The following is a 144179-nucleotide window of genomic DNA, read 5'->3' on the forward strand; positions in this document are numbered from 1 at the left end:
ATGCGCATGTCACTACTAGACAGTTCCAGTAAGACATTTTCAGTGATAAATAGATTGTCCTTAAACATATTTTAACAGCTCCCCAAACAGATACACAACAGCTTTATTATATTACATTCATCAGAACGAAACTTTCGGAAAGCAGAGAGTGACAACACTAGTGACAGAATGTATATATACAGGGGTTAGACAATGAAACTGAAACACCTGGTTTTAGACCACAATAATTTATTAGTATGGTGTAGGGCCTCCTTTTGCGGCCAATACAGCGTCAATTCTTCTTGGGAATGACATATACAAGTCCTGCACAGTGGTCAGAGGGATTTTAAGCCATTCTTCTTGCAGGATAGTGGCCAGGTCACTACGTGATACTGGTGGAGGAAAACGTTTCCTGACTCGCTCCTCCAAAACACCCAAAAGTGGTTCAATAATATTTAGATCTGGTGACTGTGCAGGCCATGGGAGATGTTCAACTTCACTTTCATGTTCATCAAACCAATCTTTCACCAGTCTTGCTGTGTGTATTGGTGCATTGTCATCCTGATACACGGCACCGCCTTCAGGATACAATGTTTGAACCATTGGATGCACATGGTCCTCAAGAATGGTTCGGTAGTCCTTGGCAGTGACGGCCCATCTAGCACAAGTATTGGGCCAAGGGAATGCCATGATATGGCAGCCCAAACCATCACTGATCCACCCCTATGCTTCACTCTGGGTATGCAACAGTCTGGGTGGTACGCTTCTTTGGGGCTTGTCCACACCGTAACTCTCCAGGATGTGGGGAAAACAGTAAAGGTGGACTCATCAGAGAATAATACATGTTTCACATTGTCCACAGCCCAAGATTTGTGCTCCTTGCACCATTGAAACCGACATTTGGCATTGCCATGATTGACCAAAGATTTGGCTATAGCAGCCCAGCCGTGTATATTGACCCTGTGGAGCTCCCGACGGACAGTTCTGGTGGAAACAGGAGAGTTGAGGTGCACATTTAATTCTGCCGTGATTTGGGCAGCCGTGGTTTTATGTTTTTTGGATACAATCCGGGTTAGCACCTGAACATCCCTTTCAGACAGCTTCCTCTTGCGTCCACAGTTAATCCTGTTGGATGTGGTTCGTCCTTCTTGGTGGTATGCTGACATTACCCTGGATACCGTGGCTCTTGATACATCACAAAGACTTGCTGTCTTGGTCACAGATGCGCCAGCAAGACGTGCAGCAACAATTTGTCCTCTTTTGAACTCTGGTATGTCACCCATAATGTGCGCATTTCAATATTTTGAGAAAAACTGTGCTCTTACCCTGCTAACTGAACCTTCACACTCTGCTCTTACTGGTGCAATGTGCAATCAATGAAGACTGGTTACCAGGCTGGTCCAATTTAGCCATGAAACCTCCCACACTAAAATGACAGGTGTTTCCGTTTCATTGTCCAACCCCTGTATATATATGACATCCCTTGTTTTTCCCTAAACTTTTGCAGGAGCAAGGTTTGAACTAGAGTTGAAACGAGAGGAGAAACTGTAGGATCAATATCAGAAGGAGGAAGGTAGGTGTTTTAATTTAAGACAGTGATTTAATGCATATCCTGATACCCTTTCAGCCAATACAAAAAAAAATTTTTTTTACAAGTGAAAGACTGTTGAATTTATTTTATTTTAACTGTAATTGAAAAATAACTGTCATAGAATTCTACATATATTTTTATTTAACCTTTAATTGGATCCTTTAAAAACATCAATTTTGGGGAAGGTAGTGTAGGAAATGCCAATACACATTTGCAGCTTGCCTTAACATGGGTCTCTCCCTCGTTTTTTCACTTGCATCATCTTATCTGACCCCTCTGTCAAATACAATTTTTATTCTCTTAAACCTGCATGACTTATTACTGTAAGTGTAATCAGTCATGAAGGACCTAACATCCCCCAACTCCTCCATGTCACTTCAATTCAGTTATCATCATAAAAATAAAAAAAAACATTCAAAATGTTTCCAACAGTTTTACTTTTTTGCTATATTAATACAGCAACACATTTTTACAATGACAAAATTATTACAGACTATCTAAAGTATTCACATTTTTACACACATTTTCATTTAATAAACCATAGACCTATTATCTTATTATACATTGTATGTCTCAAAACTCACTTTGTATTTTTATCACTGTTTCGTTTTTTACATTTTACTAACTGTTACCATTCCAAAAAAAAGTATGTTTTACATAAAAAAAAAAAAACAGCATCTTTAAAAAAAAACAATTGTGACATTGAATCAACAGGGGCTTCAACAGATAATTAATTTATGGGTGTGCACCGGCCTGCAGACAGGGGTGAACAAATGGGCCTGTTGTCCCAGGGAGAAACACAATGAAGCTCACATCCAACTCCGTTGCCGCCCGCACAAGAAGGTCCTGGGTTCAATTCCTGGCTTTCTGCATGGAGTTTGTATGTTCTCCCCGTGCATGCATGGGTTCTCACCGGGTACTCCAGCTCCCTCCCACAGTCCAAAGACATGCCTGTTAGGTTAATTGGTCTCTCTAAATTGCCCTTAGGTGTATGAATGAGTGTGTGTATGGTTGTATGTGTGTTGCCCTGCGATGGACTGGCGACCTGTCCAGGGTGTACCCCGCCTCTCGCCCATAGACTGCTGGAGATAGGCACCAGCTCCCCTGTGACCCACTATGGAATAAGCGGTAGAAAATGACTGACTGACATATTTTAATTGATTTGCTTGTTTTTCAGTTGGATTGTACTGGATAAATGGATATATGGTAGTCTGTTGAAATGATTTATCATAATCCTGTTTTTTACTAACAGAACCCTAGAATTTTAATAGGGTATGTATACTTTTATGAGGCACATCTAACATCATCAGATATGATCATGATTGCGAACCGGTTTGTTTTGGTTGAAGATAATTATAATTGTCTGTATTGTCTAAATCACCAATTCCTGACAGGCAGTTGTGTTTTCACCATACATCAGACTGTTATTTCCACATCTACGCTTTACACAACTGAGCCTGACCAGTATGCAAGGGCATGTGGGTTAGCATATAGTACACAGTGACTAAGAGGAAATGCTGTGAATGTGGCAAACTGGTTGATCACATGCAAAAAATTTATGATCATTGTTTATGTTTGAATGTGATTCATCAATGATTACTCCTCATTCTGGTTTAAACTCAGAGCAGTGGGTTAGTCAGAGAAAGGAGAGTGTTTGATGAAAGGATTTTCCACTCATAATTATGAAAATTCAGATATTTTATTATAGGTTATCCTTTGGGTGTGACTAACTGTTGCTCATAATTTAATACTTGTGTCATTTTATCCACTAAATGTTTCATTCAATAAGTCATTACACAGTCTTTTGTTTGATTTGCCCCCGAATTGTGAAAGTCTTTTGAGTGGTGTTTAAGAACATGACCTTTTGCATGTATGTTTCATCACTTCATCTCCAAAATTTCAAAATATTTCCAGTTGGTGACAACAAAGCACAAACATGTTGTGGTAAAACATTTTATAAATCCATTATGATGCAAGTGACAAACATTCAAGGAATTTACATAAAAAGATCATATACAGAATGAATAAACACGAACAAACAAATGTTAATACAAATGTTAATATAATAATCATATAGTAACACAAAGAATGCATTCTGTTTAGCATGTACGTGTCCCGAACAAATAATATTCATTACATGTACAGTTTTAAACCTGAGCAAATGCAGAATGTTTATATGTATAAAAAAGGTGTGGAATGCTACGTTCTGCAGCTCATCTTTAAAAAGTGGCACCAAAACAAAGCAACAAGGTCTGTCAACTGCGGTTAAGTCTTCTGTTTGGCAATATTAAGGTTTCTCATTCAGCTACAGTGAGATGAAGAAATTTCAACCGAACCAAAGCTTCATGTCAGCCTTTTCCAACAGTAATAAGGTACATAGGTCTTAGCTACCTAATCAACTAAAACAAAGTCAATATGACTAAAGTTTAAGTCCAGCTGCATGTAGCCTTCAATCAGCCCAAAATGCCACACAGCAAATGATGTGTGACAAGGAATTGTCCATCAGTTGCACTTGTATGGTGCATTTGTTGTGGTGCAACCTTTTGGACTTTGTTGTGGTTTGTGTTTTGACTTTAGTTTGGTTTTGTTGTCATGGTTGTTTTGTTTATTTCCTTCTACTGCCTCCTAATGTTTGTTGTTTTCTCTTCCCTCGCTTCTTGTTCCTTTTGTGGTTGCTTTCCTATTTCTTGTTAGGGTATTATTATTATTATTATTATTAGAGTTCTTTGTCTCCCTGGATTCTTTAGTTTAGTTTCCCTTTTAGTATATCTGTGCTTATTTATGTTTTAATAGTTGTTCACCTGCATCCTTTGTTTACTGGTTTATTTTTCTGTGTTCCTTCTCATCCTGGTTCCCTTTCTGTGGTCAAGGTTTTGTTTATTTTCGGTCAGAGTTTCTTTATGGGTTCTTTGTTAATTATTAGGTTCTGGTGTTTCTTCTGTTCCCTCTAGTTTCTCTGTTTACTTTAGCTAATCATTATTGTTTCTTTGGTTATTTATCTTTGTCCTGGTTTCCTGATTCTTGTTTGTTTTTCAGTCCTTATCGTTTTGTTATGTTTCCCCTCTGGATTTATGTTATGGTTTAGTTTTCGTGTTTTGTTTCTAGCCTTGTCACCTTAGCAACTATTCGCATTCCCTCAGTTCTCCACAGCCTGGTCCACACCTGAATTCCATTCTCCTCTGATTACCTGCCTCTGTGTCTCATTGGTCCATACCTCACTCCCCTCTGTTTATAAGCTCTCTGGTTTTGATTGTTATTTGCTGGTTCCTTCCATTACTACCCCGTTCCCTACCATGTCTAGGCTTTGTTTATGCTTCGCTCCTGCAGAGTAGCTTCTTGTAAGTTTTTGGGCTTAATACCTTTGTACACCTGCAGTGATTTTGCTATGTTTTGCTTTGTTTTTGTAAACGTTAAGGATTTGGATTATGCTACGTTTTGTAAAGGACTTTGGAATAAAGAAGAAGTTTTCCTTTAACATGCTGCTGTCCAGCTCTTACCTGCACGTTGGTCCTTCCCTAAACCCCACCGTGACAGCATTCAAGTTCAACTTGTATACTGGTTTGTCTATACATCAACTGTAAAGGGTTGGAAGCAGGAAAAATAGTCAAGGGTAAGAATTTGAGTGAGTTTGACAAGAGCTAAATTGTGATAATTAAGTGACTGGATCTGATCATCTCCAAAGCTGCAGCTGCTGTGGGGTGTGTTGGGTTTGCAGGGATCAGTGTATCAAAAGGGTTGCAAGAAAAAAACTGTGGTGAGGATGGCAACATGGTCATGGTTGTCAAGAGTCACTAATACACACAGGGACTGAATACCAATCTGTGTGGTGTGATCCCACAGATGAGCTACATTATATCCAAATGCTGAACAATTTAATGCTGGATCTGTTAGAAAGGTGTCAGAATACACAGGGCCTATGTTGAATGGGGCTACAGAGGCACAGACCAGTCAGGTTCCCCTTAATGACCCCTGCCCACCTTCAAAGAACCAACAACGGACATAAGAGTATCAAAACTGGACCATAGAGCAACAAGGGAATGTGGCCTGGCCTAATCAATCACATGTTTTTTTACATTAGAGGGAGGTTGGATGTATAAGTGTTTGCTTACCTGGGAGAACATCGCACCAGAATTCAATATATAAAAAAAAGCCTGTGTGATGCCGTGAGCCAAATCTATGGTTTTGCTATCCATGTGAATGTTGCTTTAAAATGTAAGCCATTGTTGAAGGCCACATGAATTAATTCATAGAACAAGTACACCTGAATTAAATTGTTCATGCATTGATTTGAAGAGCACAACAATGAGTTTGAAATCTTGACTTGGCCTTGAAATTCCAGCAGATTTCAAAATAATCAAGCCTCTATTGCATGTGCAAAAATGTCAGGTCCACCGAGGCCCCACCTCCAGCAGAATCTGCAGCAAAATCCTGCCAAAATTTTTGTGCCAGATATCACAGGACACCTTCAGGCTTCAGCAGAGTCTTCGCCTTGACAGGCAAGGGCTTCAATTGCAAGGAAGATACACAGCTTAAAAAAAGCTCCTGCACCGCCTTCCTGTGCATTTAACACTTTGGTGACCAAAATGTAATCACCAGCTAAACAAGGCTGCCACCGATTTCTTTTTGACATGTTGAAAAATTCTACTGCCTGAAAATCACAGCTCTTAGCCTTGACAAACACTCCACATCTACCACTGCTACAGAATTTACAGAAGTGCAACTGAAATGCCAAAGCAAAAGCCCAATAAGGACATAACTTCCATGCTACGTTATGCCGAAGCTTTGTCTGTGCTGATTAACATTCAGCTCACTTCAGGATTCTAATGCCATTTTTCCACTGGCTCCATTAAGCCCGGCTCCACTCTACTCAGCCCGCTTTGGGGAGCGTATCCATTACTGTTTATTTTCATTACCTACTTTTCTAGTCCCTGCTCCTGAGCAAAGATCGGGCTGAGTAGGGACTACAGGTCCTTCTCAAAATATTAGTTACTACAGGCCCTTTTCAAAATATTAGCATATTGTGATAAAGTTCATTATTTTCCATAATGTCATGATGAAAATTTAACATTCATATATTTTAGATTCATTGCACACTAACTGAAATATTTCAGGTCTTTTATTGTCTTAATACGGATGATTTTGGCATACAGCTCATGAAAACCCAAAATTCCTATCTCACAAAATTAGCATATCATTAAAAGGGTCTTATGGAGATGAAGATTTCATTTTTCAGCATGACCTGGCACCTGCTCACAGTGCCAAAACCACTGGTAAATGGTTTACTGACCATGGTATCACTGTGCTCTATTGGCCTGCCAACTCTCCTGACCTGAACCCCATAGAGAATCTGTGGGATATTGTGAAGAGAACGTTGAGAGACTCAAGACCCAACACTCTGGATGAGCTAAAGGCCGCTATCGAAGCATCCTGGGCCTCCATAAGACCTCAGCAGTGCCACAGGCTGATTGCCTCCATGTCACGCCGCATTGAAGCAGTCATTTCTGCAAAAGGATTCCCGACCAAGTATTGAGTGCATAACTGTACATGATTATTTGAAGGTTGACGTTTTTTGTATTAAAAACACTTTTCTTTTATTGGTCAGATGAAATATGCTAATTTTGTGAGATAGGAATTTTGGGTTTTCATGAGCTGTATGCCAAAATCATCCGTATTAAGACAATAAAAGACCTGAAATATTTCAGTTAGTGTGCAATGAATCTAAAATATATGAATGTTAAATTTTCATCATGACATTATGGAAAATAATGAACTTTATCACAATATGCTAATATTTTGAGAAGGACCTGTACATCTGGTGGGAACAGACTTGTGTTCACTAACTAAGAGTTGCTATTCGTAAACAGACTGTCGGCGTTGGGTCAAACGAGAGAAAGACCCTGTTGAATCTTTGGAGCATGAATATAGAATATCCAACCTAAAACTAACTTCACTCAGGTTAAAAGTTTGCAGTTTTGTGCTTTAAAGTTCTTGTCCTATATTGCAATAGATGTGACAAAAATTTCCCCATAAAGCCCAATATTTTTACTTTTTCAGGCAAACTACGAAGCATTACGAGCCCTGACAGCGGCATCTCTCCTCTCTGCTGCTCCTGCCACAAACCCCTTTCACATCAAACCACTGTGCCTTTTTTATAAGTTCTGGCTTGGCTGTGTTCCAGATAAGTATCCCAGTGGATTATTCTATTCATGAAGAAAACGTAAATAATGTCTTATTCACACGGCAAGATTTTAAATTGTCAGTTGATTTTCAAAACCTGAGAGACCCCACACATGACGATAAAAAAATCAAAGATATAGCAGGTTTGGACCTATAGTGTGTTGTGTACAGCCACACAGCAAGCACAGTACAACAGATGTAACTCACGAACATTCAGATGTCAGATGGAAAATCTCGCAAACCCTCTCGAGATCAAATGTTAGTTCAGAGTAATTCCCCTCCGTGTTTCCGTACCTCGCTTTCTGATTGGCTACACATCACATTCAACAGGCTGCGTGCTTGTTTGTCCTTTGTGAAAACCCCAAACAATAGGGTATCGTGTTGAATAGCCCCAATTTGAGGTTGGAGTGGTCCTGACGTCCTTCCAAGCAGACTACATTACTCTTAACACGCCATACACGGCAGAAATATCTTATAAGTTTATCTTAAGAGCCATCATAATGATTAGGACACATCATATGGGGAAGAGTGGGTCACAAATATGCATAAAAATCCTACGAACCAGACATAAGACAAGTCTTGCATATACAGTAATACAAACATTATATATGTTTTTATTTTCTATTTATTTATTTATTATTTCACAAAGATTACTATAATATGACAATATCACTGGATGTGGGGCTTCAAGCCATAGTTCAAGCCCTCAGTGGATCAATGGAAACACCACAGGCTTCTTCCAGAGTAGAGCGAGACTGAGTGGAGTGGAGACACGACTCCTAAAAAGAGCCAATGAATTATGAGCAATGGTGACAGAACCTCCATCTGATTTATCCTGATGTATTTCTGATTAATTCAGCTAAGAAACTTTTGACCACTTGACCATGTAAGACCATCGAAGTTTCGTGAAACGAGCCATTGACATCACAGCAAAGGCACTTTACCTTGCCATGAAGCCATAGAACACTATGAATTTTAGCTAATTCATCCCAAAACACTTACACTTTACTAAACGGGCTTATCTAAAGTGACTTACTTACATCACAAAGATTTAGACCAGTGTAACAAGTGTTTTTAGATACACCAACATGTGTGGCAAGATAAAAAACAGACTGCAGCTTTATTTAGATGGACATAATGGTTTGCTTAAAGCCAAAAAGGGGGGGAAATGTCTAGATTCTAATGGTAATTTGGAAATTTCTAGCAAAAACATTCAAGAAACTGAATTTATTTTCTTTTAGCTCATCAAACAATTTTTTTGACCTCAACAAAGCTGATTAAATAGCAAATCATTTGAACAACATGACTACAAATCTAGGATGGGTGTTATTGTACTTTGTAGAGGAAATTGCTACATAATCCCTTACAACGTTTGCAGATGTTCATGAGGTAAAGCGAAAGTTCCTGTGAGCATATATTTTAATTGCCCAACCACAGATCTATTGTAACACCCTGAAGACCCGCAGGAAACTTTGTGAAACCTTTCAGCCGACTCACAGTGACTAATATGCTTTGACCCCAAGTTTTATTCAGGTCAAACCAGTTGATCCTTGTGTGTGATGTGGTTGCAATATTTGTTGGTTGATGATCTATCAAGCAGATCTTTTTCCACTACTAGGCTGTCCCTCAAGTAGTTCGTGAGGCTGATTCACTGTCCTATATTGTCACTTTTGATACGTGTATGGACATACAGATGAATGGAAAAATCTTTTGGAAATCCCCCCCCCCCCCAAAATAGTCAAGTCATGCACATCGTGTGCAAGTACCCGGGATTAGGTTAGGATGTGGGTCTCTACCACAGCACCCACCAGTTCCCCACAATGAAACCCTCTTTTTATGCCTTATTGGGCTCTTCCTTTACAGACTATTTCTGGCTAAGAAAGTCTGTAATTGAAGGCATAAGGGCCAGTTCATCAGGCCAGCTTCAAGCATCTTTGTTGCATTTCAAGAGGGGGCTGCTTATATTGAACTTCTTGGATAAATACACTTTATTTCATCAAAATGAAAACCAAATGTTGATATAACAATGCAGATGTTGAATGGTAAGGAAAGGTGTGTCTAAAATGAGACCTGCAATGCTGTAAGACGTTTGGAATGGTCAAGTTGTGAGGTCATTTTAAATATGCTTAGAAGCCAGTTGATGCAATTGACCCAATCTTTTAGCAGCTTAGTGAAAAGGAAGACGAATGTTTGGAGAAGGGGTGGGTGGACTATTGCCCATAAGGCAGCATCTGGTGCCCCTCTGCTGCCTCTGGTAAACCTCCAGAGTGAGACGGTAGCAAATTCCCAACAAGTCTCATTTGGGATGTGTCACTTCCTTTCGTGTTTCTCGATCTCTGTCTCACGCCCTGACATCTGTGTAAGTGTCCCTGATACGCCTTTTGTTTCTGGTAACTTGCACTCTGTCTACGAGTCACACAAACTAGTTTGGAATTTTCCCTAATGTAAGTGGCACCACTTTTACTGGGAAGAGAAATGGATGCTCACAACAGGAATGATACACTGATTGAGTCATTTTCCCTCTAGCTAGTTTTCAGTCAGGCATCCAGTGAGAGACCTGTGGAAAGGAATCAGGGAGAAACAGCTAAACTGTGGAAAAGAGTGGAAATATTTGCCAGAGTGGCGAGACCACTGACAGTCTGCTGCCAAATATGATGTCAGTTAGCAAAGCAGCCACAGTCCTTGTACCATCTTTTTACTTGATTTATTTTTATTGTCCGTCATCAACACTATTAAACACAGCAAATCCTCATCTTCCAGAGACTGTGTCACAGAGCTGAAATTTCCGAAAAACAAGCAATCTATTTCTGTCCACATGTCTAGGAATAAAATAATTCAAGAATTTGAGAATATGTTTGTCTCACTGAGTTATGGAGGCGTTTATGTTGCTTACACTTAGGAAATTACCAGACTGAATGTAATAATCGTAAGGGGATGATATCACTTCTCGCCACGGTGCCAAGTCTCCTACATACCTCTTTGGCTTTTCAGTAGTTCCTGAAAGTGAGTCTACATGTGTAAACACTCTCCCTGACACAAATTACTGATAACTGCAGTGTGGGATGAGGGTTACTCCACATGCTGTGATGTCAGGATTACAGTAATTGTGTATAGCAGACAGAATCAAAACTTCTCAAAAAAAGATATATTTTAAAAGAACAAATTCAGATGTTGCTTATGCTGTTATGTGAAAAAATGTGAAATGTGAAAAAAACATTTATTGACAAATATCAGTGTCATATCTTTTTTTTTTTTCTCATTGGTAAATAATACAAAATAAACCTTGTTTTACTCATTATGCAATAGATGGCAACAAAAATGTATATTATACCTGAGGACTGTTAGGGCACCCTACACGCTAATTGCTAGTCTTACCCATTTTGGCTGAAATAATTTCAGTTAACCACTTCTATAGATGTCAAATGGCCATCTAAAAGCAGCATCATGTAAACAAATTATGGACTCACCGTAACAGCCTATGACACAAAAAAGCTGAATTTTGGAATTTAAGTTGAATTATAGAACTGAAAGTGAAAGTAGTCAAACTGAATTTTTACTACAGCAAAATACAAGCAAATTAATTCAGTTTCAACCCATTTTAATTCAATTTCAGTTTAGTGAAATTGATTTTTAAACCAATGCATTTCCTTTAAAATTACGCAAATACAAACTCAGTCTAAGCAATTTAAATTGACTTTCTGATGGCACAAGTTTCAGCCCATATTACAGCTAGATGCCCAGATTCTGAAGCAGCAACATAGTCCCACAGCATTACACTGTCCCTACCATGTTTGAATGTTGGTATGATGTTCTGTTTTTATATTGTTCTTTTTATGAAATGTTAGGTTAGTTTATTCAACATCTAACAGGACACACACAAGTTTTACTTTTGTTGTGAATATTTTCTCAAAGCTCTTGGGGATAATCAAGATATTCTTTGAGATATGCAACTTCTTTGCTCTTTGATGTCAGTGTTTTCTGTACGTGATCCTAAGATATATAAAGAAATAAAACGAAATGAAAAACAAAGATGGACCTTTATGTTCTTTTTTGTTAGCAGGGTATTTTTTGCTTTAGAACTGTTGAACAGGTCTTTAGATGTTGTTCTGGGTTCTTTGTGACCTCCTGGATGAGTTGTCAGTATGCTCTTGGACTAATTGTGATAGGTCAGTCAATCCTGGCAAGGTACCCTTTTGCTTCTTGTTTTGTTCATTTTAAATGATGGCTCTTACTGTGGATTGTTAGGAGTTCCAGAGCTTTAGAAATGGTATTCCAGACTATATATCTTAGTGACTTCACATTTGTTCTTCAATTCCTTTAGATATGGACTTCAAGTGTTGCTTTTTCAAACGTTTTAGCCTACTTCATGTTGTGAAAGAGGTTCAATTGAAGGGATTTGTTGTTTCCACAGTTATGGCAGTATTCAGACCAAGGTATAGCTTTTAAAACTGAACTTAGCTTTAAATTTTTAAAAACAAAATGTGTTTAATCACAGTTTACAAATTATTTAACAAGGAGGCAATTGTATTTTCACATACGGCCAGTTTAGTTTAGCTGGCTTTTTTCCCTTAAAAAATAAAATCATCATTTGAAATTAGTTATTTTCTAATTCTTGTGTATTTATCTGGTATTGAAATTTGTTTCATGATCTGAAAAGTGTGACAACTAAAGTAAAAAAAAACAAGTAAATTGGGAAATAAATTTTTTCAGCACTGTGGGTTGGCTGCTGAGGCACATTGCTGAAGGACACAGGAACTTAATTCAAGAACAAATTTATACAAGCAGCAGCAAAGAAAAAATGTACTGTTTTAAGTGGAGTTGCAATGCTTGATATGGTTGGATGTAGCTTTGTTATAGAGTAGTACATAAATAAAAATAAACAGAATCTACTTTTTTGTTTCTGTTCATGAACAAGCCAATGTTAGCACTGCAGCCCAGTTAGCTGTGGCAGGAAGTTAGAAAAGAAGCAATTTAAAACTGCTATAAGGTATTTTTCTGGCTACCAATTAATTTTAAAGTAAGTTTAACATTTCATTGAAGACATTGAAGGTTATTGAAGGTTCACTTTGAACATCATCTAGATGGTCAGTTAGACTAAAAACGAACAAATAATAAAAGTAATAAGCTTGATGCATGGATAATACAGCATCAAAGATTTCCAGCTGTTTTTCACACAGTAATCATGAAACATTCATCTTTAGTGCACAGAAGGGTCGGTGCATGTTTTGGTATTGTTATGGTCAAAAAATGAAAACAAAAATTGGTTATTTTGTTTTTCCTTTCAAAAAACAGATCTCTGAATTGGAAAAACATGCTTTTTTTAATTTATTGAGGTCAAAAACTGGTCAGTATAAAGTTTTATTTAGATTTTTTTTTTTTAGGTTTAAAATTATTTAAAAAAAACAACCAAAAGCAAGGTGAAAGAAAAGAGTTTTTTCTTTATATTGCTAGAGGCATCAAATGCTGTTACAGTAGGAGGCGCTGTTTCTTCTTTTCAACTCAAAGTTATTTTTTTCACCACAAAACAATACGGAGCAACAAGAACACATGACCTAAGCACATATCAAAAATTGTGAAGAGTAAAATAAAATAAAAAGTTTTTGTGCATGTGAGCATCCTCTCCAAAACACTCAACAGTATCATATATGGGCAATGATGTCATAGGAGGTGATGCGTAAATTCAAGTTAAGATTTGGAGGAGGTCAGAATATGAGAATTTTTCTTATTTTAAACAAACAAAACCTGCCCATCCAGTTTTGATCACACAAAATAGACAAAAAACTGCTTGTATTTTAGTTTAATGTTTTGTAATCTCTAAGAAATCCCTAATTTGTGTATTCAATATTGTTTCTGATGAGAAAATCCAATAGTCAAAATATCTATGGAACTAAAAACATATAAAATAAACAATGATGAGTTGTTTTTTTTTTTTTTTTAAAGTGGTTGCATTTTTATTGCATGTGAGCTGGATGTCAAAAACACATACCCCTATCAAAATATGAGCAGTGACATCACAGAATAGAAAGGAAATACTTTACAAGCACAAGTTTAGGCAGTCAGAATGAGAGAAAACAGGTCAACTTTTTGTTTTTCTTTGCTAGTGAATGTATTTTACTTAAATTGTTTTGTAGAAACAGAAAATCAAACCAAACCTATATTTTTGCTCATCTGCTTTTAAGAAAAAGAAAATTGGCTGCTATCTCAATTGAATATTTTGTATTTTACAATGAAAATAATTAACCACTCATTTGTCATTGTTGTTTTTTAGCATTTCTGTTTAATGATGATCAAAACATGAGTTGACATTATAAACACAAAGAATTTTCATGAGTATGGACAAGGATATGTTTCCTACGTGATAACCCGCACACTTACCATATTTGCTCAGTGAGGCCATGGGGTGAAGCATTTTCTTTGGTAGATCAAGGTCAGATGTGAAGAGACCCGGAATGTCACAGAAGGGGGCCAAATGTGTAGTTTTTTTTCCTGGTGATTTCATGTGTTTGGGTTAATATTCAAAATAACAAAATACAATTTTACATTTTACTCCCCAAAGAACAAACAAACAAAAAACATGTATTCTGTTTTGATGTATTATTTTGTGTTTCAAAAAATTATTTAAAAATTGTGTGCTTGATTTCCATTTCTGGTTTTTGATGAGAATATGTAATTGTCAAAACATGCACGGCCCAGAAAGATATTGTTATTATTATGATTATAAAGAATTTTGACAAAAGCGGGAAGACAATTTGGCAATCATCTAGGAGACATAGGTCAAGTTTAGTTCAAGAAAACATAGATTTAAGAAATGCAGCTTTTCATAAAAAATAGAGACGATCGGACGCCGGAGTGTGACTTAATTATCCGGTTCCTTGATGCAACACACGTGTGTCAGGTCGGGGCTGACGGAGTTTCTCCTCACATGTGAAAAGTTGGGAGTTCCTGACCTCTCAGCTCGTCGCCCTGAACAAGAGGCGGAGCCTGATGCCAGCACATAAAACTCGCCTTCTCTCTGTGGTGGAAAACAGACGGAGATCGAGGGTGATCGCCTTTGCAGTTGAAAAGATCCGCTACTCTCCTCCAGACCGTCTCGTATTTTGACAGCTGCACCGTCTGTTCCTCACTGAAAGCTGGGGATCACTCTACTTCTTTAGTCTGTAACCTTCACAGAGTACTCTTCCCAACCTCCTCCTTCTAGCCACCTTTGTAAGTTAGAAGTTTTTAAAGATGAGCTGCACGATGAACAGCTGTTTAGTCGCTCTGGCGATCCTGTTTCTGTGGCGTGTTGAAGAAATGGCAGAAGCCTGCAGCTGCTCCCCTGCGCATCCTCAACAGGCATTCTGCAACTCAGACGTTGGTAAGTTCATTTTTTGGCAAATAATTAATCAAGCTGTCTATGAAATGTTGCATTTGTTTATGTTGCACATAAAATGCGTATGGTATGTGGAAAACGTATTAGCAATCTATCTGCTGAAAAAAATGTAGGGTTTCCTTCTTTCCGTGTCCCTTCTCCTTTTTCCCCCTATAATCATCTGTTGATATTCCTGAATCTTGCAGTTGCAGTTATTGCACTCTATCTTCTTTTCATTAAAACCATATGCTTTAAGATCAAGCTAAAATAAATGCAGTCAATCTCCAGAAAACATGTTATCAGTATGTTGTAGTTTTTGCCATAGGTATTCTATTCCTATATAAAGATTTAAATAGATTCCTCCTTGGACATTTATTTCTTTTTCCAAAAGGGGGAGTAAACATTTTGCCTTCTGCAGAACACCACTTTAAGGAATACCTTGAGCTAACAGGGACCAGCTTGTGCTGCTATTTAAGTTAGGGTTTGCTGAGCCCCCCCCCCCCCTTTTTTTTTTTTTTTTAACTCTGCAGCAGCCTGGGTGTGTGGCATTTATACAGAAGGGAACTCATTTAGACATTTTCCTCAGCCATGGCATTCCTAGGCTCAGGAGATTGAAGAAATCACTTTTTTTTTTTTTTTCAAAACAGTTTACAACCAACGAAAGGCTGGAGTTTTCTTCTAGTTTTTTTTTTTTTTTTTTTCCGTTTAGATCAGACAGCTGGGAAAAGGGCATTATTTGTCAACTCTGTCGTTGGATTAAGGCCTAGTTTTTGCTACACCAAGTGCGTGAATAATTTGCAGAATGTTGGATGAAAATGATTTTGCTGCTTTGCATGGTTGCATCACTTTGTGAATGTTCCACAGTGTGTGAAATTGTTGTTTTGCCCATGCTGGATAACATTTACAGTGGGAAAAACCCAACATCTCTAATTACAGGCATCAGCCTAGCTACCTGAACACCCCCTCCCTCCCCCACCTTTTTTTTTTTTTTTTTTTCTTCTGATCAGGACAAATCTGGTTTGGAGAGTAGATGGATGCCTAAAGGACTACAGTTAGTTATTTTTAATCATTTAAAGGAACACACTCGAACTCTTATGTCGTTGCCCTTGACTTACAGTATAGACTCTTTTTTTTTTAAATGTATTTATTTTTTTTTTTTTATCTGCTCTGGTTGCAGTTTTACAGTTTCATACCCCTTAGGCTTCTCCTTGTTTTGTCACTCTTCAACAACAAACTCCAGTATGTTTTTATTAGGATTTTATCTGACAGACTCACATAAAATAGCACATAGTGGTAAAGTGGAAGATAAATGATGCATGTTTTAAAAACTATTTTACCAATATCTGCAGTTGTAGTGTGCAGGTGTATTAACCCCCCTTTACTCTGATATCCCTTAAATTAAGGCATTGAGGTAGCAAAGAGGCCAATGGTAACTCTGGGGGAGTTGCAGTGATCCACATCTCAAGTGTAAGAATCTGAATAGAGCGATCTTAACCCATGCACTTCACAAACCTGGTCTTTTAGAAGAGTCATTTCTTTAATCTATGTAGGGGACATGAGAAGGATCAGATGGAAGGTGCTCTGTGATCCAAATGTTGCCTGCTGCCATACACCTGACCTAAATGAATAGGCCAATAACATCCTTCTGGTAATGCAATCATCTAATTCAGGTGAATCAGGAGCAGAGACGCATTGAAAACAGGAAGGACTGAGTCCTGAAGACCAGGACTAAGAACCACTGCATTAAAGTACAAAGTTTGTGCAGGTCTTTGAATGAAGAAGGCGCTTTAATCAGATGAAACCAACACTAAATATTTTTGATAAATGTGTAAAAGGCTATGTATAGTGGAAAACACTGCACATCACACTGAAGACACCACTGTGAAACAAGGTGGTGGAAGCATCATGCTGTGGGCATACTTTTCTTCCGCAACCACTTGTAAGTTGGTAAAGGTTGGAAAGATGGATGGAGCTAAATGCAGGGAAACCCTGAAAGGGAACCTGTTACAGGCCAAAAAACGGGGGTGAGGTTAACTCTTCAGCAGGACAACAACCCTAATGGTTTAGTTCAAAGCATTTTCACATGTTTTAGGATGTCCAAGTACAGACCTGAATCCAATTAAGGTGTGGCAAGACCTGGAAATTAATGTTCAGATTGTCCATGTTTAATCTGACCGAGCCAAAGTTATTTAGCAAAGAGGAATTGGGGAAAAGTAATTACAGAGATCCAACACTTTGAGGAACCTGTGTCATTTTCCCTTCATATCACAGTTGTGCGTTATTGTGTTGGTCTATCGCATAAAATGGCAATTTTGAAAAAAAGTTTGTGGGGGTAACAGAATATTCCAGATACAAGTCGCATTGTTTTTTTTTGTTTTTTTTCCCCAACCCAGACCGTGTGGGGCCCTGACTAAACCAAGGTGCTGATAGTCACCTGAACGTCCTGAGTGATTCACTGAATCAGTCTCTGAAGTCAGGTCCTGACACGACTCTGAAACTGACACCTCCGCTGAGGCTTCAGCACCATGGATAGACCCTGAGAAATATATTCTAAACAAAGGTGTCTGGGAGCTCCAAGTCTCTGGCTAAAATAGTTATACATTCTTCCCCCTGTTCTGCCATGTATGATAATTCACTGTAATTGGGATTTGGCATTATATTAGACCAATTTTAAAGAGTCTGAGTGAACTCAAATGGTTTTAGCTGCATCCCAAATGAGACAAGACTTTGTTTTGCTGCAACACTGGAAGATCGTCAGTTTTTTTTATTTTATTTAAACTGGCAGAACTAACTGCAAACTTTGTTTTTGCCATGATCAGAATAAGGATCTGCTGTCTGAGCTTTAGAACATTTGTGAGAAGGTGAAATTATATATTTGTATAGAATTGGTATGCTTGGTGGGATGCAAATTTACAGAATCTCTTGTATTTCCTAATTTGCCCAGATGTAGGGAAACGCAGTGTCTGCCATGTAAAATGTTGCACAACACTAATTGCTCAGAGTCCTGCATATGTAGTTCACCAATAGAGGATCTTAAAAATGGAGAACTGGAAATGACAACATTTCTTCTTTTGGAGGAAGATTTCATCAGTGGTTCACTGTAAGCGGAGCTATTGCAGTGGCAAAAACCACTAATCCATTAGTCTCTATTTATAAGCTTTTATTGGAACATGTTTTATTTCTCTCACAATTACAGCGAACTAAATGTGGGGTTCAGAAAGCCTGATGTCTATCTTATATCAGAGCATGTACCAAAGCATTTCTACCACTAATGAAAATTCATCCCCTGGCTTTTTGCCTGAGGCAGAAGAATGTTTAGGGACCATATGGTGTCCTCATCATGGACTCCTGCACTTCATTTCAAATTTTTATACAGATCATCTGTGCTGCTTTTTATTCAAGAAAAGTGAGTAATTTGAGACCTTGAAAGGAGAACTGGCCTAAATTTGACTTCCTAGATAAACACCGCAGCCCTTCAAGCTGTGCAAACAGTGCTGACACTGAAACCAGGTCTTTCCTTTCTTTCTTACCCTCTCACTACAGCTGCTCGAATCTCCAGTATGTCCTGCAATAAAACACTGGATGCATTTATTCAGGAAACTTGTGGAGAATCTCAGCCTCAAAATTACAAGTGTGATTTACTTGTTAACAACTTTTTTTTTTTTTTTTTAAGTACAGTTCAGAGATTCATTATGCTTGGTGTGTTTTTCTTTTACTTTAATGGTGGTCTGTACATGCAAAAGACCATTCAAGTCACGCAGCCCTGAGTCCAAATTCAAGTTATTCTATCCTACAGAAAACACGTCTTGGAAAAAGCTTTCCATGCTTCCCTTCCAGCACGAAATCACTTTACCATGAAATGTATGTGGAATTTCATTTAGTTCTAAAGAATCAACATGTATGGATAAAATATTTTCCAGTTGGAATCAAGTTATTCATCATAAATTCTTGTTTAGGCAACCTAGTCCAAACATTATATTGTTGTCCATTAAGGTTAAAATGACACTTTAAGATTAAGGCCAACACTGAATTCTGAAACCTACTAACAATGTTGTTCAGCTAGCTTTTATTAGTTTGATAAATCCTGTAGTCTGATTCCTCCAGCAGGTGCAGTTCTAAGTGTGTAGTCTTCAGTCTCTGTCGTGATTTTTATTTTTTTTATTATTTTAAAATAAACACTCAAACTTAATTTTGCAGAGTGATTCAAGTGTTTAAAAAAAAAAAAAAAGTTATAGCCATGTGGGGTTTTCTTTTTTTTTTTTTTTTTTTTTGTTTCCACAATGATCTAAAAAGCTGCAGAAACTGAGTCTCTTTTAGTTTTTGTTCTGCCTTTGTGGCCTCTCTGAGGAAAGCAGATGCAATTAAATGACATGCATGTTGCTTTTTTCGCCTTTTAAATTTTTTTATTTTTAATCCTCTCCCATGACCAAAATAATGTTTTGCAAAAGGTTATGTTTATTGTTTGAGTAACTGGAAGATTCACCGCTTCCTTCAGTTCCCAGTTTTGTAAGCCTTGTGGCCATCTAAAGGGCTTTGTCAGCCTCTTTTAGTAATCATCACAGCTGAGGATAGCTGTGTATAAATTGTATACCAGTAAAGAAAACCAAATCAACTCTAACAAAAAAACACAAATCATGTGGAATGGAAGTCACGATATAAACGCTGTTGTAGATTTCGATGCTTATTCTGGGCGAAACAGTGGTGTGATGGTTTGCATTGTCACTCCAAAACAAAGGTTGACCTTTTTATGCATGCAGGTTCTTCCCGTGCCTGTGGGTTTTCTCCCCACCCACCCACTGGGTACCTAAAATAAAGTGGGATGGGAATATGAATGACTGGATGATGACATTGGTTAAACTGGTGGTATTTTTACATAGTTGATAGGAATGTGTCCTTGAAGGTTTTTTTGTTTTTTGTTTTATTCCTGTATATTTCAGTTTATGGTGTAGTGGCTATGAAACCCTCAGATATGACCTTTTACACACTTAATTTAAGGCTTTCAAAATGTCTTCACCAAGATCTTTAGATCTGGTCAGTTTAACCTCTTATCTCTGACAATGTCCCAAAATGTTCAAGATATAAATGTTTTTAAGAGCTTTCAATGCTGTTATTATCAAAAGCTGTGCATTTGGATGTTTACCCATACATGTGAAATAGTCCTTTTTTTTTTAAGTCCATCTATTTATTTTTCCTTGCTGATAAACTGGAATGATGTGCAATATTATGTCTGGAAAGATTATTGGAGACGAAACAATTATTTGGATTAATCGACTATAGAAATAATCAGCAAATTTAGTATTGGAATCATCTTTAACTGGAGTATATAGAATCTAAAACACAATATTTATTGCAAGAACAACCCACTTGGAGCAGTAATTAGGAAATTGTGCAAAAAATATCTACATTTTGCATTTTAGATGAGGGGGGGGGGGCCTTTTGTCTGTAAATATGTTCTATCAGAACTCCTCCAGTGGCATAGCTTTAGCTTCACCTGGTTCAAATTCTGTTTTTAAGGGGGGGGGGGAAGCAGCACCTTTTGAATATTAATCAAAAAAATTGTCGACGGATTAATCAATTGGCAAAATCGTTATTTGCACCCCTATGTTACATAATCCATAATTTATTCATGGTTACTCCTAGGAAATGTTAAATATAATATAAAAATAAGTCTGTCTCTCTGGAAGATGACATGTTGATAAGCTTAAATGAAAAGCATCTCAAATGAGAGTAACATTGCTACAGATATTTTATACTGTCTTGGCACAAAGAATAATTTTGGTGTGGGGGAAAAAAACCCACACAAATGGTGACACTGAGAGTGCAAGAAAGAAACAGAATATAGAACCACAAAGGAAGACTAGGCTGACCTAGCCATTTTTTTGGCTTGTTCTTTTGTCTACACTTTAATGTACAACCTGGGTGAAATACGTTAGCCCCCAGGTCTCAGCAACAGGGTGACCCTTGAGTTGGAAAAAAGCCGTGTGCTGGGATTGTAAGACGCGATGCAACAAGATCCGGACCAAAGTAAGATGTTTCCGTTCTTCTGATAAGGTGGCATGCCCAGGGCTCTTGGATACTCCCCCTCCTTAAAACTCCAAATATTATGAGGTTGATTCATATTTTTGCTGTGAAATCACTACTTAAACAGGAGAGGTCAAATACTTAAAAGCTAAAATGAATTTTTTGTTTTAATATAAATCTTTTTTTTTTTTTTTTAAACATGATAAATTATTGATTAGAAAAATGTCCCATTCAAATAAGAGGCTAGTGTGTGTTTTTATATAGTTTAACATGGCTTCCAACCCACTACAACAGAATTAAATTTATCATAGATTTATTAGTTTCAGCCCACAGATATTTAGAGTGGTATGTCTTTTATTCCCATTAGCCCCATGCTTTTTGGCATTTTACGGTCGCCCTACTTTACTTTACCAGCAGTGATCGTATAATTCTGCACATTTGATCAAAAGAGGATTAACCAGTAATCCCCTGCTTGGGCAGAAAACTTCAAGAGTTTCTCAGCACCTTTTTAGCATGGGTTCCAATGAGTGATGGGTTGCATGTTTTCTGACAGTGATGCTTCAAAATGCAGTTTTCTCCACATAAACATGAAATGTTTACATTTGCAATGTTTCTTTCACCACTCTGTTTGTGTCTACTGGAAACAAAAACTCAAAATTCCAAAAGATATTCACATTATTACAATAAAACCAGAAACGGTGATGCAATAGTAAACAAAAGTAAGTAATTTAGTAAAACATTCAACAATGAATTGAACATTTTTAAGCCAAAGATTAAGGGTGAGTCTTTTTAAATGGACCCTTTTATAAACTTCTAGCCATTGAAAATCTTATACCTTTCTTATTAAAATCCTCAAGACTGGTGAAAAAGTTGTATGTATTCATATTTTGAACTGCTTGATCATAACCAGGTTGTAGGTTGAGCTTCAAAATGCAACAGCAAAAGAACAGAGGCAGGAGACAAAACAAATGGTAGGTGAATAATTGAATATGACTTTTAAACTCAAACAGGCTCTTCATCCCCTGACCGAAAGTTTATAGCCTCTGAAAATTTTCTAAATGGTACCAAAAGTGATTAGCCACACCATTGTTGGTTATCACATCAATAATTTTAGATATTTCGGGTACGAGTGTTGTTAGGAGGCTGGTGGGAACATTGAGATTGAACGCCCTTCGTAAAACCAACTTCACCACAAGGAACAAACTGATTTCAATCTTTGTAGACTTTCCCTGCCTTCCAGTATTAAACCTTTTTTAATAGAATTTTAATCAGAGGAACTTGCAGGTTCCAAAAGAGGAACTTTTATGTCCTGGAAGAAGTCTTTTGTCAGGACGTTGTGAAATGCAGTGCGATCCTGTTGACTCACTCATCGGCATACAAACAAAGGCACTCAGCCACGAGGGATGCCTGCTGTAACATCCCCACATAGCCAGCTACTATCATGCCATTCTCTTGTAGATGCCTTCTTGTATTTATTGGACTGCAGTCAGGACCTGTAAATGGCTTTTTTTTTATTTATGTTGAACTTGCCTGTGTCTTCAGACAGCCCCTTGGATCCCCTGGTGCAGCAGGTGACATTTTCTTTGAGTCTACCTTTTGGTCATATAACTCTAGGGATCTTCCAAGAAATTCAAAATTGTCTTTGTTTATCCTTTTAGAGAAACGGTGCATTGTGGGACTCCTTGCTTGTGCAGCTCAACAATCTTGCAACATTCACACAAGAAACCTTTCTGCCATCAGGGAGTTATGGCAGAATTGATGCCTGATTAAAAAATTGGAAAATGACTAAAAAGACAGTTTTATGCAGTTTATTTTGGTTTTTTAAGGCTATGGTCCTAAATGTTTGATCAACTGAACACAATTTTTGAATCTAAATGAAGTTATTTTTTTTTTTTACTTGTTCGTGTTCATCGTTTTTGTATTTTGAAACTTCTTACAATTTAGTTATGATCCACCAGCACAAAACACAGATTGTTTTAACTTTTTCCTTGGTCTTAAGATTTTGGTGTGTTTGTTTTTTGGCAAATTATTCCATAATTTGGGAGCAGCAATGGAAATTAGGATCACCTCTAACATCTAAAAACCTATTATTTAACCTAAGTGCTCTTGCTTTCTGGGCCGCACGGTGGCGCAGTTGGTAGCACTGTTGCCTTGCAGCAAGAAGGTCCTGGGTTCAATTCCCAGCTGGGGGTCTTTCTGCATGGAGTTTCCATGTTCTCCCCGTGCATGCGTGGGTTCTCACCAGGTACTCTGGCTTCCTCCCACAGTCCAAAGACATGCCTGTTAGGTTAATTGGTCTCTCTAAATTGCCCTTAGGTGTATGAGTGTGTGCATGGTTGTTTGTGTGTTGCCTTGTGATGGACTGGCGACCTATCCAGGGTGTACCCCGCCTCTCGCCCATAGACTGCTGGAGATAGGCACCAGCTCCCCCGCGACCCACTATGGAATAAGCGGTAAAAAATGACTGACTGGCTCTTGCTTTCTTTGAATACCTATTTTAAAGAAAAGCAAAGCTTCACCTTGGCTAGAAGTTGCAACTAAAGGAACTGATTAATGTCCCAACATCTCAAAGTTACCAAAACTTTAAAGTTAAATTCATAAAGCAAGTCATTCACGTCTTGATATGATTAAGACAGTAGTATTAAAAACCTAAATTTCTTCAAATCTTTGACTAAGCAAAATGTTTAGATGTCACTGAACAACAGTGGAAAGGAACATTAAATTTTAAAAAGATAACAAAGGTATAATGAAAACAAGACTGTGCCAAGGATGGAACCTTGAAGAAATCCACATGTGAGAGCTGCTGCTGTATGTCTGTGAATTGAGAAGCTCCGGTTTTAATTAAAACAAACTGTATAGATCAACTCTCTCAAAACCAAACATCGTAATGCTCCAGCCATGATAACATGTATTGCCTTACAGTGTCAAAAGAGCAACCCAAGTCTAAAAGCACCAAGATGGCTGAGGTCATTGAAATGTTTTAAGAACTATTTCGGTGCTAGGAAAAGTTTGTTGAATACTGTTTACCTCCAAAATTTTGTGACTGATTTAAAAAAAAATATATATTTTCTTGACAAACCAGGAATGAAATGGGTACCTTGGAATAGGCTTTTGAGAGGGGGAGACAGACGGAGACGTTTAAATAATTGATCTTATTTGGTAAAGTAGTAGGCAAGTCTTTTATCCAACAAAATCTGCAGCTGCCACCTTGAGAAAGCAAAGACCAAACTGGAATTTGAGAGAGAACATCTGGTTAGCATTAACTCTGTCATTGGTTTCCTCCTCTTAAAAATGTAAACTGTAAGCCCTTTCTTTCTGCTGTGGTGTTAGGAATTTACAGTAATACATTATGCAGGTAATCCAGTGGTATTCGGTGCCATGTTGTGCCCTGAGAATTTGAGCTGCTTTTTTTTTTTTTTTTTTTTTTTGGGTTTTTTTTTCAGAGCTCATGAGGGAAACATTGAGGCAACATGCAAAAACAATAAAATAATATGTGCTAGATTTGCATGTCAGCACCTCTCCAGATGGCGAGGCTGGCTGGCAGAGAGGCCTGCAGGCTTTTCAAAGACTGCTGACTGGCTTCCTCCTACATAGGCCTTAGAAACTACAAACAGGGAGCACATATTCTTCCCTTGGACTGCAGCTGAAACACTCATGTGCTTCTGTCTTCTCAGCAGTTAGCACATGTGAGCCCTCAAATATACAGTGCTTTGCAAAAGTATCTATACTCCATACATGAACACAAACCTCAATGCATTTTAAGATTTTCATAGACTAACAAAAACTACCACATTATTTTTCAAAAATAAAAATCTAAAGTGTTATGTACCTATGCATTGAGCTTCTCCTAAGTTTATTCCCTTGTAAAATCAGCTTTGAATTGCAATCACAACCACAAGTCTTTTGGTGTATGTCTCTACCAGGTTTGCACATAAAGAGCATGAGCAGCTCAGTCAGATTAGATGTGGGAGTGTCTGTGAACATCAATTTTAAAGTTGCATTCATTCCATTGTAGCTCTAGTGAGCTCCTAACACTATTGCACTGTATTTAGCAGATCCATCTGCTAATGTGCTGATGTGTGGCTGTAAAGTGACAATGCTGTTCAGATTTAGCCTAACGTTGTTTTTTTTGGGGGGGGGGGGGGTTTCTCTCCTTTGAAATAAAATTTGTTTAATCTGGGTTGCTATGTTTTGTCCGTTTTAGTAATCAGGGCCAAAGTTGTTGGAAGGCAGGAGGTTGACGGTGGCAATGACGTATATGGAAATACCATCAAACGGATCCGATATGACGTCAAACAGATCAAGGTATGAGGGGAAAGCTGTTTTGGTTCTGTTTGTGACTAAAAGCACCATTATTGATGATGATAAATCTGTTTTTGGGTTTTTTTCTGTTTGAATCACCAGATGTTCAAGGGTCCCACTCAGGATATTGATGCCATCTATACTGCTCCATCCTCAGCAGTGTGTGGAGTGACTCTGGACACTAACGGAAAGAAAGAGTACCTCATCACAGGTAGTGTTTTTGCCTCATTCCCAATTCATTGTAAAAAATTAAAACATTGTTCAAAATGAATCCTAATATTGTGATTTTGACCAGATCTAGTTGCTTGACCTATATTATTTTACAAATCGTAGGTAAAATGGAGGCTGGGATGATGCACGTCACCTTGTGTGACTTCATTGAGCAGTGGGAGACTCTGAGCGCCACGCAGAAGAAGAACCTGATTCAGCGCTACGAGACTAGCTGTGATTGCAGGGTACAAACATTGTTTCTAAACTTTGATGAATCTAAAGTATATCTAGATGTAGCTTTGCAATATGAGAGAAAAATATATATTTCTTTCCTATAAATTGGTTTCCTCACCTCAGCATCTTCTGTAACCCTCAGATCACCCGCTGCACCTCCATCCCCTGCATGATCAGCAGCCCAGCAGAGTGTCTTTGGACAGACTGGGTGATGGAGAAAACGGTGAACGGGGAGCAAGCCAAACACTACGCTTGCATTAAGAGGAACGATGATTCGTGCGCCTGGTACAGAGGCAGTGTACCACCCAGAAAGGATTTCCTGGACATTGAAGACCCATAACTCCTCTTCTGTGGAACTATCTGAAGACGGTTGCAGTTTAAATAATCCAACACACACAAAAAAGAAAACAATAATCCTTGTAGACTTTTTTTTTTTTTTTTTTTTTTTTTAAGCTGTTGTGTGGAAGCTCTGGTAAGAGGCAAACTATTGTTAATTATGTCAGGTTGCATGTTATGAAAAACTCTGCACCTTTGCCCACTTCAACCCTTTTTGAAGCACTTCCTCATCAACCACTTACACTCCATCTGAAATGAAAAATCTCAGTTTAGTTTACTGTTTTATATATTTCTCCTTCTGTGCTTCTCATCTGTAATGAATTAGTTTTTGTTTTTTTTATTATTTAAACTGAGATTCAAATTTTGAATGCAGCATTCAGAAACTTGAAATTTTCTCACAGCACCCCCCATTTGTTACAATCTATGCTTTTGCTGTAAAATCAATCCAGAATAGACAAAAATGCACTTTGAATAAAATTTTTGCGAACATTTTCAATAGGAAGGGATCACATTTATTCAAGCATTACAATGAAAACAAGCACACATTCTAATCAGTCTTCTGACAAATAACACCACTGATTTAAAAAATGTAAAAGACCCAATTTTGCATTAGTTTAATAAACTGATTTTGTATTAAATAAAGTAGTTATATCAGTGTTCAATGTCTGACTCGACCTCTTGAGTTGTTGCATATGGAAGGTTTTGTAAGCAAACATTTTCCATGCAGAAATACTCAAAAGAATATAAATTTTGAGCGGTTGTCACTTCGCTTTAATATAAAATTGTATAATTTTTTTTTTTTCCGATGTGATATCTTGTGCGGGTTTCACGTGGGATTTTGGAGAACTGTTTTTTGCATGCATGTCAAGCTCAAACCGTTTTTGTACATTTGGCTATTAAAAGGTTAATACTATGTTGATGTGCTGCATACTGGTTATTTTTAGTATTTTGTGCATGAAACAAACCTACTTTTATAGGGACAAACTCTTTAGAGTTGGTTAAAGCAGAAATGAAGAATCACTTTGTTATAACTAATTGTTTATGGAAGCAGTTTGAGCTATAATAGAACAATTGACCCTATTATGGCAAACTGCTGCCCCCTGATGGTGAAAAACACAGAGAAGACGAAGACGCACGAGGCAAACCATGTGCCCAGATCAACACTTCATATGAGATGAAACTTGGTTTAATATGGATTGTTTATGACTCAGTACAGTAGTGCATTATATTTATTGGATTTGCCTGACCCGTTTTAAATAAACATACCAATAACTTGCAATAAATTATATTTGACCCTCATTGATGGAATGTTTGTAAATGTGCAAAGTCTTCAAAAAACAAAACAAAATCACACAAGGAAGTGATGAAATTCCTCTAATAATAAAGGAATAAATGGTTGGTACCATTCTATTCTCAGTTCAATGATAATGTCAAACCATATTCCTCATGGTGTTTCTCATTTATTTTTTAGCCAACAGCATTAGCAGGTGTCTGAAATGAAATATCTTTCTGCATTATGATTCCTACTAGTACAAAGAGTAATTCAAGGGCTACAAAAATGAGACTGTTAAGCAGAAAAAGTTCAGGGTTTCACAAAATGCCTCATAAGATGAATATGTAAAGCAGAGATCCATGATTAAATATAAAGTTCTTACAATTCATGTTCAGGATTTCATATGTTCACACATCACATCTTTTTTTTCCCGGGATATATGACATTTCTGGCTTTGCATCATCTAGCGTACAAGCACAGAAGGAGAGCAGCCTTTTGGGTAGTTGAAGCTTGCACTCAATTTAAGCATCAGCTGCCATCTGCACCCCTCAGACCCAGCAGAAACTGATGTGTGCCTTATTTGAACATATGGTTAAAGTAAATATAACAGGAACTTTTGTTGCCATATTGAAATGTTAAAGTCAGAAGTTGGCAACCTCTACAATTCAAAGAACCATTTTTGACCTTATTTCCTACTCAGTAAAATTTGTCAAGAGCCACAGAGTCTACATGACCCTTCCTAACAACCAACAGCAGATCCAGTTTCATCATCAATACTACAATATAATATTAATTAATTTTATGGTTAAATTAAGAATCACAGAATTTCCAGGTTTTAGAACCAGTTGAACACTATTAACCTTTTTCAATAAGAGAAGAAAAACATTTTGTAATGGAATGATGCATATTTATGGAAGATAAAAAGTGGAAACACATGATGAAAATTAGTAAATAAATAATAAATATATTGATTTATATATAATCATTTATATATATATATATATATATATATATATATATATATATATATATTATTGCTTGGACCATTATAGCATTAGTGTCTGTTGTGGAAATCTGTTAATCAGTAGCATTTAACGTTTACTAGAAAACTTCAAAACTCTCTTTTTTTATTTTGTTTAGCCATTCAGAGGATGACTTGCTGGTGGGGTTTACAGGTCCTTCTCAAAATATTAGCATATTGTGATAAAGTTCATTATTTTTCATAATGTCATGATGAAAATTTAACATTCATATATTTTAGATTCATTGCACACTAACTGAAATATTTCAGGTCTTTTATTGTCTTAATACGGATGATTTTGACATACAGCTCATGAAAACCCAAAATTCCTATCTCACAAAATTAGCATATCATTAAAAGGGTCTCTAAACGAGCTATGAACCTAATCATCTGAATCAACGAGTTAACTCTAAACACCTGCAAAAGATTCCTGAGGCCTTTAAAACTCCCAGCCTGGTTCATCACTCAAAACCCCAATCATGGGTAAGACTGCCGACCCGACTGCTGTCCAGAAGGCCACTATTGACACCCTCAAGCAAGAGGGTAAGACACAGAAAGACATTTCTGAACGAATAGGCTGTTCCCAGAGTGCTGTATCAAGGCACCTCAGTGGGAAGTCTGTGGGAAGGAAAAAGTGTGGCAGAAAACGCTGCACAACGAGAAGAGGTGACCAGACCCTGAGGAAGATTGTGGAGAAGGGCCGATTCCAGACCTTGGGGGACCTGCGGAAGCAGTGGACTGAGTCTGGAGTAGAAACATCCAGAGCCACCGTGCACAGGCGTGTGCAGGAAATGGGCTACAGGTGCCGCATTCCCCAGGTCAAGCCACTTTTGAACCAGAAACAGCGTCAGAAGTGCCTGACCTGGGCTACAGAGAAGCAGCACTGGACTGTTGCTCAGTGGTCCAAAGTACTTTTTTCGGATGAAAGCAAATTCTGCATGTCATTCGGAAATCAAGGTGCCAGAGTCTGGAGGAAGACTGGGGAGAAGGAAATGCCAAAATGCCAGAAGTCCAGTGTCAAGTACCCACAGTCAGTGATAGTCTGGGGTGCCCTGTCAGCTGCTGGTGTTGGTCCACTGTGTTTTATCAAGGGCAGGGTCAATGCAGCTAGCTATCAGGAGATTTTGGAGCACTTCATGCTTCCATCTGCTGAAAAGCTTTATGGAGATGAAGATTTCATTTTTCAGCACGACCTGGCACCTGCTCACAGTGCCAAAACCACTGGTAAATGGTTCACTGACCATGGTATCACTGTGCTCAATTGGCCTGCCAACTCTCCTGACCTGAACCCCATAGAGAATCTGTGGGATATTGTGAAGAGAACGTTGAGAGACTCAAGACCCAACACTCTGGATGAGCTAAAGGCCGCTATCGAAGCATCCTGGGCCTCCATAAGACCTCAGCAGTGCCACAGGCTGATTGCCTCCATGCCACGCCGCATTGAAGCAGTCATTTCTGCAAAAGGATTCCTGACCAAGTATTGAGTGCATAACTGTACATGACTATTTGAAGGTTGACGTTTTTTGTATTAAAAACACTTTTCTTTTATTGGTCGGATGAAATATGCTAATTTTGTGAGATAGGAATTTTGGGTTTTCATGAGCTGTATGCCAAAATCATCCGTATTAAGACAATAAAAGACCTGAAATATTTCAGTTAGTGTGCAATGAATCTAAAATATATGAATGTTAAATTTTCATCATTACATTATAGAAAATAATGAACTTCATCACAATATGCTAATATTTTGAGAAGGACCTGTAGATCATTGTTCTGCTGCATAACCCAAGTGTGCTTGAGCATAAGGTCACAGACTGATGGATGGACCTTATGCTTCAGGATTTTCTGCTAGAGAGCAGATTTCCTGGTTCTATCAATTACATTATTGTTATGTGGTTTTAATTTGTCTTAATTTTCTTTACATCTGTTTTCTAATTACATTTTTGCAAATTCCTGAAACGAATGTCAGAAATTGCTTTTGTCATGTTTAGTGAATGCTTCTCATGATGTTACTGTGTTTATTTTATTTTTTAAACCATGATTCAGATGTCTTTGCTAAAGTAAATAATGCATTCAACATACTTCCCATGTTTTCTGCAGGTAGAAAGAATGAAAGTATAATATATAAAGTTTTAGGCCCAAAACTTGAATGTATAAATGTAATTAATTCTCAAAAGGAATGACTTTCAGTTTTTCTGAAATGCTGTTTTTGGATAAGGCTTAAATATTCCTTTGAATGGTAATAAATAAATTCAGGATACCTGTACAGTTTGTCTAGCTATTATATGATTACATCGCTTGCCATTAATTCCACACGTTTTTTCTCTTTTGTCACAGTAGAACTTGTCAGGCATCCATCGCGCCGATTGCGTCAATGGTAAACAGCGAGAGCTGGAAGTCACGTGTGTCTCTCTGCCTACAGCCCAACCTCATCTAAAGCGCTGATTGGGCAAGCATTTTCTGTGACGGCACTGTCTGCGTTGTGGTAGGTTCCTGATCTCTGTCCGTCATTCCTGATCCCGCCCCCCCTCATAATGCAGCATGGGCAAAAAAAAAACACAAAAAAAACAGATTCGGTAGCTGAGGGAGCAAACTCCTGTTGAGAAATATTTGGCCGATTAAACAAAAGGTGAGTGAACACATGCGTGGAATCCTGTAATACATGGTGTCTATTTTTTTAATCGTAGTTCAGGTTGCCAAACTATAAATATGAATGTGGCTGTCAGAGACTGTTAGCCATCTGGAAGCCTATATGCTAACCCACATTGCAGCGCCCAGGAAGGCAGGAGGCTGTCGCCACGTTAAGTTAGCTCGCTGGCTAATTTTAATACTGCAGCTGTGTCATGTACTGCCGTATAAAACCGGACGGGCTTCAAAAGAGAGACAGTATAATCAGATGTAGATGAGTTAAGCTGCTAAGCTAGGATATGTCTTCGTGTTTTAAATTATCCAGACCGAAAACTGCTGTTGGCGACATTTAGCAAGCTAGCATGGAGGCTGAAATGACTGCCCCCGTAATGCTGAGTTCAAATTGTTAACACAAGCTGTTCACGTTTTACCTAAATGGGTTTTTATTAATTTAAACACTCATCTTAATAAATAAGGCCCATAAACCGTATATTACTGGAATTAGGGAGCAAGTAGGTTTGCTAATTAAGCCTACAATAGTGCCTTATCAGCAGTAGTCATGTCATTTTAGTGGCATAAAGTCAGACAGTTTTAATTTCCAACTCTATACTGTAATTTCAGAATAGTTGCCCGTCAAAACTAATTAGTTTATTTTCACAACCAAAGTTTAAAAAATATAAGAAAACTACAACATATTACAATAAACACTTGGTACTTTACATTTGTTAATTTAAATTTAACACGGGAAAAGTTTCTAATGCAATGCAACTTATGATGCCACGAAGTTATGTATTTAGCCAAAAGGTGTTTTTTTTTTTTTTTTTTTTACTGTAGAAAGCGATATTTTCACCAGGGATTGGCAAATATATCATTTAAAATTTGTAATTTATTATGATAATATTAAATGAAGTCAAAGTCTAGTGATTGACAGTGTATTCTGCTGCTTGAATTACAGCATTCATAAATGTTCCAATATTTTCAAGTATTGTTAAAGGCTATTGTTGAGTACTGTACGTTATGTAGCCTTTTTGAGAATGAGAAAGTTTTATTGTTTGGGCAGTCGGCACTCTGTACGCAGTGACACATTTATAGCTAAAAAGACTAATGCATTTTTAAACACTTTTTATTTTTAACACTTTAAAAATGGCATCAACAGACTGATAGAATAGTTACATTAATAGGATATTTGTATGTGCAAGTGGATTATATAAGACCTAAAAAAATTCATTTTCCCAGTGATTATTGGAATTTTTTATTTAATTTCCCCCCAATTTCTTCTGATGCTTGAAGTGGGTATGTTAGAAAAATGTTTTAACAGGGGTTTATGTCTAAACAAATGCTGCCAAGATCATACAGCTGCAGAGTTTTAAATAAGAGCTGAATTTCTGGGGTAGTTTGTCTCTTAATCTGAACTTAAATCTATGAAAAGTTAGGACCCAAAATTATTTAAAAAAAAAATATGCAAAATTTCAAATCTTTAATTATTGTCAAATAGTATTTGATACATTTTTTTTCCCATTTTAGTGGTGAAATGTTACTTGTTTACAGTTTTTGATGGAAGCTGGATCTTGCAAAACCCTCTGTTCCCTAGTTGTCATTTTTGACCAATAAAATGTTTTTTTTGTTTGTTTGTTGTTTTTTTTATTTTTCATTTTTTCATAAAAACAATAATTTGGGGATATTTCAATAATTTGAAAAAGTGAGCAGGACATTGACTGTTGCCTCTTAATTTCAGCACACAAGAGGGCAAAATAATTATTTTCTTTCTATAAATAAAAATTTTATGACCACAACGTTCCTACAATAAGGATAACATTTGCTAAAGCTAACACTTTGAGCTGATTAGTGAAGATGCACCAATCAGTTGGCCAGAGATCAGACATGAAGTTTTCTTTTGACCAGCTCAGATTTCTGATGGGCAGTTTTAATAAGGGTTATATGCTTTGATGCATAAACTGGAAAAAGTTTTGTAATTTCTTCATTTCTACTTGATTCAAAACAGCTACTTCCATCAAGGAATCTGCAGCACACTCTTTTTCCTGCGTGGGGTATAGTCCTTAAGGATTAAACAAAACTGGAGCTCATTCCTCATAGAAAACCAAAAATCGGTATTGGCCAGTAAAGGTGTAATCGGTGCATGTCTTAGAAAAATCCTAGTAGATTTATTCATTATATTTAATTAGGATTACGTTTAAAGGGATTTGTTTTTCTTTTCAAGCAACCATTCTAATTATATACTAATAAAACTTAGTGTCTTGTTGAATTTCTCTTGACTTACTGCTGGTTAATTGGATAATTGATTGTAGCTGCAAATCCACAAAATTAATACTTGTATAACAATATTTACCTAGTTTGTTTTCCATATTATTATTGTCATTTTATATTATTCATATATGATCAGGTTTTCATAGAAAAGCTTGCCAGGTGTGACTTTGGTACTGAAGGATGATATCCATAAATTGTAGGGTGATAGGTTAAATCTTTGCCACCACACATGTTGAAGCCTATAAACCGCATGCAAGGCAGCTGCCCTGTGTGTGGTTCAATGCGAAACAAAAATGAAACTGCATGAAATAAAAAGTAGTTTTCGCTTCGTTTTCTCCTACAGCTCTGCATTTAGAACAAATGTTTCTAAGATAAATTACCTTTTTATTTAACAGCAGGTTTTTAGATGCTAGTAAAATGACTTATTTAAAAAAAATGTTTGTAAAATGAGGTTTTCAGGTTAAACTAATAGTCATCTTTAGAAGATGGAATGGAGTGGGGGCTGTAAAACATGTGCACTGAATCCTTATACACTATGTATGTGCAGCAGACCCCATCTTTCGCACGTGAACGGAATGGTTTCTAAACTATGTGCTGGAATCACATACTTGTCGTAATTACTTTGTAAACACGAGCATGGCCTCATACATTTCCAATACATGATTGTTACATTTTATTGAGTGTTTTATCACAGCGTATACTTAAATATTGGAATAAAATATTGAGAAAACATAAAATCAAAGAATAATTCTCTAAAACTGTTTGTGATGACATTGAATGGTCTCTAATTTGCCTGTTTTTGGGTCATCAAAAGGGCTATGATTACAACATGGACAACTAGCAAGCACAGAACCTGACAAAAGCATCATTAAATATATTTATATATTTAAAGGGGGGTAGTAATAAAAATGGGTCTGGAGAACATTAGGAAACGTGTGATATGCTTTAAAATTGGATAAATACATGAATGGCAGGAGTTAGCCTTGTAGATATCAACTAGCAGATATCTCTTAGATGTTGACAGTGTATCAAACCACAGTTGTCATTACAGTATGAACATATGCTATATCATAGTTGAAAAGAACTGATTTGATGCTGTTATTGGCCGAGTGTTATGTTTCAGAGAACATGTATCAAGTTCTCCTTCCCAACATTATAATCAGCCAGTTGGATTGACTTTGAATCCCCTCGATTCCCACACCTGATAGACTTTAGTGCCTGAGATGCTGAAGCTCACAGAGGGCGATGGGAACATTGTGATTTCCTAATGTTATGCACGCTTAATGAGCAATTCTCTACTTTTTAAAGTTAGGTTAAGGCTTATCCCAGCTCTTACAGGCAGGGGTCAGCAAGGCACGTCACCGGCTCATCACTGGGTTGACTCTGAGGCTACGATGCCAACACACACATAGTCTTAAAGGTAGGTCAGTATAACCAGTTTACTTATTGTAAATGTTGGGACTATTGTACAAACTGGGACCTAATTTCTGTGAGGTGCCTAAGCGGACTACCATCCCTGCACCATCCAGTTTGTATCTCCAAAAGACTGCAGTTAGCTGGGTCCCGACAGGCTCCGTTCTTCTTACTTGTATCAGCTGCATGGGAAGGTCAGGCTGTCCTTGTGCATGCAATGTATGATCATTCCTCCTACTGCTTGATGACGCCACTGCCCGCTCTAATGAGCATAATTTCTGTCTGTGTTTACCATCTGCACAGGCCAGGTTTCACTTTGAGAAATCTTTACTACATTTACAGCATCTCAGTTACACAATGAAATAAATAAAATAAATAAGTAAACAGAACGTGCTTAGCTTTGCTATCACCAAGCGTTATTAGATCATTTTTCTATTGACATTTCTTGCACTGTAAGAACTTTTGCTTTAAAATATAGACTCAATATGTTTTTTTTAGTGCACCAACATACTTAGTCTTCCAAGAAACTGCAAATCAATGTTTTAAAACCAAGATGTCAGCAGTGGTGACTCCTTAACTTCTCATTTTACAGAGATGTAAATACTTCTAACAAAACAAAAAAGTGTTTAAATGTAACTTGACAGCAGCAGTTTACACCTCGTGATGAGCTGCAATTGCCGCATATTTGTAGCATCTGATGTCTTGTGTAACTATAGAGGACAGTTGCCAAGAGCCAGCCAGCTCTTCAGATCCATTCAGAGTTCATCTCCTGTAATAAACACTGCTTCTGCAGGTATTTACTGAACTAAATCCTAACAGAAGTGTTAAGAGACAAATTTGGCATTTATTTCTACAACAGATTTATTTTTAAACCTCCTAAGAACAAGCGCTCAAACGAGATGCCTTTTTAAAAGTGCTCGACTACTGAGACGATACCACCTACTCCTGTGATGTGATGCTGTCTTTGTTTGTCTGCAGTAATGTTCAAACAATGCCGATAGTGGATAAACTCAAGGAGGCGTTAAAACCCGGTCGGAAGGAGACGGGTGACGACGCGGACCTCAACAAGCTGCTGGCTTCTTCAGCCAAGAAGGTGCTATTGCAGAAAATCGAGTTTGAACCCGCCAGCAAGGGTTTTTCCTACCAGCTGGACAGCCTGAAGAACAAGTATGTGATCCTCAATCCCAGAACCGAAGGAGCCACGGGCCAGAAAGCTGCAGAGCCCGCTCAAATTAAGAGGCAAGGTGAGATTTCAAATGTAGCTGAGGTTACTTTAAAGCAATATCACAAATACAAAACTCTGTAGTCTCAAGATACTAGTTCTTGGAGTTCAGCTCTTGTGCTCTGTGTTGTCCTCCTCCACCAGCCTCTGAAAATGGAATCAGCAGCCAGGGTGACGGGATCCCAGCCCCGCAAAAAATGCTCTTTCCTGGGAACAAGCTCAATCTTAAATGGGAGCGTGTGTACAGGGTGGGAGCTGGTCTTCACAACCTTGGAAACACCTGCTTCCTCAACTCCACCGTTCAGTGTCTCACCTACACCCCGCCGCTTGCCAACTACTTGCTCTCAAAGGAGCACAGTCGGGCCTGTGAGTACTTCAGCGCTGTACTTTTCTCAGCGTTTTGCTTGCCACACATGGCACAGTTTGGAAATTCAATCCGATTGGTGAGTTGAGGGGCCAACAAAAAGAGAATCTTCTTTTTGGACTTTGAATAGCTTTGGAACCGGGTCTTTTTGTAAGTTTCCCAACTTTTGTGATTGCCGTCAATCCAGTCTCATTAAAGCTGAGTAATCAGTCCTGAAGAGACTGGTATTTTTAATGAATTAGCTAAGACGGCATCTTTTAAAGGTTAGATAATTTAATTATGTTGGAGGTATGTTTTAAATTGAGATTGTTTAGAAAGTGGTTCTGAGCAGAACCTTGAAAGAACAAAAAGGGTTCCTGGATGGACTAAATAGGATCCCTATTTTTCAAATTTATTTCATGTGAATATGTATTTCTCTTAGGTTAACAACAATCTTATTTGTTTAAGAAGTATATATATATATATCTTTTAGTGTTTTTGTCAGCTCTGTATTAGACCTTTGTAGCCTTTTCTTACCAGTTTTTATTGTTTCATATCATATACCTTTTTATTGAGGCTGTAAATTGTACACTGCTCAAAAAAATAAAGGGAACACTTAAACAACACAATATAACTCCAAGTAAATTAAACTTCTGTGAAATCAAACTGTCCACTTAGGAAGCAACACTGATTGACAATCAATTTCACATCCTGTTGTACAAATGGAAAAGACAACAGGGGGAAATCTTTGGTGATTAGCAAGACACACTCAATAAAGGAGTGGTTCTGCAGGTGGAGACCACAGACCACTTCTCAGTACCTATGCTTTCTGGCTGATGTTTTGGTCACTTTTGAATGTTGGTGGTGCTTTCACACTCGTGGTAGCATGAGACGGACTCTACAACCCACACAAGTGGCTCAGGTAGTGCAGCTCATCCAGGATGGCACATCAATGCGAGCTGTGGCAAGAAGATTTGCTGTGTCTGTCAGCGCAGTGTCCAGAGCCTGGAGGCTCTACCAGGAGACGGGCCAGTACACCAGGAGACGTGGAGGAGGCCGTAGGAGGGCAACAACCCAGCAGCAGGACCGCTACCTCCACCTTTGTGCAAGGAGGAACAGGAGGAGTACTGCCAGAGCCCTGCAAAATGACCTCCAGCAGGACACAGATGTGCATGTGTCTGCACAAACGGTTAGACACCGACTCCATGAGGATGGTATGAGAGCCCTACGTCCACAAATGGGGGTTGTGCTCACAGGTCAACACCGTGCAGGACGCTTGGCATTTGCCAGAGAACACCAGGATTGGCAAATTTGCCACTGGCGCCCTGTACTCTTCACAGACGAAAGCAGGTTCACACTGAGTACATGTGACAGACATGACAGAGTCTGGAGACACCGTGGAGAGAGATCTGCTGCCTGCAACATCCGTCAGCATGACCGGTTTGGCAGTGGGTCAGTAATGGTGTGGGGTGGCATTTCTTTGGAGGACTGCATGGCCAGAGGTAGCCTGACTGCCATTAGGTACCGAGATAAGATCCTCAGACCCCTTGTGAGACCATATGCTGGTGCGGTTGACCCTGGGTTCCTCCTAATGCAGGACAATGCTAGACTTCATGTGGCTGGAGTGTGTCTGAGCACATCTGTGAGATCATGTCTCGCTCCATCCACCAACGTCATGTTGCACCACAGACTGTCCAGGAGTTGGCGGATGCTTTAGTCCAGGTCTGGGAGGAGATCCCTCAGGAGACCATCCACCGTCTCATCAGGAGCATGCCCAGGCGTTGTAGGGAGGTCATACAGGCACGTGGAGGTCACACACAATACTGAGCTTCATTTTGACTTGTTTTAAGGACATTACATCAAAGTTGGATCAGCCTGTAGTGTGTTTTTCCACTTTAATTTTGTGTGTGACTCCAAATCCAGGCCTCCATTCGTTAATAAATTAGATTTCCATTGATGATTTTTGTGTGATTTTGTTGTCGGCACATTCAACTTTGTACAGAACAAAGTATTTAATGAGAATATTTCATTCATTCAGATCTAGGATGTGTTATTTGAGTGTTCCCTTTATTTTTTGAGCAGTGTATTTAATAGCAACCATGTATACAGTTTAGATATGTATATTTATTACACAGCACACAGGCAAAATATTTTAAGCACTTTCTTTGCAGCGGGTGAGGTTTCATCACAGCAAACCAAGAAAAAAAGTCTCAATGCAATCAAGTTTTTTTTTTATTATACAAAAGAATATTGCCTTGCTTAATTTATTTTCATTTTTCTTTATTTTTCTTTTTTTTATTTAACCGTCCCCATTGATAGAAAAACGGATTAATTTCCTATTTACAGGCGCAGGTCGCTCAATTAGAATATCATTGAGAAGTTGACTTATTTTAGTAATTCTGTTAGAAACATAAAGCTCATAGGCTTATTTCACACAGAGGAATTTATTTTATTGGTTCTTGTTAACGTTGTTGGTTATTTTAAAAGCTAATAGCAAAGATGAGTTTCTCAGGAAATTGATCTATTACATAAGACCAATGATTTTTCTATTGTTTTTTTAAAATTCAGAAATGTTTTTTTAGGGCCTTTGACTTAACCTTTGTCCAGCAGACAGCCACAGAAGGTCAATGCTAAAGAATTGGGCTGTTCTGATTCAAGCATATTAATGGAAAGTTGAGTGGAAGGAGCAAGTTTTAGAAAAGCAGACACATGCGACAGGGATAGCCATAGCTCTGTGTAATGAATCTATATAATTTAAATTTCACTTTTTAAATTGAATAACTGAAATAAATAAACCTTTGATGATATTGTAATATATTGAGATGCGCTAGCAGTTATATGTCAAATTAAAATCAACATTTAGATTAAAGTGTTTTTTTTTTGTAAATTCTTTGTCTAAATCTACCTCGGTCAAATAAAAAGGAAAACAAATTCTCCATAATTTATTGCTTTTATTAAAAAAAATTTAAAAACGGATGTGATTGATATGTATCTTGGTGGTGTTTTGTTTATCTTTCAGGCCACCAGTCAGGCTTCTGTATGATCTGTGTAATGCAGAACCATATCATCCAAGCCTTCGCTAACACAGGCAACGCCATTAAGCCCGTCTCCTTCATCAGAGACCTAAAAAGTAAGACATCCTCAGTATACTCGGCATGATTCTGTCTGAGCAGTTCTGCCCTGCAGTTTTAGAGTAGGTAGAGTCGAGAGTCTGACATGTGGCGGTAACCATTAGGAAATGCATCACATAACTGGAGCCAGTGGGAGCTTTACATGGACATACTGTAGCTTCACTGCAGCCTAGTACCCTACATCCTCTGCTTTCTCCTTATGTGCTGCTGCAACCTTGTCTCCACCTTCTGCACCTCCCCTCCCTCTCCTCTCCTCCTAACTCCCTCCTTCCCCAATGCCCTTTGTGTCTCCTTGTGACTGCAGGCTTAGAGGAGCTGCTTTAGCACAAAAATGTGCGAGCAACTGCTTCTCCTCCCCTCCACCTGGACTCTGATGTAGTTCACCTTACATTTGTTTGTTATGCTAGTACATTTAGAAATCTCAGCATACAGTAAAAAAAGGTTTTTTCATGTGTAAAAACTACCCCCAAAAATGTAAATATACCCCTGCTTCATCACCCAAAAACTGAAAAAGCTGTAACTGGGCTCTCCAGTGGCTAATCTCCCAGTTGCTTTATTAAAAGAAAAAAAAAACATATACCTGCTGACATAACATCCTGCTGATGTCATCCCTTCTCTACTATGAGTACCCCAGATTGGTCATAAGTGCTTCGTGTCTTTTTCCTTTTTCCCCACTATGGTATGACTCAGTTATCCATCATTAAAGTGAGGCTTTAGTTCTGGGAATGTGATGATGACCACATTAGAATCCTGCCATTTTCCCATCAGGAGACCACAGAAGGACAAAGATCCTACGGTTGCATTAGCTCTAATGTAGGACTTTCCGCATAGATGAGCTGCGAGTCTGCAGAAGCTACCCACTGAGGATTGTTTTTGTAAATGCCCTGTCAAGGCTGCTGATACTGATTTAAAATTTATCTTTAACTGCCAAAAATCTACAATATTTTCTTAATTTTAGGACATAAAAAGTCTTTTAATTGTCTTGAAAATATTTAGTGTCCAAATGGGACTTTTATTTAATCGGGAATTATTTGTAAAATGTTTTTTGAGGTTTGCAGAAATATCTATTTGCTAGAAAATAAGCACTGTATCAGAACAAATAGCCTGTTTATTCATTAGTGACAACTGCAACCAGGGAATCTCCCTTTCTTAAAAACATTACACAGTAATAAAAAATAACCTTTTGTATAAAACTGACATTTTCTTTTTTTTTAAATCTCACCAACTTTTCTCAGCGTGCCTGAAGTGTTTTGAATATATTTTCCTACAGAAATCGCTCGACATTTTCGCTTTGGAAGCCAAGAAGACGCCCATGAGTTTCTGCGGTACACCATTGATGCCATGCAGAAAGCCTGTCTCAATGGATACCCTAAGTATGTTTATTTATTTTGGTTATTAAAGCTTTCTGGCTCTGGAAGCTTTTGTGGTTTACAGCTTTTTTCCTTCCTGTTGTTTAGACTCGATAGACAGACTCAGGCCACAACACTGGTTCACCAGATCTTTGGAGGCTACCTCAGGTCAAGAGGTAGTATTTTTTTTTTTTTATTATTTATTTTGTTTTATTTCACACATACAGCGCCTTGAAAAAATATGAAGTCTCAATTAACTTTCATGTTTTGTCAAATTACAACCACAAACCTTAACATATTTTCTTGGGGTTTTCTGTAATAGACTGGCACAAAGTAGCACAAAATTGTGAAGTGCGTTTATAGTCAGTCCCCGTACGTAAATACCAAGTGGAACCACATTTTGCTGCAATTAGAGCAGCAAGTCTTGTGGGGTGGGTCTCTACCAGCTTGGCACATCTAGAGACGAACATTTTGAATCATTTTTCCTTGGCTAAAATACTCTAGCTCAGGCAGATTGAATTGAGATCACCTGGAAAAAAATCCATTTGCAAGTCTTCCCACATACTCCCAATTGATTTGGGTCTGGACTTTGACTGGGCCGTTCAACCAAATGAATATACATTCCATTGTAGTTCTGGTTGTATTTTTAGTAGGGATGCACATTATATCTGCAACAACATCGGTATCGGCCGATTTTAGCCATTTTTCAACATATTTGTATCGACCTGGTAGGTAAAACTGGCCAATATTAACAACCGATGTTTGTTGCCGTTTATATTTTTGGAGGGGCGGGGGGGTTGGCCATATGGTACCTGTTTGGTCATGTGATGGTGATGCAACGCAGGATTGTGGTATGTTTAAATGAATCAGAAAAGCAATGTCAGCGGTCTGATCCTTTTTTCACATGTCAAAAGGGTAACATATATAATCTATATAATAAAGGTAAATAGCGGTTATCAGACGTAACGGCAATATTAGTATTGGATATCAATATCGGCCCAAATTTTCATATCGGTGCATCCCTAATTTTTAGGATTGTTGTCCTTCTGGCTGGTGAACTTCTGCCCTAGTTGCAGTTTATTTTTCTTCCAGGATTGTTGTGCATTTAGCTCCATCCGTCTTTCCATCAACTTCGACTAGCTACATGCTGACTGCATTATGCTGTCACTTCCATGTTTAACTGTGGTAATGGTGTCTTTACGATACTGGATATATACCAGAAAGTTCAATTTTGGTCTCATCCTATTAGAGCACCTTATTCCACATGTTTGCCTGGTACTTTACATGGTTGAAGGCAAACTTGAAACAAGGCTGCTTATTGCTTTCTTTCAACAATTGCTTTCTTCTTGCCACTCCTCCATGAAGGCCAGACTTATGGAGTGCATGATTACAGTTTGTCCTGTTAACAGATTCTCCCACCTGTGCTGTTCTCTGTAGCTCCTCGAGAGTTACCATGAGCTTCTGGGTTGCTTCTGACTGATTGCTCTAAAACTTCTCAACAGCTTAATTGCTGACCTGCCTTTCTTGGTCTTCACTAATGTTCTCGAAGAAATGCCACAGAACGGCTGCCTTTATAAGATAAAAATTACATATTGTGGACCTATTTACCAATTAGGTGACTCCCGAAGGTAATGGTTTGCACTACATTTTACTGGGCTTTCAAAGTAATGGTCAATAAATATAAATGTACACCACAGTCTAAACCCTGCCTTATTTTTCTTCCACTTCATGATTATGCACTACCTTATGTTGGCCTATCACATAAAATCCCAGTAACATACATTGAAGTTTGTGGTTGTAATGTGACACGTTTTATTAAGGTTCAGAGTTGGAAGACTTTTGCAAGGCGCAGTGAATATCTGCATCCAGAACCGTGGACATTTCCACATCTAGCGCTTTTCTTATTGCCTTATTAAATATTCTCCTGCATGTCAGTGTCTATTATTGCAATTGACCATCAGGTCTTGTATTTGTAACGATACATGCTACAATGTTCCCTCTTAAAGATTCTTTTTCTGCACAGGCCTCATTTATCCGAGAATCATTCTCAGTCTAAGATAGTATTTTGCTTTTTGTCTTTCAGTGAAATGCTCCATCTGCAAAAGTGTGTCGGACACGTATGACCCTTACTTGGACATTGCTGTGGAGATCCGGGTGTGTTGCATGATTTATTAACCCCTTTAGTTTCCTGTAAATGGAAATGTGCAGCAGCATCACGGTTAAAATGTGTTAATCTTTCAGCAAGCAGCAAACATAGTGCGAGCCCTGGAGCTGTTTGTCAAACCAGACGTTTTGAGTGGAGAGAATGCCTACATGTGTGCCAAGTGAGTGGCGTTTATTTGTTTTCACGGCATGCATAAATATGTCTGGAGGGTGTAAAGAACATTTATTCTGGAAAGGGATGATGTTAAATTAGTTTTCTTCAGGTGCAAAAAGAAAGTTCCTGCCACCAAGCGCTTCACTGTCCACCGAACATCTAACGTCCTCACCCTTTCTCTGAAGAGGTTTGCCAACTTTAGCGGAGGAAAAATAACCAAGGTTAGCATAAACTTTTTGTTTTATTAATATTATCGTTATTCCTTTTTAAATGTCCTGGCAGGGCGTCAGGAAGGTGGGTAGAGCAGGGGGAGGTGGATGGATGGATTTGGGCCTCATCTACAGTAATGTGGGTGCTGCTCTAAACTGACATGGTAAAAAAGAAGTATGGTAGCAAATAGAGATGCAGCGAGAAATCGGCTGGTTAGTCGTTTTGGACGGTTTTTAACTTGATCAGCAGGTCAGAAACTGAAAAATCGTTTTTTCCCTATTAGTTACGACAGGATACCAAGTACTGCCAGGTTGCGCTGACAACTAGGAGTGAGACTCTTAATGCACTTCACTGTTTGATTTAATAACTATTTAGATGCGAGTGTGAATTCATTTATGACAAACAGATTTCATCTCCCGACCCAACTGATAACACCGCTCTCCGGTGTGGTGATGCTGATACTGAGGCGAGAAGACTCGGTGTCATCTTTATTTTTATTTGGGGGGCTGTTCATATATACGTAGCAATATGTCCTTTATTTGTGTCTCTTGGTGTTAGAAAAACACTCCTTTTTCCATGTTGTCGGCTGAAAGTTCATTTTTTTTAAATATCGTTTATGCTAAGAGGCTAATGATTATATCTAACATACACACACACATTAATAACAGTTCCCTGTCAGTGCTTTCACACAAAACCTTTGGAGAGTCTGCTTTGTTGAGTGTTTGACGCTGGCGTGAACTCATCCAAGACCCTGAACCGGACCCTGGCATGGTTACAACTGCTGTTCTCAACACAGTTTATCCAGAACCTGTTTCCACATGGAGCTTTCACAAAATCTCTGTGTGTTAAACCATGGCAGCTAAAGGTAAATGGCCTGACTCCAAAGCACTTTTCAGTCATCCATCCATTCATACACACATTCACACACTGACAGTGGTGAGCTTCATTGTAGCCACACCTGTCCTTGGGCATACACAGGAACCATCGAGCCCTCCGACCACCATCAGTAGGCAAGGTGGGTGAAGTATCTTGCCCAAGGACACAACGACTGAGACAGACATAGCGGGGGCTTGAACCGGCAACCCACCGGTTACAAGACACAACTCTACCAAAGAGAGAAGCTCACGATACACCGATCCATCTGTACTCCATCCTTTACCGAAAGCTATGAGATATCTATCATGACTTAAAGAGGAATGTCTGGGATTCTTACTGGACCTGTTTAAATCCTTGACCCAGTCTTTTATAAGCAGAAGATGATGGATGGATGGATGGTGTTATTTCTTTAATTTTCTTTCTTTTAGGACGTTGGTTATCCAGAATTTCTAAACATCCGCCCCTACATGTCTCAGAGCTCAGGCGACCCTGTTTTGTACGGTTTATATGCTGTCTTGGTGCATTCTGGCTACAGCTGTCATGCTGGTCACTACTACTGCTATGTCAAGGTATGCTTAAAGTATCTGTGCATATGTCTTTGGTCTGTTTTACATTCAAGGAAATAATATCTAGTTTAAATGTAATTTTTCCTAACCCAAATCTAGGCGAGCAATGGACAGTGGTACCAAATGAATGATTCAATGGTTCACTCCAGTAACATCAAAGTTGTTTTGAACCAGCAGGCTTATGTGCTTTTCTACCTGAGGTAAGACAGAGCTGATACCGATCAGAACAGATGTCTCTACCCGTCAGGGATGGTATTAAGTTATCTTGCATCTGATTGCATAATGAAGGATCCCTGAATCGAAGAAGAATGCAGACGGGCAGACCACCAAGCAGGGAATGTTGCATTCTGGGAAGAACAGTGCATCATCAGAGCAGATAAAGAGGGCGAACTTAAATGGGCCTCTCTCTTCCCCGCAAGTCACCAAGGTATTAAAACATTTAGTGAAATTATCTAGTTCCGCTTCTTTTCGATGTCAGTCGGAATCATTTAGTCTCAATCAACTCTTCTTTACAGAAACTGGAGCCTGCACAGCTGCGTAAGATCCAGTCTATGGACGGCGGCTTGGGTTTGCCCATTTCCAGGAACGGCGTTAACTCCCAACTGCAGCCCAGACTGTCCAACTGGACGTCATCTTCCTATGTCCCGTCGAAGGTGCCGGGCGGACCCACAGTTATAGAGGAGCCTTTCAAGAAGGTTAAGAAGCCCTCTCCTCAGAGCCAGGCACAGTCCATCAGCACCACGTCAACACCTTCCAGCAACGGGGTCGGGAGGACGGAGGGGGACAAAAAACAAAGCGGGGAGGGCAGGGGGATGGCAGCATCTACCTCATTCAAGTCTCTGTCTGACTCTTCCTCTGCTGACACCACTGACTCGAAGGTACCATAGCCACAAGTATCCAAAAGTATTGAACTTTTTCACATGTTTCACATTACAACCACAAACCTCTATATACTTATATTTAATTATCTTAATTTAGGACCATGTCCAGATTTTCAGTAATAGGTTTTAAAATACATTTAGACATATTTTTTAATCTGCATGCTTTTATTTCCTCGGCCGTTCCATAGACTCTCGCCTCTATCAAAGAACCCTTCAATACATTTTTCCTCCTATGTATTATATTCCTTGGTATGAAAATAAATGTAATCAGTCTGAAGTTAATCCGACTTCAAAGAAAACCAGAAAACGGGAGCAGTCAGGAAAGGCCTGATTGGTGGATCTCTTCTTCCAATGCAAGGAAGCAAGAAGCCCCAGAGAAAGGGACTTATCTCCAGGCATTGAGCCTTTCCCTCAAACCTGTAAATAATCCTGCTCCTGAAACTGGTTTACTGGCTTTAAGTCATGTTTAGGCAGTTAAAATCAAATCATTCATGCTATGTTTAACCACTACAAGTTCATCTTATAATGGAAACAGGTATACTTATGGAAGTGTGGCTTGAAAACAGTATGCTGTGGGAGTGTGATAAAAGTTGGGTTACCTTTAGCTATAAAAGCCAAATATAGAAACTCACTAATCAGGTGACTCAACAGTCACCTGATTAGTGAAAAAAAAGAGTCCACCTTTGTTAGTATTTATGCAGCTGTTCTGTTTCTGGCCTCAGAGGTTTATTGGAAAATATTAGTGAACAAACGGCATCATGAAGACCAAAGGTCACAGCAGACGGGTCGGGGATAAAGTTGTGGAGAAATGAAAAGCAAAGTTAGGTTTAATACAACATCCCAAGCTTTGATCATCTCATGGTGCACCGTTCAGTTCGTTATCTGAAGATTATGACACATCTGCAAACATCTCAAGACAGGGCTGTCCACATAAACTGACCAGCTGGGTAAAGAGAGCATTAAGCGGAGAAGCAGACAACAAGCTTTATAGAAACTCTGGAGGAGCTCCAGAGACCCACAGCTCAGGTGGCTGAATCTTTCAGGACAACTATTGTGGCCTTTATGGAAGAAAGACGTACAGGGTAGGAAGTTCAGATGAGATCAAATTTAAACATTTCAGCCAACATGCAAAATGCTAAGTGTGGTGGCGAACTTGACAGTCCTCGTCGGGCTGAACAGGCTAGAACAATGGTGACATGATGGCGGTGGTGTTGGCTGCATCATGCTACGGGGTTGCTTTTTTTTCAGCAGGGACAAGGAGCTGATCTTAGTTGATGGGAGGAATGGAGCTAAATATGGAGCAGTCCTAGAAGAAAACCTGTTAGAGGCTGCAAGACACCCGGGGAGGTCCACCTTCTAGCAAGACAGTGACCTTAAAGTTATGGCCGGAGATACAAGGGAATGATTTAGATCAAAGGATATTGATGTGATAGAATAGCCCTGTCAAAGTCCAGACCTAAATACAGATGAGAAGCTGTGGAAAGTCCTAAAAATAGCTCAAGCATAATAAAATTGAAAAACGTTGCAATAATACATTTGCAAGGTACTGTACATGTGTTTACAGAAACCGTAACAGAACCTACAGTCTCATTTCTTTTGGCCAGGAGTCCATTGGTCCGAAAAGTGAGCCAGTAAGAGAGACTCCGTCTACTCCTCGGAAGGGCTCTGGTAGCTTGGTTTCTCCAGTCCGGAGTGTGGAGCGCTCCCAAAGCACAGAGGAACAAAAGACGGCTAAATTAAAACCCCCGGCGCTCAACAACATCACATCTGAAGCCACCAGCACCATGTCTCCACCGCCTGCCAAGAAACTGGCCCTCTCGGCCAAGAAGGTAGGTTTCATATAATTCCTTACCACGATTAAAGGCAAATATTGAACCTTTTTGTGGTTTATGAAATAAATTATTTCACCAGCTGTATCTGTCTAACCAACCATGTTAGATTTTCTCTTCTTTTTCTTTAGCTCCCCTTTTTTTCTAACCATTTCTAATTCTTCTCTGCCACACCCTTTCTTCCTTGCATTCCACCCTCCATCTTTTCCTGCTCTCCCTTCAACAACCATCTTCCTGATATGATTTTCTTCCTTATTTTTGTCACATTCATGGCTATTTTTCTTTAGACCACCAAGTTTTTATTTATGTCGATAACTGCAGGCTTACAGTCAGAGTCCGAGGAACATTGATGCTCTGCGCCATTCGCCAAAGCAGCTGCCCACTGTCCCCACGCATCAAAATCAACTTAAATCCCCTGCCGTCGCCTCAGCTAATCACATTGACAGGTATTTTAATATCCAGATTTTTGTTTCTGTTTCTAAATTTCTTGTTCTGGACTTATATTTTTTTTATTTTCTTCCCAGAGTCGGTCCATTCAATCCTCCAAAAGCCCAGTCCTCACCTTTTTCTCACTCATGTGGACCTTTAGTGCAGAAGAGCCCTCACAGACAGCCACCTTTCTTCATATTGCAAAAACCAAAAGCCAGCCTTTCTCACAAAACCAACGGCCTTCATAGTCCAAACCCAATGAGCCCCAAGTCTTCCAACAACCTTAGCTCCGCAGCTCAAGAGCCAGACCTTGACCCTCTGGCTCAACACGTCAGCCCAAAAAAGAAGAAAAAGAAGAAGAAAAGACGACACTCCGAGGTGGAGGGCGACACAGAGATTTCTACATCCTCAGCTTCTGCTGCACAGTCCAGCCCCATGGAGCCAGCGCATGAGAAGAAGAGTAAGAAGAAGGAAAAGCGGAAACACGAGGGGTATGATGGCGAAGATATGAAAGAGAGCGAGTGCGTCCAGTCTCATTTGGACGCATCAAATCAAGAGGAGGATTGGTGTCAGAGCGGTCTATGGAGTCTAACGTCTCATCCAGATGCAGAGCCGTCAGAGCACAAGGTCCGGCTTTCTGCCACTAGGTCAATGCAGTGCGAGTCAAATCCGAAAGAACAGGAGACTGCCCCTGTGAGGAAAAAGAAGAAGAAAAAGAAAATAATTGAACAGGAGGAGGCTCTGCTGGAAATAAACTCCTTATCACAAAGGTAGATGCAGTTTTGTAAAATTATGATTCTTTTTTTAGTATTTCTATATGAAACTATTAGCTTAATCAACCATTTTGGCTTCCAGCGAGCTGTAGGCACTTGCCTTAAAGCTTTCAGACGTTACCAAATGCTTGCAGCAAGGTTTAGCCACATACTAACTAAGTTTTCTGAAGCAAATCCCATGTGATTAGTTTCATTACTCAGGTCTTCATAAAGTGCTCTGCATCAATTGCTCTTCTTTATCAATGTATAATTTTCCCTGCCTTATAAACGTAAAGAGCAGATGCAAGCAGATCAGTTGCCTTTGCTACGTGGATTTCTTAAATGTCTATTTTGTTCCCCAACAGGGACCCAAAGATGAAAACGGCCGATATTTCTAATCGCACCGAATATTTAATAACAATGAACGATGAATTGACCATAAAGAAAAAGAAGAAGAACAAGCTAAAAGAAAAGGTGCGAGAGGAGAGAAAACTTTCTGATAATGAGTCAGCAGAAGAACTTGCCTCCAAAAAGATCTCCACAGAAGACAGAAAAGTTGGCGAAGAAAGTACAGGTGAGCTTCGAATTATTCACATATTATTTATGCCAGAAAACCTCAGTTAAGTCTGTCTGTTGCACATTGTAATCATCCTTGTGATCCGTCTTTTGACATGTTTTCAACTGACCTAAATGATCAGTTTTCCCCCAAAGTGCTATTTTTTTATACAGGTCCTTCTCAGAATATTAGCATATTGTGATAAAGTTCATTATTTTCCATAATGTCATGATGAAAATTTAACATTCATATATTTTAGATTCAATGCACACTAACTGAAATATTTCAGGTCTTTTATTGTCTTAATACGGATGATTTTGGCATACAGCTCATGAAAACCCAAAATTCCTATCTCACAAAATTAGCATATCATTAAAAGGGTCTCTAAACGAGCTATGAACCTAATCATCTGAATCAACGAGTTAACTCTAAACACCTGCAAAAGATTCCTGAGGCCTTTAAAACTCCCAGCCTGGTTCATCACTCAAAACCCCAATCATGGGTAAGACTGCCGACCTGACTGCTGTCCAGAAGGCCACTATTGACACCCTCAAGCAAGAGGGTAAGACACAGAAAGACATTTCTGAACGAATAGGCTGTTCCCAGAGTGCTGTATCAAGGCACCTCAGTGGGAAGTCTGTGGGAAGGAAAAAGTGTGGCAGAAAACGCTGCACAACGAGAAGAGGTGACCGGACCCTGAGGAAGATTGTGGAGAAGGGCCGATTCCAGACCTTGGGGGACCTACGGAAGCAGTGGACTGAGTTTGGAGTAGAAACATCCAGAGCCACCGTGGGCAGGGTCAATGCAGCTAGCTATCAGGAGATTTTGGAGCACTTCATGCTTCCATCTGCTGAAAAGCTTTATGGAGATGAAGATTTCATTTTTCAGCACGACCTGGCACCTGCTCACAGTGCCAAAACCACTGGTAAATGGTTTACTGACCATGGTATCACTGTGCTCAATTGGCCTGCCAACTCTCCTGACCTGAACCCCATAGAGAATCTGTGGGATATTGTGAAGAGAACGTTGAGAGACTCAAGACCCAACACTCTGGATGAGCTAAAGGCCGCTATCGAAGCATCCTGGGCCTCCATAAGACCTCAGCAGTGCCACAGGCTGATTGCCTCCATGCCACGCCGCATTGAAGCAGTCATTTCTGCCAAAGGATTCCCGACCAAGTATTGAGTGCATAACTGTACATGATTATTTGAAGGTTGACGTTTTTTGTATTAAAAACACTTTTCTTTTATTGGTCGGATGAAATATGCTAATTTTGTGAGATAGGAATTTTGGGTTTTCATGAGCTGTATGCCAAAATCATCCGTATTAAGACAATAAAAGACCTGAAATATTTCAGTTAGTGTGCAATAAATCTAAAATATATGAATGTTAAATTTTCATCATGATATTATAGAAAATAATGAACTTTATCACAATATGCTAATTTTTGGAGAAGGACCTGTATATATGGAAGACTTGTGCAGTTATTTCCTACCACTGGAAGTAAAAAAGGACTTAATATTTATGTATTCACAACTAAAAAAGCCTGAATATTCACAATGTCAACTAAAATTAGACTAAAGAATAAAAGTAATTTAATTAAAATCACATATCGTCATTGATTATGTCAACCGGTCACTGTAGCCGTAACAACAAACTTTTAGTAATTTATGTAAATATAGATTTATCCAGTTTTGGTTTGATCAGTTTCAAGTTGTTTTTTGGGGGTTTTTTTTGTTACATTTGATTGTAATTTGATTATGTCGTGCTTCACCTTTTGGCTAAAACGATAAAAATAATGAACACTACTGGTTTGGTGACTCTGTATCCCCAAGGCCCCCCCCCCCCCCCCCCCCCCAAAAAAAAAAAAAAACTATAACTGCTCATTATGTTTTACCAGACAGCTCCTCATCTGAGTTCCTTTTTCTTTCCGATGATCTTAAGCCTCAGTGGTAGTGTGGGACAGCCAGGTGAGGGACGGGTACAGACGCAGCAAGGCGCCAACGGCTGATGGAGGCGCTTCAGTGAACCCCTCGAACCACGTTGCTTCTGCAGCCTGGGACGGGAAAAGGAGCAGTGATGTTGTGGAAGAGCTTCTCATGAACTCCACGGATAAAGCCTATGGAGCCAACGGTAAGACGTCGCTGCATGAACGCGAAGTCACATGTTGGGACATACGATTTTAGGCGCTCTAACAGGTTTCTGTGTTCTTCACGCAGTCCTCAGCTGGGAGGGGGAAGTCTCTGCTGTCAGTAAGGATGCGATTGAAGATGTCCGCAGTGCCATGTGTGACACAGTGATTGATGAGTGGGATGAGGACTTTGACAGAGGAAAGGTGTGGAAAGAATGAATGGAAATCAGTGTTGTACAGTGGTTCTAAAAATACGACACACCCCTCCATGTTTTTGATTCTTAAAATAAGAAAAATCATAATAAATCTTTTCCAAACGTTTTCCATCTCTAATGTGACACACAAGTCTCCTGAGGTCCTAGGGGGGAAATGTAAGATTACAAAGCTTTTGCATTAATCAGTATTTAGTTGAAGCACCTTCTGATTTTAGTTCAGTGTTCATCTCTGAGTTCACACCCTCCTTATGTGACCGAAACATCTGAAGAAATCAGTCTTAACCCCAAGTTGTCAGAATTATGAATTGTTAATTCATACAACAATGTGCGGATCGGTGGATGAAGGTTTGCACATTTGTGAATGTGATTGGGTGAGCGTGGCTGTATTGTAAAGTGTTTTGAGTGGTCGGCTGTTTAAATTAAATTTACTATAACATCTATTGGTACAAAATATACCCTACCCTAGGTTCTACCCTAGAAGAAAAAAGCTAAATCCATGTGAAGATGCTGGCTGAAGCTGGTAAGTGTGTCTTTATCGAGGGTGAAATGAATCCTGTTTCTGTCATGGGCTCCAAAGCCACTCAAGTAGGAAGAAGCCATTCCTCCAAAAGCAACATAAAACAAGTGAGGAAATATTGTCAAGTGAAGATGTGGCATATAGACTCCTACTAAAAAAGACCGGATGCTGGAACTGAATCAAAATGTGGTTCAATAAATGATTAGCTAACGATTGTGCACACTTATGTTACTAGGCTCATTCTTTCTTTTTATTATTACAGATTTGTTCATCTTTTCAGTTGAATTTTACAAGACAAATGTCATATAAAAGATGGAAAGCTTGGAAATGTTTTATTATGGTCTCGGTTTTTAAAGTCTCAAAAACCTGGAATTTCAAGAGCGGTGTTCCTGAACTCTAATGTCATGCTGCTAGCTGTTTCTAGATCTGCATTTATATTTATGGTCTGTTTGACCTCCTGTGTTTTCAAATATTCAGGTGAAGAAAGTTAAGAACTACAAAAGAGAGAAGTGGAGGAACAACAGCAGCATCTTCCAGAAGATCCAGGACAGGCGCAACAAGTGGTCGGTAACACCCGGAGCGAAGCGAGTTTTCGGAGTGCGACGCTGAGGTCTTGCTGACGGGGAAAGTTGGACTGCTACACTGTATACCATACCGTCTGTTCCTCCTCTTTCTCCTGTTTTCATCTCCGTCTGTGTTCATGAATGTTTCCCAAATTTAGAAGAACAATATGTGCCATAAGCAGCCCACTGATAGTCTGACCAGTCCTAAAGTATGAAAGTTGGCTCATTTAACAGAAAAAAAAACATCCTCATGTATTCATGTCACATGAGTTGCTGAGTGTCTACATCCTTTGAGCCTTAGTTACTATGTTATAAACTGCTATAAAATGAAATACACTGTAATTGTGAAGAGTTCGCTGTAACACTTTGGCTGGTTTTACGCAGTCTCTGCATAAGGGCTCAGAAGTTAAGACAGTAATGAAGTGACCTTTGTTTTAACCCTTCTCCTTGATGTTTTCTTCTATACCAAATTAGTCATTTAAGTGTTTTATTTTTTGTTCTCAAGTTGTTTTCTTTCATTTATGATTTAAGTTGGTGCTGTCTGTGCCCTTTGTTTTGTTTTGGACCAAATTTTGCCTGCGTATTGTTTGGTAAAATTGTGGCTTAAATTGTCAGATTTTTTTCTATTCATGCATGTCTGAACAAATGTAATTTTTTCTTTTTTATTTGTCTGTTTGCTTTGAATGAGTTTCATTGCTCTATTGCTATAATGAATTCTAAACTACAGAAAAACCGATTCTGTTTGACACCTTAGTATGCAATTTTCCTTTCGCAGATAAGTGGCTTGGGTTTCTGAGGGAACCAGATATTTACAGGTCATTTTTTATTTTATTTTGTTTTTCTAAAAATGAGCATCTCAGTTGTTCATTCAGAGGACGCCAGTCTGGAAATGGGACCTTCTCATTTTCTACGACAGCTCACCCACAATAAGGATCATTTTAGGCTTTTTATTTTAGACTCTGCATCAGAATGGGACGTGATCTGTTTTTTGTTTCCCCATGTAACTTTTTATCTCTATGCAATTTTTGGACCATCACCCTGGTCACGTAAAAACTGGGCCGAGACTCAGGAACCCGGACCTCCTGCATCCCATGATCACCACTATGTCTAGATTAACCTTCCTCCTGTTTCATTTCAGCGCAGCCATTCTACCTGGACCACCACGTTTGCATCCTGTACATCTTGTAGAAACTGTTTTATACAAACAATTTCAAGTAAGGGGACTATCGGGGGCACAAATGCATACAAAACCTTGTTCTATCAAAATGCTTCGCCAGCGTAGAAGGCTGTACAGTCTGTCTTGTGCTACCTGTATTACCCTTAAATGCTGTAAAGACGTGCCCATGCATTTCTATTCCTACTAGAGGTGTTGTCTTGAATTGGCTACAACACCTATAGGATTTAATGTTATAAATATCTAATTTAAAGAACAAAAGACAGATCTTTAATGTGCTAATACTCAGTTGGTGGATGTTGACTTGAGAATTTAACTGCAAATGTGTTTTGTGTATAAGAGTTACCTGTTTTCATGCAAGTTCTCCTCTGGCCCTGCAGTATTCATACAGAGCCAGAGAAGTTGAAGCAATCTTTGCTTCTATAGGACATTTGCGTTAACTGTGAAATCATAACGTAGGTTATGACTCTCAAAGAGGGACAGAGGAACATTAAGTGTGAATGTTTGCAATGATTCTGTGTTTTTCACCGTATGTTTTTCTGACCAGGAATGAGAACTTTCATAGTGAAAGAAGCTCTTACCACAATACAGTTAAGTTAAGAAGTGCAATAAAGTTGTGACTTTTGTGAAATAGTTGGGGGTTTTTTTCCATTTACGTACATCCAAACGTTGCATATTTGTGCACATAGTTTGCAAAAAGGCTGCTTAACTATTTTTTCCATTTAATGTAGGCTAATTTAGAGGATGTTTGACTTATGTGGCTAAGCCATATTCCAATTAGAAACCCTTTAAAGCCCTACATAGAACCAAACACGCACACACTTACCCAATGAAGCCCTTTCTGCAAAAAAAAATAACTGTTCGCAATGTAATGTAGAACTATTAAAAAAATAAATAAATTAGTGCTCTGACAGTTTTGTTCATAGACTTATCAATAGAAAGTTTGGTCGGTGTCAGTGTAAATGATTAAGGCTGAGTTTGACCCATATACATGGGTTGGACAATGAAACTGAAACACCTGTCATTTTAGTGTGGGAGGTTTCATGACTAAATTGGACCAGCCTGGTAGCCAGTCTTCATTGATTGCACATTGCACCAGTAAGAGCAGAGTGTGAAGGTTCAATTAGCAGGGTAAGAGCACAGTTTTGCTCAAAATATTGAAATGCACACAACTTTATGGGTGACATACCAGAGTTCAAAAGAGGACAAATTGTTGGTGCATGTCTTGCTGGTGCATCTGTGATCAAGACAGCAAGTCTTTGTGATGTATCAAGAGCCACGGTATCCAGGGTAATGTCAGCATACCACCAAGAAGGACGAACCACATCCAACAGGATTAACTGTGGACGCAAGAGGAAGCTGTCTGAAAGGGATGTTCGGGTACTAACCTGGATTGTATCCAAAAAACATAAAACCACGGCTGCCCAAATCACGGCAGAATTAAATGTGCACCTCAACTCTCCTGTTTCCACCAGAACTGTCCGTCGGGAGCTCCACAGGGTCAATATACACGGCCGGGCTGCTATAGCCAAACCTTTGGTCACTCATACCAATGCCAAACGTCGGTTTCAATGGTGCAAGGAGCACAAATCTTGGGCTGTGGACAACGTGAAACATGTATTGTTCTCTGATGAGTCCACCTTTACTGTTTTCCCCACATCTGGGAGAGTTATGGTGTGGAGAAGCCCCAAAGAAGCGTACCACCCAGACTGTTGCATGCCCAGAGTGAAGCATGGGGGTGGATCAGTGATGGTTTGGGCTGCCAAAAAAGCCTTGAAATGCTATTGTGTGTTTTCTCAAAAAGAAGAAAGGTTGTTGGAAACTCATCAGCAACCGAGAAGGCTACTAATATTTATATGTCAAAAAATTGTTTGACAAATATTTTCCTAATTAGTTTGAAAAGTCAAAAATGTTTCAATCAGTCAGGGAGATTTGCTTACTTAAAAGAACATGAGATGAACATAATCTAAAAAATACATTTGCTCTTAGGATCAATGTATTGACATTTTAGGTAAATTTGACAAATTATTTTGGATCTAGACAGTATTAGAATCCATTCTGTAAAAAGCGTGATGTAAATTTCAAGTAATTTACTTTGTGCAAGTGTATCTCAGTAAGTTACTGTAAAAAGGTTTTCAGTATCAAAATCGCTACTGTAATTCATTTATAGTACTGCTACTCTACTTCATTTACAGGATTATTGCTGTTCTTTGATTTTGGGTAATAAAATCATGACTAATGTATTTACAGAACTGTTATTTTGATTTAGATTACAGTATCACCATATTTTCATTTACAGTATGAAATTTACCACTGTAATTGGTCTGACTCTTCTTCCTTATGAAACGGCACACAGAAATCATCCCACCATGATGCTATCAGGCACTGACTAACAGAGGAGTTTAGCTAAATGTTTGTTTGTGGCAGATTATCGTAGGCCAAAAATAATCTTAACTGCACTTTCATAGACCAAAGCTCTTGATAGCTCTAGCTGCCATGAAACCCAACATGAAAAAAGACACAAGTGTTCACTTTAAAGAACATTACTTGAAATGTACTGACATGTATTTCAATAAACTGTTTATTATACCAGCTTCATAGTCATAAAAATGCCTTTTATCTGGAGGATAACAGATCATTTTAACTTAATGTAATGTCATATTGAAGGCCATTTGACAAAGTCTTGGTCAGAGTGTGATAGGTCTGCATTTTGTGTTCTACCTGTCTCTCTTGAGCACACAATAAGGGAGACAGGTGAATGCCATCAATAACTTCATGAAAATGACTTCATGTTCATAAAATGTTGGACTTTTTAACCCATTCACTGCTAGTTTAGCTATAACATCCCCAATATTAAGCAATATATGTGATAAATTTTTATCTATTTGAGTAAAGTCATTTGTCATTAAATTAAATCTTAATTAAATATTTAAGCAGGTATAAAACTTACCTGTCAAAAAGCCCACATTTCAATATCAAACTAGTTTTTTTTTTATTGTTCTGATGTAATATTCTGATTTTAAATGTGCTTTCATTAGCTGTAAGCAGAAAATCCTCATTTTAACAGAAATAAACGCTTGAGAACAGTTTGTGTGCAGTTAATGAATATAATGCGCTTCATTTCATGATCTAAGTTACTGAAATAAATGAACTTTTCAACAATATTCTAATCTATTGAATGGGTCTATATATATATATATACATACATATACAGGGGTTGGACAATGAAAGTGAAACACCTGGTTTTAGACCACAATAATTTATTAGTATGGTGTAGGGCCTCCTTTTGCAGCCAATACAGCATCAATTCGTCTTGGGAATGACATATACAAGTCCTGCACAGTGGTCAGAGGGATTTTAAGCCATTCTTCTTGCAGGATAGTGGCCAGGTCACTACGTGATACTGGTGGAGGAAAACGTTTCCTGACTCGCTCCTCCAAAACACCCCAAAGTGGCTCAATAATATTTAGATCTGGTGGGTGTGCAGGCCATGGGAGATGTTCAACTTCACTTTCATGTTCATCAAACCAATCTTTCACCAGTCTTGCTGTGTGTATTGGTGCATTGTCATCCTGATACACGGCACCGCCTTCAGGATACAATGTTTGAACCATTGGATGCACATGGTCCTCAAGAATGGTTCGGTAGTCCTTGGCAGTGACGCGCCCATCTAGCACAAGTATTGGGCCAAGGGAATGCCATGATATAGCAGCCCAAACCATCACTGATCCACCCCCATGCTTCACTCTGCAACAGTCTGGGTGGTACGCTTCTTTGGGGCTTCTCCACACCGTAACTCTCCTGGATGTGGGGAAAACATTAAAGATGGACTCATCAGAGAACAATACATGTTTCACATTGTCCACAGCCCAAGATTTGCGCTCCTTGCACCATTGAAACCGACGTTTGGCATTGGCATGAGTGACCAAAGGTTTGGCTATAGCAGCCCGGCCGTGTATATTGACCCTGTGGAGCTCCCGACGGACAGTTCTGGTGGAAACAGGAGAGTTGAGGTGCACATTTAATTCTGCCGTGATTTGGGCAGCCGTGGTTTTATGTTTTTTGGATACAATCCGGGTTAGCACCTGAACATCCCTTTCAGACAGCTTCCTCTTGCGTCCACAGTTAATCCTGTTGGATGTGGTTCGTCCTTCTTGGTGGTATGCTGACATTACCCTGGATACCGTGGCTCTTAATACATCACAAAGACTTGCTGTCTTGGTCACAGATGCGCCAGCAAGACGTACACCAACAATTTGTCCTCTTTTGAACTCTGGTATGTCACCCATAATGTTGTGTGCATTTCAATATTTTGAGAAAAACTGTGCTCTTACCCTGCTAACTGAACCTTCACACTCTGCTCTTACTGGTGCAATGTGCAATCAATGAAGACTGGCTACCAGGCTGGTCCAATTTAGCCTTGAAACCTCCCACACTAAAATGACACGTGTTTCAGTTTCATTGTCCAACCTCTGTATATATATATAATTCTCCAATTAGCCAAATCCTATGCAATTTCATAAACACATCCAAAAGTATCCAAAAATAGAAATAAAACACTACAATTAAATAAGAACGTTTATTTTAAGGCTAAAGTTATATAATTTCTATGATGTATGCAGAGATTATCTATATGCACTTAAGGGTTGAGCAAATGTAAAGCTGAGTTAGAGCGTGACATCAAATCTAGGGCGGGAGGGGCCCAGCATGTGGCCCCGGTTCCTCCCGAATGAGGAGGTGGATCAGCGAACATCCAGCACCGGCCAACACACGCACATCTCAGTCTAGAAACTGAGTGGCAGCTAAGCACATATAACAACAAACTCAGAAGTGAAGAAATAAAACAAAATCGGATTTCTGAGCGCCGAGGGAGGACAGCAGCAAGACGAGCAGAGCTGGAAGGAAGGAGGAAGTAACGGATCAAGGGAGGCAGGTGTCTGGATCCGCTCTGGGCGCGACGGAGAGAGGCATCCCTGGTCAGTGACGCACGCAGCAGCATCAGGAGCACCAGGGATGGAGGGGGAGAATCACGGTTTGTCTTTGACTCTTTGACGTTCAGCCTTGATACATGTTTCTGACAGCTATGCGCGGGGTATGCGGTGCCAATCAGAAATGCCAGTCTCTAAAGCTGTGTGTGTTCGTAACGCGTATTTAGAACTGTCAAAACCAGAAGTCCCGCTATCCGCAGTGGATTTTAATGCGTGTGTTTATGTAAGGTAAACAGAAGGGGAAAAGTAGCCTTTTAAACGCTTCCTAAAAACAGGTGGCCTCTGTGGAATGCATAGCCAGTGAGACATAAAAAGATCTGCTTGCTGAATTATCACACTGCAGCTCTGACAGCATGGTGGAAATACAGCTTAAAAGTTGCGTCTCTGCTCATCTGAACCCATGGTGATATCATTCCCAGGCACAACAGGATGACATAGCCTTCGGTGATGCTGTCACAGAATTTTGTTTTACTAGAAAATTAAGACGTGACTTCATTTTATGAGGTGACCTGTCTGATGATGTCAGGCCATGATCAGGTGAGGTCACAGGATGGCTCGGCGAAGGCTGTGATTGAGCATCATCTCAATTATTTAGCTATTTAGAGTTTCTCTGAGCTTCGTGCTTCTCAAAATAGAACCTCTGGCAGTGGCCTCATTGCAGGATTTCTTTATGCAGTGTTGACAGGGGGGATGGTGGGGTCAACAACTAGTAGTTGCATGAGAAACTTATAGTTAAATTGGGACGAAATGTGTATTATGCATCCACGTTTAGCTAATTTTTAAGGGATGTGTTGTGACTTATTCCAAGTCTTGACAGTACATGCAGTATGTTTTTTCCTGGTTCTAAGAAAGATTGCGTTGAGGCTGCATTTGCAGGCATCCTTTATTTTCTGATCTTTTATATTGGCAAAGCTCGTACTTGTACTTGTACTCGTACTCGTACTCGTCGTCTTCCGCTTTATCCGGGACCGGGTCGCAGGGGCAGCAGACTCAGCAGAGACGCCCAGACGTCCCTCTCCCCAGACACCTCCTCCAGCTCCTCCGGGGGGAGCCCGAGGCGTTCCCAGGCCAGCCGAGAGACATAGTCCCTCCAGCGTGTCCTGGGCCGTCCCCTGGGCCTCCTCCTGGTGGGACTTGCCTGGAACACCTCCCGAGGAAGGCGTCCAGGAGGCATCCGGTATAGATGCCCGAGCCACCTCAACTGGCTCCTCTCGATGTGGAGGAGCAGCGGCTCTATTCCGAGCCCCTCCTGGATGGCCGAGCTCCTCATCCTATCTCTAAGGGAGTGCCCGGCCACCCTACGGAGGAAGCTCATTTCAGCCGCTTGTATCCAGGATCTCGTTCTTTCGGTGATGACCCAAAGTTCATGGCCATAGGTGAGGGTAGGAACATAGACTGACCGGTAAATCGAGAGCTTCGCTTTTCGGCTCAGCTCTCTCTTCACCACAACGGACCGGCACAGCGCCCCCGTTACTGCAGCAGCCGCACCGATCCGTATTGGCAAAGCATCTAATGAATTAGTTAATGATTTTATAACAACCAGCAAAAGTGTGAGGTGAAGGTGAAAGGACATTGTAACCACTCTCACTGTACCTGTCAAACTGACAGCTTGGGAACATGAAGGCACAGAGTGCAAGTCATGTCATCACTTCTGTCTCTATGTAAGTAGAGTACACTGCTGTAGTAACCTAGGTCTCCTATTTTCTGATAATGTATATGAGACCTACACTAAAAGGTTTCTCTGGATAATCCGTAGATATTGTTTGATTTTCTGTCCTCTTCTCAAACTCTGCCCTGCTGATGTGGCTCGGTGCTTTTGCTCTAACCTCTTCTCCCTCTGAATTCATTGGGGTGCGGCTCTGTTCGTGAGACTCACTTCAAAGGCTTTCAGCTACTGGGTGTCAAAGTTGCTTTATCTTCTCTTTGCATTTTAGTATCTTACCTTTGCTGCCAGCCCTGTTTCTCTTTGCATAATAAAATGTGCACATACTAAGGAAATGGTGCAACTGTTCCTAATTGTGGTGCTCTACATTTGCAGGTAGGTGTGGTAAATGTGGTTACAGCTGTCATCTATCTGCATGTTTGTTTGATCCTCATCTGCAAAGTGATGTAGTGAGCTACATATTAGCTGCTCCTTATGCTATCCCATAGTCACTGTCAGTTCTTGCAAATCCATTCCTGAATCTTTTCATAATTTGTCACTGAACAACCACAAACCTCTGTATATGTTTGTGCTTTTTGAGATAGATCAACACAAAGTAATGCACAATGCTGTTGTGGAAGGAACATAATACACATAAAATGTATGTGCCATGGTCAAATAAGGCTTAAAACAAACACCCTAAACGGGTTTGCTCACAATGAAACATGGTGGAGGCAGTGTCCTTCTTTGGGAATATTTGTTTCAGCAGTGACAGGGAAGCTGTTTAAAGTTGGTGGGAAGATTGATGAAGCTAAATACAGAAAAATCCTGGAAGAAAACCTGCTAGAGGCTGCAAAGAACTAGAGACTGGGACAGAGGTTCACCTTCCAGCAGGTTAGTAACCCTAAATATACCGCCAGAGCTATAATAGAAAGGCCTAGATCAAAGCAAATTCATAATTTAGAATGGCCCAGTCAACATCCAGACCTAAATATAACTGAGAATCTGTGGCAAGACTAGGAAATTGCTGTTCACAGACACTCTACATCGAATCTGACAGAGCTTAAGAATTTCGCATAAAGGAATGGGTAAAAATTCAGTCTCTAAATGTGCAAAACTGATAGAAACATACCCTAAAAGACTTGTCGTTTTAATTGCATCAAAATGTGGTTCTATACAACTATTAGATCAAGGGTCTGAATACAAATGCTCACCATTGTTTTCAGATTTATATATGTAAACAATTTTAAAAACCATTTCTGATGATGCCACCACTACCCTTTACTGTAGGAATGGTGTGTTGATGGTGTTAGTTTCCTGTGAACACAACATTTTGCACATAGACAAAAAATGTAAATGTTTATCTCATCTGCTCGGAGCACCTTCTTTCACATAGAAGATTTTTGAAACCATGTATCATTTTCCTTTTTATGTCACAATTATACAGTGTACTTTGTGTTGGTCTGCCACATACAATCCAAGTAAATTACACTGAGTTTAATGCTTGTTATGTGATAAAATCTGAAAAGGTTCAAGGGGTGTGAATACTTTTGCAAGACACTCTATTTCTATTGAGTTCCTCTGATGTTTGAAGAATTTCTAAAAAAAAAGTCACATCTGTAATTTCTTTCAGACGCATCTTATAAAAACATTGAAAGAATGCAACTTCAAAGCTTAGGCAAGTCTCCACAAATCATCCACTATCAGGTCAGATAAAACAGATAAGAATAAACCTGAGTACTTTTATGAACTGAACTGATTGACTAAACCAGATTGAAATGGAGTTCATCTGTTTCCTAAAAATAAATATCACAGTAAGAATTACACACAAACATCTGAAGTTAAAACTGGGGACTAGGACTTTCTTTGATCACATTCTGTAGCTTTTTAGTGTACATGTAGAAGGTTTATCATTGGTGTTGTGCATATTGAGTTAAATCCATGAGCAGCAGGGCTGATTCAGCCTCCTCTCGGCCAGTTGTTAGTCACCTCAGGTGGTGTTAGCATTTGGCTGACGTGTGGGAGTTCTTCCAACACAGATCAGTGAAGCTCTCTGTGAATTTTATAGTCAGTGAAGAAAAGTTCTCCTCCTGCATGCATAATCTCTGGGAGACAGACTACAGAGGGAGCAGGGAGTATTCTTCCATATCCATCCCATATCATGATTAGACCTGAGGAAACACTGTCTGCTATACTGCAGAAACATCTTAGTGTTGCTTGTTGTACTGAAAATAAAGGTGTTGCAGTTGCACGTTTTGTCCACTTGGTGGCATGTGCTGCCCAGGGAAGCTGCTGTTTGGCAGTGTGGCTTTCACACTTCGTATGCATGCAGGAAGTCACACTTCTTTCGCCGCTCTCCCAGCTAAATGATGATGTTTGTCTGACGGTGCAGTTGCACATGAGTCACTCAGGAATGACTGCATCAAATTACGTTTGTAAAATTCAAGTAGTATTAATTTGTGAATGCAATGAACTGTACTCATCCGCTCCTTTCGATAGTAAACAAACCCTGAAGAAACATCCACAGTTAACCACGAGTGTTTAAAATTCAGTTTTGTCTCTGTTACTGTAGATATGATGCATTAGTGGGTACAATGGCTCAGGTATTGCATGATTTGGGCTGAACAAGTGTCCATTGTACTAAAAACGCTATTAGTCAGCAAGTGTTTATTTAGGAACCACATGATTTGGCAGCTTTGGCACACATGAGCTGTGACATTATATTTTAATTAGAAATAGATATACAGTGCCTTGCAAAGCTTTTCATAGAACTTTTTTATGTTTTGTCACATTACAACCACACCTTCAGTGCACTTCATTGGGATTTTACAGGGGTTGGACAATGAAACTGAAACACCTGTCATTTTAGTGTGGGAGGTTTCATGGCTAAATTGGACCAGCCTGGTAGCCAGTCTTCATTGATTGCACATTGCACCAGTAAGAGCAGAGTGTGAAGGTTCAATTAGCAGGGTAAGAGCACAGTTTTACTCAAAATATTGAAATGCACACAACATTATGGGTGACATACCAGAGTTCAAAAGAGGACAAATTATTGGTGCACGTCTTGCTGGCGCATCTGTGACCAAGACTGCAAGACTTTGTGATGTATCAAGAGCCACGGTATCCAGGGTAATGTCAGCATACCACCAAGAAGGACGAATCACATCCAACAGGATTAACTGTGGATGCAAGAGGAAGCTGTCTGAAAGGGATGTTCGGGTGCTAACCCAGATTGTATCCAAAAAACATAAAACCACGGCTGCCCAAATCACGGCAGAATTAAATGTGCACCTCAACTCTCCTGTTTCCACCAGAACTGTCCGTCGGAAGCTCCACAGGGTCAATATACACGGCCGGGCTGCTATAGCCAAACCTTTGGTCACTCATGCCAATGCCAAACGTCGGTTTCAATGGTGCAAGGAGCGCAAATCTTGGGCTGTGGACAATATGAAACATGTATTGTTCTCTGATGAGTCCACCTTTACTGTTTTCCCCACATCCGAGAGAGTTACGGTGTGGAGAAGCCCCAAAGAAGCGTACCACCCAGACTGTTGCATGCCCAGAGTGAAGCATGGGGGTGGATCAGTGATGGTTTGGGCTGCCATATCATGGCATTCCATTGGCCCAATACTTGTGCTAGATGGGCGCGTCACTGCCAAGGACTACCGAACCATTCTTGAGGACCATGTGCATCCAATGGTTCAAACATTGTATCCTGAAGGCGGTGCCGTGTATCAGGATGACAATGCACCAATACACACAGCAAGACTGGTGAAAGATTGGTTTGATGAACATGAAAGTGAAGTTAAACATCTCCCATGGCCTGCACAGTCACCAGATCTAAACATTATTGAGCCACTTTGGGGTGTTTTGGAGGAGCGAGTCAGGAAACGTTTTCCTCCATCAGTATCACGTAGTGACCTGGCCACTATCCTGCAAGAAGAATGGCTTAAAATCCCTCTGACCACTGTGCAGGACTTGTATATGTCATTCCCAACACGAATTTACGCTGTATTGGCCGCAAAAGGAGGCCCTACACCATACTAATAAATTATTGTGGTCTAAAACCAGGTGTTTCAGTTTCATTGTCCAAGCCCTGTATGTGACTGACCAACATAAGGTATAGCATAATGTATTTTTTAACTTAAGGTGGGCTTTACCTGGAGCATGCTAACATGTTTAATACGCTTTGATCTATGTTTAAGGTCGTTGTCCTATTTGAAGGTGGACCCCCACCACAGTATCAAGTCTTTTAAACTCTCTAACTGCTTTCCTTTAATTTTCTTGCCCTGTATTTAGCTACATCCTTCTTTGACCAGCACCTCTCTCTTCTGAAGAAAAGCATCGTCACAGCATGACGCTGCCAACCCCAGGTTTTTCCATGGAGATAGTGTGTCCATTGTGATGTGCGGCATTTGTTTTAGCCAGTAAAAGGGGCTGAATCAAAATATACACCGCATTCTCCAGATGCTGTTTTTTGTTATAGTGTAAGAAATTGTGAGAACTATCGAGGGGTTCTAAATACTGCTGCAAGACACTGTGGCTTCCCTTTTAGACTCTCACTAGGGTTTTTAAAATATGGATGTGTGGATCCCCAAATAGTCACATCATCTATTTATATCTGTATGCAGTATGGTTGCTGAGAGTATCTTTTGAAGCTTAAGTAGGAAATATGCCTAAAAAACTAGAAAGTGCCTTAGTGCTGACTCTGCCGTGTGCTGTTCCTCTGGGTGATGTGCAGCTGTAAGCATTTAAAGTAGCCATACAGACATTGCAGTTCCTGCAAAGGTCAGGCTGCAGCATTTGGGCCTCTGGCAATGAAAAAGGTCATCAGCAGTTGTCATACTCCTGCACATCCTCCAAAAAAATAAAATAAAAGCTGCATACAGTAATGACATCCTAAGCTGAGTTCGGGCCGTGTCGCCATTGGAAGTGTGATTGACAAACAGTTGATGAATTGATCAATGGCTAACTAAGTTGGCTAATCCGGAGTGGCAAGAGATAAAATGCCAGCTCAAGAGTGAAAGGTAAACACATGACATCGTTAACTGATTATAAACAGTATTTGTATTGCTGTAAGAACGTGTGTTTGTCTGTGTGATTCATAGCTCCAAGCTTTCATTATTTTTAGTGGTGTATACAGCTTTTTGAGAGAAAATGAGAAGAACCTACAAGGCCAGTGATTGAAATCAAAATCTGCTTGGGCTAGCTGCTGACAGTTCATAACTAAGGTCATGCATGTTTTTCCATTTGCGTGTTCAGTCTGGGCAGTTTGACACTGGCTGCTAGAATATAGTCCTGTAATACCAAGCAGCAACACAGCACAGAAAAGGCGAGAGGGAGGCTGTGACGAAAGCATGTATAATAAGGGGGGAAGAGGGATAAAGCAGAAGTGATTATGGCATCCTGGCAAGTTTCGCTTTCAGATCAAAGGGGAAGAGAAAGTCGGTGAGTGTGAGACATTTTTATTCTTTGCCAGAAAAAGCAGAGAAGTCATGAGACTCGGTCATTTAATGAAGCAAAGTGACTCAGAAACAGCTGGGAGTCTCTCTTCAACAAGGAGTTACTACTGTCAACAGTCGCAGCAGAGTTTCAAGGTTTTCTGAGCTTCCCCTTTCCTTCAAACTGAGCGGCGTGTCGAAGGAGCAGCTTGGCCACTAACGGAGACTTCACACCCAGATACAGAATCCCCCTCTGAGGCTATGGGAACAGTGAGCGAGCTATGCGTGTCCAGCCTTCAGACCTTCTTGTGCCCAGCTGTGAAGACACCTCCAGGTAAAGAAACATCAGAACAGGAATCAATAAAGTGCATACCGCTGCAGTCATTTTTTCCAAAACACTCAACAATTAGACAAACTACTAATTGACAATTCAGGCATGTCCCTTTGACCCCTGGCATGTACACACCCCTTCCCTGGAGATGGAAGTAGTCGGACAGAAATAGAAGGCGATCCTGGTGACTTAATCCGGCTGTCACTATTTAACCCTGTGTACACTCACTTAAAGAGTGTGAGGTAATGTTTTTACTACTAATCTTCACAGTCATGTTGACACATACAGCTAATATGTAAACACTGAAACCCCAACGAAAGAGCTGCTATTCTGTTTTAAACTTATTGAATAAAAATTCTTCACCTGGACTTGGACCCACTTCCCCCTCCCGCAGTAAAACCCAGACCTAGGTAGTGATAAGGCGGATGTGTTTGCCTCCCTGTCGACTGCGTTAAGAGTTCCAGTTCACTGCAGGTTTTCCACTGGGAGTATTTAAACAGTTTGTTGTCATGACTGCAGCAGCTTTGTTGTTGGGTTGTGGCGACTCAGCTGACAGAGTGTGTACTGGGCGGGAAGTGGTGCTGTCTCTGTGATTTCAAAACGCCTGATTCAGCAGGGTGTTGTGTGAGGAGAGGCTTTTTTTTTTAGCTTTGAATATTTGATGGGGAAGTCATGCGGATTGGTCTGCTTGTAGAATTGAGATGAACACTATTTCAACGACTTTTGTAAAGCTAATAAAATTAAAAAAACATGGGTTCTTTCTAAGGAAATTTATTGCAGATTTAATTCAGATGTTTCCTCAGTGTTTGCTAAACTTGGGTCAAACGTTTTGGGGATCCTTGTACAAGATCTCTTCTGACAGAACTGGTGTAACTTAGTCTGGTTTGTTGGGCACCTTTTTGGCACACCTTTCGTAGGTCTGCCCTCGGATTCCTGTGGGACTTGGGCTGGGTTGAAATGTTTCTTCAGTATTTCCACTTAACATTTCTTCGTCATAATTGCACCTATATGGCGAAGTGCACCACTCCCTGCTACAGCATAACACCCACACAACATGATGCTGCCACTACCGTATTTTAAATTTGGGATGGCATTCTCAGACTTGCAAGTTTCACCCTTTTTCTTCCAACTGCAACAATGCTCATAATGTGCGAAACCACAGGATGTGTATCCAAAAATAAAGCCTTTGTCCTTGAGTGCATTTGCAAACTACAATCTACTTTTTGATGTTTTTAAGCAATGGCTTCTTCCTGTCTGAGTGGCCTTTCGGCCCAGGACTCGTTTTACTGTGGACTCTCTCTTACCAGCTACAGCCACCATCTTCACAAGGTTCTTTTGCTTTTTTTCTAGGGTTGATGCACACCAAAGCACATATCTTTTGCAACTATAACCTGTCTCGTTTTTGAATGGCATGATGGCTAACCATTCTCATGGTTTTTGTTTTTGCATCTAAGTATTTGAACAGATGAACTTGGCACCATCAGGCATTTGGAAATTGTGCCAACAGATGAACCAGACTTAAAGACGTCTCTGATGTCTTGGCTAATTTCTTTTCATTTTTCCATGATATCACTCAAGTAAGCAGTGTGTTTGAGGTGATCCTCCATTTAACTTAAATATTATAAATTAACCAAAAACTTACAAAGCCAGAAAAACATCAATTGTTTTTTTTTGTTAGTTTTTTAAAGACATGGCAACCCTACTGTCTTTGAATAAAGTCATAGAAAATATCTTCCTCATTATTCTCATTAGGTTTGATGTAATGCCAAACAGTGACAAAAGGCTTTTGTGTCTTTATATGAGGTGTATTTAAATGGGTGGTTTTCATTGTAGTAACCGTGTGAAAATGAATAGGGAAAAGCTAAAAAAGTGCTCTTACTGGATGACCTCATGTAATGACGTCAATACTAAATGATTTGTCAATCTTCTTTTTCACTTCCCCTATCAATTTAACCAACTATAACCCTAAATCAGACAAACCTTGGAAAATAAAATAAAATAATTATCCACTATTCATACGAGACATCAGATAAATTTTATTAATTATTTAGCACATTCATCATCTATTGGCACCCAAATATCAAAGATATGTAAAAAGCCTTAAAATTACTGTTGCGTAATCTGAAACTGGGAATGTTGGAAAAATTCAAACTTCGGTTTTCTTTTTTTATAAAAAAAAAAAAGCCCAACATTAAGAAATAAAAGTTCATAAAAAAATAAGAACTGAAGATTTTTCAAAATCTTTCCCTTTTTTTTTTAAGTTTACTTGTTTTGTTGGGCAAGAGCATGAGTAGGGTGTGACACTGAGGCCCATTTTTATTCATCTCTTTTCAAAATGAGAAAGACAAGAGAACATGCATTCAAGTAAGGTAGATGTGTTTTGATTTTCCGAAATGCAAGAAAGTCAATCAGTCAGGGCAAAAATTTAAATGTTTAAAACTGATGAAAACTGTGACAGTGAAGGACAGTGAAGAGGATGTGGACAGATGTTGTTCAGAGGGCGAGTATGCAACGTACTGGAAATGTAGAAAATGATGTCAATTAACACATAAAAAGGGTTGGTGGAAACCAAAAATCAGGAATTTATAATGTTTTGCCTTTAAAATGTCTGCGATAAACCCTTTGGCAAAGTTAATCAGAGCTCTCACTCTGTGTTGTTTTTAAATATGCATTTTTCATACAATCCTATCTTTCTCTCATTAATAAGCTCAGTTTTGTACTAGTGTTCTTCCAAACTGCATATGTCAGTCTAACCATTATGTGACTCAGCATGCTTATATTGGGTTTCGCGTTTTGTACAACAAATAAATTAGTAATTTAGCTGACTAAAATCAGCACAGTTACCATCTGCAGTGTGAGACAGGTGCACTGTGAAACATTTGCTGAGACCCTCCGGCAGGGAGCCTATAGCGCGCAGACTCCGGGGTCAGTTGAGGACACCGATCCGTATGGAGGCTCACACAAGGCAGACAGCAGCACCGAGCCTTTGGGGATTTCTGCCAGATCAGCTTGTTGCAGAGGAGCGTATGGTACCCCGGTGATGTCAGTCGCTGCTGGCTATTTCACGCTTGTGATCTCCACTTGATGTTTTTCATCTTTTTATGACCTTTATAATCAATGAATTTATCTATTTGCTTTGCTTCTCAATAGGATTATGAGAGTAAGTCAAATACAAGGACATTTGTTTATTTTTGTACAAGGGTTATTGTTTGTGCTGTGTAGCTGGCCCTAAACTAACAAAAAAACAAAAACAACTAAAGCATATTTAATAGAGTTTTTCTATTTGTTTTAGAAAAAACAACAAGGCCATACGTGTTTAAACAGAAATAGCAGCAAGCTGCAGATAATTTAGGTGCATGATTACCTTATCATCAGCAAGTGTGACCCCCTCTATAAAAGCAGGAATTTACTCTGGATTAAACTGGCATTTGCTAACATGATGCCAAGTGCTAGAGACTGGAGATGTCTTCTGTAAACCAAACACAGGATATCCGCACAAACACCCCATACCAACTGTCAAGTATGGTGGTGGAAGGATGATGATTTGGGTTTGACCGAAAATAGGTCATGCAAAAAAATCTAAAGCAAGAATCAAGTTGTTACAAAGGCTCTGTCAAAGTCCAGACCTCTACCTTATTAAAATGCTGTGGTGGGACCTTAACGGTGACGTTTTTTATAACAATACAATATTTATAACACGGCTTTTTCATTGAGGTTCATTCAGAACTTGGAAATGACGCACTCTTTTATAACACCCTAGAATTGAAATAGTGTTCTTTGTTTTGCTTCAGGACTAAGAAAATCAGTCAAAATAAGGTCGTTCATATGTAATTTATTGTTTTTTAGTTGTTGTTTGAAAAAGAAATTCTTTTTAAAGTAAAGTTTTATTTTATTCCTTTAAAGTGTCCAAACCATCAGTTATGCAGATGAAATTTCCGCATTTTCTGTTATTAAAATATGTAGTATAGATAATTAATTAGTAAGTGTGTGCATACCGAGTAAGGCAGAAACTGGCAGTGAGCCGCCTCAAGCAGGAATGTTTTGGAATCTATAAACAGATGAAGTCAGTCCAAAGATGTTTTCTCACCTCATTATTGTGCTTATTGATTTGACATTTATACCAAATACAATGCTGCTCTCATGGACATGTATTTTAACAAGAACTCTCTGTATTTCACTTTCCTCTCATAAACATTCTCTATGTACCTTTCATCACATGTATTTCTGTATGTTTGCACAGAGTGGGTAATATCCGCTGATTGGCTGCCCGCAAAGTACACTTGTGCAATCATTAGAAACATGATACCAGGATTAGAACGTATTCTCTTATTTCAGTTTCTGCCCTCCCTCTCACACACAAAATTATAGGATGGATTTATCCAAAGGTCTTATTACTGCACCTGTGAACAGAGAGAAGTGGTTTCAAAATCAGCTTATGAGGTGAGTCATGTGGAGGGCAGCAAAGCTAACGCCTGCCCTGCAGGCTGTTTGTAAGTCATTGTAATACAAACAAAGAGAAAATGGGATAGTCACTATTGTCATCCCTTTTTAATTTAATTTACATGTCCCTTTTGTCTTTATTTTTGTAAGGTTAATAAATCAAAAATAAAATAGTTTCCCTTTTCGGTAGTATACATACTCTGGTTTCCTAACAAAACGAAGGTCATTATTACAAAACTTTACTGGGGTCTTCCTATGTACATTTGTACTATTACACCAAAGCTTTTTTTTTCTTAAAATAAAAAAGGTTGAAACCAGTGATAATAAAAAATAAATGGATAATTCAATTTAATTCAAAAATAATTTATTAATCCCAAAGGGAAATTAAATGCTGTTGTACTTCATATTATGAAGGTTTCTTGTAGAGCTGTTGTAGATGCTGATGGCTGTGAGCAGGAAGGATCTCCTGTAGCGCTCCGTCTTACAGCAGATCTGAAGAAGCCTCTGACTGAAGACACTCTGTTGTTGTAGGACAGTCTGATGAAGAGGATGCTCAGGGTTCTCCATAATGTTCTTCATTTTATGAAGAATCCGTCTTTCCACAATGATCTCCAGAGGTTCCAGAGGAGTCCCCAGAACAGAGCCAGCTTTCTTTATCAGCTTGTTGAGCTTTTTTAAGTCCCTGGTTCTGATGCTGCTTCCCCAGCAGATGATGGCAGAAGAGATCACACTTTCCACAACAGACTTATAGAAGACATGCAGCATCTTGCTGCAAACACCAAAGGTCCTAAACTTCCTCAAGAAGTACCGTCTGCTCTGTCCCTTCTTGTAGACGACTTCACAGTTGCATCTCCACTCCAGTCTGTTGTCCAGATGAATACTAAGTTATTTATATTCCTCCACTTCTCCTTGATGGAGAAAAAATACATGCTGATGTTTTTCCTAATTTTATGTATTCATTTGCGCAGTCAAAATATTATAAAAAATGTTTGGGCAGTTAAGTAAAAATGCTTTTGTAGCAATTTTTAGAATTATTTTTGATAAAGTTTTCGATTTTCTTTGTCTCTTAGAATTTCCCTTGCAGTTAATACAACTGATCAGCAGGGGGCACTGTTGGCGTCTTTTCTATTCGATGTTGAGCGAATATTGTAAAGCATAACGCATCAAAAGCTAATTTATTTCAGTAATTCAATTTAAAAAAGTCGGACAGACAGAATTTTGTCAGTTTCTTCAGTTTTCACTTTTCTAGTTGAATTACAAAAAAAAAACAATTTACCTTTCAGTGATATTTGAAGTGGCTGCACAGTAGTGCAGTTGGTTGCACTGTTGCTTTGCTTCAAGAAGGTTCTGGGTTTGACTCCTGGCTGGGGGTCTTTATGTAAATTGGTCTCTAAATTGCCCTTAGGTGTGAATGAGTGTATGCATGGTTAATTGTCCTGTGTGTGTCTGTGTTGCCCTACAATAGACTGGCAACCTGTCCAGGGTGTACCCTGCCTCCCATCCATAGACTGCTGAAGATAGGCACCAGCTTCCCCATGACCCACTATGGAAGAAGCGGTAGAAAATGACTGACTGGTATTGTAAGTTATTAAGACAAATCCACAAATATTTAGACAGATTCTTATCAAAACTCCCCCACCAAAATTCCATCTTTGTCATGATGTAGGGTTGTTTGGTTTTTGGTTTCGGGGTTTTTCCTTATGTTTTTCACTGTTCAAGTTTTGAATCATGTTTCTGTTTATTTTCCTGGTCATGCTTTTGTTTTGTCGTCTTGTTCATGTTTTGTCAAGTTTAGTTTTTGGATCTGGTTATGCTTTTGCTTCATGTTTTTCTAGTCTCTGTTTTGCTCCAGTCACGTTTTGTTCTGTTAATTAAGTTTATTCAGTTCACCTGCTTCAAGTTAATCTGTCTCCTTACTCCACCTGGTTTTCACGCCATATATTCACACCTGTTCTATTAGTCTTTGCGGAAACATCTTTCACTCTCATGCTCATGTCTAGCTCTCATGTCTAGTTCTCTAACCAAGTTTTGTTTTTTTGATCCTGCCATGCCTGTCTTGCCTGCCCGTTTGTTTTGTTCCTGCCTCCTGCTGAGTGTGAGTTTTTGTTATTAAACCTTTTTTTTTTTCACTTACCATCACGCTGCCTGCTCGTCTGCATTCTGGGGTCCAATTCCAAGTAAACCGTGACAGAACCGTGACAATCTTACTAATTTTACATGTTTTCTTGTTCAAACATTTACAGTAACTGTTGTTTTTAATCTTTTTTTTTTTTACTAATGTTTGTGTCTGAGTGTGCAAAGGGTATTTTGTGTATTTAGCATATTTAAGCTGCAGCTGAATTGTTCCAAACAAAGTTTCTGTATTACACAATGACTGTTCAAATCTATCTATAGAAAATTAATAGTCACTGTCTTTTTAGTCTGCTAGATTTTAACACACGTTAACCTTAATTTGCTAACTTGCCATGTTTAAATAATTAATGATGGAAAACATATTAGGTCTGTAGAGAGGATCATCAGGGCTGACCCTCCTTCCATCCAGGACTTGTACAGGTCTAGGATCAGGAAATGGGGAGTTAACAGCCGTGGCTGTCACTCTGATGAACACTATGAACCTTTTACAGCCAGAGTAGTCAGCTACTCTGCTGTGAAACAAAATAAGCATATTGCACCAACCTGCCTTTCTTTTTTCTTAATATATACACAACAAAAACAATTTTGGTTGCACATACACATACTTTTACATACTGCTCCTTTATCCTTATTTTTATTTCCTCTAATGTTTACATATTTATAGTTATTGTGTTGTACGATGTACGATGGAAATGTACCCAATCACAGGCCACGATTTGAGATGAGCTGCAAGATTTAGTTACGGATTTCATTAAATACCAATTCTTCATTTATTATTAAGATAATAATGCAGTGTCTCTGTTTAACTATTAACACCTAAAATCTTCTTTCTATAAGTTATTTCAATGCTGATGCCGACGTTTTTTTGAATGAACAAATATGAGGGAAAGCTTGCTGTTTTCAAATAAAAAATAAAGCACACTAACAATACACTTTCAAATATCCAGGAAACAGATTAGTACAGATAAAACATAAAGACTGTTTTGAACCTGCTCCATTATTTGATGTGCTTGGACAAAAAAGAAACCTTATCGTCCGACAATGCAAAACAACGATAATCATATTTTGCATAAACACTGTGTTAACGTCACATTTACTCTGGCTTCAGGAAGCTGCGGAAGACAGTAAACTTTGTATGTTAACTATTAACTCCTGATCTTCTCCTGTAAAGGTCAAACAGCTCTCTGGTTTCATTTGTTCTGGGGTTTAGGCACATCTGTGCAGCAGTGCTCCGGGGCATGGATGAACTAGCAACAATGAATTGAAACTTTGTGTAAAAGACTTCATTTTCACACAGGCTGCATTGTCGGTTGTTGAGTTTGCGCCACACAACTCATGTATTCATCGGTCACATTCTGCAGATAAGGACTCTGAAGCGAAGATAGCATGCAGAAGTTTTAGAACTATCTTCAGAAAGAGGCGAATCTTCAAAAGAAGTTCAAAAAGGTCAATAATGCAGCAGGATGAATATTTAACTTTCTTCCTTTTGTGCAGTAGTTCTGACCTTACAATGCAAGGTGACCAGACCCATCATGATGTCTGCCTCAGCTGTCTTTACAGGACACAAAAAATAAATAAAACCCAGAAAGGGAAGGCAATAAACATGGCAGAGAGTCTGTTTACCTCTACCTGGCCTCACTCTGGGTGTGTGAGCTACATTCCTCTTCGTTCCACTTGTTTTCATCGACAGGTATGGACAGGCTTTTTTATCTGAGGGCACCATTTTGGTGCAGGTGTTCTATAAACGACATACTGGTTTATTTCCTTTTATAAAGAGGAAGAAAAGGCCTTACAGTTTTTCTCTCATGCACACACGATTTCCCTTCCTAATAGAAGAAAGACTCCCCACCATTGATCACTGGTATCATAAAAAACTAGTTCACAGTGTTTGGCTTCAAACCTACAAAAACAGGTATTAAAATGACAACAAAAAACAGCCTTTGCATAATGTTTTGTCAGCATTTATGACTTTTTAACATTTGAATTACAGTTTAGGCCAAAAAATAGTTATTTGTGATCCTGTTTAGATCCTGTTTGGTTTCCAGTGATCTTCTCTACACCATTTAGTAACTCCTGGCCCATAATGATTTTCCATTCCCGAGTTTGAAACCGACATCTTTTAGGAGTGCTCTGTAATTTGCTGCATCCATTTTCCTGACCAGCTTCTTTGACCCTGCTAAATCAAAAAATAAAAAATAAAATAAATTATTTCAGCATTATGCTGCCACCACTATATAATAGGGATGATGTGTTCAGGGGGATGTGCCATGACAGTTTTCAGCCCCTCAACATTTTCCTGACATTTTTGCTTTGGTCTCATCTGACCAGATCACCTTCTTCCCCATGTTTGCTGTGTCCTCTACATGGGCTGTGGCAATCTGCAAACAATATTTCTTATAGTTTTCTTGCCATCATATAGTTTTCTTCCCTAATATCCACAGTTGTGGAGTGACTGACTAAAACCTGTCCTGTTGACAGAATTTCCCACCTGAGCTGCGGATCTCTGCAACTCCTCCAGAGTTATCATGGCTGTCTTGGTGCCCCTCTGATTAATGTGTAGGATTAATTTATTGTGGATATTCATTATGAGCAGAGGTTGCCCAGAGTCATCAGAGTAAAGGGTGCTGAACACAAATGCTTACCCACTCAGATTTTAACTTTTTACTATGAAAACCATACATTATTTCTCTTCCACTTTGCAACTATCCACTGGTTTGTGTCAAACCAGTCAAAAATGTAAAACAGTTTAACAGAGTTATCAGTGCAGTCTCTTTGCTGAGCAGAAACTATAAGATGTTAAAATTTGCTGTTTTTTTTCAGTAAGATATCTGGTATGCCAAAAAATATGGTGAATAACTGATGTCTATGCAAATTTCCACTGAGATTATGTGGACGGTAAAACATGTCTATAATTTGTGAGTAATGCCATAACATTCAACGGGTGTTCGGAAATGGTTGCATGTTTTATATGTCGTGTGGATAGATTTTGACGCTATTTCTTACTTTTGTTTCCGAGTTGAAAGTCTGAGGGCGCAGAATTTGTGCGCTCTGCGGATGCGGTTTTATGGAGAGCCCTCATATTTCATATTCAGCAGCAGTCGCTGCGTCAGATATTCTCTCCCTGCCCCCACAGAGACTTCTCCCTGAAACCGGAAATGTAGCTGATCACTTTAAATTAAGAATTTGAATTTCATAACTCCCGTCACCACATGGCTGTAAGAAGGCATATTTACTGTAATTAAATTAACCAACTATTTATTTTTGCTCCAACAATTTTCAAACATTTTAATCAGTATCTTACTGCTTCTTTTCCTGAAGAAAAGGTGGAAACTCACTCAAATCTTCTAAAACGTACCTGTAAATAAAATACCCAATAATTCTTGAATTACATAAATGAAGAAGTACTAAGCTGGTATTCACCCTGAGTGGTACTTGTGATCTAAGCAATATTAATGGATTTTTAAAAATTATAATTTAATTCCAGCTGGAATATTTTGTTAAAGGCAGTAGTAGAAGGTGGTAGAAGTGGAGCAATACTATTAAGAAAATCATTTTGTTAATTGTCATTTTTAAATCTAATTCTGCATGAATTTACTTAGATGTTGGCAGCATTTTTTTTCCGTAAAAGCCTACAAAAACAGGCCCCCATTTGACCACCCATTTGAAAACATTTTGGAGCTGCTCATTAATGCACAGTATTATTATCAGGTTAAAATTGGCTTGGATCATACTGGATACTGAGCTGCGAAACATCAAGCACGCAGAGTTTTAACCAAGCTTTTTCCCTCTGAATCTGTTTATTTCTTTTGTGAGCCCTTCTATGTCTTAATAATTGTAGATTTAAAACTAATACATTTATATATCTATGTTCTGGATAATTGTTATTCATTTTGTTTATTATTATGTATATTTTACTGTACATTGTGTTATGTTTTATGTCTGCTACTGTAACAAAAGCATTTCCCGAGATGTGATTATTAACGCACATTTCTTTTCTCTGTTCTTTTATTGTGAAAAGCACAACAGGAAGTGTCGTGATTTGCTTCAGTTTGACGTCCTCCTGGCCCAGGAGGGAAGGCTGGTTAAAGTCCATCTTGTACCTTCAAGCCACTCCCTTTGGACTGACGGCTGTATCGTTCTCACTACGAACAGGCTTTCGTTACGCTTTATCAAACGTTTATTTATTCGTTAATTAAAACTTTAAGGCCTCGTAAATCTATCGGTAGGTGTTAGTAGTCAAAGTTTTTGCTCCAGAAACTTTTTCGGTGCGGACGCGGACTTTGTGACTGAACAGCATGGTGCTGAAGTCGGAAGAAGGAGTCGGTGAGTTATGGAAAAAACAAAAGTCAAGGAGCGACATTTTCTGTCGCCAGATTGTCTTTCAGACGTCTCTAAATAACTGATTTGTTCCTCAGGACCATGACTGTGTGAGTTACTCGTAGAGATTTATGTAACTAGAAAAAACAAACGTGTCTGTTGGCTTTCTTCTGTCCTACTGCTCCTGTTTACACCGTTTTTCACTTTAACTTCACACCCTCTTTGTTAATATTCACTGTGTTATTCCCCCTCATCGCAAACATTCTATCTGCCATTAGCCATTTAAAAGCACATAAAATGAAAAACACACATTTTGTTGTTTGAGGAATCAGCCAAGTTTCTGGGTGAGGCGTTATGATTGCACAGCAACAGGTCGGTCAGACAGGTTCTAAATGCAACAGTCATTGCTGATTAATATAATAAACCCATTAAATTACATGTAACATGGATGTTACAGCGGTTGGCTGTAATGCTTTTTTAGCCAACAATTCTTTCAGACTGTGTTATTGTGTTACTATAATGAGTGAGTGGGTATCTCCTTGGTATGAGACAGAGGGCCTTTGTTGGGGATTCTTTCATCCCCTTTGGTTTGGTTTAGCCTGGCAGCATTATACATTAGCTCCCATGACTTGCGTCACTGTTAATCTTGTTGGATAATAGTTGAACGTCTGACTGACTGAAGCTGGTGGCCTTTTGTTCTCCTGGGCTTACACTGCTTTGCCTCCCCTGAACACACATACAGCTGTTTTGTTTTTTAAACTCACACCACACCAATGAGAGGAGAAGTCGATTCCTTTTGAGTTCATTTGTCTCTGCCACTTAAAAGTGGGTTGTCCAGGGGGGTTAAAGTAGTTGTCTGTAATGGTTTTCTAATGAACGGAGCTGAAAGCTCTAATGGGTCCTGTGGTACGGTGCGCCCTGGCTGGCACTAATGCCCCGGTAGTTTGATAATCTTAATCATCTCCCCATAATCACATTTTTCTGCCTTCTTTTTGCATCAGTAGCAGACCTGCTCTGCACTCAGGTCAGCATTCATGCTGTGCAGCTATAGTGGGAAATGGATTTACTGTACAGAGCAGTACAGCATAGATTGTTTCATGTTTGGTAGTTGAGTCCATACATGGCTCCCTGCACTGTTGACAGAGAGAATGGCAGGAGACATTTGTATTTGGAGTACATGTGGACAATTTTAAATGTTTAGTGTAAAGAAAGCCTAATGCAAACATGGAATAAGCAGGCGTAGTGATTATTCCCTGCTATATTTTCTTGTATGAAACAACTGATCACTGATGATATCCACTTTATTTTTGTATCTTTTTGTGAAGGAAAAACGTCTCCGGTATTCTCACATACGTCGGAAAACCTCAGGAAAGGCAATTAAAAAAAGACTGGTTGTATCCATTAAAAATCCTTCTTTTACATATGAAAAGAAAATCCATAAAATATTTAGTCTATTTTCTGAGCTAAGGTGGCTGCTTTGTGGTGATTCTGCAGCCTGTGTTGTGCGTGTTTTTTCTCATCATATAAAAGGAATAACTTTTTTTTTTTTTTTTTGCCTTTCTTGAAGTGTGAACTTTTAATCCTCCCTATAATAAGCAGAGCAGCGCACAAACAGGAAGCTAGGAGTTTGACAATGTGCACAACAGGAAATGACTTTCGACATTTTGTGTGTGGGTGAAAACTTCTAGAGAAAAGCAAGACGGAGAGAAACTGAAAGCCATCTATAGCGAAGCTGCATGTTGATAAAAACTAATCTTCCGGCTTTGCCATCATGGGTTGTAGGCCATGTGTATGTTTAACGAGCTGCAGGATGTTGACAATAGAATGTCCCTCGATAAGAATCAAGGCTAACGGCGTCCGGGGAACAAAAGCGTACATTGTGGGAAGCAGCAGCACTTCCGCTTTTGAGGGATACCAAAGAAGGCCTCCACAGAAAACAAATAATGCAAATATAACAGTGGATTATAAAACAAAGCTATGCTGCACTGTCTATAATGATGAATCTTCTGGGTGTCCATGAAGTTGCTGCACCTTTTAAGCTGTGGAGCTTTATTTCTGTTCGCTTTAGACTGAAGCTGCAGTGTTCCTAGGCCTCGCTATACATTTTCCAGCTCTGGTTCCCACCCACTCACATCCTGTGGTCCTGACATTCCTGCTCAGCAGCCTCAAAGGCCTGTGTCGGGACAAGATGTCCAGGGGTCATTTTTTGTTGGAACAGACTTCCTTTCCATCTCCCGTTTATTCTAAAGCTGGTCTGTACCCTGAAAGAAAAGATGCCAAAAGAGAATCAAAAGTTAGTTAATGCCATAAACTATATCGACTTATTTTATCTTGTGCTATTTGTGTTTAGAGAAACTGGAACTTTTAAATCATCAAAGTTTAAATGTTCTTTTCTTCAATTCAATTATATTCAAAAATACTTTATTAATCCCAAAGGAGAATGAAATGTTGTAGCTCATTATTGATTATTATTCTTGTTGGTAATGTGGAAGCAGACATGGCTGCTGGACTCAGCACCTCACAAATCCCTGGATCACATTTACAACTTAGTTTAGATCTCTACGGGGAGAAAAGGCAAAGAATGAATGTCTATCAGTTGTTTCTAAGCTTTTTGCCATGCAGGCAAAAAAATCATCAAGCTAAACGAAGACGCGGGCCCAAAAAATTTCAAAAGAATAAAGAATTAGAAGAGGGTTAAAAACTAAAAAATAATTGTGTACATTTTTTTTTTTATCTGCTCAACAATAAACTAAACAAGATACATGATATATTGCATATTTTGTCTGCGGAATCATATCAGTGAATGCTGTGGCGTCCCATTAAAAAACCTAAATTAAGTCATATTAACAAATCAATTGGCCAGAGATTGGATTTGGAGATTACCCCTTTTTATCAGGTCTGGTCAACGATCAACAGGTCCAACCGAAAAATGTATTGTTTTTCCTTCATTATTAACTCAAATGTGCATCTTGCTTTACTTTGATGCACACTTGAGATAATAAAAATCATATAAAAGTTTGGGAAATAAGATTTGATGTAGGATTAAGGGATTTTCTTCACTGGCCTTTGGATTCCAAACTACCACCTCTATCGAAGAATCCGTAAGCGGTCAAAAGTGGGACGGGCAGGTCGGACCTCAAAGAATAGAGGAAATCCGCGTCTTTAAACAACAGGTCTGATGTTGAGCTTTAGTTTTTAAGATATGCTTAAGAGTAAGGATGCTATAAACAGTGGCAACGTAACCAAATAACTGTTATTCTTGTGTTGAACAATGTTAAAATCACTTTATATCTTCTTTCAATATATTGATATTGTCATCTCTGTGGTTAAAAACAAATATGTGTTTTTAGCAATGGCGATAATCTTGTTTTTTTTTTTTTTTTTGCAGTTTGTGGTTTTTTGAGTCTATTTACAGTGAGATTTTCTGCTGTTGGGGGTAATTTCCCCATAAATCCCCTCTGTACTGGGTGGTAACACCACGTTAAGTGTGAGCTGTAACTTACCCAACACGTGGATCACATAACTGACACCCAGACATAGGAAGCTCTGTCACTGTGGGGCAGCACAGTTCATCCAATACAGCAGAGGGCTCCAGTTTGACTCATCCATCTCCAAGCAGACATGAGACAAGCTCCCATGTCTTTTCACGTCTGCTCCGTGCTACACGCACGCCCCGGGGGGAGTGTATCACTCATGCTGTAAAAATTCGGTCTGTGACAAGGAATTCTGGGAACATTGCACTATTTCTTGGCAGAAACGTTCCCATTGGGGCCATTTTTACACCCAGTTGGTGTCCAGTACAGACTGTGTGTGTTAACTCAATATGGGAGGTGATAGTTGGAGTAGGAAATGGTGACTAACGAGCTCTTATTAAAAGTGTAGAAAGTAATTTTTCGAATTATTTGTCTGAAAACCTATTTTTAAATGTTCTAACTTAGTTTTGGACAAATGTTTATGCTTTAGTCTTTATAAATTTAGTCTTACCACTTCCTCTGCTTGAGCCTCATGTAGATTCTGACAAATGTGTCGGCGCCGCTGATAAAGATGTGTAAAAAAACCACATTAAATAATCTAACCTTTTATTGCCTCACAAAAATATTTACTGAAAAAAAGCTCCATATTTAATTTTTGGAGGGGAAAACAAAATCCATTGGTAAGAAAATCAGAAGTTAAAAAAAAAAAAATCAAAAATCACTACTTATACCCCTAACAATCCCTTTTGCCTGAATGTAACTTAAGCATTTAAAAAAAAAAAATCTTATTTTGCATCTTTAAAAGGATAGAAAAGAAAAGAGAACATGCAGTTCAAGGAAAGCAGGTAAGTGTTGATCAGTAAAAGTCAGAAGCTGGTTACAAGAACATTTTACGTAGCTTAAAATTCCCAATATCTACAGTCAGACAGTTCATCCACAGTCCACCATTACCACCGTAAAAATGTTTGCTACTGGGCTTTTAACCTCAGCAGTGTCTCTTTTGTCTAAAGAGAGTAAAATGGCAGTAAACACTACATATGAGTTTGTGTGAAACAACTTGCGAATATGTAGAATAGAAGCTCATGTCCATTGTTAAGTATGGTGGGAGATCTGTGATGCTGGGGGACTGATTCACTTCCATAGGTCTATGGAACCATATGGCATCATGGACTCTGAAATAGTAGGACTTTTAACTGCTCAAATTCATTTCCGCATATTTCAGAGTGAGATTTTATTCCAGCAATTAAAAAATGAATTTACTTTATAGATTTTTACTCATCGTTACCCAGGGTGCCAACATCATTTGTTGAGAGAATAACGGTGTTGCTTCTTGCCTTATTTTTTGCCATGTTGTTTAGCTTTTTAGCTCCATATTTGTTTTTCTGTGAGAGGGGATGCAGCGAGCGGAACGGCCACTGGGTGGAGCCTTCATTTAGTGGTAGTGACAGCGAAGCGTGAGTGGGGAGGGAGCAAGGTATGCGAGTAAGTCTCCTTCCCAAATGGACTGTGTCTGTGTCCGCGTGCTGCGAGCACATTGAGAGAGAGCTGGTAGCTGGGCTGTTAAACCTCAACAGTATCTCTGGTCCTGCCTGGAGGAGCGGGCTCCCTCTGCCACTTGATGAGGATGTCTGTGGAATAGGATCTGACTCCTTTATCACCAAGACTAAAAAGAAGAGCTGGAAGGAGGGAAACTGGAGAATATCTTATTCAGGTTTGCACTGAAACATCTTTCTTTGGGTTTCTCAGCTTGTGTTTCTTTCCAGTCCACAATGCTGATTCTGCTGTTTGTCTGGGGGACTTTGCTCAGATTTCATTACCTCGTGCTATACTGTAACATTCTTGGACTTTGTTAAATCAATAAAGCTGTAGATGATCTGTACTATACAGCAAAGCAAGGACAGAAATCCACCACTTGTGATTTGATTCATCTGTATGAATGATTCTCCAGCCTGGCTTGTGGCCTGTTCTAGGCGCTTTAGTCACTGACACTTGGGATGAGTCAAGTAACGGTTCAGTGGGCCAAGAATTGGACAGCTGGTTGCTGTCAGCGAGGATCTCAGTTGTTTCTATGAAGTTGGGGGTTATAAAGGTGTATGATGTAAATTGTGTGTAATCTGACCCAAAAATCCAGTCCTATTGAATGATATCTCTTTATTTGAATACATCAGAAGGTAATTGAAATGCTAATGTTGAAGTATGGAAACTCAAACCCTGTGTTTGAGCTTTGTACAGGAATGTGACTGTTTCCAGACACAAAGAGGGAGCTATGATCATCCCACCACTCTTCCCACTGACTGTGTTCTCCTGCCAGTCGCTGACCCACGCCTCCTTGGCTAAACACAGCGCTCCTTCTCCTGTCAGCCGCCTCCTGAAGTCCCCTGTCACCTCAGTTCCACCTACCCACAGGCCAGGTCAAGTTTGACGCTTCTTGGCATTTTTGATCCAAACTGCTGTTTTTCAGTTACTGGATCTTTGAATCTGGAGGTCATAGTTGACCAAGTTCCTTTGGTTAACCACATTAAACACTGAAATTTAGATGACCAGTGTTTGATTGCGTGGCTTAAAAATATGAGTGAGCTGCCTTGGGATTAGCTTTAATAATTAGGTTCAGTCTCACATGAGAGATCACGTCTTTTTTTGTCTGGTTAAGCAGCTAAAAGCTGCAAAGAGCAGAAAATCTGCCAGTGTTTGTTTGGAGGACCTCTGTGTGCTGATGTCTGTACATTGGCCTGCAAGAACTATTGTCTTCATGTGTTTTGAGCTGAATTCATTAAATCTTATCATGGAGTAAGCTGCCTTTTGCCTACTGTTGGAACACATATTCAGTTGGAGAATTAGACAAGTTAATTTAACCAATAATATTTAGAAATGCATTCATTTTGCTAATTCTTCTGGTCATTTATTACTTAAACTGGGTCCAGAGGTGATGTCACGCTGTGTGTGAAAGTGACCAGTTATTAAACAGGGTTTTAAAGTTTTGATTTTCCTTTTGTCAATAAAAAAAACAAAAAAAAAAACGTATCGAAGGTTTACTGGATCAGGCGAATGACGTGGCTCTAAATTGGCTCTTAGGTTGTGGATAACAAAACTGGATGTTTTGGAGCAGGGGTTTCCAAAGAGGGGGTCGTGAGACACCAAGTTGGGGGGGGGGGGGGGGGGGGGGGGGTTGTGAGATGATTATGTGACTGCTGAGGAGTATGGAGGGCCAAAGGGGACAAAAAAAAAACATAAAACAACTATCATGAAATTAAAATATGTGAATGTTCCATGAAATAAATACATGTACCAAGAAAAAAACGGCTATCAGATGATATATTTGTGCGTCTATAATGATTTCAAAACAAAATCCTCTCTAGAGGATACCAACAGAAACCGATGTTCTCGGTATATTTTAGTAATGAGGCAGACGGAGGAGAGGATTTGAAGCAGCATGATGGAGCTGGTAGAGAAGGGTTCTAATGAAGCCTAATGGAAAGTGTGCAGGGGCCTTTAGGGATGTTATTTATCCTCACACACATGAAGGAAAACCTTGTCTGCGCAGAACAAATGGTGTGAGGAGAGGGATCGTTCATGTGTGTCATTCACTGTGTGCACTTCATCCAAATGTAATCAGAGTGCAGGCAAACTAACACATGCTTGCAGAAATGGCTCCATCTTTGGACAAATTGTCTGTCAGCAGATGTAGTTAGTGTTGAGATATAAATCTTTTCACTTATAGGTGTACATGTTCTCATTGCACTCTTCAGCCCCCTTATTAAACATATTTTTTAAGTGCACTCATGGTAGCTGCGTAGATGAATTATTTGGTACGTACATGATTTTTCGTGCCCTGCGTTTGTACCTTGAGTGATGTTCAGAGCTAATTTGGGTCACATCTGAAGTGGTGGGAGGCTGAGAGGGGATCTTCTCTGCACACAGAATTCTAATTTCCTTAATTTCCAAGGAGAATTCTTCTGTGATCTGGGTGGAAATGAGACGTCTGCCTTCTCTGCCTGGATGGAAATCAGGATGGGTATTAGTGGCTTTCTCCCGCTGCGGGAGACGGAGCTATAATTGATATCTCCCTTGATGTAACCCACCGCAGTCCTCTCTGCTGACCCAGCCCTCACTAAAAATGGATCTGCTTCAAGAACTCTTAAAATACGGCAAGATGCAAAATTGCAGGGCACGCATACGATCAGAACGTAAATAAAAAGTGAATTATGTCTTTTCTTTATTTGATAGCGTGATGCTCGGCTTTATATGAAAAAAGCAGTATGCAGCAAGCCTGAAAAAGGCATCACTTACTCTAAATAAATCCATATTGACTTTTTCAAGTCATAAATCTGGACTGAAGAGCACTCTGAAATAATGAAAACCAGGACTAAAAGTTTATATTTAATACACTCTTCTTGACCAGCCACAAGGTTTATTTTTGATCTTTAAGGACTTTTTGTGCCCAGCTTTTTTTCTGATGGTAAGTTTGTCTTATAAAGTTCTCTGATTGAAACCAAGTGACTTCAGTGTCTGAGCTTTATTTGCATACTGTAGATTCTCTCTGAAAAACAGTTATGAGTCACTTCCAGTAAGAGTAAAATAACATTCATGTTTCCGTGCACTAGTGCAGCATATATGAAGCAGTCTTTTGAAAACGTGCAGAAACAGCCATTAACGTCTTGAAGACAAATACTGGTGTGACAGTAAATGTTTGCTAGCGTGACTTTAATTTGGGGACACAGTTGTCTTTACTGTAAGCAAATTTTATACAGAAGGGAAAAAACAATAAATGCTGTTGAGATCCACAGTAAGAGAAGAAAGAGAAAGCTTCTCTTTATGGATTTCTCTCCTCTCTTTGGATTATGTCATATCTTGTATACTTTGGCCAATCATGTGAGTCAACTCTGTGCTGCGTTAGACCTGGAATGACATTTTAATCTTTGCAAGGTCAGATGTGGAAAGGTTTTTTTTTTTTTTTTCAGCCATCCAAAGTTGCATCAAGTGTCATGCAACAAGAGCAAAACATGCAATCCATAAAGAAAAAAAAAATTGGCTGCTTGCTCTTTTATGGAGGCAGAAGTTTTAAATTCACCAGAAAAAGAATTGAAATAAAGGAGTTACAAGATTAACCACATTTTAAGCATGTATCCGTCTGATTTTTGTAAAATGCAAAAAAAAAAAATGCATCAAAGTAGAAGCTGGTTGATGCATTTATAGACCAAAAAAAGTAGGAGATCTTAGATTTGATGGATTTAATGAAAGGGGGTAAAAAAAATTGATTGTTCAGCATTTGACCTGCCCATCAAGGAAAAATTAGCATAACTTAATCTCTGGTCAGTTGATTGGTGAATCTCTAATACTTTCTTTTAAATATGTGGACATTATTTATTTTTTTCCACTTTTTTGCATTTTTATTGGATTTGTGTTTTGTTTATGATGGTTAAAAATTGCAAGGGGAATTTGGCTACTGTTGAGTGGTTTGTAGCTTCATGTCACAGTTTCTTGGTCCTTCAGCCTCTCTGCAGTTAAGTAATTCACAGTTTCTCTAGATGTGATTCCGATACATCCGACCGGCTCAAGAATTTAGATTTGGACAGGAGTGATGAAAGCATTTTGCTTCGTCAGTGCATGATGCAAACAATAAAGGTGGATGTACTCTTCCTTCCTCAGTCTTTCCTCATTAGTCTCTGTTGCTTTTTATTTTCACTTTGTTTTACTGAGCTTTATTTTTAGACAGATGCTTTTTATGTGCCTAGTCAGTGCAGAACTTTGCAGACTAAGACTTGATCAGTGCTCTCAACATTTACCTAATTGGATGGGCTGCCCCATGATTTGCTGAATAGTGGGACATTCCCAATCTAGAAAGGTCCTATAATGTTAAGTATTTTAGGTGGATTGTAGAAGGTGATAATTGGTGTACTAGCATAGACAGACTGACTAGTTGGAGGTTCTTGTAGTCCTCAGTGGGACAAGAGAACAGATTTCATCCTAAAAATGATCACTTTTCTCTGTTTTTCTCTATTTTTTTCTTGGAGCTAAATTATAGTCTTTTTTTGCTGCTCATCTCCTGTCCGTCTTTCTAGTTTATGGAATGTTGTGGTTGCCTCGTATCGTGCCTGACTGCTGCATACCTCATAGTTATCATATTTCCAGTAAGGGAACTTGGCTAACTGTTATAAGATTGCTGTTCTGAAGCATCCTCGTCTTGTATCAATATGAAGTTCTTTTTCGAAAAAAAATGAAAACGGTTGCACAGGTCTGAGTGCTGGTTTGTGCAGAATCAAACGTTGCTTTATGTGGATGCTGACAAATGTTTTACGGATGGTGCTGTAGGTAAGGAAGCATGATGTGTGGAAGGTCAGCCTCAAACTGCCTCAGGAAGAAAACATGGTTTTGTTGTGGTCGTCTTTACCAGCTGACTGAAAGGCCTCAGTTTTGTCCTTGCTTCTATTGTCTATTATTCTTTAGTCAGACATTAACAGACATTCCAGTAAATGTCATGGGTATTTGCCTCAAGGTGTTCAGGCTCACATTCCCCCTGTTATTCAAAATAAGTAACCTCCTTTATTCAGATTGCACTCTAGGTGAAAAGTTCACTTCACGGATTGATGGAAAAGGGACTTTTTTTTTTTTTTAATGGAAAGCTCTGAATTCAGAAATCTAAGACGTGGTATCGAGCATTTCTCCATGCTCCATTTCCATCACTTTATTACCATCACTTTGTTAAAAATTTCTAGAGTTCCACAGGGTCAAGCTTCTGTTCCAGACCCCTGACCCTTAAACTCTGCCGCTGTGTAAATAAAGAGCAGAGGTCGGAGGGCAGAGGAGGAGTCACAGAAAGAGGCTTGCATTATTAAAATTCGTAATCGCAATTAAAGCTGCACAATATGTTGAACTGCAGTCGTCACAATATCGGTGTGCACAGTATTGAAATTGCAAAGAACTAAGGACAAAAATGTAAGTGTCGGGCGTTCTCGCTTAGCATATTGATAATATATTTGGCCAGTTGGTTAAACTCTAACTGACCTAAAAGCCTTGACTACATCTTTAGTGGCTGAGATGCAAAAACTAACTAAAAGAGTGGTGGGGACAATATGTAATGGTAAAGAAATAAACAAGTCACCAAAATCACATTCTGCATTGTAATTGTAGCAATAGTATTGCAATTAAATATTTTCCTGAAATCATAGAGCCCTTTTCACAGTTATTTTAGACAATCCTGAAAGCACATTTATTCAGGATTAGTTTTGCTTTTGCAGTGAAGTTGTGACCGTTGCAAATCTCCTCAATGCTGAAGCTAAGCCCTTTTTCTCTTTCTCTGAGCATTTATTTAGCAGTGGTCTGGTAACATCAGTGAATACCTAAATGGCAAAATGAGGAAAGTGGTTCATCAAATAATACATCATGCTGTAACTACATCCCATAATCCATGAAAGTCATACTGGTTTTTAAAAAAGGCTTTGTGAGCAGAAACGTGACGCCGTTTGCAACCTTTTGACCTGTGGGGTACTTCCTGTCTTACTTCAAAATAAGAGTCTCAAAAATAGCTAGTGTGTGCACTCCTAAAGCACATGCCGTCCATTTCTGGGCCTCAACAGTTACTGGATTGGACAGATTTTAGTTTGATGAGAAATTGTGTGATGTTTTTATATCTTCCTACTAGCTGCATTATTGTATCTAATCTGTTACATGTGTACTACATTATTTCAATAGGTATATTTAGAATTAGCTTACTGCAAGTTAACCAATGCGTTGTAGAATTATGGCCGCTTGATATACAAATATTGATGCGAGACCGTTGTTAAAATGGGAGACTCCTTCTCATGTCCATCAAAGGAAAAGTAAAATAAAGCCTTTTCAGCTCAACAGTATAAGTCGCTGGAAGTGAGCCTGGGCTCAGACTGATATTACAGAGAGTGCTGATGCTGCTTTCTGTGCAGGTAGCATCCATGCACATGCACATTGTGTTTTAACCAGGACACGTTGCTCGACCCCCAGCTGATGGCACAGGCCAAGCTAATTATAGGCCCATATTGTGAGAGAGACGGAAACACTAGCGGCACCTTTTTTAAGCCCGGTCACATTTGAGCTCCACTGAGCCGCCCTGAGATTTTTATATAGTCACCCAGGTTTTTTGCTCTTCAGAGTGCACCTTATTGCTGCAGATTTGGGTCCCAATTTAGGTTTTTAATAAATAAAATCATCACCTTTTCTTTGTTTTCATTTAGACATTTTATCCTCTGCTGCTGCACTCCAAAATTCCTTGCGCTGGCTTTGCATTCACCTTTTGGTTGAAAAAAAAAATATTAGAAAGTATAATCAGATTTTGGTTCACTGACGCACCCCTCAGGGATATACTTTAGGAATAGACGTGTATAGATAAGCCTGCCGATGCTAACCTTTCATCTTCTCTTTTATCTCTGTCCAGTTCCAGACGATCTCACCCCGGCGGAGCAGCAGGAGCTGGAGAATATCCGTCGGCGAAAGCAAGAGCTGTTGGAGGACATTCAGGTAATGCAGAAGAAAGACAGGGTTCTGATAGAGTCGGGGTATTAAATATATCATTGTAAAATAATGTATAATGCATTTAATAATATAAAAAAACCCAGAAAAGGTAGAAAAATGAATGAAATACATTTTGGGTGTCTTTATCTCGACACCATAAATGGTATGAAATAAAAAAATTATATTAAAAGTTATTTGCTTGGAATGTTGCTTATTTTTTCTCAGAATTGTCTTATCCACTCCTTGTGGAATGTGAGGTATTTTCTACCAACAAGTCACTTCCTTTGAAAGTGTTTTCCCCTCATTGCTCACCAGTTTATCATCTGTAAGTGTCAATGGAGCAAGCCTCTGTTTATCTATCTATACATCCATTCATTCATACATCTTCTATACCGCTTATTCTATGGTGGGTCACAGAGCACCTGGTGCCTATCTCCAGCAGTCTATGGGCGAGAGGCAGGGTACACCCTGGACAGGTCGGCAACCCATCGCAGGGCAACAGAGAGACATACAGGACAAACAGCCATTCACATCTAAGTGTGTGACAACCCTTAGGTGTGAATGCACGTAAGGGCACACTTAGGAGTGTGGGCATGGGACAAACAACCATGCACACACTCATTCACACCTAAGGGCAACTTAGAGAGATCAATTAACCTAACAGTCAGGTTTTTGGACTGTGGAAGGAAGCCGGAGTACACGGTGAGAACCCACGCATGCACGGGGAGAACATGCAGAAAGACCCCCGGCTGGGACTCGAACCCAAGACCTTTTTGCTGCAAGGCAACAGTGCTACCAACTGCTTCACCAAGCAGCCGTCTATCTATACGTACAAGTCCTATTTTCTGAGCTTATTTAAATGCCGTTTTGAATTCAAAGTGGGTGTAAATGAAGCAAGCAAATGGCTCTGTGACTTGAAGTAGGCAAGTGGTCAGTGAATTATTTCTGCAGTCAAATCAGTTCTGCTGAATTTCCATAGAAATGGTTTATTTCATTCCTGTCCAGGAACTCTGCACTTATTATTGTAGAGTGCAGCTCAGGTTAGCCCTGTCACTCAGTAACCACTAGTAGTAAGTGAATATCCCACCAAGGGGGCAGGCTTGGGGGGACTTGACTTGTGCTGACCCTTGTGGGCTCTGGAGGTCCCTCATTTTTATGAGTGTGGGACATTATTGCTGCCCTTCCCCCTCCTCCCTCTTACCACTGCTGCCTGTGTTCCCCCACCCTCCTTGCCCCCCTCAGTTGTCTGCATACTGACCCCCCTTTCTTGTTTTGTGACTCCCACACCCTTTTTTCTGCTGCTCCTGTGGGTCAACCCACCACAGCCCCTGTCTTTTTCTGTATGAGGACTGTCTTTGTTTTTCGAGGCAAGCATCTGAGGAATGTATTGTGATTGCACAGGCCTTGAAAACACAGATGTGTCTTTTGTGGTTTATCTTTGCTAAGTTAGTTTTGTCCATATGGAATGATATGCTATCACTGAAGCATGGCATGAATAAAGCTGCTCGGTGAAAGTAAATTTTAGGGGTGCCATTATGCATCCAGCTTTTGAGAAGAGATTATGCATGTTGTGTAGTTCACTAGAAAGAGAGATTTGGTTTCACAAATTGTGCTTTAAAGAATCTGTAATCAGTGAAGAATATTTTTGTTTAGGGTTGACTAACATGTATTTAACTTAGATTTTAAAACTATAAATGATCAAATGCAGCACACACTTATTAAAAAACTACGTAGAAGTCCTTTAATGAAGTACCGTTGAGAACCTCTGAAGCAGATCTAGCATCATTAGTGGCTTTTAGCCGAACCTCTGGCAAACTGCCGCTAACTGTTAGCCAGCTGCTGTATATTCCTCCTATTGCTTCTAGATTAGTCACATCTTGTCTGTCACTTTGTCAAACAAGAAGTCCTTATTCGTCAACTCCATCAAGACATTGACTAAGGAACTTCTTCCTTTGTTATTCAACAATAAGATTTTTAAATATAAATATAGGGAGTTGACCTCAAACTGCACACATTCGCAAGTGACTTTGCGCATGATTGTGGCGGCCTCTCTTGCTCGGAAAAATTTATTGTTTTGGTCCATGCCCTTTGATGGAGGTTTCATTTGATTTTTGACATAGATGAGGATATTTTTCAGTAGGGCTGTGCGATATCAGTAAAACATGCAATAGTTTTGCAACGAAGATATGACTTGTAATAAACATTTTAGTTCAAGAGAGGTTTATTGCAGTTACGAGCCCGTAGATGGTGAACTGCTTGGGATTTATATAATTAGCTAATGTTATTACAATCTGAGCAGTTATTTTCTATACTAATGTTGCATTTACTGATATTGCAGTGACGATAAGTTTGCAAGATATCTTGTAGCCCTAGCCTTCTGTGATTTATTGGGGACTGGTTGTTGGATGGTCCGTTGCTGAGGTGGTGGCTACCCAGGCTGGACGGAAATACCCATGGTAACCAACTATACAACTCTTTGTTACCATGGAGATTGAATGTGAACTGGTGGGTGGACATTATTCCTGACCAAGGAGTTGCACTTGCTTCTTAGGCATTTCCTCCTGGGTGACAGGTGCTCCTCCCCTCCTGAGCGCTGTTTGATCTAACATTTAAATGACGATTCTGCTGTACTGATGATCTTTTGGATAAGAGTAAAAAAATTGCTTTTCAAATTGTTTCTTCATCCTGGGAGCCTATTATAGCTCAGATCTTCATCACCAGAGGAGGTCGCAGCTGGAACTGGACAAACTTCACTTTAACAAGAAATATTTTTTGACATTGCGAATTCTTTGATGAACAACATCACTCCCCTAGTAAATGGTGCTTGATATGCTTAAAACATCCAAATATTACATTATCTGTGCTGCACTCCAGTTTTCCACTCCTCCATCAATATGACGTCAAGTTCATACTCATCTACTTATCACCATTACGCCAGTCTGGCTCCAGCACAATCGACTTGATCGACAGAATCAGCCTCTAAAGCCATCAGTAAAGTGCATCATAAGATACAATCGACTTATACACTGTTTAAATCAGTTTATATTGAGGTTGTTGCCTTTTGAGCTCTGTAAACATGTGAACCAGAAAACCTGGGAACTCTTAAAGATCTTGCCTTTTCTTACATATTCTTTGCTTGTTGTTTTGTGTTTGTTAAGACCCTATAGTGTTTCACTGTGACATTGGTGGTCAGATGATTCGCAAGTATTTTAAGACTGCTGTATGTTTTCATTGCAGCGGCTGAAGGATGAGATAGCAGAAGTAACCAGTGAGATTGAGAACCTTGGTTCCACTGAGGAGAGGTAAGAACAAGAATCAGACCTAACCCGTCCCTTTCTGTTTTGCCTAAGTTGGCTCATTGCATCCCTTCTATTAAGTTAGCAGAATTAAGCTGTCAATTATTCATGTTTGATGGCTAACTTGAGCTCTCAATCACTCTAAATGCCCTCCATAAATTGACTTTGCTTTTAAGGCAGTTTAAATGTTTCATCAGGCACACCCCCCATGGTGGGGGGCTCCATTGAATAATGCAGTGGGTGTACTGGCAGAAGCAGACAATGGATGATCTCCAGAGATTTGGTCTACTTAAGTGGATAGGGATCATATCAGCTATGAAAAATTTCATCCAACACTTTTTCACTTGCATGTGGGGAACCCAGTGAGGATCCAAGTACTTTCTCGTGATTTGATTTGTTCAATGTAGTAAAACCACTCCAAAAAGCTCGTCTTATCGCTGCTTAGATGAGTGCCGGACTTTGGCATTCAAAAACCAAAGGAACACTCATATCATTGAAAAGAGGTGGTGACGTCTCATCAGCTGAGAATTGAGGCGTGCTTGGACCCCTGAATTATTCAAAGCCTGAAAAATGAGACATTCCCATATGCAGCTCAACCTTTTAACATCTCACTTGATCTGCATCACCAGCCCCTGCCAAAAAGAAAAAATGTTGGGGGGCGGGGGACCCTCTAAACTGAATACATTTATTGTGGCTGTCTGTTCCCTGTTGATTTATCCAGCAAGGACCAAATCAAAACAGTTTGTTGAAAAGATTTGACTCGTTTGACTGATGAGTAGCATAAAATTGCAGGAAATATTTGCTGCTCTCTTTAAGTTTTGCTTGTTAAGGGACATAGTCATAGAAATCTCTTGGTTGTGTCTTCTTTTTTTCTCTCAGCGGTTGAAAGTTTTTAATATTTTTTACCAATTGTAACATTAAAACCACAAATTATAATGTATTTTATTGTTTTTTTGTTTTAAACTAACACAAACCAGTGCATATTTGTGCGTTTTTACAGACAAAAACCTGAAAAGGCTCGCATATAGGCTCAACTTGTAGAATAGGTCAACCTCCGTTTGATTGGATGAAACGCAACTGGGAACAGCAATTATCAAGTCTTGCTGCAAATTCAACATTGAATTCCCACAGCATGATGCTGCCACAACTGTTTCACCATAGAGCTGGTGTGTTAAGGGCGATGATCAGTGTTTGCACAAAAGCCAAAAGGTTCATACATATTTTAGAGGTATCAAAGTAGAGGGGGCTGAATACAAATGTTCTGATTTTTACCTGCTAATAAATAGGAAGACCATGTATAATTTTCCTTCCACTTCACATTTATGTACCACTTTGTGTTTTTGGTTTATTTTTAATTCCTGCTAGATAAATATATAGTTTGCAGTTGTCACATGACCAAGTAGAAGTAAATTCAAGCAGTATCAGGCAAGGTACTGAAGTTGGTTACAGAAAAAAGCATTAGTATTAAAAAAATACATCTCTGTATTACACAATATTGTGTTAATACCAAGAACAGCTAAAAATATTGCTCAATGTTGACTTTCTAGGAAGAATATGCAGAGGAACAAACAGGTGGCCATGGGCCGAAAGAAATTCAACATGGACCCCAAAAAGGTTTGGAGCTGCAAAAACAAGTATTTTTCCTGCATGTTTTGATGTGCAGGGTTTACTTTGAAGGCCTGGTCTCTTTTACAGGGGATCCAGTTCCTGATCGAAAATGACTTGCTGAAGAACACCAGTGATAACATCGCTCAGTTCCTCTACAAAGGCGAGGGCCTGAACAAAACAGCCATCGGAGATTATCTTGGAGAGAGGTCAGCAGAGTGCTTTCTTTCCTCTTCCGCTCTTTTGCTTTTGATCCGGTTTTACCAGCACCCATCCACGAGTGTGACAAAAGCACTGAGAGCATAGTTTTGCTATTACTTTTGTCAGGCCCACACCCATTCCTTTCCCAAACACTGAATACTTGTTCCACATTAAAAGCATCATCTCAAGACAATGCCTCTTACTCAACAGTGGTCGTCCATGTGTCTTTAATTAGTAAACTCATCAGTATCGTGACCAAGACACTCACAACTTGGGAATGCATGTGTTTTAAGCAATTAAAGATATCACTGGAGAGTAGAGATTATAAGAAAAGACTGAGCTCAGAGTCCAGTCTGCACAGCTCAGGGACTGTTGGGGAATTAGGGCTGTGCTCGGGGTGGGATCCGCTTTGAGGTCAGACATGGAAATGGAGTTGATGGAAGCCCTCTGCTGGATTTTTATCAAGTCAGTTAAAGTGTTTTGGTTTCTTCATTGCAAGGGGAGTCTTGAGATTCTGGTGGTCATTTGTCCACTGAAAGTGGTGACTGGATATGAAGCTTGGCTCCTTAGAGCCTCTCCATCATGGCCAAAGGAGAGATCATTTACTCTAAAGGAACTTAAGGGTGGGATGATCTCATGATCTAGTTTACATAAGTGAACAGTGGTGGGGGATATATAGTCCCCCCTGTTGGATTTGTGGAGTATCACTGTTTTAAACCAGTTTTAAGTATATCAGAAACAGAAAAAGCCCACAAATACATATTTTAGGTTGTCTGTCAAGGACCTTTTACCAGTTATCTTTGAGGTTTGACCTGCAGATTCTGGTTTTGGCCAATCCCATTTCTCTTGCTAAGGAATTTAGACACTTACTTACAAGAGTTGCACCGATCAGAATTTTGTTTCTGTTTTCCGAACTCTGGTGTTTGTAAAGCTGCCCTGCTAGTATCAGTTTACACAGAGTCAACATTTTCAATAAGATCTGTAATATAAGATGTTAAAACAGTTTTTGAAATATATTTTCTAGCCTTTGTGAGAGATCATTGATTATTTCTGTTAGTAGAGGTTACATTTTGCCACCATGTGGAAAAGCATTAGCTATAAAACCTGCTTAACATTTGAAAACTGTATTAAACATCTTCTTTTAGCAGTTAGCCTGACTAGCAGTAAACAAACAGCAGTTTCTATGTGTTATATGGAGAATGTAATTCCATATCTCAACTCTAACATTTCCTGAAGGCTGCCAAAATTTCCAAATCCAGCATTTTCCATGTTGTCAGACAGAGGCTGAAAGCTCAAAAGAGAGGGAACCTTGGTGGCGCTTTGTTTAGCCTTCCTGTTATCTACTTTGTCTTGCACTCTCTCACTGATGCTGAACATAGATGACTTTAGGTCTACTTCACTCAGCAGTAACTTCCGCACCAAAGGGGGGTGTTGTCAGCACTAACAGCTGGTCAGCAGAATTTGATGATTTCCAGTTTGATCTGCTGATTCTGGTCACCAGACATTTTCTCTCTCCAATGCGAACTAATTTGTATAAATTTGCTTGAATTGGAAACTTAACTTTTCTAAACATTGACAATACGAAGGGAAGAAATGTGCTGCAGCTTCCTTGTTAGCAGTAGTAACCCAGCAGAGAAAGAACTGATCAGAACGCTCTCCCAATGTGTGCATCAAAGCATATGTCCCGAACTTTCATCTGATTAATACTCGACTCAAGGCAACGTGCATAAAAGAAGATGATTTTTAAGAGCAATACAGGTCACCTGCTTTGATGCAATAAATTAACATATGGTTTTCCATAGTTCTAATCAGAGCCAAGCAAATAAAACTGGTTGATTGACTCTAATTTATTCATAAGTCTCTAATATTTATATTTGTGTATATTCACAAAATCTCGAAGGTTATACATTTCTCTTTTAAAACCTCGTTTGGCAATCTGTTGCTTATTAGTAATTGTTGTTATTGTTTATAAAGATACAGGAGAATAAAAATGTCATTTTTATCTGATGTGCTAGGAAATTGTATGTTCCTCTATTCAAGTAACACTGGATTAAGATTATAATCTTATAATTATCACTGAAGGTAAATCTTGAGGATATTTTGTCTTGAGTAATAAAGGCATATTTACTTACGATTTTGCTATAACAAGCTTATCTTGTTTTGTTTCCCTCAGAGATGAATTCAACATCCAGGTTCTCCATGCTTTTGTGGAACTTCATGAATTCACAGACCTCAACTTGGTTCAGGCCCTGAGGTAAAATGTCGCCATTTTAAAAAACCCCCACATATTTGCTATTTGCAAGGATGCAGCTTTTAGCTTCAGACTCATGCAAAAGCGAGGCAAAGAAATCCATCTCCTTCAGAGGGAGTGGGAGCGTTGCTGATTAACGTGCGTCCTATAACAGGCAGTTCCTGTGGAGTTTTCGTCTGCCGGGAGAAGCCCAAAAGATCGACCGCATGATGGAAGCCTTCGCTCAGCGCTACTGCCAGTGCAACCCTGGTGTTTTCCAGTCCACAGGTAAATTAGTTGTGTCATACAGTGCTACGTTTTTGCAGCCCTCCTGTTGAAAGGTATGTTTGATATAATTTGTATTTTATTTTGAAAATGACTTGATCTTGAGGAATTCCACAAAAAGCGTGGAAAACGTGTAACCACAGTGCCCAAAGGGTTCACCGAGACCGTGCGCAGTATTCTGTTACACCTGGGGAACACACCCAGTTGAAACCTATATGTAAAAAACACTGACTAAAGACTATTAGGCCAAGATGTGGTGGCCAGTTAAAGAAAATCATTTCAAAGCAGCTTCATTTGACAGACTCCTTTTCCGCTGAGCACGTGGCTTCTGGAAAACGATGCTCCCCACAGACAGGCACTAACATGCATGCAGATGGATATTAATATTTAATGTGCTTTCTCGAACCTAACAGTGCTTATAAAGTACTGCTGTGTCAGCCGTGTTGTCCCTCAGCTCATGCCTGATGCACGTTTAGATGCACATGAATGCTGTAGTGCCCACATGCAGTCTGCCCACTGATCGCAGACAGTGCTACAGCTGTCCACTCCTCGGCGCATGAAAGCACACTGCATTCAGCTCAGCCAGTTTACATTCATATTTAATCATATTATTATACAGTGGAATCATTTTTATGATAAAACCTTAACCTTTCACCATCTTTTAAACAGCATGGCTCTTGTTGTATGTTACAGACACATGCTATATCCTTTCCTTTGCCATCATCATGCTAAACACCAGCCTTCACAACCCCAATGTGAGGGACAAGCCAACTGTGGAGCGGTTCATCTCCATGAACAGAGGCATTAACGATGGAGGAGACCTACCTGAAGACCTGCTCAGGGTGAGAAGACCTTCCAAACTCAACCTCTGGTGACCGTTCCTTCTACATGTCTTTTTATCAAAGTTGATCCCTCCTGTTTATTGCAGAATCTATACGACAGCATCAAGAATGAACCTTTCAAAATTCCCGAAGACGACGGCAACGACCTCACACACACTTTCTTCAACCCAGATAGAGAGGGCTGGCTGTTAAAGCTGGGTGAGTTCGATATCTCTAATGTTCCTCTTCTCCAGGAACGCTCGGGTTTTAGATCCTATACCTTCAGATAGAAGACTTTTTGTTTTGCAGTTTACGGAGAATGACATCTCTCTCTTCTGAGTTCTATGGTCCATGTGTGTGTATGAGAATAGGTGTGTACGAACGCAACACCTGAGGGTGTCTCTGCCTGCTTTAATGTATAATGAATCCGACCAGAACATGTTGAGACATTTGAATTATTTAAGACCTTTACCTAAACTGGGTTGCAAGCACACACCTGGATCATGATTTTTGTGATTTACAGTGCTTTCCAAAAGTGTACATACACTTTGAACTTTGCTATGTTTTCTAATGTTATAGGGATTTATTTAACAATAGAAGGAAAGTGATGCATGGTTTTAAAAATGTTGTATTCGTCCCCATTTGCTCAGATACCCCTTAATAAAATACACAACAGCGAGTTGCCTTAGAAGCCCACTAATTATTAAAGAATTCAGCTGTGTAGGATTTCATCTTAGTATAAACTCATTTGTCCTGTGAAGGTTCAGAGGTTTGTTAGAGAATATTAGTGAACAAACAGCATCATGAAGACCAAGGAACACAGCAACAAACAGAGCGAGGTTATAAAACAATATATCAAACTTTGAACATCCCAAATAGCACTGTTCTGTAACTGCAAACCAGCAGAGGCATGAGTGCCATACCTACACTGATGGGCTAGGCAGACGAGAGAGCCACAGTACATCTGGAGGAGCATTAATAGGACAACTGATAGTCATGCACTCAACAAAACTAGCCGTTGTGGAAGAGTGGCAAGAAGAAAGACATTGCTGGGGGGAAGGAAGCAATAAGGTGTCCAGTTTAACGTTTACTGACATGTAGGGGACACAGCAAGCACGACAAAGAAAGTGCTTTTGTCATATGAGAAAAAAATGTGATGTTTTGGCTTACATGCAAAATGTTATTACCCTGCACATGTTAAGAGCGGCATCATGCTGTGGGAATGCGTTTAGTCCGCAGGGACAGCGTAGCTCCTCAGAGTTGGAGCTGAATATGAGTAATCCTGGAAGAAAGCCTATTAGAGGTAGATTTGAGACTAGAGCCGAGGTTCCCCTTTCACCAGGACAACACTAACAAAACATGGTTCAGACCAAAACTAATTTATGTGTAAGAATGCCTTCGACAAATCCAGACCCAAATCTATTTGAGAATTTGTGAAAATCCTGTAAAGGTTTGTGTTCACAGGCATTCTGTAGTCAGTCTGCCTGAACTTGAGCTTATTTGGGTCAAAATTTCAGTTTCTACATGTGCAAATCCATAGACATACCTCAGATAACTTGCGCTTGTAATTGCAGAGAAAGGTGGTTCTACAAAGTGTTGACTGAAGGCAAATAATGTGCACTTTACAGCTTTAATTCCCAGTTGCATAGATTGAAGTTTGGTGACAAAATGTGATATAAGGGCTAACTGTTACACATCCTCTCTATCCCCCGACTCCTCAGCCTTTGTTTCCTCTCAGATTTGTTTTTCTGTTGTACAGATTCACTGTGAATACGGAAGCCAACATGAATTTGGAAGGAAAAAAAACCGAATATTTACTTCACGGTGAATTTTTACAACCAGTTGTTACATTGATGTGAAGAATTACTTTCTCCAATGACTCCTAGTGGGGAGAAATGAGTACAATAATCACGGTGGAAGGTCAATTTCTTGACATAACTGAAATAAACCCAAAGTAGAGGCTTTTTTTTCATGTAGTGCTTTACAGAAGCTGTCCACATTGAGTGGAGCGCCCTCTTGTGGAATGTAAAGCAGTGCATCAAAGCCTCACTGATTTAGAAAGGACTGTGGTGATATGATTTCCATTTAATTTGATTTATGTTTTTTTTTTCCCCCCTCTTCGTTTGTTTGTTTGTTCCCATGATTTTGGCCGTTGTCTTTCCTCAGGAGGTATGTACACCTGCTCTTCCGAAAAAGAAAAAAACTAGTCCATCTCTCGGCTATGGGGTGCTTTTGGTGGTCTGCCATGCTTTTTGTTTTGTTCCTCGTGTTTTAAATTAAATTCAAGGTTGTGTCACTTTTCGTCTCTACATCAGCTCATTTGAAATTGCAGATGTTTGTCTCTTCCGTCTGTCAACATGCTGGTGGTCTGATCTTCGCTGGGTGCTCACTGGGTGCATTCACCACCTTGTAGGCTCGAACTGGGGGAGCTGCTGCTTTGTGATCACTCTACTGAGCAGCTTCTATTCCTCTGTATGCTCTGGTGGTGACCCTCTTTGAACTTCTTTTTTTTGTTTGGAAGGTGCATTATACCTGTTAACATTCTCTGAGCACAGCAAAGACCTTTCATAAATAATCAAAAACCCAAATAGTCATTAGAGAGTTGCTGTCTGATTGCTTGGAAAGGTAATACTGCATCTTTTCATCAGCGAAGCTCTGCTCTCCTTCTCTCATGCTAGAACTGGATCTGAAGGGTAAAAGTGGCTGCAGCCTGTTTTGGTGGACTGGAATAATCTGTGGGGGGGCAAGAGTGTCTCTGAAAATGGACTTAATTGGCAAAAATACAGAAAACAACAAATTAGAATGATCTGCCAGAACTATGAGTGTCCTCCTCTCTGCAGGGGTAAAAACATGACCATTTACTTGTAATCTAAAAGAAAGCATGCTTCCTTTTAACCTCCCACAGTCCTATCTTGCCTGGGTTACTCCCTCCTCTCCAGCTTCGTTCCAGTCCAACAACATCCACACCCCTCCCTGCAACAGCATGTCGGGGTGTTTCTCCACTTTCCAGATGCTGTTGCAGAAGGGACTCTGTTCTGTTTTCTTTGATTGTGAGGAACCGACGTGGCTCATCAAACCAATTTCAATCTGGAAACAGCTCAATAAGCTTTGTGATTCTGCATCTGTGTTTTTTGTTTGTCTGCTTTGTTTTTTTTTTTTTTGTTGTTCGACGTGTGGAGAGGAGCCGCAGATGTCAACAATGTCTGTAGATGCTAAGCTTAGAGTCTGGAATATGATTGGATATCATATACAGCGTCTTCGCTGTAATATGATGACAAAAGTGTGTTCTACGTGTTTGTACAGAAGTCTCCTCAAAACCACACCTGCTGGAAAATGAGTTTTGCTGCGCACCTTTTTTTTTTTTCTTTTCCAACATCGGTGATGGGATTTTCTTGTCTAGACAAACAGGAAATTCAACTCTAAGACGCCTTTAGAGACGGCAGCTGTCAGTCCTGTCTTGCCTGGGCTCTCCTGTCTTACTCAGTGGGTCGACATCCCATTCCTCCCAGTGTTTAGTTACTCATCTGCTTCTGTAATCAGGTTTCCCCTCGCAGAAAGTATTGGTGACAAAGAGGCCAATAGGTCAATTGCAGATCAACAGAGTGCAGAGTTACCCACCAAGCCCCCTGTGGCTCGAACCTAATCCTCAAACACTTATCTTGCGAAATCAGATTAAAGTAGACCGTTCACACCTGGCATTAAAATCCGTCCTGAGCGATCAGATCTTAGTTTCCTTCTTTTAGATGCGAATAAACACAGAAACAAGTCACTCAGTGGGCTGTCAGCTGATCAGCAAGCATTGAACAAAACATAGTAAACATTAACAAGGTCTACTGATGTTTGCCTAACATCGCATATACGATATTATGCAGACATTAACATGGCTGAGAATCACCTGGGTCTTTGTGTAGTTTTTTTTTTTTGCTACAAAACTCCTAATGAGCTACATTATCCAGCTTAATAGACACAGTGACAGAAGTTAAGCAGAAAAAAAGCGTGGGACTCTTTATAAAAGTCTATTATGGGTAGAGATGCACCGAGAAATCGACCGACCCTGATGAAACTATGTGATCCAGTCTTTTTTCTGATCAGTGAACACACCATGACTACGTGGTCTCATGTCCCAGTAGCAGCAACACTGTTCAGTGTGGAAGGTGTTGAGGGTAAACTCAGTCGTGTTTAAAACTGAAGTCAGAGGACGCACAGAGATGTAAGAAGCTTGTACCTGCAGTTTATTCAGGTTGCGAGAAAGATTGAAAGTTTCGGCAGATAACAGGAAGGTTGAACGGAGTACAGGAGAAAGTGCTCTTTAATCCTTTCGTGTTTTTCATAATCTGTCATGTAACATGATAGATTTGTATATGTTAGTTATCAAGCAGTTAAGGAAAGTCCACATTCTCCTGGGAGTACATAAAGTAGCTCTAATTGCTACAGTACATACATTGCTGTAGTTTAAAATGTTAACTCTGTAAGCATTTTAGGGGTTTTAAAATAATTGAGCACTGAAATTTTAGACCTTTGTATAAAATAAATCCTTTATCCCCCAAAATTCTGAACTTTTAGAACGTTCCTTGAAATATCTGTTAATTTATCCAGCAGTGTTTTTTGAATGTATCTATAAACGCCCATTTAATAACTTTGTTCCTTGAGGGGAGTCGCATCAGGTTGCTCTTTCAGTGCTAAACTAATGCAGATTGTGTCCCAGACCACTTCTGGAGGTCTTGGGTAAGCCGTTTTCAAAATGCTTTTGAGTGCGTTCACACCTGGACTTAGCGCTGTCCAGATGTGATCAGATTGCTCAGAACAGATGTTAGTACCGGGGCTGAATAGGGTCTGAGCTTTCATAAAGTAATCTGGGCTCATTTCATATTTCTAACACTGTATGCTTCGATTGGCCAGCATTGTTATATACATGTCCCTGTGAATCAGCAGGATAAATGAAAAGACATATTTCTATTTTTAAAAAGCTGGAAGAGATTAAATACAAGTAGATTTAGTCTGTAGTTTGTGCTGTACGAGGCGAGGCAATCGTTTTGAATTGTCCACTAACTCTAAATACTGTGGTGAAGGGGATAACTTGGCGACAAGTGGTGTGGTTAATAGGGACCCCTGGAGCCGTCATCTGTCTGTCTGCCCATACATCTGTCTGCCTGTCTGCTGCTCCACTCGGTGCTTTTGGTGCTCGTCTCTTTCTCCTCATGCCCTTGTCTTGCCGAGCCTCAAATCTGATTCTGGCTGTTTGCTCCACAGGGGGCCGGGTTAAAACATGGAAGAGAAGATGGTTCATTCTCACAGACAACTGTCTTTATTACTTTGAGTACACCACAGTGAGTATCACTGTTACCTGATGCTGTTGCACATTTATGTGCAGAACATGCTTATTTACGCTTTTTATTTTTTCAGGACAAAGAGCCCAGAGGAATCATCCCATTAGAGAATCTGAGCATCAGGGAGGTTGAGGATAAGAAGCCTGTAAGTAGTGCAGCCTCTAGTGGTTCATCTAGATTTAGCAGCGGTTTTGGCTTTCTTTTTTCAGACTATTCTTCATGTTTCTGACCTGTCTATTTCATTCTCGCAGAATTGCTTTGAACTTTTTATCCCCGACAACAAAGATCAGGTAATAAAAGCCTGCAAAACTGAGGCGGATGGCCGCGTTGTCGAGGGCAACCACACCTTCTATCGCATCTCTGCCCCCACTGCAGAGGAAAAGGAGGAATGGATGAACAGCATAAAGTAAGTATTTTTATCTCATTTTCTGTTGACCCATAACAATTTAGTTTATTGTGAAAACAAACCTAATGTCAGGTTGTTGATTTGTTTTTGACTTACAGCGCCTTGCGAAAGCATTGACACCCCTTCATCTTTTTTAATTATACTTGTCCTGTCATTAGTCATGGTGGTGGTAGCATCAAGGTGCAGTGATTTTTTTTTTTCTCAGCGGGGGTCAGAGTTCATGGAAAGATAGATGAACAATCCAGGAAAAACATTTGTTAAGAGTCTGACAAAGACTTGAGATGTTCACTTTCCAAAAGGCAAATGAGCCTAAACACACAGCCAGAACTACTAATGTTTTTTGATCAGGAAGCAAAAACCAAAGACCTTGAGGGTCAGGTTTCTGCAACTTTCAGAGGGGTCACTGCTTCAACACACTTGTTTCATGTAATTAGCTCATTAGCACAGCTCTGCAGAGCTTGACTGCATGCTGAGGGGGCAATTTAGCCATTTGATTCAGGTATGTAAGACTAGGACACATCTAAAAGTTGCAGGAACCTGACCCACTCCAACCCCTGGGTTAGATCCTAACATGTTCACGTGTTACAATGGTCCAGTAAAAGTCCAGACCTAAATCCAATTCAGAATCTGTTGCAAGGATTGGAAATTGTTCACAGACGATTTCTATCAAATCTGAATACGTTTGAGCTATCCTGCAAAGAAGAATGGGCAAAACGTCTGGTGTCACTAGATTTGCGAAGCAGATACCCCAAAAGACACATGTGGCTACAGTTGCAGTGATAGGTGGCCCCACAAGGTATTCTCTCAAATACATGTCACAGACCCACAGTTATTATTTTTATTTTTAAAGTTCTGAAAACATTATTTCTTGCCACTTTAAGTTATGCACTGCTTTGGGTTGGTCTGCTCTATAAAATCCCAACTAAATCCATTGATATCTGTGGTTTTATTGTGACAAAATGTGGAAAAAAGTCAATATGAAATTTGATGTACACAGGCAGATATCTGGTTATATTACAGCACTGTGACGGTGCAATAATTTGCACACTAGATTACTTCGCCTTTATTTACATTTTCTTCTGCATCTTTTTCCACAGAGCTGCTATTAGCAGGGACCCCTTTTATGAGATGCTTGCAGCCAGGAAGAAGAAAGTGTCGTCAATTAAGAGGCACTAGAGCCGATCGGCTCCTCCAACGTTGCACTTGACAGAGAAGGGGGGTCTGCCTGTCTGCTTCCCGCATCTGGGTCGGTGCAGAGGCCACGGTTGAGGCCTCCCTCAGACCTCTCCAAGGAATTATTTAAGGATTGGCTCTGGAACTCTACAGGCTGTAAAAAACAGGAAGCATGCTGGGGATTTAGATAAAAGCCGGGGGGTCAAAGCTTCCTCCAACCTTCTGTCTCAATGTCTTCTCTTGTATTCACTCACAGCTTTGAAAGTCTCAGGCTGGAAGGGAGTCTTGCTGGTAAAATCCCCTTTGAAAAAGCTTTAAATCGACACACGTCATTTTAACTCAGCAGGTCTGACCCAAGCGTGGCACCACCAACCAAATGATTCCTCAACGATCTTTTCTGACGTGCTTAAATATGTTTTAGTAACAAGTATCTATTTTGTAAAGCTTTCCTTGGTAATTCCTATTTGCTTGTCCACCTTTGGTCATAATAGACTGTTCCTGCGGCAGGGATTGCTGAAAAGCTGTTTCACATGGAGCGTTTGAGCAATTTGGGATAGTTTAGTGGTTTTTTGTTTTTTTTTAAACTGTAAACCCTTCTTTTACAAAAAGAGTTGCCACTCGGGAGATTAAAACAAAAACAAATGGGAACCTCCTCACAACAGCAACCATTCAAATCTTTCCTGGACATAGTCTTTCCTGAAGGTCCCGGAGATGCTTCATGCGGATTAGTGGCTCATTAAGAAGATGAGCATCTCGATCACCTGAGTATTTGAAGTAGAAATCTGGCATTAACTACATCAACATTTAAAACAATGCACCTCATCCTGAACTCACCATCCCCACTGTGGAGTCTGGTATTGGCAGTGTCATGATGCGGGAATGATTTCTAGGCTAATGATTCTAACAAAACAGTCATAGCTCAGCGTGTCTTTGACACAGCTTGTGTGCAAGTAGAATACCGGAGAAAAGGGCAAAGTTTCATGGAAACGTAGTCGAAACAAAGAGAGACAGATGTGGAATAACCAATAAAAATAACTTCACTATTGTTGTGGTTAAAGCACAGAAAGCCAGAGTGGGCATTTGTAAAATGGGCCTTCTCTGTCTGCATTTCTAATTATCTCCAGATATCCAGTTCACACCCAACCACCAAAAGCTGAGTTTTGAAAAATCTCTGTTGTCATAGAGAATAGGATTCCCTTTTGTGAGTAAGTGTGGACAGAGACTTAGTTTCTTTCTCAAACTTTTTGCTATTTCAATGAAATGTAAGCTCAGTATCACTGTATGATACTGAAGTCATTTAAATGTTGGAGAATGTTAATGCTTGGCGCTTTTGAGAAAATATGACTGGAATTGCTGCTGGTTGGCGAGCCTAATTTAGTTTATTTACCCTGTCAAGCACCTGTTTCTTATGTTTTTTTTTTTTACATTTTCTGTACTGCGTTGGCTTTTTGATTGTTGAACATAACCTCTCTGTAAAATACTGTAAACTTCAGGTTGTTTGTGTTGAAGCCATATTGTAAAAAAAAAAATGTATTGCTGTTGAAGCTCTAAACTATGCCTGTAAACGAGTGGGATGTATTTCATCTCAGGATGTTTTGTATGAAATGGGGACAGGGCTGCAGCGGTGACAAATTGAAAATACAATCACAAATTTTGCATTTATTTTTTCTATTTTTTTTCTTATCCAAAGTCAATAATTTGTTCAGTTTCCTGTTTCTAGTCATTTCTGTCGATGCACTGCTTACAGAGGATTAGGAGGAGCGCAGAGCAGTCAATTCTCAACAGTATTTTTTTATTTATCTAAGTTGTATATATTTGAATATATAGTGGGCATTTTGTCCTGAGTTTTGTTAGTTTTGACATTGTTTTTGTTTAGTACACTGCTATAGTATTTCAGAATTCTTATGAATACCATTTACTCAATTTGAAATAAAGCCTAATTTGTGTCAACATTGACTCTTGGCCAGCAGTTTCTGAGGTACTCCAGCAGGTGGCAGTGTAGGATAAGGGCACTCTCTCCATTAGTTTATAGGTTGAGATACAGGGGTTGGACAATGAAACTGAAACACCTGGTTTTAGACCACAATAATTTATTAGTATGGTGTAGGGCCTCCTTTTGCGGCCAATACAGCGTCAATTCATCTTGGGAATGACATATACAAGTCCTGCACAGTGGTCAGAGGGATTTTAAGCCATTCTTCTTGCAGGATAGTGGCCAGGTCACTACGTGATACTGGTGGAGGAAAACGTTTCCTGACTCGCTCCTCCAAAACACCCCAAAGTGGCTCAATAATATTTAGATCTGGTGACTGTGCAGGCCATGGGAGATGTTCAACTTCACTTTCATGTTCATCAAACCAATCTTTCACCAATCTTGCTGTGTGTATTGGTGCATTGTCATCCTGATACACGGCACCACCTTCAGGATACAATGTTTGAACCATTGGATGCACATGGTCCTCAAGAATGGTTCGGTAGTCCTTGGCAGTGACGTGCCCATCTAGCACAAGTATTGGGCCAAGGGAATGCCATGATATGGCAGCCCAAACCATCACTGATCCACCCCCATGCTTCACTCTGGGCCTGCAACAGTCTGGGTGGTACGCTTCTTTGGGGCTTCTCCACACCGTAACTCTCCTGGATGTGGGGAAAACAGTAAAGGTGGACTCATCAGAGAACAATACATGTTTCATATTGTCCACAGCCCAAGATTTGCGCTCCTTGCACCATTGAAACCGACGTTTGGCATTGGCATGAGTGACCAAAGGTTTGGCTATAGCAGCCCGGCCGTGTATATTGACCCTGTGGAGCTCCCAACGGACAGTTTTGGTGGAAACAGGAGAGTTGAGGTGCACATTTAATTCTGCCGTGATTTGGGCAGTCGTGGTTTTATGTTTTTTGGATACAATCCGGGTTAGCACTGGAACATCCCTTTCAGACAGCTTCCTCTTGCGTCCACAGTTAATCCTGTTGGATGTGGTTCGTCCTTCTTGGTGGTATGCTGACATTACCCTGGATACCGTGGCTCTTGATACATCACAAAGACTTGCTGTCTTGGTCACAGATGCGCCAGCAAGACGTGCACCAATAATTTGTCCTCTTTTGAACTCTGGCATGTCACCCATAATGTTGTGTGCATTTCAATATTTTGAGTAAAACTGTGCTCTTACCCTGCTAATTGAACCTTCACTCTCTGCTCTTACTGGTGCAATGTGCAATCAATGAAGACTGGCTACCAGGCTGGTCCAATTTAGCCACGAAACCTCCCACACTAAAATGACAGGTGTTTCAGTTTCATTGTCCAACCCCTGTATCTGTCTGCTGTATCTCCTTTAATACTGAACTTCCAATTGAAGGCAGTCTTGAAATTGAATCGTGCCCTCTTTTCCGATCAGGCTCTTTCTTAGCGAGCGTTGCTCTAGCCACACACTGAAACGAGCCTGCCATCTGTTACTGTTTTAACCCTGCCTTTATTTACCGCTCCATAACATTTCATATTACCTCACAGGCTCGCATTTTAAAGTATTTATGGCAGAAAATGCCATGGCATTGGGGGAAAAGGTTGATATTTACAACTGAATATGTATCATGTTCCGTGATGCCTGGAAAAGCAATCAATAGAAACGAGTTTCTCAACGGGACACTCGTGCAGGAAAGAGCGAGGCATAACAGTCATACTGGGCATCAGAGGGCATGTTAGAACTAATGAAGTCTAAAATGCATTAATATTGACATGTACCCCAAAGTTTTCTGTTAGTGGGTCCCAGTAGGTTTGACTGTGATTGACCCATGGAAGGTTACATTTTACTAAGTACTGCAACCTTTAAATGTTTTGAGTCCTGTTAAATTTTTCCCCAAATTTTCATCCAGTTTGTGACCTTTTTAGTGTGCTGAGCAATGCCTAAACTTCAGACTACAATGCGTTTTTATTAGGATTTTACCATTACACAGCTGTGCATAATTCTTAAGTAGAAAGAAAGTTAATAATGGTTTTCATTTTTATTTTTAGAAATAAAACTGGAAGAGTGTGTGCGCATTTGTATTTAGCCCCACTTTTCTCTGATACCTCGAATACAGGTGTTGTGTGAGCACCAACATACTAGACAGGTTTAAAAGCGGGGTTATGTTATAAAGCAATATCCCAATCTTTGAACATCTCACTGAGAACCGTTCAGCCCATCTTCTGTACAACTGCAAGTTTACCAACACATGACTGTCTATCTGAACTGACTGGTCAAGCAAGGAGAGCATTGATTAGAGAAGCCACCAAAATGCCCCAGGGAACCTTGGAGGAGCTGTAGAGATGAGAATGACATAAGTCCCATTTGCAGTTTTCTGCTAACTAGGTGGTGGCCGCATCATGTTGTGGGGATGCTTTACTCAGCAGGGGCATGGAAGCTGGGCAGCGATTTAATGGGAGCATGGATGGAAGTAAATACGTGGCAGTCATGGAACAAAATCTGTCAGTTGCTGAAAAGGACTTCAAACTGGGGTGAATGTACGTATTATTCCCTCACAATGACAGAGCCAATTTCTTAACTTGCTAACATCATATTTCAGTCACATGGTTCTGCGTGGAGTCTGATGATCTTAATCAGATGATTATGGTGAGTGTAAGCTGAAGCATGAAAAAAATGAAATTTTTTGAATGTCAAGGTTGTGTCAGGACACATCTGGGGAAATAAAGAATCAGAATCAGCTTTATTGCCATGTTCGTACATACAAACAAGGAATTTGACTCCGGTACACTTTGCTCTTTGGTTTTGTTTTTGCATTACAGAATATACATATTTACAATGTACAATATACACATATATTGTGTATATTGAACGGCAACTCGAGCAATGCACAAAAGTACAGAAGCTTTCATCATTCTTGTTTGACCAACACTTTTCTAGATATGGTTGCTTAACCAAACTAAGTAATCAAGGAGAACGTTCCTTTAGGCACGTAGGAGAACCTTACAAGACGATGTGATGATAAACAGGACAAAAAGATCATCTTTATTTGTATTAATAAATGCACCTGAAATGATATTACAATGTAAGAAGCAAAAAAATGGATCTCTTTCAGACTATCAGTGGAAATTTTGCTCAAAGCAGGGCAGACACTCCAAAAACATCAACCTTACAATCACATTTAAAACCTTAATTGTTTAACAGAGTTTTTCTTCCCTACATTGAGAACAGGAAACATTGTCAGAGCCAATGGAAAGGGGTAAACTGGCCTCAGGATTTCTGGAACTGCATTTATTTCAGCCAAGAACAACCCAAAGCATAAAGCCAAGCAAATAAAGGAGTGGCTTTAAATAAAGTAAGTTAAAGGTAAAGCAGCCAGACTCTCCATCTAAACCCAGCATAACTGTGGAAAGACCTGAACTCAAAAGGGCTGTGCTCGCAAACTTTCAAAGACTTCTCCAAGAAGACTGGGAGAGGAAAGGTGTTCCAAACTTTGTTGGAATGTTGCTTTTTGTTTCCAACAGTGCCTTAACAAATATCAAACACAGGATGGAAATAATGGAGTTGCAGTATTTATTCATTAGCATGAAGCGTGAAAAAACAAAACTCTATGAACTCTGGACAGGATCCTGTTTACAAGGAATGTATTTTCTGGCTTTCTGTGTAATTTAGTGCTGGCACTTCCAGTTAATGTTGTATTTTTTCTAAGCAAAATGTCCATTAAACATCTTTTAGTGACCTAGCAGTGGCAGGCAGCAATAACAAACTATGGCTAAAAAGAGCCTAAATGGATCCCTGCTTTTAATATTATGCTATGGACCATTGCCTTTAGCTTTGAGTAAGAACATGGATGGAAATTATAAAGCAATTTGTTCCAGATGTGTTCTGAGAAGACCAAGATTCCACATTTGCATTTGTGCATTTGGTTTTTAACTTAAAATTTAGCTTTTTAAACAAGATTTTTAAAAAAAGCTAAATAAGACATGATTACCTGTAATTCGTCTTTACATAGCATTTATTCAACAACATTTTGCACTTCTGCTGTAAAACAGGATGAAAGTGATGAGAATTACAGAGCAAGGCTAAGGAGATGACTGTGGCTGATGGGAAATGAGAGACATGCTGCTGCAAGAAGAGAAACAATTTACAGAAATGTGAGCATTTGCAGTGGTTGTGAAGAAGCAGCAGGAGTGGGGAAGTCTTTGTTTTTCTTTATCTGAGAGGTTCCTGCTGCAGCAACACACAGAAAGGCTCATCTTACTTGTGTGCTTGAGGTCTTTGTGTTAACAGGAACAGGATAAAGGCTCAGTCTTGCAGCAGAATAAGTGGTGAGAACAATAGAAGGAGTGAGCACATGCTGTGCTGTACTGAAATAAAATCCATGGAACATAATGTACCCAGATGGATTTAAAGAAACTGGCTTAGCTCACCTGAGATCTTTGTTGTGAAAACATTCAAGACCTCAGTATTGAGGTCTGCAGCTGCTCTTAAAGGCCAGGCAGCAGGATTCTCCACCTCCTAAGTGGAGACATGTGAGAACAGTCGGGTCTCAATTATGCCCAGACTGCTTCCCAGAAGCTCTGAATTCCTCCCCCACTGCCTCTGGGCCCACCACTGCAGAGGAAGGGAGCAAACCACGGTATCCTTAGCTGGCCGTTTTTGTTCCTGAGCCTCACTCAAACAAAGAATGCAACACACACACACCCAAGCATACATGCACATATATGTTTACTGCAATCCAATTCACCGCTGCACTAAACTTGTTTTTACAGGTATTTTGGGTTTCAGGTCTGGACACAATACTTTTGGCTTGGCAGATGAGTCATCGCTCATATAAATTGTCATAAGCTCATATATGAGAACAGTCAGCGTAATACAAAGCTAAAAATAAATTGATAAAGCAGATAGATAAAGTGGTAGCCCTTTGCAGCTCCTTTTTAAAAATGTTTTTTTCAGATCTGCCTAAAGTAAAAGATGCATGAGTACATTTCACGTGCCGTGATGCCAATGGGTGTTTTGTTGCTTTACTGGAAGAAAAATCCTGTTCAGATCATTTCAGGAATCCTCCTGCTCTGCTAGGGGACACCGAGTTCTATCCTCAGGGCAGGACTTCTGAGAAAAGGAGTTTTGAAAGCAGCCACAACAAAGTCTCTTGTTCACCTCCTCCCCCCAACAACCACTATCTCCTATGTTCAAATATCTCTGCCTGACACACAGCTGTACATGATTTGCAATATTTAAACTTCTTCAATGCACCTATATTACACTTTATATTAATGTAAACAAAGCTGAAAACATGCCTATTACAAAAAGATGGAAAATGTCAGTATTCTTTACATACATGCATCTGTATAAGTTTAAAAAGATCTGGTGCAGCTTTGAGGAAAACGAAATATAGACCCATTTTTGGTTTTGATTGAAAAACTGCAAATAAAATGGAGACTTTTAAGCAATCGAGCAACTTTTTTAGCTTGTCATCGACAGCAATGCAAATGACCCCATAAAATATCAAAATAAACAAAAATAGGTGCATAAACAGCTTTGACAGAACAGGCAGGAGACCCAACAAACTCATACACTTTTCTATGAACAATACTCCTTTAAACGCAATGATAAACATCCAACATCTAGCAAAAACATTAACAGTCTTTAAAAGGAAAAGTCAAATATTTATTTATATACTATATTAAAAAATATTTAAGCAAAATTTAGAAAAGCTGAATAAATGTAAAAAATGAAATCAGTCAGTCATTTTTTACCGCAGGGGAGCTGGTGCCTATCTCCAGCACTCTATGGGCGAGAGCCGGGGTACACCCTGGACAGGAAAAATGAAATCATTTAACTACAAATTTAGGTAAATCTATTAAAATTCTGAATACAGGTAGATATACAGGTTAATAATTCTAGTGAAGTCATAAATTAATACATTAATTCATCAGCAAAAAGCTAAATCAAAAGTCAAAAAAATGAAGTAAATTAAAAATAAAGATATATGGCCAACAAAAAACTAAGCAGAAAGATAGGATTGTTAGAATGAAAAACTCATATTAATGGTGAATTAAAAATGGTTTTCTATTTTGTTTTAAAAATATTCACACTCTCAGCAAACCTTGGATCATCATATTGTTCAGACGAATGTTTTAGTTCAGGGTTGGTTAACAATCCGCTTTCAGAAGACCTGAGGCTTCTGGAGGCCTCATAAGATAAAATCAATTCCTATTGGGCATGGACTGTTGTGAGTTTCTGTTGTGTCAGGAGAAAAAAAACTGCAGTTTTACGGGAAAATTTAAAGCTAAATGTAAAACATGGCTGCCGCTATTAATATAAAATATTGATTATTACAGTAAGAAGAAGGAGTTCCTCCAGTTTCCACTCCAAGTTGTGTTTCTTGGAAGCAAAGGGAAGCTGTAGTTGCTTTGTTCTGGAAGGACTTTAAATCATAGAGATAATATCATTAATTTTTATCTTTAATTCTGATAAATAAGATGGACTAAGACTTTTAAGAGCTTCATAAAACCATTAAAAGGATCCTAAAATATTTCCCTTAAAACTGTCATGAAATAATTAGTAACATATATAGTATTTTACTGATGAAGACTAACAAAAATAATAGCAGATGTTTAAAAAATGATGTTTTCATGCCTATTTTTGTAATAAAAGACCACTGTTCTTTCTTGATAATTTCCCAGAAGCTGTAATTAATATTGACACAGTGACCTAGATACTAAAACAAAGTCATAAGAAATTATACTGTTTGGGAACAAACATATTCTCTTTTACTTTTCTATTACAGTCATAGCAACTGAAATAGGAGGTTTTATGAGCAGTTGTAAACCGGCCTCTGCAGCTGATTAAAGGACCTGTAAATAATTTAACAAACACACACAGTGCATAATTTCAGTTACTGGTAACTGTGTGATTACAGCTGAGAAGTAATGCAGCCACTGTCAATCATCCTGATGTTTGTTCCTGACGGGAATCTATGCAAAAACTTGGATTTTATTGAGCAGACTCGAGTTGGGAAATATACATTGTTTGTGTGCTGCATTGATTTGATTTGCAGCTCAAAAAGAAGGATCTTTCTTTTACTTTTTCACATTTTCCGGTCAGTGAGTTGCTGATACAGAGAAATGTGGTAACTCAGAAAAAGACAGAAGGTTGTTTGTCCCAGTGGGAAAAAAGGAATGAGGGTGGCTCACATTCTGGGAAATACTTTCGTCGTGTATATGAAAAGAAGCACATTTTGTCCCACTCAAATAGTTTTGCATCTTTATCTCACGTCATGATGAACCATCCTGCTTGTTATCTTTTGCTCATTGTTGCTTGTTGTGCATCTTAATTACACAAAAGCCTGGAATGTGGATAAGCTGGGTGAGATTTCTGCAACGGGGACGTTGTTTGTTTACATGCAGGAGGCAGTGGGCTGGGGACAAACTATTCTGTACTTCCAAAGATGTTGAAGTTAGGATCGTATGAAGAGAGACAGGGGTCTGGAATGACTCCAGAAGAATTTCCTGTCTACAGGGAATGTCGGGTTAGAGGGCGGCCAAAAGAAATGCCTTTCAGAAGGGCGTGGGGACTGCAGAGATCCTTTGAACTCTCTGCTTTAGGACCAGCTAACTCTTTCCTTTTTCTTATTAAAATCAATGACTTGATAACAAGAGATCAAGAACATTTGCAACTTTTCTGTGTAAATAAATGACGATTGAGATTTCTTGGAAAGGAAAAACGCATGCAACTTCGAAATTAAATTGGTTTGTTTCTTTTAGAGTGCAGACGTTGGCTCAAGAATATTGGAGGCCCTAAGCAGAAATTTATTTGGGGGCCCAAAACAGTGACATATCTTTCAAAAATGTATTTCTATTTATTCTCATGATTATAGCTTATGCCTAAAAATTGAAAAAGAAATCTAATACGGCCTGCATAATCATTTAGAAGACTTTGGAAAGCACAAAATGTCATTGCTGACTGTTCACAGAGGACTCTATCCAAGCATATTAATGGAAAGTTTAGTGGCAGGCAAAATCATGGTAGAAAATGAAATAGGCATAACTGCTCCTGATGTCAACACGTTTGCAGTCAAAAAGTTAATTAATACATCATGCCAGCCCTGGTAGCAGTAGCATTTCTGCTCAGTGCAACTGTTGGGAAGATATTGTTGAAGACGTCAGTGAAACAAAGAGAAAAGCGTCAACAAGCCAAGAAGGAACCCAAAGGAACAGGATACAGCTGGCATCTGACTGGAAGAGAGGAAACAGATACTCATAGGTGATGACAGAGGAGATGAAAAAGCAACTCACTCAAGCATACCCTCCAAAAAGGATGACACCTGCATGAATGTTATGACTTCATTATGCGTGCAGCGAGGGAAATCTTGTGCAAGGTCATTGAGGCCTCTGTCATAAACACATGTGGAGTCGCTTAGTCAGACAAGGCGGGGCTATCCTCAAAGTATCCTCAAGCACATATGACTGAGTCTGGCAATCCAGCCAATGTGGGACGTGAAGGCACTTTTTCATTTAGTGGAGTTGCTGATATTTTTCAGGTAAATCCCCTCTGATCCACCTAAATGTGACTGTCCTCTGTCTAGCACCTTTATCAGTAACCACAAAATAAACACAGCACACACGCTAACTCTGTCTGGGACATGTCAGGCTTACTGGCACAAAGGAGGCTCAAGTTAATACCACCGTGTTACAAAGGAAGCGAGTATTTCAACATTAGTATGCCCTTTTATGCAAATTGAACATCATTTGCGTATGATTGCAGCATATGTGCACATGACCTCTAGTTCTTGTTTAGGCTCCATTTTTCCCCACTTAAGTGCTTTTTAATGAGTTGCTCGTAGTAAACAGCACCCCTGTGTGAGCCCACTGTTAATTCCATAACAGACTTATTACAATTGGCCCAAATTGAAGCTATTTTGGGAAATTGAAGGAATCAGACTCCTCTATTAGCATTCTGATTATGCCATGTGCTCTCTTTGTCTCCAAGCATCTGATATGGATAAATAGGTATTACCAGGAAAAACACCGCCACGTAAATAGACAAGCAGCACTACAGTAGTCACGTTATATGAAGTGATGCAGCCTGACTGTTTGTAATTTTTATGTGAATTCCAGTTGATTATGAGAAATTTGGCAGCTTGGCATGCAAATCATCAGGAAGACAATACTGCACTGCATTAACTGAAGGCTCCTGTCAGAGTGTTAATGAGTGTACCTTCAGTCTGCTCGGACTCCAAGGTGCAACGTGTTTGGACACATATGTTTTTGCTGATGTTCTCCGCTGAATAGGACACGATAGCAAAGTTGCAGATTGCAACCAGCTGTAAATTCCCCTCCCCCTTCTAAACTCAGTGGAAAATCTATAGTGCTTGTAAAAATAAAAAAGCTCCACCACCCTGATTCCCTTTTAGATCTGTCTATTTGGGCAAAGGATGTGCTTATCAGTGTTTTTTGGATTTTGTTGTTTAAGACAGTCTCTCAAGAGTTCTTTAAATTATAATCTACTGATTTATTCCCTGGGACATACTTTATTTCCAAGTGCATAGATGCCAAAATAACCAGCTGCTAAATCCAAGTAATCAGCTCCGCCAAGGACACAAAACATGGAGCCAATAATATGCAAACCTCATGTACAAATACAATCCTTTTGGATTCGCAGCGGTTTTGCAGCATGCTTTGTGTGTTGGGGCTGGAAATGGCAAGGATTTCATATAAAGATGCTTTGTGTCTCCAAATAAAATTAGGTTTATTCCCAGCATGCCTTGTTGTCATACCTATATTGCAAACATGACTATTGGTCAATGTTAGCATCTAAAGTAATCTGTTTTTTCTCTGTAACTCAAAAGAATCCTGGACTTTGCCAAAAGGCATTTAGGTCTCTCACCCCTGACCCTCTGAACAAACACTTTCCTGTAAAGTTCAATGTGCTTAGATTCTTTTAGCTTGCATTGATTAACTAATTAATTGGTGCTGCAGTTAGACAGGAAAGTCATATGTTCTGAGGGGCATTAATTAACAGCTTCTGTAAAATTTACGTTAAAAGTAAATAAAAGTCCCGAGTAATTTTTGGTGAAATTATTTATTTCAGTCAATTACTGACACTACGTGAAATTACAAGATTAAAATGTTAACAGAGTCATATATTTTTTGGTGCACTTCTCATTATCTTATTGTGTTATTACATAATAATAATAAACCAATCAAGCAAAAACCTTTTTGGATTGAAATAGAAGTAGGGTAGAACTACCAAGCCCCAATTGATGTGGTACTTTACAGTTCTGGAGAAGAGCTCACTGTTGCAAAGTTGGCAAAATCAGCTTCAAACTATTCAAAAGAAAGGAAAATGCGAGTTATTTGATGTCCCAGAAACAAAAGAAGCATTGTCTACTCACAGCGTTTTGTTCTACTCCTCTTTATGTGTCAAATTTAGGATTGCCGCAGTCCTTCAGTTATGATGAACATTTTATGTCAACTGCACATTCAGAGTACTGTCACTTCATGACGATAACCTTTATTCAGAGGGAAACGTTTAAATGGCTTCCAAACAACAAAAACCTAAATGTGTTCCGGAGCTAATGTGTGACATAGTTAAACAAAGAGTCATAAAGGTTAAACTTGAAACCAAAATTATTTATTAATAGTCCCATTATAAACATTTAATATAGCTAAATATAGCTTGCCTTTATGCCTTCAGCAAAAAAAAAAAATGCATACGCATTATTTTCACACCGAATTAAAAGTCAGAAACTGAGTATTCATGGTAAAGTCCTCTGAGGTGTTCTAACATTGTAATAACACATACAAATTTATTCAACTTTGCAAACTTCTAGTTGTTGATTATTGAGGTGAAATTGTATCAGCATTTGAAAGGCTGGAGTAAACCTGTTTATGCTTTGGCCATTTGCAAATAGAAATAGGTCTTCTCTGGGCTTCCAGCTATAGAGAAGTGTGAACATCTTCAAATTACACACAGGCTCGGCTGCACTGTTTGCTGGGAGACTGAAGGAAGTTGTGAGTTTTTCAAGCAGGAGTTTAATTGCAAAATATTGCTGTCAACCTGTCAAAGATAAAGCACTGAAGAGGAAGGTGGAGAAGAAGGAAGAAGCACAACAAATGGTTCATGAGGTAATATAAATCTGCAATAGTCTAGCACAACTCAAAAATTCTGGCTTTAGATTTTCAGTGTGACTGGCAAATGATAATGAAACTGATACTACAGGAGCAGAAACTGGACACATATACAAAGTCAATTATTCATCCTACCACTGATGTGAAGTCAAAACCTATTTGCCAAGTACTAAAAAAGTAGAAGCGTCATAGTTCCCTTCAGTCTGAAATTAGGTTTTCCTAATTTCCTACAATCAAATGCATTCAACTGGTCATGGAGGCCATAGGGTCCACATGGCAGGCCTAATCTGGTGTGTAGGGGATCTTATATCAACACTAAATTTGTCAGTGAAAAGCTACTTTTTGTCAAAGGAAACCAAGATGAACATTAAATAAAAACTAATGCAGAATGACTAAACAAAATGAACAGAGTGACTGAAATTTTCATCAAAAAGGTGACGCAAATCGGAAAATTAGCCAGTGAGATTTCATTTTTGTATATAATGCAGATCCTATTTGTGATTTCTGGTTTTTGAAACGTTATCGCAAAAGGAAATTCAAAAAAAGCACTTTCAAATTACAAAAGTTAATCTGTTTATAATGAAAAATCTAAATCTAATCTCGTCCATCCTTGGATAAATATTTCACCTGGATATAGAGAATTTCCCTCAAAGATGTAAATAGTCCTTAAATAATGCATTCCTCTAAGACAGTGTTTCTCAACCCTGGTCCTCATGGCTCACCGTCCTTCATGTTTTAGACGAGTCTCTGCTCCAGCAGTTCTGATTCAAATGATGGCATGACCTCCTCAGCACCATCATGTGCTGCAGGACAGTGGGTCCTGAGGACCAAGGGTTGAAAACTAAAACTTCCTATTTTAGTTGAATAAAATGTAACAAGATTTAGGAGATTAAATCTAGACTAAAATATTTTAGTTAAAGAACCATAACTTAACATAAATGAAAATTTGCTTTACAACACGTGTTCCATTGTGCTGGAAAATTGTTGCTCATCATGGAAATTGCACAAATAGTACTTTTTTATTCATGGTAGTGTGTTTCAGGCAAACTTTGAGTAAGCCCACTTCCTGGAGCGAGATGCAATGCCTCACCTGAATGCTTCACTGTCTGCATGACCTTTACCAGGATTTATGTTTTCTTTCTTAAATTTACATACAGAAACATACACTCTATTCCTATCAGGTAGACTGAGTCAAAGTCAATTACATACATTCTCATATGACCCCAGTTATAAAGCAATGCAGTCAATCTTAGATTATAATTCCAATCTTCAAAGAGTTTTCTTTCTAAGAAAACATAAACGATTGCATTTGATCACTGGCTTTGCAGCAATCCCTCCTCCTGAATGAACAGGTAACAACAGTGGACAGTCAACCAGACTTCATTGGAGACAAAACCTTTGTCAGTCTGCTCTTGATATCTTTCTTGGAGAAAGCTTAAATAAAATGTCAGCAAAGTCATTTTGTGCAGTGATAATGCCATCCATCATTATGTGCTTAGTCTCTATGGTAACCAGCTGTTCTACATGTCATTCTGCAATGGGTTTTAAGATAGAAATTTACCACCACATCAGGATTGCTTGTAGCCGACCTGGATGCAACGATGTTAGCGGCTAGCCCCTTATCAAATCACAGGTGGATCCAAACAGTTTGAAAGAGGGTCAAAAACAAAAACACAGCAATCTCTTAGTTGGGTGTATACTGTATACTTTCCAACCCAACCAGATAACCTTCTGAACAGCAGCTTTACAACGATTGGTCCACAAAACTTTGTGTAGCGCCTTGCCTGCAATGACAACTTGCATCAGTACTGACTCCATGGCTGTCAATTCCCGTTTGGATGCCGATGAGTGGACTTGCAACCATTTCAAAACTTTCTCAAAGAAAGTTTCTTCAAAGAAACACCTAATGATGGTCCAGAATACACGTCAAAAGCTTGAGAGATGTACCTTCTACTGGACCAATATGAATGTCAAGCAGGCCAATGCTCTCTTTTCCACCCAGAACCATGGGACCTTCCTGATCCAGGATAGTTCTGACTGTAATCACCTGTTTACTCTCAGCTTCACGCCAGAGACAGGAACCAAGAATGTGCAAACAGATCCTAAGTATGTTGATAATGTTCTGCACTTTAACTGCGTCCTTAAGATGACTGAGTACTACATCTGCCAGAGGAAAGGGGGCAATGTCCACTACATCACCAATGGAACTGAAATGATTCCTGTTGAGCTCATCAATCCTTTCGACTTTTCCATGTAAACCTTGCAGCATTGACACAGAAAAGAAATCTGCAGACACTCAGAGGCCAGCCTCCTAGCTTTCCTCTTAAGCAACTTGAGAACTACAATGATGATAGCTGGAGTTGTTAGAGTGGGTTATGCTGCACTGTGGCACAGTTGGTAGCACTGTTGCCTTGCAGCAAGAAGGTCTTTGGTTCGACTCCTGGGTGAAGGCCTTTCTGCATGGAGTTTGCATGTTCTTCCTGTGCATGTGTGGGTTCTCTCTGGGTACTCTGTGTTCCACACACAGTTCAAAAAACACGACTGTTAGGTTAAATGGTTCCTCTAAATTCCCCTTGGGTGAGAATGGGTGTGTGTCCTGTGTGTCCCTGTGATGGACTGGCCACCTGTCCAGGGTGTACCCCCCTCTCACCCATAGACTGCTGGAGACAGGCACCAGCTGTGCCTATCTCCATATTCCATACTGTGACCCAGTATGGAAGAAGCGGGTATAGAAAATGGATAAATGGTGTGTGTCTTCCACGTTTAAAAGTGTGATATGGTGCAGAATGTTTTGTTTTGTGTTGCTAGAACTAAACCAACCCTAAGGTGAAGAAGGGCTGGTTTAAGATTTAACCTGATGGTTGAAATGGAATGAAACTTTCTCAAAATGTTTGCTAATTTCCCATGTAGCCCGCCCACATCATTTTACTGTTACCTTGAATGAAGAAGTGGCTAAACGAGTTGTTGCTGATCAAATTCTGGATGGGGCAAGATAAAATGACAAGGTTCCTCCTCCTAGATAGATTTCTGGAATCAGTTGTTTGTTTATATTCAGGAGAATCGGGGCTGAGGACGAATCATACCACCCTTTCAACGCTTTGAAGATATGATCGGACAAACAAGAGAAGAGGAGGCCAGAAATGGGATTTATTTTAAAAGGAGTGCCCAGTTAGAAGGAGACAAAGACAAAAGCTTTGCAGAACCAACTGTGGAGACATCTTTCAAGATTTAGTTTTAGGACCAGCTAGCCCTATTCTTTTATTCAACATGGAAAATAAATAATTATCAGAATCAGAATCAGCTTTATTGCCAGGTTCGTACATACAAACAAGGAATTTGACTCCGGTACACTTTGCTCTTTGGTTTTGTTTTTGTATTACAGAATATACAAATTTACAATGTACAATATACACATTAGAGGGTGACACGGGAGTGGATTTTCTCTCCTGTCCCATCCCGCTCCCACAGAAAAATGTCTTGTCCCATCCCAATCCCAGGCCAGCATAACGAAAAGAATCCTGTCCCGTCCCACCCCTGGTAAATTGACTCCCACTCCCATCCCGCTCCCATTCAGAACGACTCCCACTCCTGTGCCACTCCCATTTTTGTTTAATTCATTTAGTCTTTTGGCAATTTCTTTGTTTGAAGGACCAGTTAGGTGCCTGTTTTTAGCTGTAGTAACGGCCAGTTAAAGTAAAAAGAATAATAATGAAGAAATAATAAAATATCAAACAAGGAAACAGACCATGTCTATCTTAGTTGAATAAACAAAATGTACATAGTTGTATTTTACTCCTTTATTAAGTGATTGTTTCCTTTGAACGATGACATCAGTTTTATGTTTCAAATTGTTGAAACAAAAGAAAAATGCACCTAGCAAGAGAACAGTACTTGTTGAACAAAAGTGCAAAAAGGCATTACCTTCACAATTTAGAAACTGTACCTCAATGGTTCACAGCCCTGGTCCTCAGGGACCCCTTCCCTGCAAGTTTTAGATGTGTGTCTGCTCCAGAACACCTGATTCAAATTCTGACATGACCTCCTATACAGGCATCAAGAATGGAGGGTCAAACTGGACAAATTTAATACAATAAAATCATCATTAAATAAATAAATGTTGTGAATGTCCCATAAGCGAAGTAAATGTAACATGAAAGAAATGTAACATTAAATGTGCCATTAAATTAAAGGTACCATTTATTTATTTACTACATCATTAGAAACAATAAATGTACCATTATATCATGAAATGGACTATTATGCAATTAAATGTGCCACTGAATAATTAAGTATAATTTTAAAGACGACATGACGTAATTAGTGGTACACTTAATATTTAATGATGTATTAAATAAATTGTACATTTAATGGTACATTCAATTTTTTTCTATTTCACAACATATTTATTTAATATCTTCCCTTGATGAAGCCTTTCTATACGCAGCCGGCGAGGGGACAAGGGGGATTGTTTTCTCTTTTGTGTCCCCACGCAATAGTCTTTGCGTTATATCGCAATACTTTGTGGGATAGTTTCCAAACCAGATAACTGCAAAATTGAAACAAACACTACACCTGTTTTGAGATTTATTGAGTTTTATTTTGAAATCGGCCTTAAATAAAATGATCTTCAATCAGACTAAAAGACAGTTTTTATCCACAAGCTGTCAAACAAACTTATGAAATCTGGACCATAAAACTGCATGAAACCACATCTGTGACACTTTATTTCCTTATTACTGCTGCATGATGTGTACTTTTTTTTTGTACGCAGTGTTTTTGTTTTTATCGTGATTTGAACGGTTCTTCTTATCCTAAGCATTTAATCGCATTGTTGACAGCGTGTTAACCTGCATATGACAAATAAACCAAATCAATCACATATCAGTGTTTGTTTTATGAGCAGTTTGTCATCTGTGCTGTTGCTCCAAAATGCCAAACGCAAAAGTATTGCGTGGAGACGCAAAAGTAATAAATTTCCCCATGTCCCCTCACGGGCTTCCGTACCTTACCTCTTAAATCTTTAGAGCACATGCAGCAATTTTGTTGGTCAGATGAGACTTGACACATGTTGGTACTTTTGGTTTGATGAATGAAGAGATGCAGGGCTGATTTAATCCAGAATCTGCCTTACAAGTGTCCCTTAATCACTGGTGTCCTTGATTACAACTAAACACGTTTTACAAGCAGCAGACTGCGTGTTAAAACCGCTACATTCAACTCTCCTGAAGTTCGGTAATATTTGTGACTTTCCTGTCAGCTCTATGAGTTTAATAGATAAGACCTTACTTCTGACTTTACGTTACAAATCCAATTTTACCACATCCAGTTCTCCACCTGCGTTTGTTCCCTCCATCCTGAACGCAGGTGGAAAACATCGATCAGAAGCACTGTTGGCTTGTGGGTCTTGTAGTTCGTTTGACTCACATTATAGTATAGGCTTCTTGGAAAAAAAAACTACACAATGGCGGCGACGATTCAAGTTTTATTTTCTTAAAGTTTATAACAAAGTCTCAGTTTTACATTTCCAAAGACAATTGATCCTAGTTTATTTCCCTCCTATTAGTTAGCTCCCGCTCCCGTCTGCTCCCGTTCATTTTTTATCCTGTACCGTCCCAATCACGTGATCTTTACTGATGCTGTCTCCCGTCCCGCGGGTTTCCCGTGGGAATCCCGTGACCCGTGGGACTCCCGAAAAAATGTCAGCCTCTAATACACATATATAAATAAAAAGGTGCATTTGCAACATCTGTATGCTGTTGTTTTGTACTCTATTGAATGTTCAACAGAGAAACAGCCTGGGGGAAGAAACTGTCTCTGTGGCGGCTGGTTTTAGTGAACAGTGCTCTGTAACGGCGGCCTGAAGGTAAAACTCTGAACACAGATAGAAGCAAGGACACAAATACTCTTTGGTGACAACAAAGAAGATGAGAAGCTGAACTTCAAAAATTAAAACCTTTCTACAAGATCTAATAGGCTGTGGTATGACTTCATTGTATATGCAGTGAGATCTTGTGCAAGGTCAGCGAAGACTGAGTCATATCACAGTTGGAGTCATTTAGTGACAGAAGCAGGAACTAAGATGAAAGTATTCCTTTTGTTGACTAGAATAGGTTGGTATCCTCATGCACATTTGACTGAGTCACACAATTTAGACAATGTAGGACATGAAATAAATGTGGTTTGCCATGGTTTAGAGGAAATAATTTTATTTGGGTTCTTTAATAATACTAGCAGGATATTTCTAGGTTAATTCTGTCTGATTCACCTTTAGGTCCCTGTCCTCCAGGAAGCACACGAAAATGAGCTGGTATCAGCACCCTTATCTGGAACCACAGAAGGATACAGCCCATACACACTAACTCTGTCTGGAAAATATCACGCTTACTGGCACAGGGCAGGCTCAAATTACTACCATTGAGATGCAGAGGAAGTGTGTGTTTCTATATTTGCATATATTTATGCAAACTGATAGCCATAATATAATTCCATGTGTCTTTTTGGGCAGCACGTTTTTGCATTTTAGGACTTTTAATGAGGCCCCCTTCAGAACACAGCACCTCTCAGACGGCCAGCTATTATAGTGCAGAGTTATTGTGATTGGCCTAATAAAATGTATTTTAAGGATTTGTGGGGCTCAAAGTTCAGTTTTAAGATTTCGATTGTGCCATGACTGCTTGCTGCCGAGGATCTGATACAGATAACTAGTCAGTGGTGGTAGAAACATGCAAACAGAGATAGACAGGCAGAAGCACACCAGTCATATTATCTGCACTGATGCAATCTGAATGTTTGTCATCATGATCTGAACCCCTGTCGCTCTGGGGATCGTAGCAGATGCGCACTCTGTGGAGGCAGAATGTGATGATTCCTGACAGTGTCACTTAGCTGTATTTTCGGTCTACACAGGCTACATAGTGCATGATTGTAGGTCTTGAGATGTGCATTTGAGAAAATTTACTATAGTAAATAAAAGAGTCATTATCAAATTATGTGGCCATGCATTTAATTTGATAACAGGGTGCCTTTTTCTAATTCTCCCAGTCATTGATACTTGTACTCAGACATATCTCACCAATTTGGTAGATCAGTATAAAATGGGTTGACAAGTGACAGTTCCATTATTATTGGATTTTTATCTTTCTCTTTTCAATGAACTGTCTAGAAGCTAAGGTTTCACACTGCAAAGGACTTCTTGTTCTAAATGAAATGAAGGCCAGCAAAGGTATCAGTGAAGTATCTGGCTGCAGATGTAATTCTTAGGTCAAAATGTTCTTATGTCCCACATGGGAAGGTGTGTTGAAGTTAACCCACCAATATTATGCCTCTGATCCACCCCAGGACGAAGTTACAGAATTGTGACTACCATGAGCTGTAAGAGTAAGATGAGATGGTGGAACAAATGTGACATGATGATACGATACAAGGCGTAAACAGCTGCGGATCAGCAGACTCTGCTGCAGATAAAACCATGTTGGATGGAACACAACAGCTTTGCTTGTATTTAAAGCACTGAATGCACATAGACAGCTTGCGTTATGACCACAGCACACTACTTAACCAAGCATTGGCAAAATCTCTAACATGTCTTCATCAAGTGAATGTAGAACCATTTGGTTCTGCAATCCCAACTGAAAACTTACATGGTGCATGATCTTTTAGGAACTTGTGTGACGTGATTGAAAAAGGGGGGGGGGGGGGTGGGTTGTGGTTGTCTGGTTACTGTGGACAAAAGACCTACAAAGGGTTGTTAATTCAGGCAACCTCAGGCTATACCTACAATCATTCTACACAAAACATGCTATGTTAGCTAATCTTTTCTCTGTAGGGTAGGCGCTATGTCAAGTTTAGAACTCCACATGAATTTGTAGACATACTGTATGTCACCTTTTTCTGTAATGTCAGAGTGAAATGTCATTGTCTCTGAATTAGCAGCGATTCAAATTTAGAATCTGTAAAAATCGAATTCATATGCTGAACACAATGTTCGTAGGAAATAATGACAGCGTCTGGGCCAAGGCCAGATCTATTTGGTTACATTTGCATTAGTTAACTTCTTTGTCAGTGTCACATGGTCCGATTCCAGGAATTGCATTTTTACATGTGGCGGGAAAAAAAAAGGTAAATGATCCTCTCTCCAAAATGTATGTGAGACAGATACTAAAGCCTTGACAAATTCAAGCGCATATCTCTAAGAAATGAATGCTTTGAGTCAGACGGACAGGATATGCATCCTGTCACAATAGTTTAAACTTTTCTTACCATCTTATTGTGTTTCTACTTTAATATAAACACGTTCAAACTAGAAGCCTTGCTGAAGCTACATTTACCAAGAGCAAGACCGGCACCAGTCCTCATAAATGGACTATTACGTGGTGCAGTTCAGTTCTAGAGAAAGGGCGCTGTGGTTGGAATATTTGGCAAGACTGCAGAAACAATTTAAGGCAAACCAGGAATTATAGAAACAAAACCCATCATATATTCTCATAAAATATTCTTACAAACTGATTGCTGAAAAATGTTTAGCAGTTGACAGCTTTATACATATTAATTGTATTTATTTATTTTATAAAAAAAGATTTGAAAAAAAATTTTGAGGATAATTTTGCTAAACGCCCTTTTTGTAAACACTGCAATCAAATATCAGCATAATTATGTGGCTGCAAAGGGTAAACGTTAATGTGCTCTCTGTTCTGCTTTTGCCACTTCCCAGAAGACAGCTGTTGCAGCCACAAATAGCCACATGATATGCAAGAGGAATGGCAAAGGCTGCATTTCTTCAAGGCAAATGTAAGCTTGGCCCATTGTAACCAAATGCAGACAAAACAGCAATAACAAAAAACTACACGACACTGTTAGACCTTCCAGTGCTATATGCTCCATTACAAATGTCTTCTGCTTTTGCTTTTTGTCATACTTAAATGATCCATTCAACCAAAGTTTAATTGTAGAAACAAAAACAAACAAAACACAGTTGTTGTAGGATCTCAGCTCCTCTCCTCCTGGTTGGTTCTGGCAGCTCGTTATCAGCAGCTGCAACTCATCTCCTGATGAGCTCATGGGGCTTCTTAAGGCAGCTGCTGGTACAGGCCTTTGCTGGAACATAACCTCTGTTATGTGGACTGCCTTTCTGCCTACCTGCCCGGCTACCTACCTACCTACCTACCTACCTACCTACCTGCCTGCCTACCTGCCTGCCTGTCTACCTGTCGACCTGCCTATCTGCCTACCTGCCTGCCTGCACCTGGTAATATTCCCTCCTAAGGACTGCACTGTAAATATACTCACCATCAGCACTCTCTCCTTGGATTCCTGGATTCCGGCCTCCTCCCCTGGTTCCTGGACTACTCCAACTTAGTTTCCTAGGCAAGCCTACCCTAGAAATAAACCTCACTTACCGTCTATATCCTGTGTGTTGAGTCTGTTTTCATCCTCTGCTTTGTTCTACTTTGACTACCTAAGTGATTCATGATAGTATGTTCCAGCCATCTAACATGTCAAAGAACAATTCAGATAATGAACAGACTTCCATTAAAGAACGCTTACAATCTAATGAAACCATGCTCCAACAGCTACTGCAACAACAAAGGACTACAGATTCCCATCTCACAGAACTTGGTGGTATGGTTCATGCTCTAAGTGAAATACTAACCAAACTCTCACTTGCTTCTCCAACTCCTCCAGTTCAAATAGAGAATCCTCAATCGTCCACAACCCTCTCTTCTGGGATCCGTGAGCCTGACTTCCGTCCGTCTGAACTTTTTGATGGTAATCCTAATAACTTTGGTGGCTTTTCTCTCCAGTGTGAGTTCGCATTCAGTCGTTCCCCCCTCTCTTTTCCCTACTGCTGCCTCCAAGATTACTTATATTGTAACCTCGCTAAGGGGACCTGCTCTGCGCTGGGCGCATGCTTATTTGGCATCTAACCCTGTTGAGTCTCTTAGTTATGCTACTTTTTTCAGTCACTTTAAGAAGGTCTTCGACCAACCACTCCAGCAGGAGGCAGCGGCTAAGAGAATACTCACCCTCAAACAGGGAAGGAGAGCGTTGGCGGAGTTCGCCATCGACTTCCGGGTGGCAGCGCAGGAGGTGGGTTGGGATGAAGCGGCACTCAAGGGTATTTTTGTTAACTCCCTTGCAGATCAAATAAAGGACCAGTTGGTTTTGAGAGATGAACCCGAAAGACTGGATGAATTAATCAACCTATCGATCCGCATTGACAACCGTCTGAGGGAGAGACGAACAGAAAAGGACTACAATTCCCAGTGGCATCACTCTCTGGCACCTCGAACCACTTTCCTCGACGCACCCACTTCTGTTCAAGCTACAGAGGGGTCTACGGAACCGGAGCCGATGCATATTGGCCACACTCGACTCTCCCCAGAGGAATGACAACGGCGCTTTGCGGCTGGTCTTTGTTTATATTGTGGACAAAGAGGACATTTCATCGCAAGATGCCCTAAGAAGGGAAAAGAGAGAGCTCGTCAATAAAACAGGGGACGTTGATGAGCATATCCCATTCTTCCCCTGTCTCCCGTCTGTGTTTTCCGGTCACTATTATTGTCGGCCAAGAGAAGTTTCCTGTTGACGCTTTTATTGATTCTGGTGCTGAACAGAATCTTATTTCCTCGGACCTGGTTAATAAACTTCAAATACCCTCTCAGCCTCTCAACCACTCCATTTCTGTCACTGGCATCACTGGTCAAACCATGTCTCAAGTGAGATTTAAAGTTCCTCAGCTTCACATCATCACCTCTGGTAATCATCATGAAAAGGGTGAGTTCTTTATTATCTCTTCCATCTCTCCACAATTAGTTTTGGGGTTTCCTTGGTTGCAGAAACATAATCCCACTATTAATTGGGTGGAGGGCAGAGTAGAGAGATGGAGTAATTTCTGTCTCCAGAATTGTTTAAGAACTGCCATCTCTCACTCTACTAAACAACTCAAACCTCCTGAGCCTGTTGATTTATCCAAAGTTCCACCTGAATACCATAATCTCGCACCTGTTTAGTAAACAAGGGGCTCTTTCTCTACCTCCGCATCGCCCCTATGACTGCCCTATTGATCTCCTCCCAGGCGCTCCACTACCATCCAGCAGACTCTATAATCTCTCCGGACCCGAGAAAAAGGTCATGAAAGAATACATTGAGGATTCTTTAGCTTCTGGGATCATTCGTCTGTCCACCTCCCCTGTTGGCGCCGGATTTTTCTTCGTGGGTAAGAAGGACGGCACGTTAAGACCTTGCATTGATTATAGAGGGTTGAACCAAATTACTATTAAAAATAAATACCCGCTACCACTTATTGACTCAGTACATGAACAATTACATTCTGCCAAGATCTTCACTAAACTCGACCTGCGCAATGTTTACCATTTGGTCCGGATCCGTGAGGGTGATGAGTGGAAAACAGCTTTCAAAACCCCTCTAGGACATTTTGAGTATCTGGTCATGCCTTTCGGTTTGACTAATGCACCCGCTGTTTTTCAGGCTCTCATTAATGATGTTCTTCGCGATTTCCTCAACCTCTTTGTTTTCGTTTATCTGGATGACATTTTGATTTTTTCCCAGAACATAGAACAACATCACCAACACGTCAGAACAGTTCTCCAAAGGCTTTTTGAAAATCAACTCTTTGTTAAAGCCGAAAAATGCGAGTTCAGCGTCACATCCGTGTCTTTTTTGGGTTTCATTTTTGAAGCAGGCAAATACAGAACTGATCCCGAGAAGACCAAGGCAGTGGCAGAGTGGCCTACTCCAACTGATCGCAGGCAACTTCAAAGGTTTCTGGGATTTGCAAATTTCTATAGGAGGTTTATAAGGAACTACAGTCAGGTCACTGCACCCCTCACTCAACTCACCTCCTCTCTGAGAACATTCCATTGGACCCCAGAGGCGGAAAGGGCATTTGGTGAGTTAAAGACTCTATTTTCTTCTGCGCCCATATTGACCCATCCTGATCCATATAAACAATTTATTGTAGAGGTTGATGCTTCTGACATTGGAGTAGGGGCCATTTTATCTCAACGGTCCTCTGTGGATGATAAAGTACATCCATGTGCCTATTTTTCTCGTCGCTTGTCTCCAGCAGAGCAAAATTATGATGTGGGCAACCATGAACTTTTAGCCAATAAGTCGGTGCTTGAGGAATGGCGGCATTGGTTAGAGGGTACTGAAATCCCTTTTCTCATTTGGACTGATCACAAGAACCTCTCCTACATTCAAAATGCCAAGAGACTTAACCCCAGACAAGCCCGTTGGTCTCTGTTTTTTGCTCGTTTTCATTTCTCTATCTCCTACAGACCCGGTTCCAAGAACACTAAGCCTGACGCTCTCTCTCGCCAGTTCTCTCATTCTGACCAACCTAAGACTGAAGCCTCCATCCTCCCGGACTCTTGTATTGTGGGCGCCCTCACCTGGGCCATTGAGAAGGACATCAGGGAGGCACAGAGGTCCGAACCTGACCCAGGTACTGGCCCAGTGGGCAAGTTGTTTGTTCCCAACTCTGTCGTCAATAAAGTTCTGGATTGGGTGCACAACAATAAGCTGACTTGTCATCCTGGGGTGACTCGCATGACCACATTTACCAAGAGGTATTTCTGGTGGCCGACTATGAATCTCAACATTAAAGACTTTGTTGCAGCTTGTCCCACATGTGCTCGAAACAAGAACACTAATCAACCCCCTGCTGGTCTTCTTCAACCTCTGCCCACCCCTAGCCGTCCCTGGTCCCACATGTCCATTGATTTCATTACTGGTCTCCAGCCATCTGACGGTAACACAGTCATCCTTACTGTTGTTGACAGATTTTCTAAAGCAGCCCATTTTGTTCCATTATTCAAGCTCCCGTCTGCGTCGCACATACTCAGTTTTGTCACATTATAATGTTGGCGCGTACTTAAGGGGCGTTTTTAGGGTCTTGATATATTGGGAGCTTTAGTCCAGAACCCTCCTTCCTCCTGATCCATCTTTAAAAGTTGCCCTTTATAGTCTCTGTTTATGTATTTTGACCACTATGTTTATTCCTCCTGCTACCTGCTGAGTGGGGCTCACCCCGGCCTCAGCATAAATGGTGAGACCGGACAAACGGTTCCCAAAGAAAATGTTTTTTCTCCAGCTCTTAGGAACCAGTGATACCCAGACCTTTAAAGGGCTGTGCCTATTCTCATAGAATCTGGGGTTATGTCACCCCAGATTCATAAGAGAGAAGCATAAAGAGAAGCGTAAAGTGCGTAAATATGCAGTCAGAGGCGCCCTGCGCAAATAAACAGGGAGGGTAAATAATCTCGTCAGGGCGGAGGCAGACATGACAAACCTGCTGTTGTGGACAGTGACGACACAGCTTAACAAACTGTAACAATCCGGAAAAGCAGCAACAGAACATAACAGAAGGAAAAACATCAGCAGCAGGATCATTCATAATGACGCAGCGCAACAACCTCCTGCGTGCTTCAAGCGGCCAGAGCAGAGGGCAACTGTTCGCTACACGGGAAAACGCGCAGTGCCAGGCCAGCTCTGGTTCTCACTGAGCCCACAGGAGGATCCGCCATTAGACCGGTAGTATAATGATAAACAGGGGTGTTTTCATTGTTAATCTGATGAGTCAGATGTAATATTTTCTTACTAAAATTAAGAAAATAAAAAATTAAAACAAAACCTTGTCTTCTGTTTTGTCGTTATGTTTTTGAACAGTTTTTGCAGAACTTCTGCTGACAAAACAACTGTTTTTCCCTTTTTTTCATATTAACCAATATTGTCTTTAATAAAAGAAAAAGTAAAACAGAAGTTCTCCATTCATTAAAAACTGTTTAGTGCGTCCTGGGTGTCTGGAGAGATTACAGGTCCTTCTCAAAATATTAGCATATTGTGATAAAGTTCATTATTTTCCATAATGTCATGATGAAAATTTAACATTCATATATTTTAGATTCATTGCACACTAACTGAAATATTTCAGGTTTTTTATTGTCTTAATACGGATGATTTTGGCATACAGCTCATGAAAACCCAAAATTCCTATCTCACAAAATTAGCATATCATTAAAAGGGTCTCTAAACGAGCTATGAATCTAATCATCTGAATCAACGAGTTAACTCTAAACACCTGCAAAAGATTCCTGAGGCCTTTAAAACTCCCAACCTGGTTCATCACTCAAAACCCCAATCATGGGTAAGACTGCCGACCTGACTGCTGTCCAGAAGGCCACTATTGACACCCTCAAGCAAGAGGGTAAGACACAGAAAGAAATTTCTGAACGAATAGGCTGTTCCCAGAGTGCTGTATCAAGGCACCTCAGTGGGAAGTCTGTGGGAAGGAAAAAGTGTGGCAGAAAACACTGCACAACGAGAAGAGGAAGATTGTGGAGAAGGGCCGATTCCAGACCTTGGGGGACCTGCGGAAGTAATGGACTGAGTCTGGGGTAGAAACATCCAGAGCCACCGTGCACAGGCGTGTGCAGGAAATGGGCTACAGGTGCCGCATTCCCCAGACCTGGGCTACAGAGAAGCAGCACTGGACTGTTGCTCAGTGGTCCAAAGTACTTTTTTCGGATGAAAGCAAATTCTGCATGTCATTCGGAAATCAAGGTGCCAGAGTCTGGAGGAAGACTGGGGAGAAGGAAATGCCAAAATGCCAGAAGTCCAGTGTCAAGTACCCACAGTCAGTGATGGTCTGGGGTGCAGTGTCAGCTGCTGGTGGTGGTCCACTGTGTTTTATCAAGGGCAGGGTCAATGCAGCTAGCTATCAGGAGATTTTGGAGCACTTCATGCTTCCATCTGCTGAAAAGCTTTATGGAGATGAAGATTTCATTTTTCAGCACGACCTGGCACCTGCTCACAGTGCCAAAACCACTGGTAAATGGTTTACTGACCATGGTATCACTGTGCTCAATTGGCCTGCCAACTCTCCTGACCTGAACCCCATAGAGAATCTGTGGGATATTGTGAAGAGAACGTTGAGAGACTCAAGACCCAACACTCTGGATGAGCTAAAGGCCGCTATCGAAGCATCCTGGGCCTCCATAAGACCTCAGCAGTGCCACAGGCTGATTGCCTCCATGCCACGCCGCATTGAAGCAGTCATTTCTGCCAAAGGATTCCAGACCAAGTATTGAGTGCATAACTGTACATGATTATTTGAAGGTTGACGTTTTTTGTATTAAAAACACTTTTCTTTTATTGGTCGGATGAAATATGCTAATTTTGTGAGATAGGAATTTTGGGTTTTCATGAGCTGTATGCCAAAATCATCCGTATTAAGACAATAAAAGACCTGAAATATTTCAGTTAGTGTGCAATGAATCTAAAATATATGAATGTTAAATTTTCATCATTACATTATAGAAAATAATTAACTTTATCACAATATGCTAATTTTTTGAGAAGGACCTGTATGTGATGGCTTTTCCTGACTGGCAATGCATTCAGAAAACAAAACAATGACTCTGACAGGCTGCCACAGGTCCTGATTATTTTATTATTTTATTATTTCAAATATGTTCACACGAACAGAGAAGGTCATTGCTGTTCTTTTCATCTGCCTGCATTTTCTCCACATAGTGACCTGCCATCGGTGCGCACTGCGCATTGCTGTTGCAAATTGGAACAGCCTTTGGGACATGCATGAATGACAGACAAATAATTAACACAGCTATTTGCAGTTTTAGTGAGTTAATAACACAGGGGGGCGGACTGATTTTAAGGGCGTTTCAAAGGTAGACTTGGTGGTGTTCTCCGGATCCTTGTCCTGTTGCATTAACCAAGAGCTCTTGGTTACAAACTGATGGCTGGACATTCTCTTCCAGGATTTCCTGATAAAAAGCAAAATCCATAATTAAATCAATTACGATATGTCATCTGGGAGCATCAGAGCAGCCCCAGAACCTGACAACACCAACATGTTAGACTGCAAGTATGATGTATTTTTCTGAAATGCTGTGTTAGTTTTGCAGCAGATGTAACAGAGTGTTCAAAAGTTTTTTGTCTCATGAGTCCACAGAATATTTTCCCACAAATCTTGTGGATTATCAAGACCTTTTGGCCACCAGTGCTTTTGACCTTTGGATTCTCCCATGGATGTCATTTCTGCCCAAACAGTCTCTTTCTTATTGTTGAATCGTGAACATGGACATTAACTGAGACAAGCAACACCCGTGTTTCATCAGATGATATTCTTGGTTCTTGGTGACCTCCTGCATAAATTGTCAGTGCACAAGGTAGTTTTGCTTTTATGGCCACTCCTGGAAAGACTCACCACCATTCCATGTTTTTCCATTTGTGAATGATCACTGCCAGTGCCTTCAAAATAACTTTGTAACAATTTCCACATTGACGATTTTCAGTCATTTTGTTTCTCATCTGTTCTTAAACTTCTTTAAACAAATTCGGAGTAGGATGGGTTGCTGTTTTGTTGCCTCACAGCATGGATTTATAAAGGATTGTTTGAGAGTTTGCCCCATTTCATTTACAGAACATGCCTATGACTTTGAAGATGCATTTTTAATTGTGAAGCAAACAACAAATAGGACAAAATAAAAGAAACCCCCCTGATTAATGCCCTCCTTGCTGGGTCTGTGGGTTTTGGTGGGCAGCCCTCTCTTGGCAAGTTTGTTAGGGTACCTTGTGCTTTCCATTAGAAGATGATGGATTTAATGGTACTCAAAGGGAACATCAAAGATTTGGATATTTCTTTATAACCTCACTCTGACTTGTACTTTTCAACAACTTTATCCCTGAGTTGTTTGGAGAGCTCCTCGGTCTTCATGATGAGATGCGTCTTGCTTAGTGGTCTCGCAGCCTCAGGGCCTTTCAGGAAAGGTGTATTTACACTGACAGGTCATGAGACACAGAAGTACATAATTTCGCTAATAATGCGACTTTTGAAGGAAATTGGTGGCACCAGAACTTTTTAGGGGCTATATGCAGTTTTCAGTTTTTTCTTTATTGCAATTATATTAGCCTCCAGGCTCTGGACACTACGCTGACAGACAGCAAACCTTCTTGCCACAGCTCACATTGATGTGCCATCCTGGATGAGCTGCATTACCTGAGCCACTTGTGTGTGTTGTAGAGTCTGTCTCATGCTACCACGAGTGTGAAAGCACCACCAACATTAAAAAGTGACCAAAACATCAGCCAGAAAGCATAGCTACTGAGAAGTGGTCTGTGGTCCCCACCTGCAGAACCACTTCTTTATTGAGTGTGTCTACACAATGGACTCCTGGCAGAAGTGGAGGATTGTGTGTTTGTCGATAATGTCAGTCGAGGATGTGTATATAATTGGATGTTTTATATCAGGATTTCTGCTTTTTGGAGTCAGCGGTTACCTGGCATATCGAAAAATTTGGAAAACGTCAGCAGCTGTTCTGGCTGTTCTGTAAGGCTGCTTGGCATGTGTGACGGATTTTCGGGGCGATCAACACTCAGACTGAGATGTTATGTGAGCTGAATCGCAGACTGGATGTGATCCTAGCATCGCAGGCAGGTTGTGGTTCCTGGACTCAGGGGTGAAATGAGATAAATCTTGGAGAAAGTTGTTCGCTTGGATCTGGCGAAAGACCAGGAATTTGGCTGTTTGGATTCTCCATTGAGAAGCACCAGCGAGACTCTCAAGGCTGACGGAAAATTAAGAGTCAGCCTAACCCAAATAATTGTTGTTTTCTGAATCTGGCTCCCCTGCACGGCCTTGATGGCTGGCTATCTTCAACTTCTCCTGGAAGTTATGTAAACAAGATGCTCTGCTCCCTCTGCCCCCTCACTTCCCTGAGGACATCTGTGGAGCTGCTCAGAACTTTGTGGCCGGTTGATGAACATTCCAACGAACCATCAAGGACAATGGTCTCTGTGACAGTGCTTCATGGACTTACTTGCACACACTCACTTGCACACACACACATGCTCAAGCTAAACATATGCACCCCCTCACACCACCTTCACCGTTCCCAGCATGATGTTGTTTTGTAAACTTGTTGCTTCTTTGTGCTGAGGGTTTTTGCAATCTCAAACTGTATCCTGCTAAGGATAAAGTGTGAAATATAATTTTTTCCCTCTACTTACCTAATGTGGCCTCTTTTCTCATCTAACAAGGGCAGCACCTGTGAGTGGGCAGCAAAGCCTCGGTGACCCGTTGCCCCTTGTCTTGTGTCATGATGTCTGTTTGGATGGGTTGTACTGGAATTCTAATTTCCCCTCGGGGATCAATAAAGTATCTTTGAATTTGATTTGAATTGAATCACATAAAATAAAATTAAACAACATTTAAATTAGAGGTTGAAATGTAACAAAACAGGTAAAAAGCCAAGGGAGGTGAATACCTTTGCAAGACACTGCATAAATCTTCACTGGTTACGGTAGGATGGAGACTGATCATTCTGAGAACATAAACAGTTTATCTGTAAAAAAAATATTTCAAGAAAGGCAATCCCAATTATTCCTGGTGTCACTGGATGTGTAATAAGACTGTGCTTCCATTATCTTCCTCTGAAGAACTGGGCTTGGCTTCACGGGAACACTGTGGCATTCTCATCTGTGGTGGCCAAACACGAGAGCTGAATTAGATTTTGGAAAGCAACAAAAAGCAAATAAAGGAAACAAAGCCTTACCAGGAAATCATCACTGACTAACTGGCAGAAGTGGTCATGTCTACTAAACAAGGAAGTTTCACACTGACACACATATCAATGGGAAATGCTCTAGAGCAGACTCATTCTGACATTAGAGCAAGACTACAGGTGAAAGCAACAACTGCTACAGTGTATGATTATCAGATAGGCTTAACAGGAATTAGATTGACTGATATGCTAGGAACTTCCTGGTATGTCACCTTATCAGTGACAGTTAACTACACAGATCTGAGTTATGTGAGGGAATCTCTATTTCCCTTGTCCTTTGCATGGTTTATTCAGCTGGAATTTTATGCAAAAAAAACAAAACAACTTCTAAATTTAGTCCAACATCTGTCCATATTTCTATACTGTGGACTTAAATTGAATTCAGAATTTCCATTATCAGCTGTTTAAACTCCAGTCACTCTTGGTCAGCACCACAAAAATCCCCCTTTGGTTTGGTTGGACAATGTTGAATATTTTTATGTTTTTCACCGCTCTTTGCTGTCACTCATCCCCAGTGGGTTTTGGGAATCATTAGCTACAGTAAATTCTGAGTCAGTGTGGGAAAACCTAAACAACTGCCTTTTCCACTAAACAGCGGTTTACACCAGCAAGCTATCGTCCATTGCCCTATTTTATAAAAAATCCTGTTGCCACAACTGAAAACAAATACAAATATGAAAGCAGCGGAACATTTTGATTTATTATTTATTCCATAGAGCAACTCAAATAAGAATTTAGGAATACAGTCAATACTAGGACCCACAGACATTGACCGCCTGGCCAGCAACTTCAGGTTTGACGTCTGCCTTCAAGCTTTGAAATTATGGTGTACTTACAATTTACAATTCAAAAGTGTAAGTCACAGCACAGTGTGTACTACAAGCTAAGTCAGCATACTATAATAAAATCCCTAGTGGTTTCCATGGCCATGTGAAGAACAAAAAATGCAGGGGGGATTCTTTTCCCAGCTCAAAGCAGCTCCTTTTCCTTCCATTAACTCCAACCACGCACCCAAAGGGAGGCCTTGATGCTAGATAGATGCCTCACAGTGATGACACAGTCGATTTTCTGGAAACAAGTGAGGTGTTAGAAGCTTATCAGGGCTCACCTTCCTTCCCTTTCCCCACCCAAATGGGGTCTGAACACCTGACTCATCTCTGTGGGCACAGCTGGTTCTTAGCAAGGCACATCAGGCATGTGCTAGCTTGTTCCTGCAGGGTTTTATAATAGAAAAACTAAAAAAAGATGACTTGTATCTGCTGCAGTGGGAATTTACTCATTTATGTAAGGCTTTCCCAAAAAGGACCCTGGCTTTTTGATTAAACAAGGCCACATACAGGGGTCTAATCTGTTTTATAGTCACCTCCTGAGTTAGCAGGATGGGAGTTGAAAGGGGTGGTATGGGCACATTTTCAGTCACACTGACGTTGCCAAAGACAAGCATCATTTCAAAAACGACTTCATTCAAAAGAAGTACAAAACCGAGATAAAATAGGGAAGTAACAATAAAGGAAGTTTTGTTGACAGATTGTCAGAATTCAAATTGAAGTTACCAGCAAGGGTGGAGTTTCCCAAAACTGGCTTATGTAGTTTGAGTAATGAAGAGTCAATAAAAAAGAAAAGAAAATAGATTGCCTTTGTTTAACTCCACTGGAAATATCACTACTTATTGATGTCAAACAATCAAACCATGTTTGAATAAAACATGTCAAACAACTTTGAGCAGTAGAAAGTGCTTCACAAGTAAAAACAGATGGCCTCACCCTGCCCAAAACTGTAAAAACAACTCAACAGTTAAAAAGTAACATGTACTATTAAAAATGTAAAAAAAAAAATAATAATAGGGAAAACATATAATTAATTAAAAATAAATATTTCCACAACCAATTAAAAATATTAGTACATTTAAAAAACTGACTAAATTTGCAAACATTTGTTCTTATGAATAAATACAAATGAAGGAGTAAAAAACATATGAAAGAGCACAGCGTAGTATGCAATATTTTCTTTAGGGTCACAATTCCAATTCACAGTGTTTTTAAATAAACTGCAGCAAATACATACTATTTAAAAGATTATTTCTTTGACTTGGTCTTTTTCTGTCTGGAGTGGGGCTATTCATTGCAGAGAGTCAGCTGGAGTTTGCAGTTAAATTCTTTATTAAACATGACTCCAGCACTAAAAGAAAAGCAGCAGAAATTAGATGTTTTGGAGTTGCCAAGGTAAAGGCACAGAGGCCTTCCACCCTCAAAGACTTGGAGCTCATCACCAAGCAGAAGTTATTAAAATATCAGTGGAAACATGCAAAAAGCGTGTTTCATCTAATGTTTCCACTGACGGGGTCCAATTGCTGTAATGCCAGTAAAGAGGTTCTCATTGAATATTGAGAAAGGCATAAATATGTTTTCAAATGCTATTTTAATCAATTTTAATCTCTTGTTAAATTGTTTTATTATCATTTGAGAGATACCTGTCTCATTTCCAATACGAAAAAAAAAATAAAAAAAATCTTCTTACTGTGAATTTATTTGTGTTCCTGTCTAAACTTAAAACTCTAGAAATACACATCAACATACATGCACTAATCTGGAAAAGCATTCCTGCGATGAACTCTGAGTTCCATTTCCTTTTCTACCAGAACCAGTATAGACTTCTTCAGCAACCTGAAATTTTGGGGACAGAATGTTCTCTTTCTGTGCAATATATCACCCCACTCACTAACAGGTGTGACTAAGATACAATGCTATTGTCTTCACCTGTTAGTGGTTAAAATGCTTTGTCTGATTTTGTGCTCCTCACTGTTCTTTTTATGTACTTGAGACAGTGCATGCATAAAAATGAATATTTTATTAATGCTTGAACTGTTAAAGTGGCCAATCAGCATAGCTCGCTTGCCATTTCTGGGTTAATTTACCGAAACTATTAAATCTGCCCTAAACAGTGCAGGGAAAGCATGTGAAAACAAACCTGGCAACACTGGGTAAACAATAACCCTGGCTGCCCTTGGATACCAGCTATTGTAATGTCCCATAAAGGTTTGCGCCCTCTATAGGGCACATTTGTGTCGGCAGGTGCTGTGAGCAAGAATTACCACGAATTTCTCAGAAACCGAGAACATAAATTGTACCGAGCAGAAGTGAATCATTAGCTTACTATAAAGATAAAAAGCAGAACCTAAGCTAGAAGTAAAAAATTAATAAATACACAATATAGAAGGTTTGAAACTTTAAATAATGATCTGTTACTAAAAAAACTGGTTTATAGGGTAGGTTACTCTGTAAATAGCCGGCTGCTTGGAACTCCTGAACCGTCAAGAAAGGCAGGGGGAGGGCACTTCTCAGAGCTGGGCTGGAATCCTAAAAGAGAGAAGAAAAAAAAAAGCTTCCTGTCAATCAGCCAAGAGGAGTTTACTGGAAGAGGAGGCGGAGCTCTGTGTGCGTATATGAAGAGTCGCATCTGCACCTTTCCGCTTCACTCAGCTCTCTGCTCTGTAGATCTGCACGCAGACCGGCAACTGCTGAAGCTTGTTGTTGGGAAAAAAAAAAAAAAAGACACTTTAAAGGAACTTTTAAAGCACATGGTTACTGTGAAGAAACATCTGCCAGTTCTAAAGGATTTAAACTGAAAAAGAAAAAAAGATTTGGAGAACCAGTTTAAGGTGAGGACCGCTCTTTGTTATTCTGACTCTGGATTTTAAATAGACCTTACATCATGTTTTAGCTGTTTACCGGACCGGGTTAATCTGTTTAGAGAAGCCGGTCGCCACATGAAAATTGCGCACAGAGGATTACTTGACTTTACTGGAACTGATCAAGATGGCTCATTTCTTATAGATTATAGCAGTTATAACAGTTTTCTCAAATGTTCTTTAAATCTGATGGTGTCTCTTCTTTGAGTTAAGGTATAAAACGTATCTCTTAATTGTTTAATAAGACATAATTCCGAAATTAGGCATCAGTTTGTGGAAAAACAGTTTTATGAGTTACTCACAAATATCTTATTTTTGTGGTTTTAAACAAATTTTTTTGTTTGTGTCCTCTTCAGGTTTTTCATTCCTCTAAATATTGCATCCAGAACCGTCGGAACCTCAGTTCACCTCAATTTGCTGACCTTAACCTCTTGTACTGCCCTCTGTGAGATGGTAACATACAGCAAAACTGATTCAGCTGTCGGTAACTGCCTCTCGGGTGCCAAGATGGGCATAGGTTACCACTACAAGACCTTTGTCTCAGAGGAACAGTTTGTGATGGTCATGAAGACACTACAGAGGCTCAGAGAGTGTGACTTTTTCTGGAACACCATTACTGGAAAGCAGGCCAGTGTTCTCCTGTCTTCGCACTTGCCCGGTACCTTCCTGATCCGGGAGAGTTCTGACAACCAGCACCTCTTTACCCTCAGCATTAAGACGGAGATGGGCACCAAGAACCTGCGCATACAGTGTGACGAAAACTCCTTCTTCCTGCAGACGGATCCCAAGAATATGGACATTGCGCCACGTTTTGAGTGTGTTCTCAAGCTTATCAATTACTACATTTGTCAAAGGAAAGCAAATATTGCCCATTACATCGGCGCTGGAGGGGAGAGGATCCCTCTTGAGCTGATCAGACCACTCTACTTGTCCATGTCGTCCTTGCAGCACCTTTGCAGAAAGAAAATTAACAAAGACTTGGACATTTCTTCTCAAAAAGACCAGCTGCCTAGCACAGTTCGAGATTACCTTAATAAATATGATGTTGATATCTAGACTCAAAGACTCAGGCCAATGACAACTGGGTGGTGCCAATACAGCTATGGGAGGTCATCCGTGTACGATGTAGCAGAGACAACTGAATCAGGCCCAGAGGAGCAAGTCAAAGTGTAAAGTCTCTTAAACCTTTGAGAAGAGACAGCAAGGAGATTGAGAAGAGCAGCTTTGTGATCTGGTGATATGAAAAGAGGGATAAGCCATGCCCTCCTCTGCTCCAGTGATGCACAACTCACTGAGAATTGAAGTGAGGATGACAGTCAGCTGTCTAGAATGTGATGACACACAGTTCCCTTTGCTGCTGCTACTGATTCTAATCAGCACGCTGAGAGAATGAGTTCACCTTCACAAGCCTTAGAAAACATTTCTGGACTGGCGGACCAATAGTGTGGACACTTGTGGTTTTTGTTTAAGGATCAGGTTAAAATACATTTTGTTGTAAGGGTTGTGTGTTGATTTAGAGGATGGAGGATTATGCCAAAATTGCCAGAACAACATGGAAATGTGTTGGAAAACAGCGGTCCTCCAGGATCCTACAGGAGAGTAGTAATGATCACTCTTTAGTGATGAACAACATATTCAGTGCCTGGAGACGAATTATAACATCGGGTATCTTTTTTTTTCTTTTTTTGTTTTCATGTAAGGAGAGTAAATAAAGTATTTACTTCCTTTTTTTATACTATGTTTACATTATAAAATAGTATTTTATTTTTTTATTTTCATGGTTTTGTCAGTGTGTGTGTGTGTGTGCTATCTTTTATAAAGATGTTTTTTTTTTGTTTTTTTTTTGTCCCCTGGCTGTGGATGCTTGAAGATATCTGAGAAGTTTGACAAAGCTAGCAGATTAATACAACTTTGCACTTATTTATGTTTAAGCATATCATTAATTTATAATAAAATTGATATTTTCTATACAACCAGTTCTTGTTGTTTGATCTATATTTTCTATGTTTTGAAAATACCCAAAATAAATAAAAGGGATTATCCTGGATGCAGGCAATGGTTTCAAGGTAGAAATCTAATCTATTTCCAAATCACTAAAAACTAGAATGTTCCTATGGTTAAAAGACATTTTAATCAGATGCAAAAAAAAAAAAAAGCAATGGAGTGACCAGAGTTTTTTTTTTTTTTTTTTTCCAGCAGTTCTCCCCTTCCCCCACTTTTTGTTGCACCCTGCCACTCAGTTGACTGAGTGAAGGCTCTAACACTTCTCTCTCTTAAAAGAGAGACAAATTTGGCTGTTAGGACATTTTTATGGTCTGAACCCTAAAGTAAAAAAGTGTTTAATTGAATTTAGAAGTTCAGAAAGTGTTTTTTCTATATTTCTGCTTAGGTCTAGGAATGAAAAAAAAAAAAAAATAGATAAATGCTACACATACCTGTAACTCTAGCAGCAGGAGGGACAGTTGTTCGTTCTGTTTTGTTTCATCATTGTTTAAACCATGCCACTTTGGCAGATTTACTTAATGTTATCATACAATAAGAATCTCATGCAGCTCATATTTGTGTCATTTTCAGCTGAACTTTTCTTGCTACAGATGCCAGGCCACAACTTTGCTGTTCTGAGCTCATGATTTCCCTCTAAATTAATCGAAGCGCTACCTTTTACCCAGACAGAAAACCACAGCTACGTGTGCTGTAGTTTCAAAGATGCTAGGCCAACACCTGTCTGCTTGTTACCACAAACTGGATCAAGAGCTTCAACTTTCCCTTTTGGTTATATATTTACCCCAAGTACTATATTAGCTACGCTGGAGGGACTATGTCTCTCGGCTGGCCTGGAAACGCCTTGGGCTCCACCCGGAGGAGCTGGAGGAGGTGTCTGGGGAGAGGGACGTCTGGGCGTCTCTGCTGAGTCTGCTGCCCCCGCGACCCGGTCCCAGATAAGCGGAAGACGAGTACGAGTACTATATTAGCTTAAGTGCATGTCTCATTCTTATCTCTTAAAAATGAAATAGCCTTCCCTTACCAGAGAAGCTGATCACTGACAAAATACTCAAGAACTTTCAAGCTATGAGCTAGTTTTCGAGAGAAGTGCAAGGTGAGTCGTTTGTACTTGTGTGACTCACTGTTTTTTTTTGCAGGTGTTGATGTGACCTGACAAGCTTGTACAAGTACAACCATAATGATGCGGCAGTGTGATTGTAACCTAAACGTGTGATAGCTGTTCTCAGAATGCCCCCTACCCTGCAAAACATCCCGCAGACTTCAAAAACATGCGAACAGAAACACGTAAGCCCGCGGAACTTAGACACAAGGCAAGGTTTATTGTTTTCATGTGGTGTAACATGAATGCAGAGCTGCTTGCTTCCATGGAACAATATTTACTATCATCAAAGACAAGCTGCAGCACATGCTAAGCAATGCAGTGACTAAAGGAAGTACTTTACACAATATCCAAGCAGACCAATTAGGCAACAAGGAAATTGTTCCTGGAATTTAGTAGGGCAGGTTCTTTCATTCTGAGTTTTCAGTTAGTTTTCCTGATCTCTTGAGTTTTGTTTGTTTTGTGAAAGTTTCCAGGTATTACTTTTTTGTCTCATGTTGCAAAACTCGTCATTTCCCCTTAGAAAGCCTCTAGAATGCCTCAAATAAATGAATCAGTCTGATTTACTATTTCTGCTGTTTTGTGTTCTTAGGTGCATTGATTCAGCTTAGGGAAAACATGCTTTTATTCTCCGCGTCATGCTTTTACAACTGCACTATATAAGACTGCACAAAGTAACACATTAACATTTACTGTGAGATCTTAAACTGATAGACAAGCAAAAATCAGCAATAAACTATAAAATATTATTGCAGAGAATAAGGCCTACCTTTTCTGTCTTCAAGACAGTTTTGTATATGATTTGATTTCCCTTAGCATGAATTATCTCTTTGTTTTTCTTGAAAGTGTACGTAACAAAGCCGTTAGAATTGTGGAAAGCGCCCTTAGACTGTGATAATGTTCTCAGAATGGTCTGAGCTCCATGCATGGAAATGCAAATTATTTTACAATTTGATGCATTTTTCTGATGTGGATGGAAAAAGATACAATGTTTTCATATTTTGTTCTGAATAAATATCTGAAAAGTGTGGTGTGCATTTGTGTTTAGCCCCACTTAATTAAATGAGCTGTTTAACCTTTTGCTGCATTTATTATAACTAAAAGTATTTTGGGGTATGTTTTTAAAAGTTTTACACATCTAGAGTCAGACATTTTTACCTATTCTCCTTTATCAAAAAGCTCAAACTCAGCGAGAACGGATGGAGAGCATCGGTGAACATTATTTTTCAGATTCTCAG

At 39.6% G+C, this 144179-nt stretch overlaps 4 protein-coding genes and 1 long non-coding RNA gene across 9 annotated transcripts; 4 read left to right on the forward strand and 1 right to left on the reverse strand.

The window, feature by feature from the left end:
* The first annotated feature begins 14695 nt into the window (after window positions 1-14695).
* LOC124862176 (metalloproteinase inhibitor 2-like) lies at window positions 14696-27114 on the forward strand. The gene is made up of 5 exons (XM_047355991.1): window positions 14696-15104; window positions 25324-25424; window positions 25524-25632; window positions 25755-25876; window positions 26008-27114. The coding sequence occupies exons 1-5, from the start codon at window positions 14975-14977 to the stop codon at window positions 26203-26205; spliced, it is 660 nt and encodes a 219-aa protein (XP_047211947.1). The 5' UTR covers window positions 14696-14974; the 3' UTR covers window positions 26206-27114.
* Window positions 27115-30986: 3872 nt separating this feature from the next.
* Window positions 30987-54493, forward strand: LOC124863151 (ubiquitin carboxyl-terminal hydrolase 36-like). Of its 2 annotated transcripts, XM_047357410.1 has the most exons (21): window positions 31056-31124; window positions 34697-34808; window positions 35780-36045; window positions 36168-36389; window positions 39386-39496; window positions 40768-40870; window positions 40955-41022; window positions 42930-43000; window positions 43088-43170; window positions 43273-43384; window positions 44678-44818; window positions 44915-45015; window positions 45104-45242; window positions 45331-45693; window positions 47301-47525; window positions 47847-47971; window positions 48050-48724; window positions 49072-49280; window positions 51207-51395; window positions 51482-51597; window positions 52603-54493. In XM_047357410.1, exons 3-21 carry the CDS (start codon window positions 35793-35795, stop codon window positions 52732-52734), a joined length of 3438 nt encoding a protein of 1145 aa, XP_047213366.1. In that variant the 5' UTR covers window positions 31056-31124; window positions 34697-34808; window positions 35780-35792; the 3' UTR covers window positions 52735-54493. The 2 variants fall into 2 exon arrangements, with proteins under 2 accessions (XP_047213367.1, XP_047213366.1); XM_047357411.1 differs by lacking the exon at window positions 34697-34808 and having other exon boundaries at window positions 30987-31124.
* Window positions 54494-58552: 4059 nt separating this feature from the next.
* Window positions 58553-106402, forward strand: LOC124862737 (cytohesin-1-like). Of its 4 annotated transcripts, none has more exons than XM_047356825.1 (13): window positions 58553-58894; window positions 89032-89114; window positions 92346-92410; window positions 93952-94018; window positions 94100-94218; window positions 96384-96464; window positions 96616-96728; window positions 97419-97567; window positions 97654-97766; window positions 102795-102873; window positions 102950-103018; window positions 103125-103279; window positions 104377-106402. In XM_047356825.1, the coding sequence occupies exons 1-13, from the start codon at window positions 58876-58878 to the stop codon at window positions 104453-104455; spliced, it is 1191 nt and encodes a 396-aa protein (XP_047212781.1). In that variant the 5' UTR covers window positions 58553-58875; the 3' UTR covers window positions 104456-106402. The 4 variants fall into 4 exon arrangements, with proteins under 4 accessions (XP_047212781.1, XP_047212779.1, XP_047212780.1 ...); XM_047356823.1 differs by lacking the exon at window positions 58553-58894 and adding an exon at window positions 66137-66267; XM_047356824.1 differs by lacking the exon at window positions 58553-58894 and adding an exon at window positions 76907-77160.
* LOC124862738 lies at window positions 65941-66717 on the reverse strand. Its single transcript, XR_007036994.1, has 2 exons — window positions 66628-66717; window positions 65941-66261 (listed from the first exon to the last, which is right to left on the reverse strand). It is a non-coding gene; the product is annotated as an uncharacterized LOC124862738 (long non-coding RNA).
* A 33214-nt stretch (window positions 106403-139616) lies between the features above and the next one.
* LOC124862195 (suppressor of cytokine signaling 3-like) lies at window positions 139617-141814 on the forward strand. Its single transcript, XM_047356016.1, has 2 exons — window positions 139617-139808; window positions 140195-141814. Exon 2 carries the CDS (start codon window positions 140289-140291, stop codon window positions 140892-140894), a length of 606 nt encoding a protein of 201 aa, XP_047211972.1. The 5' UTR covers window positions 139617-139808; window positions 140195-140288; the 3' UTR covers window positions 140895-141814.
* Window positions 141815-144179: the final 2365 nt, after the last annotated feature.

This window comes from Girardinichthys multiradiatus, chromosome X, assembly GCF_021462225.1.
Source record: "Girardinichthys multiradiatus isolate DD_20200921_A chromosome X, DD_fGirMul_XY1, whole genome shotgun sequence".
NCBI lineage: Eukaryota > Metazoa > Chordata > Actinopteri > Cyprinodontiformes > Goodeidae > Girardinichthys > Girardinichthys multiradiatus.

Bases quoted from the DNA above. Each gene is read 5' to 3' on its own strand.
- LOC124862176 (XM_047355991.1), top strand. From the start codon at position 14,975: ATGAGCTGCACGATGAACAGCTGTTTAGTCGCTCTGGCGATCCTGTTT. The intron at 15,105-25,323 runs GTAAGTTCATTT...TGTCCGTTTTAG, and splicing joins ATTCTGCAACTCAGACGTTG to TAATCAGGGCCAAAGTTGTT. The intron at 25,877-26,007 runs GTACAAACATTG...TGTAACCCTCAG, and splicing joins AGACTAGCTGTGATTGCAGG to ATCACCCGCTGCACCTCCAT.
- LOC124863151 (XM_047357411.1), top strand. From the start codon at position 35,793: ATGCCGATAGTGGATAAACTCAAGGAGGCGTTAAAACCCGGTCGGAAG. The intron at 45,016-45,103 runs GTAAGACAGAGC...TGCATAATGAAG, and splicing joins TATGTGCTTTTCTACCTGAG to GATCCCTGAATCGAAGAAGA. The intron at 51,598-52,602 runs GTGTGGAAAGAA...TCAAATATTCAG, and splicing joins AGGACTTTGACAGAGGAAAG to GTGAAGAAAGTTAAGAACTA.
- LOC124862737 (XM_047356822.1), top strand. From the start codon at position 82,104: ATGCGAGTAAGTCTCCTTCCCAAATGGACTGTGTCTGTGTCCGCGTGC. The intron at 94,019-94,099 runs GTTTGGAGCTGC...TCTCTTTTACAG, and splicing joins TCAACATGGACCCCAAAAAG to GGGATCCAGTTCCTGATCGA. The intron at 102,874-102,949 runs GTGAGTATCACT...TTATTTTTTCAG, and splicing joins ATTACTTTGAGTACACCACA to GACAAAGAGCCCAGAGGAAT.
- LOC124862195 (XM_047356016.1), top strand. From the start codon at position 140,289: ATGGTAACATACAGCAAAACTGATTCAGCTGTCGGTAACTGCCTCTCG.